The sequence below is a fragment of the Lontra canadensis genome, unplaced genomic scaffold (genome assembly GCF_010015895.1).
Source record: "Lontra canadensis isolate GAN:19392208 unplaced genomic scaffold, GSC_riverotter_1.0 scaffold114, whole genome shotgun sequence".
NCBI lineage: Eukaryota > Metazoa > Chordata > Mammalia > Carnivora > Mustelidae > Lontra > Lontra canadensis.
Window position 1 is genome coordinate 6,100,261 of NW_022631108.1, and position 126,738 is coordinate 6,226,998.

General features: G+C 36.2%; 1 protein-coding gene and 1 pseudogene across 1 annotated transcript; both read right to left on the reverse strand.

Moving 5' to 3' along the window:
• Nucleotides 1-27,573: 27,573 nt before the first annotated feature.
• On the reverse strand, nucleotides 27,574-28,005 carry LOC116856915 (annotated as a pseudogene).
• Nucleotides 28,006-49,627: 21,622 nt separating this feature from the next.
• Nucleotides 49,628-106,834, reverse strand: LOC116856933 (highly divergent homeobox-like). The gene is made up of 7 exons (XM_032840647.1): nucleotides 106,829-106,834; nucleotides 105,664-105,810; nucleotides 79,181-79,388; nucleotides 68,374-68,450; nucleotides 65,548-65,631; nucleotides 54,562-54,684; nucleotides 49,628-50,474 (listed from the first exon to the last, which is right to left on the reverse strand). The coding sequence occupies exons 1-7, from the start codon at nucleotides 106,832-106,834 to the stop codon at nucleotides 50,349-50,351; spliced, it is 771 nt and encodes a 256-aa protein (XP_032696538.1). The 3' UTR covers nucleotides 49,628-50,348.
• Nucleotides 106,835-126,738: the final 19,904 nt, after the last annotated feature.

Consider the following 126,738-nt stretch of genomic DNA (forward strand, 5'->3'; position numbering starts at 1 on the left):
GTTCTCTGAACCTCCTGGATTTTGATGCTTGTTCCCTTTGCCATATTGGGGAAATTCTCTCCAATAATTCCCTCCAATATACCTTCTGCTCCCCTCTCTCTTTCTTCTTCTTCTGGAATCCCAATTATTCTAATGTTGTTTCGTCTTATGGTTTCACTTATCTCTCAAATTCTCCCCTCATGGTCCAGTAGCTGTTTGTCCCTCTTTTGCTCAGCTTCTTTATTCTCTGTCATTTGGTCTTCTATATCGCTAATTCTGTCTTCTGCCTCATTTATCCTAGCAGTGAGAGCCTCCATTTTTTATTGCACCTCATTAATAGCTTTTTTGATTTCAACTTGGTTAGATTTTAGTTCTTTTATTTCTCCAGAAAGGGCTTTTATATCTCCCGAGAGGGTTTCTCTAATATCTTCCATGCCTTTTTTGAGCCCGGCTAGAACCTTGAGAATCGTCATTCTGAACTCTAGATCTGACATATTACCAATGTCTGTATTGATTAGGTCCCTAGCCTTTGGTACTGCCTCTTGTTCTTTTTTTTATGGTGAATTTTTCCGCCTTGTCATTTTGTCCAGATAAGAGTATATGAAGGAACAAGTAAAATACTAAAAGGTGGCAACAACCCCAGGAAAATATGCTTTAGTGAAATCAGAAGAGATCCCAAATCATGATGGGGGAGAAAGGGGATAAAAAGGTTCAGAAAGAAAAAAAAAAAAGAAACAATTAAAAACAGAAAACCAATAAAGAAAAAATATAAAATGGAAATATATATATATATATATATATATATATATGATAAACTAGTTAAAAAACGTTAAAAAAGAAAAGGGTAAAAGTTAAAAAAATTTAGCAGAAGAAGAGAAAAAAAATTGAAAAAAAAATTAAATTAACTGCAAGGCTGAAGAATCCTGGGGAGAAAGCCTTGAGTTCCGTGCTTTGCTTTCTCCTCCTCTGGAATTTCGCTGCTCTCCTTGGTATTGAAACTGCACTCCTTGGTAGGTGAACTTGGTCCTGGCTGGGTTTCTTGTTGATCCTCTGGGGGAGGGGCCTGTTGTAGTGATTCTCAAGTGTCTTTGCCCCAGGCGGAGTTGCACCGCCCTTACCAAGGGCTGGCCTGAGTAATCCGCTCGGGTTTGCTTTCGGGAGCTTTTGTTCCCTGAGCGCTTTCCGTAGAGTTCCGGAGGACGGGAATGAAGATGGAGGCCTCCCAGTCTCCGGCCCGGAGGAACCGAGAGCCCGGGGCCCCACTCCTCAGTGCGCCCTCAGAGAACAGTGCCCAATTACTCCCGTCACCCTGGCCTCTGGCCGCGCTCTGAGCTGACCGAGCCTGCGACCAGTTCAAGGTAACCCCGAGCTGAGAGCTCACTCCTTGGCTCTGTCTCTGTAGCCAGCTCCACCGTTCTAATACCTGTAAGCTCTGCGACACTCAGACACCCCCGATCCTTGTGTGACCCTGCGGGACCTAAGGCCAGGCTGACCCCACATAGGCTTCACCCCGGTAAGCCTCTGGAGCGATGTCCCTCAGCGGAACAGACTTTTAAAAGTCCTGATTTTGTGCTCCATTGCTCCACCGCTTGCCGTAGCTGGCCCATCCCCCCGCAGTCTATCTTCCGTCGCTTTGGATTCACTTCTCTGCCAGTCCTACCTTTCAGAAAGTGGTTGATTTTCTGTTTCTAGAATTGCTGTTCTTCTTCTCTTCAATCTCCCGTTGGATTTGTAGGTGTTTGCAATCTTTAGATAAGCTATCTAGCTGATCTCCAGCTACCTGAAGTAGTCTCAGCCTGCTACTTCTCTGCCATCTTGACTCCTCCTCCCAAAGCAGTGTCTTAACATTCAAGCAGAATTTGGTAACTCAACATCCCAAGTAGTGTGGATAGAAATGGAGTCTAAAGATAAGATACATGGATAAAACAGGCTCAGGTATAGAGCCCAAGAATAGTGCCCTAAGTTCTGGTACACTCAAATATACCCCTAGAGTACAGATTTCATAGTATGTCTGAAATTCTTAGGCTGAGAGTACCAACTTTTCAGCATGTCACCTGGTATAGAAAAATAAGGACCTTGGAGAAGGAGGTAGAACCATATAAGGCTTCAGAGTTGAAGCTCAAGCAGTGAAAAGGGTTCTGGATTACTATACTGAATCTCACTAAGTTTGGAGCAAATGCCCTATCTAAATAGAATATAAAGATTGACTTTTTGGTTTAAATATTAGGGTATCCCAATTCATCTTCAGTCCTGCATGGCTTATAGGGAAGATACTTCCCTTCTCTTCCCTTTATTCTCTCTACTATTTCTTGCCCATTTACTTTCAAACTTATTCTAAGTTTTTTAGGATAGTTTGTTTCAGAATATAACTCAGGACTTGTGATACTATGCCAGGAAAGAGGTCTGCTATGCTAAGTTTACTCTCACTGCATGTCAATGGCCATAGGAAACAGAAACAGCAAGAAAAAATTTGTTAACTCTTGGAAGGATTTTCTGTGGCAAAACTGGTGTCTACCAGAGGTTGCTAGGGACTATATTTGTTTTAGACCATGCTTCTCATTCACAAAAACAACTATAAGCCTCCCTATTCCTCATGGAAGTGAGAAGAGGTGAAGAGCACTTTGCAGAGTAGTGCCCAGGTGGTAACAAGATAATGTACCAAGGGTTGAAATTCTGAAATGACAACAGATGTTGGAAGAGATTGTTTAAAGAGAATCACAGAAAGATAACTAAGTCTGTTCTCAAGTGACTCCATCTGAAATTAATCCCCACATGAAGTTTTCTTTGTAGTAACTGGTATAACACGTATTTAGCTCTGAACCTGGCACATAGTAGGCACTCGATAAATAGTTTTGAATGAATGAATCATAAGTTCTACACTAAAACAGCAAGACAGAGGGATGCTGGGAAGATTGTGGAGTAGGAGTATCAGCTCATCCTTTTCCATGTTTACAACAAGAAATCACTGACATCCATGTCAATAAACCTGAGAGTGATCCAAACACCGATAGAACAAACTCTACCACTGACTCTGGAGAAGCTGCCTCTGAGAAGTTGGGAAAGGCAGAGTGGTGGTTGGGAGCCATGTGCAGGAAGGAGGGAGCTGCAGTGGTGGAAAGGGGAAGCACCAGGGAGCTCACACATCCTAACAGTGTCTGGCCTTGAAAACCAGAGGGGCTGAATTCCCTGAAATTGTATAACCAGTAGGACTTGGAGCCTGGAGCTTTAAAAGTCAGGTGACTCCACCCTGGGCAAGCTAGAAGGGCAAGTGATACCTGGGTCTCTGCCCTTAAAGATACAATAGCCCAAACAGAAGCAACATAAAAGCCACAGTTCCCACAGGAGGGAGGGAGATATGTTTATGTTGATGTCAGAGCCTGTTGGGGGAATTCTCTGGGACCAAAGGAGCTAGCAGTCACCATTTTTCTCCCCCTCCCACCCTCAAGCATAAACACAGAGCCACCTCTTGGAGGTGGAGGTGGAGGTGGAGCTGCCCAGACACTTACTACCTAACCAGTGTGCCCATCCCCAAGTTCTGAGTTCTGAGGGTTTGCCCACTCCAGGCCTGCTGGCTTCTGCCCTGGGTTCAGTGTCATTTTGCAGATTCACGGCTCAGTGCAAATCTTGCTATCACTATACATACCCTGCCCAGCCACCATGCTTGACCCCCAGATGCCAGGCCCAGCTGCCCTGCCCACAGACACCACAAGCCCATGCCCTCTACTCCTGATGTGCACTATGCCCTGGGCTTCTGCCACTTTGAGGGAAATCAGCCTGGGACTAGTGGCTCAATGCAAATTTGGGCCCATCAGCTGTCATGCTGCCTCAGAGCCTGCCTGCCCAGATCTCACTAACATCACAGAGAGCAAGCATAGCCCAAAATAGACAAATGATCGATGCAGACTTCTGGAATGAAAGAAAAAGCAACTCAGACACAAGCAACACCCATAGGAGACTCCTCTGAAGTGCCAGGTTCTGGTAAACAAGGGACACTGCCCTGTAGGGCATTACAAGACCTCTTCTTCATAAAGCCACTATTTTCAAGAGCAGAAGACATGGCTCACCTTCCTAACACACAGAAACAGACACAGAGAGGTGACAAAATGAGGAAATGGAGAAATAGATCCCAAATGAATGTACAAGACAAAGCCATAGCAGGAGATCTAAGTAAAAGAGAAAAAATATATCTGATACAGAATTTAAAGTAATGATCATAAAGATAACCATTGGATTTCAGAAAAGGGTGAAAGACATCAGTGAGATCCCTGACAAAGAGTTAAAAAAATAACATACCAGAGAAGAACTCATTATATAAAATTTTAAAATGCAATAAAAGGAATAAATAGTAGGCTACAGGAATTAGTGGAATATATCAGTGACCTAGAGAACACAGTAATGGAAAGCAATCAAGTTGAACAAGAGAAAGACAAATAGTACATAATGAAAATAGATTTAGAATCTGTTGATTCCATCAACAGGAAAACATTCTCATTATAGGGATCCTAGAAGGGGAAGAGAGAGAAAGTAGGGAAGAAAATGTATTTGAAGAAATAATAGCTAAAAACTTCCTGAGAAGTTTTTCCTTCCTGGAAGGAAAGAGATCCAGATTCAGAAGGCACAAATATCCTCAAACAAATTAAACACAAGCAGGTGTACACCAAGACACACAATAATTAAAATAGCAAAAAAAAATTGATAAAAAAAAATTTTAAAACTGTAGGAGAAAATAAGACACATACAAAGGAAACCCCATTAAACTATCAGCTGATTGTTCAAAGAAAATTTATAGGCCAAAAGGGAGTGGCATCATGGATTCAAGAAGCTGAAAGAAAAAAATCTGCAGCCAAGAATACATTACCCAGCAAGACTATCATTCAGAATAGAAAGAGAGATGAAGACAATTAAAGTTAAAATAACTTATGACCACTAAACCAGCTAAGGGGCACTCTGTGAGTGGAAAATAAAAAGAACAAGTAAATTTTTATGGAACCAGAAAAGACCCCAAAATGCCAAGGGAATAATGAAAAAGAAAAACAAAGCTGGGAGCATCACATCACACTTCAAGCTATATTACAAAGCTGTGATCACCAAGACAGCATGGTATTGGCACAAAAACAGACACATAGACCAATGAAAGAGAATATAGACTCCAGAAATGGACCCTCACCTCTATGGTCAACCAATCTTTGAAAAATCAGGAAAAAAAATCCAATGGAAAAAACACAGTCTCTTCAATAAGTGGTTCTGGGAAAACTGGACAGCTACATATAGAAGAATGAAACTGGACCATTCTCTTACAACCTACACAAAGATAAACTAAAAATGGATGAAAGACCTCAATGTGAGACAGAAATCAGTCAAAATCCTAGAGGAGAACATAAACAGTAACTTCTTTGACATCAGCCACAACAACTTCTTTCAAGACATGTCTCCAAAGACAAGAGAAACAAAAACAAAATTGAACTTTTGGGACTTCATGAAGATAAAAACCTTTTGCACAGTGAAAGAAACAGTCAACGAAACTGAGAGGTAGCCCATGGAATGGGAGAAGGTACTTAAAAATGACATTACAGATAAAGGGCTGGTATCCAAGATCCATAAAGAACTTAAACTCAACACTCAAAAAACTAATAACCCAGTCAAAAAACTGGCAGAAGACATGAACAGACACTTTTCCAAAGAAGACATACAAATGGCTAACAGACACATGAAAAATTCTCAACTTCATTAGCCATCAGGGAAATACAAATCAAAACCACAATGAGATACCACCTTACATCAGTTATAATGGCAAAAACTAACAAGGCAGAAAACAACAAATATTAACAAGGATCTGGAGAAAGGGGAACCCTCTTACATTGTTGGTGGGAACACAAGCTGGTACAGCCACTCTGCAAAATAGTATGGAGTTTCCTCAAGATGTTAAAAATAGAGCTATGCTATGACCCAGAAATTGCACTACTAGGTATTTAACCCAAAGATACAGATGTAGTGAAAAGAAGAGGCATACGCACACCAATGTTCATAGCAGTAATGTCCACAATAGCCAAAGTGTAGAAGGAGCCAAGATGCCCTTCAACAGATGAGTGGATAAAAAAGGTGTGGTACATATATAAAATGGAATATTATTCAGCCATCAGAAAGGATGAATACCCACCATTTGCATCAACATGGATGGATCTGGAGGGAATTATGCTAAGTGAAGTAAGTCAAGCAGTGAAAGACAATTATCATATAGTTTCACTGACATGTGGAACATAAGCAATAGCATGGAGGACCATAGGGGAAGGGAGGGAAATCTGAAGAAGGAGACATCAGAGAGGGAGATGAACCATGATTGACTATGGACCCTGGAAAACAAACTGATGATTTCAGAGGGGAGTTTTGAGGGAGAGGCTAACAGGGTGATGGGTATTAAAGAGGGCACATGTCATAATGAGCACTGGGTGTTATATGTAACTAATGAATCATTGAAAACTAATGATGTACTATAAAGTGGCTAACTGAACATAATAAGAAAAAACATAAGTAAGAGTAAGAAAAATAAGAAGGTAAAATAAAAGGATGTAAAAGATGATACCATATATCTGAAATGTGGAGGGGAAAGGAGTAAAGAATGAATTAAAAAATAAATGACCATCAGCTTAATATAGACAGGTATCTGCAGAAGATGTTACATATAAATGGAATGGTAACCACAAATCAGAGTAATGGATATGCAAAAAATAAAGAGCAAAGAATCCAGGTATATCACTAAAGAAACCAAAAAACCATGAAAGAGAGAAAGAAGAAACAATTGGAGAAAAACTACAAAAACAACCACAAAACAAGTAACAAAATGGTAATAAATACATATCTATAAACAATTACATTGAATGTTAATGGAGAAAATACTTCATCAAAAGACATAGGGTGACAGAGTGCATAAAAAGTTCAGACCTATCTATGTGCTGCTTATAAGAGACTCATTTCAGAGCTAAAGACACCTATAGATTGTAGGGTCTACAATCTACAGTCTACAGTCTACAGATTGTAGACTAAGGGGAAAGAGAAATATTTATCATGCAAATGGATGTCTAGAGGTGAGTTGGGGGAAATCGGAGGGGGAGACAAACCATGAGAGACCATGGACTCTAAGAAACAAACTGAGGGTTTTAGAGGGGAGGGGGATGGGGGTTGGGTGAGCCTGGTGGTGGGTATGATGGAGGGCACATATTGCATGGAACTCTGGGTGTGGTGCATAAACAATGAATTTTGGAACACTAGAAAAAAATTAAAAAAAAGGAAAAAGAAAGTCAGGGTAGCAATACTTATACCAGACAAAATAGACTTTAAAACAAAGTCTGGGGGTAGGATGGGAATAAATGAAACAAGATAGATTGGGAGGGAGACAAACCATAAGAGACTCTTAATCTCACAAAACAAACTGAGGATTGCTGGGGGAGGGGCGTAGGGAGAGGGTGATCGGGTTATGGACATTGGAGAAAGTATGTGCTATGGTGAGTGCTGTGAAGTGTGTAAACCTGGCGATTCACAGACCTGTACCCCTGGGGCTAATAATACATTATATGTTAATAAAAAAATTAAAAAAAAAAACGAGTCTGTAGAAAAAGTCAAAGAGGACATTATATAATGATAAAGGGGACAATCCAACAAGAAAATATAACAATTATAAATATATGTGAATTGAACATGGGGGCACCCAAATACATGAAACAGTTAATAACAAACATAAAAGAAATAATCCATAGTAATACAAAATATTAGGGGACATTAACACCCCACTTACCTTGATAGACAGATGATCCAAACAGAAAATCAACAAGGAAACTGGATTTGAATGACACACTAGACCACATGGATATAACAGATATATTCAGAACATTCCATCCTAAAACAGCTGAATACACGTTTATTTTTCTATTTTTTAAATCATTTTTAAAATTTATTTTCAGCATAACAGTATTCATTGTTTTTGTACCACACCCAGTGCTCCATGCAATCCGTGCCCTCTCTAATACCCACCACTTGGTTCCCCCAACCTCCCACCCCCCCACTTCTTCTAACCCTTCAGATTGTTTTTCAGAGTCCATCGTCTCTCATCTATTTTTTATTATTATGTTTAGTTAGCCAGCATATAGTACGTCATTAGTTTTTGATATAGCATTCAGTGATTCATCAGTTCTGTATAACACCCAGTGCTCATCACCACATGTGCCCTCCTTAATACCCATCATGCACTTACCCCATCCCTACACCCCTCCCTTCTGTAACCCTCCATTTGGTTAAAGTGTATATTGACATTTTCCAGAATAGATCACATATTAGGCCACAAAATAAGCCTCAATAAATTAAAAGAGATCAAAATCATGTTTCAATCACAATGCTATGAAACTAGAAATCAACCACAAGAAAAAAATCCAGGAAGAGCACAAATACATGGAGGTTAAATAACATGCTACGAAACAATGAGGAGGTAACAAGAAAATGAAGAAGAAATCAAAAAGTGTGTGAAGACAAATAAAACTGAAAACACAATGGTCCAAAACCTCTGGGATACAGCGGAAGATGTTCTAAAAGGGAAGAATATAGAAATACAGGCTTACCTTATGAAGCAAAAAAACAGAACAAAGCAAAACAAACTTAAATAAATCTAACCTTACACCTAAAGGAGTTAGGAAACAACAACAACAATGAACAAAACCCAAAACTATCAAAGGACATAATAAAGATTAGAGAATAAATAAATTATATAGGAAACTTAAAAAAATAAACCTCACAAACAGAAACAGAAACAAACTTCAAAGCAATAGAATAGCAATAGAACACATCAATGGTCAGGAGTTGGTTCTTTGAAAAGATCAACAAAATTGACAATCCTCTATCCAGATTCATCAAACAAACAAAACAAAACAAAAGATGGGGGAAAAAGAACAGAAAGGACTAAAATAGACGAATGCACCAATGAAAGGGGAAAAATAGCCAACACCACAGAAATACAAATAATTGTAAGAGAATATTATGAAAAACTATGTGCCAACAAATTAAGCAACATAAAGGAAATGGATAAAGTCCTAGATATATCACCTACCAAAACCACAGCAGGAAGAAATAGAACATTTGAGCAGACCGATCACCAACAAGGAGACTGAATCAGTAATCAAAAACTCCCAATAAACATAAGTCCAGGACAAGATGACTTCAAAGGCAAATTCTAACAGATATTTAAAAAAGAGTTAATACCTACTCTTCTCAAACTATTTAAATAAATAGAAGAAGGAAAACTTCCAAATTCATTTTATGAGGCAGGTATCACTTTGATACCGAAATCAGATAAGCACACTACAAAAGAGAACTAGAGGCCAATATCTCTGTTGAGTATAAATGCAAAAATCCATAACAAAATACTAGCAAAAGAATCTAACAATACTTTAAAAATTATTCACTATCACCAAATGGGATTTTTTTCTGGGATACAAGTGTGCTTCAATATTTGCAAATCACTCAAAATGATAACATTGTATCAGTAAAGAAAAGGATACAAAGCCATATGGTCATCTCAATAGAAACAGAAAAGGCATTTGACAAATTACATGATCAATTCACAAAAGCCCTCAACAAAGTAGGTTCAGAAGGAACATACCTCAACATAATAAAGGCCATCTATGAAAAAACCACAGACAACATCATCCTCAATAGAGAAAAACAGAGCTTTTTCCATAAAGTCAGGAAAACAACAAGGATATCCCCTCTCACCACTTTTATTCAACATAGTACTAGAAGTCCTTGCTATAGCAATCAGAGAAGAAAAGAAATAAAGCTATTCAAATCTGTAAGGAAGAGGTAAAACTTTCATTATCTGCAGAAGGCATAATACTATATAAATTGAAGACAAAACAAAGATATGAAATAAAACTTCCTATTCTCATGGATTGGAAGAAAAAATATTTTTAAAATATCTACACTCTTCAATGCAATGCACACATTTAATGTAATCTCTATCAAAATACCAACAGCATTTTTCACATATCTAGAACAAATAGTCCTAAAATGTGTATGGAAGCAGAAAAGAAAAAAAAAAACCCTGAATAACCAAAGTTAATTTTGAAAAAAGAATGCTGGAGGTATCACAATTCTGGACTTCAGTTATATTAGAAAACTGTAGTAACCAGAACATTATGGTATCAACACAAAAGTTGAAACATAGATCAATAGAACAGAATAGAAAACTCAGAAATAAATCCACAACTATATGGTCAATTCATCTTTGACAAAGCAAAGAAAGAATATCCAATGGGAATAAGACAGTCTCTCCAACAAATGGTGTTGGGAAAACTGGAGTGGATCACTTTTATAATACAAAAACAAACATCTCAAAATGGATGAAAGACCTAAATGTGAGACCTGAAACCATAAAAATCTTAAAAGAGAACACAGGCAGTAATTTCTCTGACATTGGCCATAGCAACATTTTTTTTTCTAGATATGTCTCCTGAGGCAAGGGAAACAAGAGGGGAAAAAAAAAAAAACTTTTGAGACTGCATCAAAGTAAAAATCTGCACAACAAAGGAAACAATCAACAAAACTAAAAAGCAACCTACAGAATGGGAGAAGATACTTGCAAATGGTGTATCTAATAAAAGGTTAGTATCCAAAATATATAAGAATCTTATCAAACTCAACATCCCCCCAAACTAATACAGTTAAGAAATGGGCAGAAGACATGAATAGACATTTTTCCAAAGAAGACATCCAAATGGCTAACAGACACATGAAAATATGCTTGCCATCACTTACCACCAGGGAAATACAAATCAAAACTACAATGAACTACTACCTCACACCTGTCAGAATAGCTGAAATTAAGAACATATGAAACAACATATGTTGGCAACGATGTGGAAATAGGGGAACCCTCTTACACTCTTGGTGGGAATGCAAGCTGTTAAAGCCACTCTGGAAAACAGTATGGAGGTTCTGTAAAAAGTTAAAAATAAAACTACTCTATATTCAGCAATCATAGTATGAGGTATTTACTCAAAGCATATAAAAACACTAATTCAAAGGAATACAATCACCCCAATGTTTATAACAGCACTATTAACAATAGCCAAATTACAGAAACAGCCCAAATGTCCATCGACTGATGAATGGGTAAAGAAGAAATAGTACATATATACAATGGAATATTACTCAGCCATAAAAATGAATTAAATCTTAACATTTGCAATGAGATGGATGGAGCTAGAGAGTATTATGCTAAGCAAAAAATGTCAGAAAAAGAAAAATGTCATATGATTTCCCTCCTATGTGGAATTTAAGGGTGTAAGCTAGTAAAGTTCTTCTTATACTGAATCAACTACTTTCAGAAGCAATTTTATATAGCTGATATTTAATTTTTCTCTCTTATAATTTAAAGCATCAGTTATATACAACTATTTTCTAGGGCATAATGGGGAAACCATCTAAGACCCACTGAGATTAGAGGGCAATGGAAGAAAGCAGAAATCAACCAATCAAATGTGGAAATAAATCAAAGCTTTTTCAACTGGAACAGAACCATACCTCAACTTGTTAATGTGACTATAAAAGTTGTTATAAAAAATGGCTAAAGAAAAGAGGGGATATATCCATGGGTTTCTAAACTCAACGATTATTTCTTTAAATTCCCTTGATTCGATTCAACTTAAGCTCCTTTCCCAATCAACAGTATTCCAATTTTTAAATATGTCTTCTGGAAGCAAAAGAAGATGCTAGAGAAATATGCAGGCCTATTTTAGGGCATAGGCTGGTTCTGGAGGAAAGCAGGGTCTAGAGTCTTAGAGGTCTAACAGTTGTCAAGAGGATCAAAAATGTGCAGGGTCCATTAGCATTAATCTGAAGACAGCATCTATTTGTTTCTGCTAGATTTTAACCTATTTGCTGGGTGTGGTTTTACAGGTGTAGATCATATCCAGAACAAATTAAGAAGGCTGTAGGTAAATTCTGCCCTTACCAGAAAGCCAGGGATAGAGACACGTAGAATCACTCCCATACCTTTTCATTATCAAGTCCCTTCTCTGAAAGTGAAAAGAGTAGTTACTTAATGGTCTTCCCCATCTTTTTGCCAACCGTTTGGCCCTCTCTTTGCAGAGCCCACTCTTTTTATTTTGCTGTTTGATGAATTTTCCATGCTGAAGTTTTTCTCTCCCTGACTGTTTTACTATTCCTCCCCTCCTGCCCAACCTTCATTCCCTACTTCTTGCCCTTGCCTTAGCACCCTGACAACTTGGTTGGCCTCACAGATCTACAGCTACTCACTTTCTCTAAAGTCATTTTCAACCTGGATCTTTCAGGATGCATTTGGCCATAGTTCATTTGTAAACCCAAAAATACCAAGTTGACAGGAAAGACTGGACAGAATCAAGATCAAATCCAAATATTGAGAAAAAATCTCCACCTTCTCTTTTAGTATTTTTCTAGGTTTTTAATGGTGTTTTTCTTTGTTTCAATTGTGCATCGTGGCGGTGTGAAAGTTATGCCTTCTTCCATATTTTATCTACTATATGGTAAGAACTGTCTACACTCAGAATGTTCTATATAATAAAAACAACATTGATTACTATAATACAGTTGTGTTGGGGAGGACTTGGGGATTCCTTGGAGAAACTCCTGGTGGAGGAACAGCTTGCTGAAGAGAAAAGAACACTGAACTAGGAGTTAATATCTGGATTCTAGTCCCAGATGTGTCACTCAATTCCTATGTAACTTTGGGCAAGTTATTCTTCTTCCCCAGTATATAAAAACAACAACAACAGCAGCAGCAGCAGCAGCAGCAGCAGCAGCAGCAGCAACAGTTTATTATTTACCATGTTCCAAGAATGAAAGAAACACTATATATGCCCTATCACATTTAATATTTACAACAGCCCTATAATAGAGATAAAAATAGTAATAATCATCACTTTTCAGTTTTGATAACTGAAGCTCAGAGAGGTTGAAAAAATTGTTCAAAGTTGCATATAGTCTAGGGTGTTTACACGGTTTCAGAAGTGAAGTACAAGGAGCTAGTAAGTATTAGAACCAGCATACAAACTCAGGTCCATGTGACTCCAGAGAACATACTTTTAAGCAGAATGAAATGTTACTGCTTTAAACACTTTATCAAACCTTAGTTCTCACATTCATAAAAATAAGGGTTTTGGATTAACCTTTAAATTCTGTTTTAGCTCTAACATGTTAACAGAGCCAAAAAATCCATGTCAGTTCTTTCACAAATGGAAAGGACAATGTCTTGCCAATGTTTTTCTTAGCAATGTTAGGAAGAAGGAGGAATGTATAGCATCAATAGCTTTTGAGCCATAGGTCAGAGGGAGAGAAGAGCCTAGTATTTCTATCAGGAAACGGGGGACTAGGGGCACCTGGTGGCTCAGTCAGTTAAGTGTCTGACTTCAACTCAGGTTATGATCCTGTGGTCCTGAGATTGAGCCCCATGTTGGCCTCCCTGCTCAACAGAGTTGGCTTCTCCCTATCCCTCACCCTTTGCCCCTACCTCTCCACTCGTGCTCTCGCTCTCATGCTCTTTCTCTCTCTCTCTGTCTCAAATAAATAAATAAAATCTTTTTTTAAAAAAGTGAAACTAAAGACTAGTAGAAACACATAGCTTCAGATCTAATAAATTTGCCAGGGGTAAAATGGGCATTATCTTCCAAGAGCTAGGGGAGGCCAGCTCTGTAAAAATTGGTAACCAATAACAGTGTATAAAGAAGCTCTAAATCTACTGAGAATTGAGCAAGGCTTGACTTTCAAGGATGAAACACTTGGGTATATTAATTTCAGTGTCATAAATAACAAATTACTACCAGAGAAAAACATTCCAGAAGAGAATTTCATGACTTGGCTGATATACCACAAAGACAGGGAGCATGGGTGAAGCCAAGGATTATTTTGGGAGTAATTCTCCCTCTACATTCTCTACGTTTTTTTTTTTTTTCAGCATAACAGTATTCATTGTTTTTTGCACCACACCCAGTGCTCCATGCAATCCGTGCCCTTTCTAATACCCACCACCTAGTTCCTCCAACCTCCCACCCCCCACCACTGCAAACCCCTCAGATTGTTTTTCAGAGTCCATAGTCTCATGGTTCACCTCCCCTTCCAATTTCCCCCAACTCCCTTCTCCTCTCTAACTGCCCTTGTCATCCATGCTATTTGTTATGCTCAACAAATAAGTGAAACCATATGATAATTGACTCTCTCTGCTTGACTTATTTCACTCAGCATAATCTCTTCCAGTCCCATCCATGTTGCTACAAAAGTTGGGTATTCATCCTTTCTGATGGAGGCGTAATACTCCATAGTGTATATGGACCACATCTTCCTTATCCATTCGTCCGTTGAAGGGCATCTTGGTTCTTTCCACAGTTTGGCGACCATGGCCATTGCTGCTATAAGCATTGGGGTACAGATGGCCCTTCTTTTTACTACATCTGTATCTTTGGGGTAAATACCCAGTAGTGCAATGGCAGGGTCATAGGAAAGCTCTATTTTTAATTTCTTGAGGAATCTCCACACTGTTCTCCAAAGTGGCTGCACCAACTTGCATTCCCACCAACAGTGTAAGAGGGTTCCCCTTTCTCCACATCCCCTCCAACACATGTTGTTTCCTGTCTTGCTAATTTTGGCCATTCTAACTGGTGTAAGGTGATATCTCAATGTGGTTTTAATTTGAATCTCCCTGATGGCTAGTGATGATGAACATTTTTTCATGTGTCTGATAGCCATTTGTATGTCTTCATTGGAGAAGTGTCTGTACATATCTTCTGCCCATTCTTTGATATGATTATCTGTTCCGTGTGTGTTGAGTTTGAGGAGATCTTTATAGATCCTGGATATCAACCTTTTGTCTGTACTGTCATTTTCAAATATCTTCTCCCATTCTGTGGGTTGCCTCTTTGTTTTCTTGACTATTTCCTTGGATGTGCAGAAGTTTTTGATTTTGATGAAGTCCCAAAAGTTTATTTTGGCTTTTGTTTCCTTTGCCTTTGGAGACTTATCTTGAAAGAAGTTGCTGTGGCTGATATCGAAGAGATTACTGCCTATGTTCTCCTCTAGGATTCTGATGGATTCCTGTCTCACGTTGAGGTCTTTTATCCATTTTAAGTTTATCTTTGTGTACGGTGTAAGAGAATGGTCGAATTTCATTCTTCTACATATAGCTGTCCAGTTTTCCCAGCACCATTTATTGAAGAGACTGTCTTTTTTCCACTGTATATTTTTTCCTGTTTTGTCGAAGATTAACTGACCATAGAGTTGAGGGTCCATATCGGGGCTCTCTACTCTGTTCCACTGGTCTATGTGTCTGTTTTTATGCCAGTACCATGCTGTCTTGGTGATCACAGCTTTGTAGTAAAGCTTGAAATCAGGTAACGTGATGCCCCCAGTTTTATTTTTGTTTTTCAACATTTCCTTAGTGATTTGGGGTCTCTTCTGATTCCATACAAATTTTAGGATTATTTGCTCCAGCTCTTTGAAAAATACGGGTGGAATTTTGATCAGAATGGCATTAAAAGTATAGATTGCTCTAAGCAGTATAGATATTTTAACAATGTTTATTCTACCGATCCAAGAGCATGGAATGGTCTTCCATCTTTTTGTGTCTTCTTCAATTTCTTTCATGAGTGTTCTGTAGTTCCTCGAGTACAGATCCTTTACCTCTTTGGTTAGATTTATTCTCAGGTATCTTATGGTTCTTAGTGCTATAGTAAACGGAATCAATTCTCTAATTTCCCTTTCTGTATTTTCATTGTTAGTGTGTAAGAAAGCCACTGATTTCTGTACATTGACTTTGTATCCTGCCACGTTGCTGAATTGTTGTATGAGTTCTAGTAGTTTAGGGGTAGAGTCTTTTGGGTTTTCCATATAAAGAATCATGTCATCTGCGAAGAGAGAGAGTTTGACTTCTTCATTGCCAATTTGGATACCTTTCATTTCTCTTTGTTGTCTGATTGCTGTTGCTAGGACTTCTAATACTATGTTGAACAAGAGTGGTGAGAGTGGGCATCCTTGTCGTGTTCCTGATCTCAACGGGAAGGCTGCAAGCTTTTTCCCATTGAGGATGATATTTGCTGTGGGTCTTTCATAGATAGATTTTATGAAGTTCAGGAATGTTCCCTCTACCCCTATACTCTGAAGCGTTTTAATCAGGAATGGATGCTGTATTTTGTGAAATGCTTTTTCTGCATCAATTGAGAGGACCATGTGGTTCTTCTCTCTTTTCATATTAATTTGTTCTATCATATTGATTGATTTGCGAATGTTGAACCATCCCTGTAGCCCAGGAATGAATCCCACCTGGTCATGGTGGATAATCTTTTTAATGTGCTGTTGGATCCTGTTTGCTAGGATCTTGTTGAGAATCTTAGCATCCATATTCATCAGGGATATTGGTCTGAAATTCTCCTTTTTGGTAGGGTCTTTGCCTGGTTTGGGGATCAGGATAATGCTGGCTTCATAGAAAGAGTCTGGAAGTTTTCCTTCTGCTTCAATTTTTTGAAACAGCTTCAGGAGAATAGGTGTTATTTCTTCTTTGAAAGTTTGGTAGAATTCCCCAGGGAATCCATCAGGTCCCGGGCTCTTGTTTTTTGGGTGGTTTTTGATCACTTATTCAATCTCGTTACTAGATATTGGTCTATTCAGGTTGTCAATTTCTTCCTGGTTCAATTTTGGGAGTTTATAGTTTTCCAGGAATGCATCCATTTCATCTAGGTTGCTTAGCTTATTGGCATATGACTGTTGATAATAACTTCTGATGATTGTTTCTACTTCCTTGGTGTTAGTTGTGATCTCTCCCTTTTCATTCATAATTTTATGAATTTGGGCTTTCTCTCTTTTCTTTTGGATTAGTGTGGCCAATGGTTTATCGATCTTATTGATTCTTTCAAAAAACCAGCTTCTAGTTTCATTGATACGTTCTACTGTATCTCTGGTTTCTACCTCAATGATCTCAGCTCTAATCTTGATTATTTCCCTTTTTATGTGTGGAGTTGGTTTGATTTGTTGTTGATTCTCCAGTTCTTTAAGGTGTAGAGACAGCTGGTGTGTTCTGGATTTTTCAATTTTTTTGAGGGAGGCTTGGATGGCTATGTATTTCCCCCTTAGGACCGCCTTTGCTGTATCCCATAGGTTTTGGACCGAAGTGTCTTCATTCTCATTGGTTTCCATGAATTGTTTCAGTTCTTCTTTGATCTCCTGGTTGATCCAAGCATTCTTGAGCAAGGTGGTCATTAGCTTCCAGGTGTTTGAGTTCCTTCTGAACTTTTCCTTGTGATTGAGCTCCAGTTTCAAAGCATTGTGATCTGAAAATATGCAGGGAATCATCTCAGTCTTTTGGTATCGGTTGAGTCCTGATTTGTGACCCAGTATGTGGTCTATTCTTGAGAAGGTTCCATGTGCACTTGAGAAGAATGAGTATTCTGTTGTTTGAGAGTGGAATGTTCTGTATATATCTATGAGGTCCATCTGGTCCAATGTGTCATTCAATGCTCTTGTTTCTTTATTGATTTTCTGCTTCGATGATCTGTCTATTTCTGAGAGAGGCATGTTAAGATCTCCTACTATTAATGTATTCATATCAATATGACTCTTTATCTTGATTAACAGTTTTCTTATGTAATTGGCTGCTCCCATATTGGGGGCATAGATATTTACAATTGTTTGATCATCTTGGTGGATAGTCCCTTTAAGGATTAGGTAGTGTCCTTCTGTATTTCTGACTACAGTCTTTAGTTTAAAATCTAATTTATCTGATCTGAGAATCGCTACCCCAGCCTTCTTTTGAGGCCCATTGGCATGAAAGATGCTTCTCCATCCCTTCACTTTCAGTCTGGCTGTATCTTTAGGTTCAAAATGGGTCTCTAGTAGACAACATATGGATGGGTCCTGTCGTTTTATCCAATCTGCAACCCTGTGCCATTTTATGGGCACATTTAGGCCATTCACATTGAGAGTGATTATTGATAGATATGTTTTTATTGACATCATGTTACCTTTGAAGTCTTTCTTTCTGTAGATTGTCTCTATATTTCTGTTCAATGTTATTCTTAGGATTTTTCCTCCTTCATATTTCCTGCAGTGTTGGCTTGGTGGTTGCATAGTCTTTTAAGCCTTGCCGGTCTTGGAAACTCTTTATCTCTCCATCTATTTTGAATGTCAGTCTTGCTGGATAAAGTATTCTTGGCTGCATGTTCTTCTCATTTAGTGCCCTTAATATATCTTGCCAGCCCTTTCTGGCTTGCCAGGTCTTTGTGGACAGGTCTGACTTTATTCTGATAGGCTTTCCTTTGTGAGTAAGGAGCCTCTTTGTCCTAGCGGCTTTCAAGAGATTATATCTACCATTATGTTTCCTCGATTTGACTATCAGGTGCCTTGATTTTTTTTCTGGAATCTATAATCTTGGGTGGAGACCGTTCGGCCCCTAGTACATGAACACTGGTTCCATTCGTGCAATTGGGAACATTTTCATGAAAAACTTGTTCCGCTATGTCTTCTAGACTTCTTTCTTTCTCCTCCCCTTCAGGGATTCCAATAATTCTGACGTTGGAACGTTTCATGGCGTCATTTATTTCCCTGATTCTGTTTTCATGGTTTCTAAGCTGTTTGTTCCAGGCTTCCTCTTGATCCTTTCTCTCTGTTTGTCCTCTAGATCACTAATTCTATCTTCTGTCTGTAGTTACCCTAGCTTTGAGAGAATTTAGATTAGATTGGAACTCATTGAGAGCATTGTGAACCTCAGCCCTGGTAGCTTTTAGCTCTGCCCTAACATTGTGAACATCATCTCTGGTCACTTTCAGTTCTGCGCTAATCAATTTCGTTTGGTCATCCAAGGCTTTCTCCAACCTAGCTATTGCCTGGATAATTGTTAGCCTGAATTCTCTTTCTGACATATTGTCTATGTTGATAGCCGTTAGCTCTGTTGCAGGAGGTCCATCCTCTGTATTTTTCTTCTGTTGGGCATTCCTCCTCCTAGTCATTTTGGTGAGAGATGACTGAACAGATGTAGCTGGTTGTATTGACCGTGGTGCTGTCTGGGTGCACCCTGGAACACTTCTGAGCAATCAGGATTCCGCACCCAAATGAAAGAAAAAAGAAAAGAAAAAGAGACAGAGAGAGAGACAGGAAAGAAAGGGAAGATGAAAGAGAAGGTTCAGCCCAAATGGGCCCCAAGGTAAGATTTATGAGGTATACAAACAAAACAGAGAAACAAAAAGACTGATAAAATTATATAACAAGAGAAAAAAAGATATATTCAAATAAAGGAAGAACCTTGTCGAAAAGAACCCCACGTGTAAGATTTATATACTATCAGGACAAACAAACACAGAAACACTGGTGGTAGAAAAAGATGGGAGAGTGGTTATAAATTCTCAGTGTGGGTGAAGAAGGTTGTTTTGATTCTTCCTGGATGTATCTTGATATCTTTGTTAAAGGACTCAACTTTCCTAGGCTAAAGGGGGATTAAAAATTTGTTTACCTATAAGGGTAGTATTGATTGGGGAAAGGGGATTACTTTGAAGTTTAACTCTATATGAATATTAGAAAATAAAAATAAAAAAGGAACAAACTAGACTAAACTAAACTAAAATTTAAAAAAATTCAAAAAATAGAAATGCAAAACAAAAACACAGGTGTATGTATCAAAAAGTTCAGGTTAGAAGGTTATTATGGAATTTGATGTACTGGACAGCTCACTGTGATGGTAAATATGTTAAAAAATTATCTGTATAAAAAAATGAGCCAGAATTGTGGGAACAAATTAAAAGTAAAAGTTGTCCTATGAAGTAGTGGTGGTGGTTCTCTTGTAGTCTTTTTTTTTTTTTTCCTTTCCTGGTTGGTTTTCTGGGGGAGGGGCCTGCCACGTGGGTTTTTAGTCAATGATGTTCCCTGAGTTAAGTCCTCCCGTCCCCCTCAGGTGGGTGGGCTCTGAGGAAACCGTTTTTTTCAGGCTTTTGTTTTCTGGAGGTTTTTATGTTTGTTCACTTTTTTTTTTTCCTCTCACCTTGACCGCTTTTGATGTTTTTTGTAGGTTTAGAGGAAAGCAAACTGCACCCTGACCTCCCTCTCAGAGAGAAGCCTCAGTCTGTTCTTCTGTGGGTGTTGTAGAGCCCATATAAATCCCCCCTTGGCCGCTGGCAGAGCAGGTTCCGAGTCGCGGTCCCTGGGGATGCAGGATCTTCTGCTTGTACCCAAAACCAAAGCAGCGCAGCTGTTTGGGCAGCTCCAGACTGCCACAGAAGTTCCAAGCAGCAATCGCACACTGAGATTTTCCTGCTGGCCTGGGCTGGGAGTGCCTGGTCTTTCTGGGTCTAAGAGCACCGGGCTTGCGTGCACCTCTTTCAGGGGAGGCTGTGGGTCCCGCGTGAGTCTCAGGCTCTGAGAATGGGGCGCAGGTCCAAAAGCACCAGGCTGGGCCTTCGCGCACCTCTCTCAGGGGAGGGTTTGGGGCGCGAGTCTTAGGCTCTGAAACAATGGCGCATTCAAAGAATTCCGGTTGGGCCTTTGTACCTTTCTCAGGGGAGGATGAGGGGTGCGTGCATCTCAGGCTCTGTAGCAGGGCTTGCGTGCTCTGCAGTCCGGCGTGGCTCCCATCCCCTCACAGGGGCCAGAACCCACGCAATCTCGGGTGCGCTGGCGTCTCAGGGACCAAGACCTGGTTTCTCCACCATGCTCTCTCTGGCTCAGCGCCAGGGGATGCTGTCCTGGGACCGGGGACTTAAGCCCCTGTCCCTAGCCACCCTGAATCCCACAATTTTCCCCCATGATCCTTTGCTCTTTTGGAGTGCTTTCAACCAGTCTCCAAGTTAATGCTGGTCCCCAGACGCAGGGCACTCTCACTCGTATTAGGGGTATTACTTTCCAACCGGTCACCTCTGGTGGCTCCCTCCCCCTTTTGTTTATCTTCCGATATCAGTCTGCCTTTCCCACTCAGCTTTACCTGCCCACTGGCGTCTTCTGCCCCTGTAGAGATCCAGATGTGTGTAATTCTGATCTCAGGCTGATTTCATGGGTGATCAGAGTTCTTTGGTAGGTAATCAGCTCAGTTTAGGGTACAGGTTGAAAAGGCGCCTCCTCCTACTTCCCCGCCATCTTGTTCCCCCCCAGACCTATTATGTATATCTGTTTTGATTAGATCTTTGGCTGTGACCCTTTCTTGTTCTTTCTTTTGGAATGAATTCCTCTGTCTGGGCATTTTGTCTAGATTTCTGTCTTCTGTGTGTTACAAAAACCTGTTATGTTTCCTGCCCCTGAGAGTAATGGCTTTATCAAGAAGAGGTTATATGATGTCCAGGAGCTGGTGTTTCAGGGAGTGTCATGATGTATGCAGTGTGCAATCAGTTGTTGTGTTTTGGCTGCTCTATTCCTCAAGTCAGTTGTCTGCAGAGGGTCTCCTTGCCCACCGTAAACAGTGTTTGGACCTTGGCCACAATGTGACAGGTTTTAACTAGGTGTCCTCTGGTCTGTTTGTTAAATGAGATCTCATGCTATTTTCACTAGAACCGAAGGCTTGCAGAACTCTGTGGTTTGTAGACATGGTGATTATGGGGGTTTGTTCTGGTCTTCTGGGGAAGAAGCCCACTGCAAGGTACTTAGGCATACTTGCCTGAGAAAAGCAGTACCAGCAAAGCACAGGGGTGGGAGGTAGACTCATAAGCAGGTTGGACAGTCAATTTTGGCACTGTTACATTTTCTCAAGTTGGCTTGTGCTGAGGGGTAGGGGAGTGAAATGGCACCAGGCAGGTCCTTTGTCCCCAGAGAGGGGATCCTGCACTTGTTGCTTTTCAGAGAAACACTCCAGGAAGAGGAGATTATTTCCTCTCATGAATTTTAGGTGTTTTTCAGATTGCTGTTTTCACACTGTTTGTAGGCTGCTTGTCTATCTAGAACAGTGTAGTGCACTTTGGGTTCTATCCTAGCCAAGCCTGTTGACTTTTAAAACCAAAATTTAGGGACCTAGTGTGGCATGGACCTGTGCTGGTCTTCTGGGTGAGGGTCTCACTATGCTGGCACTGATGCGTGTTTGATCCAGAAGGGAAGTAGTGCCAGAGCACAGGGGCATGGGATTTGGAGTAAAACAGGCTAAAGAGCCAGTGTCTTGGTTAGCCCTGCTCAGCAAGGGTCCTCTGCATCTATGCTGAAGGGTGCAGGAGGAAAATGGTGCATGTTAGCTCCTCTGTCTCTGGAGAGGCAGTGCCCCATCTCCCAGATGCACTCCAAAAAGAGGGAACAGTCTTTCTCTGTGTGCCTTAGGTGATCCTCAGATCATGTTGTCTGCCCCGGGGCTGCTTGTGTGCCTTCTTTCCAGGAGTAAGGCAGTGCCCTCAGGGCTCTATTCCAGCCAAGACCATGGACCTCAAAAACTCCTATCTTTGAGCCCAGCTGGTTGCAAAAATGCATAAAAATCAGCACTTCTTGTTTTCCCAGTCAATGGCTTTGAGGAAGTGTTCTTTTTCTGTGTATCTCTGTACATTCCACTCCTTCTTGTCCCTCTCGGTGACAAGGGATTCCTCCCCTCTGTAGTACCCATGATCCATGATCTGTTTTGCCCCCAGACCATGTCTCTGTACTTCCTACCTTCCTTGGTGTGGCCTTTCCTCTCCCTCTAGTTGTGCAGTTTGTTCTATCCATCCTTGGGTCAATTTCTTGGGTATTCAGAATGATTTTATTGTTACCTAGCTGTGTTCCAGGGAAAAATCAAGCCTAGCATTCTCCTACTATGCCACCAACTTAGCCTCTCAAAAGATAACAATTGTGTGCACTTTCTATTCACCTTTGCTTTGCATCCTCTGGTTCTTGCTCACAGTGGGATTTCAGTAAATATTTGTTGAATAGTGTTTGAATTTCTATATTTACTACTAGGTATAACCAAATCAATCATCCATCCATTCAACAACATTTACTAGAGATACAGCACTGAACATGATATATAATAGACAATATCTTTATCTTTCTTAATGTTTTCATTCTAATGGAACAGACAAAAAAAATTCATTATATAATTTGCAGAGTGAAAAAGTGCTATGAAGGCTGGAAACTCCTTGAGAGCAGAGGCAGTGTTGGATTCATCGTATTTTGCCATAATGTCAATAAATTCGTGTTATTGATGGTTTTGAATGGTTTCTGGTTTAATAAAAAATGAATTAGTAACACCTTTCATTTTATTGCACTTAAAAATTTTAAAGCATTTTTAAGGCTTTTCTGATTTGGTACTATCAACATATTTGTGGACTAGATAGAATGGTTAGTGTTCCCATTATATAAAATGAGGCAGATAAGGCCCAGGAAGCTTCCCTAGTCAATGTTTAAAAGTGGTTCCATCTTGGTCATTCATTCATTTTAAAAAAATTATTGATAGCCTACTCTATGAGAAAGCTATAAATCTAAATAAGACATGTTTCTAAGGAGCTTCTGATTGAGAGGGGGAAAGATGTATTAATTATAACCCAAGGCAATATGAACACAGTGCACTAAGAAAGTTATCAACATGGCACTCTGGTAGTTCAAGGGAGGAGAATCAGATAAAGTTTTAGGAAGAAGTTGAGCATTTAATCTAGGCCTGAATTTCCCCTCATTTATAATGACAGTGTGGAGATTATTTCAGATAAATTCCCATTGAGAGAAATGGCCCTGCTATTTTTGTCTCACCCATTATGTAAGACATAACTATAAACCCATAGGACTAGTTTTTTCATGTGGCTCATTATAATAAAATATGTAATTTTTCAAAATTATTACTTTGAAGGGAGCTCCACTCCTTTGACTGTACAATCCCAATACTTAATAGCAAATGAACACCTTATTTTGGGGCAAAGATGAATTTTGCTTAGCAAGAGTGTTATTCCTGATATGGTTGAAGTATATATTAGGAACTAAAAGGGCATAGAGTGATAGCATCTTAGGGCTGTAATATAATCTTTTATATCTTATCACCTCAAAGAAAAAGATAGAGGGTGTTGGGGGCTCAACTGCTATGACAAGGCACTTTCAGACTCCTGGGAACTTCCTAAGTATGATAAAGTTATTGTGTTCCCAAACACAAGAGATCAATATAATAACATTTAGAATCAGATTTCATTTAAAAATCAGATTTCATAATTACAAATGTGAGAATACAAGACAAAGAATCTAAACAAGGTCTACTACCATCTTAGACTTTAGTAGTTTACAGAAAAAATAGCTGTACACAAGTTGTGTGACTAAGCCAAATGTTTCAGTTAAGTCATATTTTAAAGATTGAAATACAGTATCTTAGAAATGTATGCAAAGATGTAAATCTTTAAAGTACTAATTAAAATGTCTATGGGAGCAAACAGCATGACATCTCATAAAAATCATTTCTCATTTAACTATTGATAAAGTGTATTTTTAAATAAGCTGACTTTCTACAACTTTTTTAGATAAATATTTGTTTTATTTTGTTTAAAGTTAATATTTAAATTCTACTTAGTTTATTGTAGGGTATTATTGGTTTCAGGTGTAGAATTTAATGGTTCATCACTTACATACAATACCCAGTGCTTGTCATAACAAGTGCCCTCCTTAATACACATCACCCATTTAGCCCATCCCCCACCCCTCTCCCCTCCAGCAAGGCTATGTCCTCTATAGTTAAGGGTCTCATTTATGATTTGCCTCCCCTTTTCTTTTTCCTTTTCCTCTATGTTCATCTGTTGTGTTTCTTAAATTCTGCATATGAATGAAATCATATATTTGTCTTTATCTGACTGACGTATATCATTTGACATAATATACTCTAGCTCTATCCACATCAGTGCAAATGGCAAGATATTTTTTTGATGGCTGAGTAGTATTCCACTGTGTATATATTCCACATCTTTTTTTCCCTTTCATCACACAATGGACATTTTGGCTCTTCCAACAATTTGGCTATTGTCCATAATGGGGCTGTAAACACTGTGGTGCATATGCCCCTTCGAATAAGTATTTTTGTATTCTTTGGGTAAATACCTAGCAGTGCAATTGCTGGGTCATAGGTTAGTTCTATTTTTGACTTTTTTAAGAAACTCCATACTGTATTTCAGAGTGGTTGCTCTGCTTTGCACTCTCACAACAGCATAAGAGTCTTCCTTTCTCTGCATCCTTGCCATTCTCTTTTGTTGGTGGTGTATAGAAATGCTTTGATGATGTTTGTTGATTTTATATCCTGCAACTTTCCTGAATTCATGAATCAGTTCTAGCAATTTTTTTGGTGGAGTGTTTTGGGTTTTCTACATAGAATATCATGTCACTTGCAAATAGTGAAAGTTTGACTTCTCCCTTCCCAATTCGGATGCCTTTTATTTCTTTTTTGTTGTCTGATTGCTGAGGCTGAGACTTCCAGTACTATGTTGGAGCAAAGTGGTGAGAATGGACATCTGGTGTTTCTGACCTAAGGTGAAAAGCTTTCAGGTTTTCCCCATTTAGCATGATATTAGCTGTGGGTCTTTTGTATATGGTCTTTATGATGCTGAGTTGTGTTCCTTCTATCCCTACTTCCTTGAGCATTTTTATCAAAAGAAGATGTTGTATTTTGTGAAATGCTCTTTCTGCATCTATTAAAAGGATCATACAGTTCTTATCCTTTCTTTTATTAATGTGATGTATCACCTTAATTACAGGTATTGAACCACCCTGAAGCCCAGGAATAAATCCCACTTGATCAGGGTGAATAAATCTTTTAATGTACCATTGGATTGGATTTGCCAGTATTTTGTTGAGAATTTTTGCACCTATGTTCATCATGGATATTGGTCTGCAATTCTCCTTTTTGATAGGGTCTTTCCTTTGGTGGGGTCTTTGGCATCAAGGTTATGCAGGTCTTGTTGAATAAGTTTGGAAGTTTTCCTTCCATTTCTAATTTTGGAACAGCTTCAGAAAATAGGTATTAATTCTTTAAATGGTTAGTAGAACTCCCCTGGGAAGCCACACAAGAGTCACATAAAAGATTTGTAATCACAAATCACCATAACAAATACAATATTTTTAAAAACTTTGAAATACCATGAGAATTAACAAAATTTGACACAGATGTAAACTGAGCAAATTCTGTTTGAAAAATGGTGCTGATAATCTTGCTTGAAGCAGTGTTGTCACAAACCCCCAATTTGTAAATCATTCAATACCTGTGATGTGCAATGAAGCCATGTGCAATAAAATTAGATATGTCTGTAGTTGAAATCAATGACATGTTGCTTCATACCATGGACATAGAGGAAGTCATACTTAATGCCTTCTGAAAACAGAGGGCTTTGTTCTTTTTTTTGTTTTGTTTTAACTTGTTCTTAAGATTTTAAGATGTGAAGGTTTATTTGCACAGAAATTTATTTATTATTATTAGAGATTTATAAGGGGAGTAAACAACTATGTTTGATCATTCCTAGGCAAGGTACTAGTTGCATAGATCACATCCCAATAGGATACCAATTTGAATAAAGAAAAAGATGTGGGAGCTTCTTGCTATGGTTGGACTATTTAACTTGTCTAATGTGCAGCTCTGGCTCCTTTTATTGTATAGAAATCCAGAGTAAAACCATTAGCAGCTCTATTTACTGCTGACTGACCGTACTGCATCTGGGATATTATTTTTTCTAGGTGCAAAAATCTTGGATATTCTTCTAGAAGAGAGTAGTCAGCCTGGTTTAAAGTCTGGTTAGGAAGTCCAATGTGGAATCTTTAGAATGAACCAGGGCATTTGACACAGAAAAATGCTTGTTCTGCATGGAAATTTGAGGTGTGGCTGGAGAGAGAGGCCATGCTTATTGCTTTCAAATATTTTTAGGTATTTCCCATACAAAACAGGAATTTCTCTGTATCACTTAAGATGTCAAAGTTTGGATCAATTGGTAGAAATTACAGGAAATAAGAATTCAGTGCTTTAGAATGATAAAGGGATGTCACAGTGGAAGAAATTGCATTCTTAAGGAGTGATCTCCCCTTCACTAGAAGTGTTCACGTAGAAGCTGAAGGACTATATGACAGTGATTTTATATATATATCATATGTATATATGATATATATCTCATGATATATATCTCAATGCAGGGACCTGTGGATGTATGTTAGTTATATATATTAAAATGCATTTTGTTTTTAGACAACCTACATGACATTTTTTTCCTTGAAAACAATGCCTTTGTTCCAAATAAAATCAAGGTCAAGGGGTGCTTGTGCTTGAGTGGCTCAGTCAATTAAACATCTGCCTTTGGCTCAGGTCATGATATCAGGGTCCTGGGATAGAGGCCCAAGTCAGGCTCTACACTCAGCTAGGAGTCTACTTCTCCCTTTCCCTCTGCCCCTACCCCCATCCCTGTGCTCATGCATGCTCTCTCTCTCTTTCTCTTTCAAATAAATAAAATATTTAAAATAAACAAATAAATAAAATAAAATAAAATCTTTTAAAAACCAAGGTCAAAATAAGTGAAAAACTCAAGATGACATCAGTCCCATTTTTCTAAGTCCTGGTGTTTTGTGGATGAAGAACAGAAGCCAGTAACGACAATAGGTGATATATCTAATCATCAAATTCATTAATATTTTTCCATTTATAAGCCATCCTTTAAAAAATATAATATATGGGATCACACCATCCTCCTGGTAGCTCAGCAGAGCAACCATGTCATCTGGATTCATGTTTTCACCCGTAAGGAATTTGTAATTTTTGAAATTATTAAGGGTGTGCAGCCCCTATCATAAAATGTTTTACTCTTTCTAACTTCTGTTCTTCAAGTTTGCCTTTCATTAACTTCATGTAATCTTTGATGTAATTGTTGTAGGCTTTTCTTGTGAAGCTGGTTTCCTGTAAATTAGTGTGCTTGTGGTACCCTTGCTCTCTGGGACTTCAGTAGAGGCATTTGCACCAATGAGCAAGTAATAAAGTTTACTCTTAGTTCTAAAGACCATCTTCTCCTCCACCTCCAGACACAGCCCATCTGGGATCTTGTAGATATCAGAGAACATCTCATCATGACTGATGAGGTCTCTGTAGATGATCATGACAGTGGCTGGAGTTGACAGATGCACTAGCTTAGCAGGAGCAGGTTGTTCTCAACAAGCTTAGTGCAGCCAGAGCCACCTTTGCAGGGAACAGGCAGAAAAAATGCCAGTGATATTTGAAAGGATTTCTTTATTGGCTTAAACATTGACCTGAATCAGTTGCTTTCTTATACACTAACAATGAAAATATAGACTATGGACTCTGAAAAAACAATCTGAAGGGTTTGAAGAGATGGGGGGGTGGGAGGTTGGGGGAACCAGGTGGTGGGTATTAGAGAGGGCATGGATTGCATGGAGCACTGGGTGTGGTACAAAAACAATGAATACTGTTATGCTGAAAATAAATTTAAAAAAATGAAAAAAAAAAGAAAATACAGAAAGGGAAATTAGAGAATCAGTTCCATTTACTCTAGCACCAAGAACCATAGGATACCTGGGAATAAACCTAACCAAAGAGGTAAAGAATCTGTACTTGAGGAACTATGGAACGCTCATGAAAGAAATTGAAGAAGACACAAAAAGAGGGAAGACCATTCCATGGTCATGGATTGGAAGAAAAAACAATCTTAAAATGTCCATATTGCCTAGAGCAATCTATACTTTCAATGGCATCCCTATCAAAATTCCACCAGCATTTTTTTTAAAGAGCTGGAGCAAACAATCCTAAAATTTGTATAGAACCAGAAGAGACACCAAATCGCTAAGGAAATGTTGAAAAAGAAAAACAAAACCGGGGGCATCATGTTGTCTGATTTCAAGCTTTACTACAAAGCTGTGATCACCAAGACAGCATGGTACTGGCACAAAAACAGACACATAGACCAGTGGAATGGAGTGGAGAGCCCAGATATGGACCCTCAACTCTATGGTCAAATAAACTTCGACAAAGCAGGAAAAAATATTCAGTGGAAAAAAGACAGTCTCTTCAATAAACTGTGCTGGGCAAATTGGACAGCTATGTATAGAAGAATGAAACTCGACAATTCTCTTACACCATACACAAATACAAACTCGAAATGGGTAAAAGACCTCAACGTGAGGCAGAAATCCATCAGAATCCTTGAGTTTAACATAGGCTGAAACTGTTTAAAGGCTTTTATCTTATTTTCTTTTCTTTTAACTTAAATTTATTTTTTCAGTGTTTCATGATTCATTGTTTATGCACCACACCCAGTGCTCCATACAATACGTGCCTCCCCAATACCCACCACCAGGCTCACCCTACCCCCCACCCACCTCCCTTCCAAAACCCTCAGTTTGTTTCTCAGAGTCCACAGTCTCTCATGGTTCATCTCCACCCCCCCCAATTTCCCCCAATTCACTTTTCCTTTCCTTCTTCTAATGTCCTCCATGTTATTCTTTATGCTCCACAAGTAAGTGAAACCATATGATAATTGAGTCTCTCTGCTTGACTTATTTCACTTAGCATAATCTCCTCCAGTCCTGTCCATGTTGATACAAAAGTCGGGTATTCATCCTTTCTGATGGAGGCATAATACTCCATTGTGTATATGGACCATATCTTCTTTACCCATCTGTCCGTTTAAGGGCATCTTGGCTCTTTCCACAGTCTGGGGACTGTGGCCATTGCTGCTATGAAAATTGGGGTACAGATGGCCCGTCTTTTCACCACATCTGTATCTTTGGGGTAAATACCCAGTACTGCAATAGCAGGGTCATAGGGTAGCTCTATTTTTAACTTCTTAAGGAATGTTCACACTGTTTTCCAAAGTGGCTGCACCAACTTGCATTCCCACTAACAGTGGAAGAGGGTTCCCCTTTCTCCACATCCTCTCCAACACTTGTTGTTTACTTCCTTGTTGATTTTGGCCACTCTAATTGGTGTAAGGTGGTATCTCAGTATGGTTTTGATTTCAATTTCCCTGATGGCTAATGATGAACATTTTTTTCATGTGTCTGTTAGCCATTTGTATGTCATCTTTGGAGAAGTGTCTGTACATGCCTTCTGCCCATTTTTTGACTTGATTATTTGAATTTTGAGTGTTGAGTTTGAGGTGTTCTTTATAGATCTTGGATATAAGCCCCTTGTCTGTAGTGTCATTTGCAAGTATCTTCTCCCATTCCGTGGGTTGCCTCTTTGTTTTGTGAACTGTTTCCTTTGCTGTGCAGCAGCTTTTGATCTTGATGAAGTCCCAAAAATTCATTTTCACTTTTGTTTCCTTTGCCTTTGGAGACATGTCTTGAAATAAGTTGCTGTGGCTGATGTCAGAGGTTACTGCCTAAGTTCTCCTCTAGGATTCTGATGGATTCCTACCTCATGTTGAGGTCTTTCATCTATGTAGAGATTATCTTTGTGTATGGTGTAGGAGAATGGTTGAGTTTCATTCTTCTATACATAGCTGTCCAATTTTCCCAGCATCATTTATTGAAGAGACTCTTTTTTCCATTGGATGTTTTTTCCTCCTTTGTCAAAGATTATTTAAGAGCTGAGGGTCCATATCTGTGTTCTCTACTCTGTTCCATTGGTTTATGTGTCTGTTTTTGTGCCAGTACCATGCTGTCTTGGTGGTGATCACAGCTTTGTAGAAAAGCTTGAAATCAGGTAACGTGATGCTGCCAGATTTGTTGTTCTTTTTCAACATTTCCTTAGTGATTTGGGGTCTTTTCTGGTTCCATACAAATTTTAGGATTGTTTCTTCAAGCACTTTGAAAAATTCCGGTGGATTTTGATCTGGATGGCATTGAAAATATAGATTGCTCTGGGCAGTAGAGACATTTTAACAATGTTTTTTATTCCAATGTGCATGGAATGCTTTTCCATCTTTCTGTGTCTTCTTCAATTTCTTCCGTGAGTGTTCTGTAGTTCCTCGAGTATAGATCCTTTACCTCTTTGGTTAGGTTTATTCCCCAGTATCTTATGGTTGGTTCCTGGTGCTATAGTAAATGGAATCAATTCTCTAATTTCCCTTTCTATATTTTCGTTGTTAGTGTATAAGAAAGCAACTGATTTCTACACATTGATTGTGTATCTTGCCACATTACTGAATTACTGTATGAGTTCTAGTAGTTTGGGGGTGGAGTCTTTTGGGTTTTCCATATAAAGTATCATGTCATCTGTGTAGAGAGAAAGTTTGACTCCTTTGTCAATTTGAATACCTTCTATTTATTTTTGTTTTCTAACTGCTGTTTCTAGGACTTTTGGTACTATGTTGAACAACTAGTGAGAGTGGATATCCTTTTCGTGTTCCTGATTTCAAAGGGAAGGCTGTCAGCTTTTCCCCACTGAGAATTATATTCGCTGTGGGTTTTTCATAGGTAGATTTTATGAAGTCGGGGAATGTTTCTTCCATCCCTACACTTTGAAGAGCTTTAATCAGGAATGGATGCTGTATCTTGTCAAATGCTTTTTTGCATCAACTGTGAACACCATTCGTTCTTCTCTCTTCTCTTACTGATTTGTTCTATCACATTGATTGATTTGCGAATGTTGAACCACATTTATCCATGCATCCCATGTATAAATCCCACCTGGTCATGGTGGATAATCTTTTTAATGTACTCTTGGATCCTATTAGTTGGGATCTTGTTGAGAATCTTGGCATCTATATCATCAGGGATATTGGTCTGAAATTCTCCTTTTTGGTGTGGTCTTTGACTGGTTTGGGGATCAAAGTGATTCTGGCCTCAAAGAAAGAGTCTGGAACTTTTCCTTCTGTTTCTATTTTTTGAAACAGCTTCAGGATAATAGGTATTAATTCTCCTTTGAATGGTTGGTAGAATTCCCCAGGGAATCCATATGTTCCTGGGCTCTTGTTTTTTGGGAGATTTTTGATCACTGCTTCAATCTCATTACTAGATATTGGTCTATTCAGGTTGTCAATTTCTTTGTGTTTCAGTCTTGGAAGTTTATGTTTCCAGGAATGCATCCATTTTGACTAGGTTGCTTAACTTATTGACATATAACTGTTAATAGTAATTTCTGATGATTGTTTCTATTTCCTTGGTGTTAGTTGTGATCTCTCCATTTTCATTCATAATTTTATTAATTTGGGTCCTCTCTCTTTTCTTTTGGATTAGTTTAGCCAGTGGTTTATTGATCTTATTAATTCCTTCAAAGAACCAGCTTCTAGTTTCATTGATGTGTTCTACTGTATCTCCAGTTTTTACTCATTGATCTCTGCTGTAATTTTAATTATTACCCTTCTTATGTGTGGGTTAGCTTAACTTGTTCATTTTCCAGTTCTTTAAGGTGTAAAGAGAGTTTGTGTATTTGGTATTTTTCCAGTTTTTTTGAGTGAGGCTTGGATGGCTATGTATTCCCCCCTTAGGATCACCTTTGCCGAATCCCATAGGTTTTGTACTGAAGGGTCTTCATTCTCATTGGTATCCATGAATTGTTTAAGTTCTTCTTTGGTTTCCTGGTTGACCCCAAAATTCCTTTTTTTTAAAGATTTTTTTTATTAATCATTTTTTATTTATTTTCAGTGTAACAGTATTCATTGTTTTTGTACCACACCCAGTGCTCCATGCAATCCGTGCCCTCTCTAATACCCACCACCTATTTATTTATTTGACAGAGAGATCACAAGCAGGCAGAGAGGCAGGCAGAGAGAGGGGGAAGCAGGCTTTCTGCTGAGCAGAGAGCCTGATGTGGGGCTTGATCCCTGGACCCTGAGATCATGACCTGAGCTGAAGGCAGAGGCTTAACCCACTGAGCCACCCAGGTGCCCCAACCCAAACATTCTTGAGCAGGATGGTCTTTAGCTTCCAATTGTTTGAATTCCTTCCAAACTTTTTCTTGTGGTTGAGTTCCAGTTTCAAAGCATCGTGGTCTGAGAATATGCAGGGAATATTCTCAGTCTTTTCATATTAGTTGAGCCTAATTTGTGACCCAGTATGTGGTCTCTTCTGGAGAAAGTGCCATGTACACTCGAGAAGAATGAGTATTCTGTTGTTTTAGGTTGGGATGTTTTGTATAAACCTATGAGTTCTATCTGGCCTAATGTGTCATTCAAAGCTCTACTTTCTTTATTGATTTTCTGCTTAGATGATCAGTCTGTTGCCGAGAGTGGCATGTTAAGATTGCCTACAATTAATATATTCATATTGATATGACTCTTTATTTTGATTAACAGTTGGGTTACATAGTTGGCTCTCCTATATTGGGGTGCATAAATATTTACAATTTTTTTTTATTCTTGGTGGATAGACCCTTTATGAATGATGTAGTGTCTTTCTGTATCACTGACTACAGTCTTTAGCTGAAAATCTAATTTATCTGATATGAGAATCACTAGCGCAGCTTTCTTTTGAGGCCTGTTGGCATGAATGTTGCTTCTCCATCCCTTCACTTTCAGTCTGGATATAGCTTTAGGTTCCAAATGTATGTCTTGTAGACAATATATGGACAGGTCCTATCATTTTATCCAGTCTGCAACCCTGTGAATTTTATGGGAGCATTTAGGCCATTCACATTGAGAGTGATTATTGAAAGATAAGTTTTTATTGACATCATGTTGCCTATGAAGTCCTGGTTTCTATAGATTGTCTCTGTAAATTTCTGTTCTATGTCACTTTTGGGTTCTTTCTTCTTTTATAGAACCCCTCTTAATATTTCCTGTAGTGCCAGCTTGGTGGTCACATAATCTTTTAAACTTTGCTGGTCTCAGGAGCTCTTTATCTCTCCATCCACTCTGAATGTCAGTCTTGCTGGATAAAGTGTTCTTGTCCTGCCTTTCTGGCTTGCCATGTTTCTGTGGATAGGTCTGATGTTATTCTCATGGTCCTTCCTCTGTAGTTAAGGAATCTCTTCCCCTTAGCTGCCCTTCAAGACACTCTCTATGAATTTATGTTTTGTGAATTTCACAACTATGTACCTGGAAGACTTTCTAGACTCGATTTTGGGGGTGTTCTTTCTGTCTCTAGGACATGAACACTTGTTCCATTCCCCAGATTAGGAAAATTTTCATCCAGTATTTGTTCAACTATATCTTCTCATCTTTTCTTTTTCCACCCCATCAGGGATCCCAACAATTCTGACATTGGGATGTTTCATGGCATCATTTATTTCCCTAATTCCGTTTTCATGGCTTCTAAGCTGTTTGTTCCAGGCCTCCTCCTGATCCGTCTTTTCTATTAGTTTGTCTTCTAGATCACTAATTCGATCTTTTACCTCTGTTACCCTAGCTGTTAGAGTATTTAGATTAGATTGGATCTCATTGATAGCATTTTTTAAAAAGATTTAATTTATTTATTTGACAGAGAGAGATCACAAGTGGGCAGAGAGGCAGGCAGAGAGAGAGAAGGAGAGGAGGAAGCAGGTTTCCTGCCAAGCAGGGAGCCTGATGCAGGATTCCATCCCAGGACCCCAAGATCATGACCTGAATGGAAGGCTGAGGCTTAACCCACTGAGCCACCCAGGTGCCCTCTTTAATAGCATTTTTAACTCTTGCCAGATCAACTCTCACTTCTGCCCTTAGAGATTCTATGTTGTCACTAATGGTTTTCTCCAACATAGGCATTGCCTAGATAATTGTTACCCTGAATTCCCTTTCCAACATACTGTTTATGTCCATATCCAATAGTCTCTGATGGAGAGGGCACTGTCTCTGAATTTTTCCTCTGCTGGGTGTTCCTCTTTTTGGTCATTTCAGTGAGAGGTGTTTGAGGTGCTGTATAGCTGAATATATCAACCACAATCCAGGGAACGTGCACCTTGGAAAGTTTCGCAGCATTCTGAAGAAAGAAAAAAGAAAGAAAAAAGAAAGAAAAAAGAAAAAACACAGCCAAAATGAGCCCCCAAAGTAGGATTTATATGGAACATAAACAAAAATGAATAAACAAAAAGACTGACAAAAGCAAAAGAAAAAATAAATAAAACCGAGCCAAAATGAATCTCTAAAATAAGATTTATATAGTACAGGAACAAAAGCAAATACACAGAAACACTGACAGAAGAATAAGATGGGAAGGTGTTTATAAATCCTCGATGTGGTCAAGGAAGTTTATTTCCGTTCTTCCTGGGTTTATCTTGTTATCTTTGTTACAGGACTCAACTTTGCAAAGATACAAGGGAATAAAAACTGGTTTATATATAGGAGTGGTATTGAATAGGGAAAAAGGATTACGCTGAAGCTTATATCCATATATCTAGATCTATCTATAAGAAAAAAAAACAAGTATATGTATGAAGAAAGTTCAAGTAAAAAAGTTATTATGGTATATGTTGTATTAAGCATCGAGTTGTAATGGTAATTAGGTTAAGAAAATAAAAGAATAATCTCAAGAATGAATAAAAAAACAGTTGTATCTATGACATATGTAGGTTTGGAGGAAGTACTGGGAAGTTAATATATTGTTTTCTCCTGATGTTGAGGTTTACAGTTTTATGGGGACCCTATGATTATTGTCCTTTCATTCTTTTGGCTTATCTTCTAGCAGCGGGGCCTGCCACATTGATTTTCAGTCAATCTTGCTTGGGCTGAGTTGCCCTGCTCCCTATCAAGGGGCTGGGTTCTGTGGAAAGTGGTTTTTCAGGCTTTTGTTCTCTGGAGGTTTTCTTCTTTGGTGGCTTTTTGTGGCTTTTTGAAGGGTTAGTGTAAAGTAAACTCTCCATACCCAGACCTCTGCCTCAGAGAGAAGCCTCAGTGTGCCCCACTCTGGGTCATCCAGAACACACAGGCTCCCCCTCTGCAAACTCTACTGAACCGCACTACCTTCCACAGGTGGTGTGCACCCCCAGCCACTGTCTCAGTGGTAGCCCAAGGCCCCCGCTTGTCTCTGCACCCCCGTGCCACTAAAACCATGAGCGATATTGGTCCAGGGAGCCCACTTCCAGTGGCTGCCTTTGCCAGGACTGCTGTCTGGAGTCCATGCACATGCTGGGTGCTTTCAGACCCTGCAGCACAGGTCTCAGAAGGCTGGGGGCTCAGGGTCCTCCAGCAGGAGCCTGAGCAGGGCTCTTTCAGACATAGGTGGGCACCAGCTGTGACTGCCATGGGATCGTGAGCTTAGGTTCATGCCTGTGGCTTCCCCATTCCACCAGTTGCCCCTTAAGACCCTCTGCTCTCTTTGAGTGCTGTTAACCAGTCTCCAAGTTAATGCTGGCCCCCAACCACAGGGCACTCTCGTATTGGGGTATTACTTTCCAATGGGTCACTTCTGGTGGCTCCCTCTCCCTTCTGTTTATCCTCTGATATCAGTCCAAGTGTTCCCACTCCATTTTACCTCTCCACTGATGAGCTTCTGCCCCTGTAGAGACCCAGAAGTGTATAATCTTACATCTCAGGCTAATTTCATGGGTGTTCAGAGTGTTCTGGTAGATATTTAGCTCACTTTAGGGTACCAGTTAAAACAGGGTCTCCTACTTCTCCACCATCTTGCCCTTCTTCCCTTTATTTTATTCCTTTTCAAAGCTGTTTAAAGTCTTTCAAGTCTGAAGGTCTATACCAAAATTGACGCAGTGGATTTTGTCTATAGGATTACTATTTTTTTGAATAAGATATCACCATCAATAAGCATTTTTGAGTGACTATTGTATACAGAGTGTTGTATTAATTCTTAAAATTATGTATATGATTACCTTGGTTTGCTCTTGTATTATATTCTGGTAAAAGACTAAAATCCTCCAGCCCTTAAGATGTAATATGTGAAAGTCTGCTTTCTAAGCATTGTATACTATGATTACATTTTGTTTCTGGGAAGTGTTAAAAAAAAACTACTACTAAATGCTACTAAATGTGTGAATGAAAAAAAATAAATGTGTGAATGTTATTGTTACCCAAATGACTGCTTAGCATGTAGGTGTTTGATGCAAAGAGTTTATGACAATAAACACAAGATCACTGGGTTATATACTGGCTCCTCAGTTTTTGTCTAACTCTTGGACCTTGGGCAAGTCACTTTTATAATGATAAAAAATGTTTAACGATATTCAGTTCTAAAATATTTCTCTGCCACATTATGGTTTAAAGAGCTATGGAGATTCAAGAATATCCCAACTCTAGCACATCAGTCAGCCTTTGTTCTACTTTGAAGTTGCTAAAGAGAAATTATATGAGAAACAATGGCAAATGAGAAAGCCAAGTGTGACTGCATTAGCTGCACTTGTGAAATCCTAATGCTGAGATTAGTGTAAAACTGGTTGGAAAACAGGCTTAGACAAGAAATTTAATCGAGGTAGGTTTCTTCCCTGAGCCCAAATCAGTCATACTGGCCAGCTACTGGGTGTATACTACAGCAAACTGATAAGACACATTGAGAAGAGTTGAGCAGGCATTAGCGGGCCATGCCATTTGGTTCATGGAAGCAGGATGTAAAAAAGCTCCTGAGAGAGAGAGAGAGAGAAAGACAGAGACACCAAACATCAATGATATTTTCAAGCATAGTTATTTCACCCACTAGCATTAAGTAATCCAATTATTGTCCTAGAATCTGATCCATCAATTAGTACCACTCCTATTTGTGGATTATTGTTATGTGGTATGTGTGTGTGTGTGTGTGTGTGTATGTGTGTGTTGCTTAAGATAAAATTTTAATGTGGCCTTAGAAGCCTATATCTTCCTCACAATCCTGTATATAGTGTCATTCAGGCATGGTTCGAAGGTTTGTGTTAGTTACCAGATGTTTTACTCTAATACAGAGTCTTTTCTAATTTCCTGAAAAGCCAGAAAAGTATTGACTCATGAGCAATCAAATCAGTCTGGGGTCACTGCCATGTTAGTTAGGTATGGTGTAGTCACTTTATTTTATGATGAAGTGACTAAAACTTTCAAGGGTTTGGAAGTCTTCAGTATAAGAAAAGAACTTAAAGTTTAGGATTTTCATATCTGCAAAAGCAAAGAGTGAGAGAGATCAATAAAGTCCTTAAAATTATGAAATTATTAATGACACCAAGTCACAGAATAACAGAACTATGTATAGTCATTACTTGAAACATTAATAAGCAATTTCTCTTGAGTATGATTTAAGGACAACTTACATCTGCAATCACGTGGGTAAATTGTAGGGTTAAAAAAAGCAAAAAGCCCAAGTCTTAGGTTTTCAGAATTCCTGGCTATGAGGCCCCACAAACTTGCATTTTAAATAACCACCTTCTTCATGATTCTTATGCATTTTTGATTTTGAGAACTAGTGCTTTAAAGAGGTGGTTTTAGAATAAGTAAATTAAGGTATTATTCTATAGTCTAGTATAATGGAAAGCACAGTGACCTGGGGAGGAGGAGACCTAAGATCAAGTCCTAGCTTTACCCTTATTATCTTTGAGATCTTGGGTAGGTAATGTTATCTATTTGAGCACCATTTCCTTTCTATATACAATGAGAAATTTGATCTGCAGAAACTCTAAGGTTTTCTTCAGCTCTAGCACTGTATAAATCTGTACATGAGACATTAAATTAATTGAACTTGTTCCAAGAGGTCATAGGCCTATCACCTAGCACAATGCCTGGCACATTAAAATGAATTTGATAAATGTTAGTTATGCAAATGCAGACAGAAAGTATAAACATGTTCAAACAGAAATTAAATAACTTTTCAAGTGACAGATATGTAATGGACAATGCATTATGGTAAGCTAGGAAAATATTTGGGAACTATCTTTAAACGTCTGAAGACAAACTATATATATTTATTTCCCTACAACATTTATTAGTAGTCATCAGGGATGAATACTTTATTGGATTCAACCAAATCAAACTTACCTTTTTACACAAAGTTTCTTTCAACAACTACCCCTTATTTAGGTCCCCTCCAAGCAACCCTCTACTAACCTGTTAGCAATCACACCCTGTCATTTAACCCTCAATTGTATGCTATCATTTGTTGCATTTTATCCATTTAAACTAATGTTTCAAAGTATGCCAAGGTCCTGGAAGCCAAGGGAAATACCCTTTCCATATGACCCTCAGAACCTATATAGTGTGGAATATATAGACAATTAATGAGTAATTTATTAAAAGATGTTAATCATTTGCATTACTGTTGAGCTTTGTAAGCTACAAAATGCTTTTAAAACTATTTTATTTGATTCTCACAACCCCTGTGAAAGGCAATCAGAGCAGGCATTATTATTTACATTTCACAAATGAAGAAATTAAGGCTCAAAGAATTTATAGCAGTTTGAGCAAAATCACATAGCCGGTGCTCTTTCTTCTCTACCACACTAGAGTGTATCTTATTGGAGAAAGATGTTGGGACATAGGTTTTAGGATCCAGAAACTTTCCATCTCAAATTTCAGTCCCTTCTACTAAAAATGTTTCTACTAGAAAAGGCCAAAAACAAAAAGAGAACAGAAGTCTGGAATTTTGTAATGTTCTAATTAAGGTGAAGAGAAACATTACTCACTGGATAAGTTGCTTTATTACGTTCTGACCTTGATATTGTCTTGGTTCTAAGGTTTTCTAAATTCTTCCACCCAAGCTTTGTTTTCTTCCTTGTTTCCAGTAAGCATCTGTACCCAAATGGATTACTGTTTCTTATCTGAGTAGACCTAAGATCTCTTGCCTTTTATGTCTTAACCTTTAGGGATGGTTTTCATTGCTGCTTTTCCAGTTAAAAATATATGCTAGTATTTTAAAAAATGGAAAATGAATACAAAAACTTATGAGGAGATATAAGAAAATAAATCCATTGAAGTCTTTATGTAATTTATCTAGCATGTACATTAGTAGATTTTGAAAAAATACCATACAGTATGTAGCCTTTTGTGTCTGGTTTCCTTTACTTACCATAATATCTTTGAGGTTCAACCAAATCCTGGCATGTATCAGTAATTTGTTCCTTGTTTCACTTGATTGGAAACTAAAGATAAGCCAAAGCAAAGCAAGTAATCTAAAATTTCTGCAGGGAATTTCAAAGGTAAGTGTCAGAAATTTACCTGCATGCACATCCATTAAGCTGGAAATAAACATTTGATATAAAAACAGTAAAATGACTGACTAAAGCAATATCTTTTTCCACAATGAGTGGTTCACATAAGATTATAAAACAGTACTTATACAAATAATGGGATCAATAAGAGTGGATATATTGTTACACACTATCAATATTTTATTCAATCCAAAATAATGTATCTGATTTGTTCCAGTTCCCATGGCAGCTCTTTGATAGTGAGGAAGGGCAATTAACTCTTAAGGCAGTAAGAAGACCACTAAAGGCATACCAATAAAATTGCGCTGCTCTTTAATGTGACAACCCTGCTAGTAAGATACTAAATGTAGTTGAAATTATTTTGAGCTGTGCTTTGATTTTCTTAAATCTTTGCATTAAGCCATTTCTGTCCAGGGCAAAATTGGTAGGTGGAAATTGTCTTTGGTTCCTTTCAATCTACTTTTCTGTAAGTAAGGATAATAGCATTGACTAACAGTTACCAAGCATTTACTTTGTGCTAGGCACTGTGCTAAGTACTTTATGGTAGGTTATCTTATTCCTCACAATAACACTATGAGATAGGCACTATCATTATATTTTGCAAAGAAACTGAAACAGTTCAAACAACTTGCCTAAGACCTTTCAGATGGTGTTAAAACATTTGAACCCATGACTTAACTATCAGAATATTCTACCCCAACCCCATGCACTACACTACCATATATGCATTTAACCTTCCAGATTTGAGTCTTAAATTCCTTCTCTCCTGCCTATCAGCCATTTAGTGTCTCCCATTGTTAATCCTCCCTTAAGACTTCTAGAAGTTCTATATTTATTCCTCTTCAGTTTTAATCACCCACCTTACCAACTACCCTTCTCTCAGTGTCCTGCTTTTAACTCAATTTTGTAAAATAATGCAGCTGATAAAGGTATGGTAATGAATATATCATAGAATAATTTATATTTGTTAGTAATTATTAAATTATACGCAAAATTATCCTCAATGAATTATTACTAATAAACTTCTAACAGAGTCATGGTGGGGGGTAGAAATGGATGGGGGAACCTCCCTAACATCCATTATTTTATGCCATTTAAGCAACATAGAATTTGACTGTATCTCCCATGTTTTCCACCTGGTCCTCACTTATAAGTGACAGACTGCAAGACAAGATTAGGAATACAGGTACATGGTAGCTCTGTCATTGAAGGATTTTTTTCTCTTTCTATAAATAAATAATCTGAATGGAGGTCAAACTTGGGTCTCAGAATTATGCTCTATCTAATTTAAGCTAATGCGCATTATTGATATCAGTTCCTACATTATTGAAACCATACATCGAATGGTCTCCTAACAGCTTGAAGAAATTAATAAGCCTGCAGAAAGATCTTTTAAGTGGGAATGACCTAGGTACTGGGAAATGTTAGTTTTATATGGCTTAGATCACAAGGGAAGTCACTTGATTATGATAGTCTTGGTGCATCATGTAATAAAATGGAAATACAAATACGGTTTTTTCACAGCAAAATCCAGAATTGGCAAAATTTGCCAAACTTCTCAAACTGTCTGAAACAGAACACTATGATTTCACTATGACATAGTGTTTATTATTTTTGGTGCAAGTATAAACGGGATTGTTTTCTTAATTTCTCTTTTTGCTACTTCATTGTTAGTGTATATAAATGCAACAGATTTCTGTATATTAATTTTGCAACCTGTGAGTTTACTGAATTCATTTATCAAGTCTAGTAGGTTTGTGTGTGTGTGTGTGTGTATGCATGTGTGTAGTCTTTAGGGCTTTCTATACATAGTATATCATCTACAAATTGTGAAAGTTTAACTTCTTTCTTATTGATTTGGATACATTTTCTTTCTTTTTGTTGTCTGACTGCTGTGACTAGGACTTCCAGTACCATGCTGAATAAAAGTGATGAGTGGACATCCTTGTCTTGTTCCTGATCTTAGAGTAAAAGCTTTTATTTTTTCACCAGTGAATCTGATGTTAGCTGTGGATTTTTCATATATGGCCTTCCTTATGTTAAGGTATGTTCCCTCTAAGCCTACCTTTTAGGGGTTTTTATCACGAATGGTTGTTGTACTTTGTCAAATGCTCTTTATGCATCTATTGAAATGATCATTTTTTTTCTTTCTTTTGTTGATGTGATGTATCATGTTGACGGATTTGTAAATTCCTTGCATCCCAGGAATAAATCCCACTTGATCATGGTGAATGATTTTTTTTAAATTTATTGTTGGATGCAGTTTGCTAGTATTTTATTGAGGACTTTGCATTTATGTTTATCACAGACATGGGGCTATATTTCTCTCTCTCTCTCTCTTTTTTTTTTTTTTTTTTTTTTAGTGTCTTTACCTGGTTCTGGTATCAGGATAAGTCTGGCCTCATACTATGAACTGGATTCTTTCCTTCCTTCCTAGTTTTTAGAATAGTTTGAAAAGACTAGTTATTGATTCTTCTTTAAATGGTAGAATTCTCCTATGAATCCATCTGGTCCTACAGTTGTTCGTTGGGAGTATTTTGATTACTGATTCCATTTCATTGTTAGTAATTGGTCTGTTCAAATTTTCTATTTCTTCCTGATTCAGTTTTGGGGGTTTATATGTTCCTAGGAATTTATCCATTTCTTCTAGGTTGGCATATAATTTTTCAAAATATTCTCTTACAATCTTTTGTATTTCTGTGATGGTATTTTATTATTTCTCCTCCTTTATTACTGATTTTATTTATTTCACTGCTCTCTCTCTCTCTCTCTTTCTCTGTCTCTTTCTCCCCTCCACCCTGTAATCAGTCTGGCTAAAGCTTTATGTTTCATTGATCTTTTCAAAGAGCCAGATCCTGGTTTCATTGATCTGTTCTATTGATTTTTTTTAGTCTCTATTCCATTTATTTCTGTTGTATTATTTCCTATTTCCTTCATTCTACTGGATTTGGGTTTTCTTCTTTTTCTAGCTCTTTTAGGTGTAAGGTTAGGTTGTTTATTTGATGTTTTTTCCTTGAGGTAGGTCTGTATTGCTACAATCTTTCCTCTTAGAACAGCTTTTACTGCCTCCCAAAGATTTTGGACCAGAGTGTTTTCATTTTTATTTGCCTTCATATATTTTAAAAAAATTTCCTCTTTGAATTCTTGGTTGACCCATTCATTATTTATGTTTATTGTAACATTATTTATAATAGCTAAGATATGGAAGCAACCCAGTTGTCTATCCATAGATGAATGGATATAGAATAGGTGGTGTGTGTGTATGGGTGTGTGTTGTGGAATATTACTCAACCATAAAAAAGAACAAGGACTTGCCATTTACAACAACATGGATAGATCTAGAGGGTATAATGCTAAATGGAATAAGTCAGTCAATGAAAGAAAAACACCATTTGATTTCATGCATATGTGGAATTTAAGAAACAAATTGACAAATAAATGAAGAGACAAAAAACAAAAAACAAACAAACAAAAACCCCCAAAAAAGAACCCCAAAATAACCACACACACACACACACACACACACACACAAACAGGCTATTAAATATAGAGAAGAGACTGGTGGTTGCCAGAGGGAATGTCAGTGGGAAGATAGTTGAAATAGGTGAAGGAGATTAATAGTATACTTTTTATGATGAGAACTGAGTAAATGCCTAGAATTGTTGAATATTTATGTTGTATACCTGAAACTAATATAACACTATATGATAATTATACTTACATTAAAATATAAATAAATAATAATAAAAATCAGTCATAGTCTTTATAGAAAAATTAGAATTGGATTCCAACTTGCTTCAAAAAATTACTACTGAAGTACCTATTGGTTTATGCAATATGAGCTTTTTCACACCTAAAAATGGTATTGGTTTTATTTTTAAAGTTTAGAATAGCTTACTAGTATAGGTGAAAAAAACATTACTGGAGTCAAAGTATTAAGAAGTATCTTGTAACTTGCAACCAAAGTAGAGAAACTTTATTATTGTAAGGATAAATAAATAACATCATCTGTTTTAAACCATATGAGACTCCTGACTCCAGGAAACAAACTGAGTATTGAAGAAAGGGAGGTAGGTAGGGGGATGGGGTAAATGGGTGATGGGAATTAAAGAGGGCATGTGATATGATGAGCACTGGGTGCTATATTCAACTAATGAATCATTGAAAATTATATAAAAGACTAATGATGTATTATACCTTTTCTAATTGTATTTAAATAAAATCTAAGGTAAGAAGGATAGTATTTATGTAAAGCAGATACTTATTAATTCTCCAGAGCAGATGTATGTTAATCAGAAGAATTTTTGATTTTTTTCTCATATAAATTTTTAGAATTTTTTTTAAATTTTAATTTTTTTATTATGTTATGTTAGTCACCATACAGTACATCATTAGTTTTTGATGTAGTGTTCCATGATTCATTTTTTGCATATATCTCCCAGTGCTCCATGCAATCTGTGCCCTCCTTAATACCCATTACTGGGCTAACCCAGCCCCCCACCCCTCTCCCCTCTAAAACACTAAGTGTCTCATAGTTCATCTTCCCATCTGATTTCCCCTCCTTCAGTTTTCCCTTCCTTCCCCTAATGTCCTCCATGTTATTCCTTATGTTCCACAAATAAGTGAAACCATATGATAATTGTCTTTCTCTACTTGACTTATTTCACTTAACATAATCTCCTCCAGTTCCATCCATGTCGATATAAATGGTGGGTATTCATCCTTTCTGATGACTGAGTAATATTCCATTGTATATGTGGACCCTTTAAGTCCAAATGTAATTGACAGTAAAATACCTTGGTGACAAATGATTACATAGGAATGCTCTCAATATATTACAAGAAAAAAAAGGCAGGACATATAAAAGTATATTCAGTATAATCCCAATTTTGCTGAATATATGTAATATGAAGAAGAAAAGACTGGAATGAAATATACTAAGACGTTAACAATGATATTATTGGAATTTGGGGACTGCAAGTGGTTCTGTTTTTCTTTATACTATCTACATTTTCTAGAATACCTAAAATGAACATATATTACTTTTGTAATATAATACACACAAGAAATGTAAAAAAAAGTAGTATCAAATGTTGTGAAAAACAGTATTCAGTATTATGGGCATACTCATCCATTGACTGTCTCTTAAATAGATATATAATTATTCCCATTCATTTTTATAAAATCAAAGGATTTCACCAAGTTAACTCAATTTTTTTGCAGACTGAGAAAGACTTGGGTCATTTGAAGTGCATGTTTGTATGTGATTTTTTCCCCTTGCAACACTCTTGAACTGGGAAGGAAAACTGTTGATGTGCTATTTTAAACTCACCTCCTGCCCTCTCCCATTATTTAGGTAACATGAACAGTTTTCATTGGTTTAAGATTTTGACACAAAAAAGCATGGGCATATTTTAGCCAAATTAAAAGCATGCTCTATTGGTGTCAAGGAGAGCCAGATTTAGATGCAACACTATCACTTTAAAAAAATTGTTATGAAAATAACATTCTTTGCTTATATGGTGGTAATTTACTTTCTGGTTTTACTATTTAAATATCCTTCCCTGGACAAATCTTTTTATCTATCACTGAATATCCACTCTAGTACATTGAAATTGGAGTAATTCTTTTTTAAGTAAAGTCAATTAAAGATGATGTACTTGGAAGCTTGGAATTCAACCAAATTTTCACTTGAGCATTCCATGTTCTCCCTTCTCTGACACATAACACCTTATTATTGTCTGCATTTTGGGGGGTCTTTTTTATCAGAACCTTATTTTGGGAGGAAAAATTATCCTTAAAAAAGGAATAATGCTTTAAACACAAAGACTTATGGGGCATCTGGGTGGCTCAGTCAGTTAAGCATCTGGCTCTTGATTTAGCTCAGGTCATTATCTCAGAGTTGTGCGACAGAGCCCTGCATTGGGCTTCCCATTGAGTGTGTAGCCTACTTAAGATTCTCTCTCTCCTTCTCCCTCTGTCCCTCCTCCCCCCATTCTTGTTCTCTCTCTCTCTCTCTCTCAAAAAAACAAAAACAAAAACAAAAACCACAAAGACTTGGAAAAATAAACATTAAAAGAAAGAAATAGATGTCTATTAGTTGGAAATCATTTATTGCCTCTATAAAATTTAAATAAAAACCCTATAAAAGATCACATTACAGTGATGTGGTTTTAAGGTGGTAATATATTTCAGAGGTAGTATCAGTAAAATGGGATGCAGAATCACTTAAAGGAATTACTTAACAAGTTAACATAAAATAAAATTTCAATGCAGAGCAATGTATACTCAGTATAAACCTTAACAGAACAATCATAATTATAGTTTCATGAAAATATTATTTTATTCTCTTTCCCTCTTAAGAAATCTGACCTTAATAATGGTTTGTTTGGGGCAATAGTATGCTGACCATAGTCTCACAAATTAGTAGGATCCTCCCTTATATCATCACAAAATAATAGCCCGATATGATGAGTATGCTAGTGTTGTCTTCCAAAAATAACACCAACTTCAAAGATAAACATTTACTCATCTTTTAGACACTATAGCACTGATAGCTCCTTAAAAGGTTAATATGTCAGAATTTGTCATTTTTTAGGACCTGAATGAAAATCTAATATATTTTTTAAAAAATAGGCAATACTCCTGCTATAGCATCACTACAATGTGGAGGAAGGACAGGCATTAAATTTTTAAGAATTTCTTCTAAAAGTGATCATAAACTATCGGGTTGAAATGAGGAAACTATTCCTTGGAAATGGGCTGAATGTCCCCTCCTCCCCCCAAACATAAAGCAACAAAGTCTAATTTAGAGCCTACAATTCTTCTAAATACATCGCTTCTGCTTTTTCCTATAAATTTAAAGATGACTGGCTATGAAAGTGCCTTAAAATAGATACTGCTGTCTTTGGGACCTCTTTGACATTTCTTGAAGTTCTGGTAGTATACACAGCACATGATGTGATTGGTTTGTAGCTTTTTCATCTCCAACAATAACATTTTTATCATGATTACATTGGTAAGCATAGAAGTTCTAATGTTGATATATGACCTTACAACAAAGCATCCCCAGTTCCCATAGAAAGAACAATTTTCTTTCTTCCTTAAGATTTTATTTATTTATTTGACAGAGAGAGAGAGGGGGAGCATGAGAAGGGGTTAGGGGCAGTGGCAGAAGCAGACTTCCTGCTCAGCAGGGAGCCTGATGCTGGGTTCCATCCCAGGACCCTGAGATCATGACCTGAGCCAAAGGCAGCTGCTTAACAGACTGAACCATCCAGGTGCCCTCCAAGAAGTCCAATTTTCTTTTCTTTTTTTTTTTCCAGTGTTCCAATATTCATTGTTTAAGACCAATTTTCTTTTAATATTTTCCTTGCATATGCTAAGTTTCCTATTTTCCAGGGTAACTATAGTTCTCATTTTCTTGTGACTAATGTTAGCTTGGTTGGAATGAGGAAGGTATCTTCAGGTTATTTTTTAAAACCCATTTTAAGGTAAGCATCCTTAGATAAACATTTGTTACTTAGAAACTGCTTGGCTATCTTAAGCTGAAAGCAAACATCAAAGTGTAGTTAAAAGGAAAAAATAAAAAAAAATTTCACCTTGGTATCTGTCATTGTGAGAGATGCTTCAGATAGTATGGTCTGTTTTAATGTGTCAAAACCCTAAAGAAAGAAACATTAGTTGTTTTTCTCCCCCTAGTCATGAAGATGTCACAAAAGCAGTCAAACTGATATTTTTCTGCTTTAAGATGTCTCAAAAAATTCCAACCTATTATGTGTTAAAAAATATATTTTCTTCATAATAAACTTTTAATACTTGATTTTGGCAACTTTTAAAAAATCTGCAGTACTTAACTTAATTCTGTCAATTATGATTTTTTTTTTTCTGGATGCAGCTATTTCTTTTGGTCCCTGGTACAGAACAACTACATTTCATTTTTTAAATGTTTTAATTTTGATGATAAAAGAAATAACTCTGGTGCTGAAACACAAAACAAAAGGATTCCTAAGTGTACTGTTTCTATTTTAATGGAACTTTAAACAGGAACAAAGAAATCATCAATGTGTCCTTTCAAAATTGTAGATGAGAATTTTTTCTAGGAATCACACCTAACAGAATCTTTAAATTTATTAAAATTTCTACTTAAATAACTTTTATTAGTATCTCTGAGAAAGTGAAAAGACATAATTCGTTTTGAAGTTTATGGCTTGCTAAGGAGTAGAAATCGAATGTCCCTATAGCAGAAGCTCGATGAATATTTTTTTATTTGGTGTCTAATTGCTGAGGTGTAACCGATACAATCTGTAAAGCTGAAAAATATAGGAGAGAATTATCTATCCTTACTTGGTGACAAGAGGGTGTGGTACATAAACAATGAATCTTGGAACACTGAAAAAATAAAATAAAATTGGAAAAAAAAAAGAACCAAAAAGAAAGAGCTTAAATTGGAGCAGAAGAAATTACAGTTTAAAGATAAACTCAGTGAATAGGATGGAGCTACTAGGAGAGACTTGAAAGCCTGGAATTTGTTCATTCTATCTTATGAGATGGTTTCTACATTTACTGTGTATAGTAGGGACTCTTTTATCTCATGGAGGAATTGGTGTGACTGATAAATTTATTCCTAATGCCTGAGGTTCTTTTACTCAGAACTCTTTTTCTGAATGGAATTTTACTTCGCAGCAAGGAGTACTAAACATTATTTGAAAAGAACTGTATGGCTTTCATCTAAAAGATCATACCTAACCACTGAAATATTTCTGTTAACAAAAGAACCATAGCAGTAGCATGGCAACAGTCATAAACAATAGCTGACAAAATGAAGGATTACCAACGGACATTTCAAGGTCAAAGATAAACATGACTGCCTTTTTGCATTCATAAATAGGTATCTGAATTCCAAGATCAAAATTGAATTTGCTTGCAAATTACAAAAATATGTGACATAGAAACTTGATGGCCAAAGAGCCATCTAGTTGGGGCATCTGGGTGACTCAGTCAGTTAAGCATCTGACTACTGATTTCAGCTCAGGTCATGATCTCAGGGTTGTAAGTCTGAGCCCTACATAGGGCTCTGGGTTGGGCATAGAACCTGCTTAAGATTCTCTCTCTCCCCCTCTCCCTCTGCCCCTCCCCTACTTCTCTCTTTCCCTCTCTTAAAAAAAGTGAAAGCCATCTAGATACTTGATTAATCTTTTAGGAATAGATAGTAATTTAACAGTACAACACAACTCCACACAGCCAACTCACAAAAACATGATGCTGTGTGCTCAGGGAGAAACTAAGGAACTGGCATTTTCCCTTCTTTGGGTCTTGGTAATACCAGCTGGTGCCCCAGAAGGAACAGTGTGCAAAGAATTGTCTACAGTGTATGGCCATCTGGTACCTACTAATAGAACAACTGGGTGGCATGCCCATTTTAGGAGCGTACTCACAGAAAAGTGTCCGGGAAATTCAGAGGACTGTGATTTACAACCACAGTAGTATATAACTCTTTTTGGATATTATCCTTGGTGGATGGCTCTGTACAAGCCTCAGAGGAGAATGGGACAAAATTTGTGACAAAACTGAGTGGCTAGATTAAAAAAAGAAGACTCTACCTTACCTTGACTTCCTATTTCATAAAATGTAAGAATTGAAAAAGTATTATGAAGATAGTGATAAATGTGTAATATTTGTGCAACATTTCATCTAACTCAGTTATACAGATTTACTAGTAGAACGTGAATCTTACCAATATTTGTCATTTGCAACAATGAAGAATCCCCATTAAACTAATCTTTTACAACATTTTGTTTCTATACACTTAATAATTTATTTGATTTCATGTTGGTTAATTACTTTTCCATAATGATTTCCCCTTCCCTCCAAATATTTGGGTTAGAAAATGGAAGAATACCAACAATTTACAATTATAAACCAGTGATCCTTAAATTTTCATTCATCAGCTGAAGTCAAATTCTCACAGGAAAACGAAAATAAATCCTAGGACTCATTCAGGTAAAATCATTTTTAAGGTTTTGTTTTCAAATTTCAGTCCACTTTCCTGAGTAAAGGTGTATGTAGCTGATAGGAAAAGGAAAGAGAATAAAGATGTAATGGCTACAAAACAAAGCTAACCAAGCTTTAATAACTTGATAAGTAATGCTGAAATAACTTTATTTTTATGTTTCTGGTCAAAACTATCACTAAAACTAAGATTCTTCTAAAAACCAAACAAAAATCTTTCAGAAATTAGGCATTACACATTTCAGATAAACTGTTAAAAATTAAATACAAATGTTCCCTAGAGTTTTATCAGTTTGGAAAAATTTCTCAAATGATGCTTTTAAATTTCACATACATTTTTACACTGTAGCCATTATATCTTGTCCATTCTTCACAGAATATGTCAGTTTCAACAATATGTTTTTCCAACTGAGGAATTTTGAGGCAAGAGAATGCAGTTATCTGGAAATGCACACCTGTTAGGCAGCCAAAAGGCTGTATGTATCATGTACCCCCCGTCAAATCACAAGCTGTCTGAGGCATTTTTCTCTGATAAAGAAGACACACTGAATGAGGTATCATCAGGCTCTGGTGAGGCATGATTGAAATCCATCTCTTCTAATTCAGGAGGTAAATCTGACAGCAGGGCCTGAGCCAGAAAAATCAATTTTTTAGAATTAGTATGTGCACAGGTGTTTTTTATTTTTTCAATTTTACATTAATAAATGTTCTCTCTTGTTAATTTATATTCATGGACTTAAAGAATGAAACATTTCTCTTCAGGACCTTATACAGTATCTTACATAAAAGAAAAACTTTTCATACACTATTAAGGAAGTAATAAAATACTAGATCTTGAGAGTGTGGATTACGTAGAGTGAAACCCTGGGTAAAAGGCAAATTAGGAGGGAAATGCGCAACTATTCTGGACAAAGTGCTTTGAAGTATTTGAGAAAAGTGATTTTCATACTAGTTTTTAAGTGTTCACTGATCACTGCTAAAGGGCTTTACAATTATATTCCTTATTAAAATACTCCTGCCCACTTATGCTGTCCTTTATAGAAAAACACATATCACAATACTAGTATGTACTTCACTAGGAGAAAGAACTTATTGGGGAAAAAGCTCAGTTATTCTACTTTGGACTAAACATTAACAACTTGAAAATTCCAAGTAACTTTTTTTCTTTTCTTAGGCTATGCCCATATCTATCGATGGTCAAGCACCCACCAGGGCACAGTAGGACAGTGAATCTAGCTGTGAAATTATATCTCTAGGGGGCTGCTCATTTCTTGGTTGGAGTAAATAGGATAAACCAAGAGTCATGGACTAAGCTTTGCCATGGAAAAATTGTTTCATCTGGAATTGTATAACATGTATCCATACAAAGGAAATAAATGATTAATACATTTTTATGTGGCTGACAGTCCTGATGCCCATTTGACCATAAAATGTACTGTGAACTAAATGATTGATTTGATGCTTCCAATATTAATAATGTATCATATCCGGGTACTTTAAGACAGAATTACTTGTAGTGTGGACTTTTGGTGCAGTGGTAAATAAGGACCAAAGGAACATGGACAAATGCAAGCTTGTCATTACTGAATTAAGGAACAGAAAGGGCATACTGGAGAACTTATGAAATCCACTGTTTAAATAAGACAGTATTTTATTCTCTTTATTAAAATAAATGTCATTTATACATTTGTCTTATAGCAGAGAGACAGGATTAGAAACTTTCTCCTTTTTGTTAATCTGCATAAGGAAAGACTAACTCCTATCTGATGGGAAAGTTATTTGTTTTATACTCTTAAATAGCACATGAACCTCTTGCTGAAATTTGGAGAATTCACAAAGCAGTCATCTACTGGTTCTATATGCTTCCTAAGGTGTTAGGTTGCAGTAATAGAACACACAGCCATTTTCTTCTAGAATCGTTGTTTATCACTAACCCAGTCAAGGAGAAACAAAGCCTTTGCTGACATTAGCTGATCATAGTTTAAGAGAAATACATCACTGGATTTAGTTCACTTTGTAACTGTGAAGAAGCCATATGAAAAAAGGCAAAGTCCTCCAGCTCACATTCATTGAACATGTGCTTAGAGTATTAGAAAGTCAAGTAAATGAACATACTTGATGACATTCTAAATTCTCATGGGGATACCTTCAAGTCAAAAGAGGATTATTATTTTTTTTTGTAACTGAATTTTATGTAGCTGACTGACTATATATATGGCAGTGTGGGGCACTATTAATGCATGAGGTCCACTTCAAAATTCTTTTAGTATCTTACTGGATTGCAGCATTGATACACTGAACAAATCTACGGATTATGACAATTGCTAGAGATGCCTTTTACATATATATTAAGTAAACACATACTTTTTTTTTTTTACTATAGATTCTTCATCAATCTATCTTTAGAGACTTATTCGGTGCCATTATTCCAAAAAGATTAAAGCAATCCCCAAATATATCATCTGTCTTTATATTACTTATTCAAAGCCCTGGGGTATGAATGCCAAATTCCATAATGTTAATCATTCTTATCCTCCTTAAAAAGTGGAGAAATTTAAGTTCAAGAAAAGCAATTGATCTGGCTGGGAGCACACAGTGAATTATCAGGGGAAGAAAGACACTAATGATAATACAGTGGTGGCAAAATTATTTTTATTTAAAAATGGTTATTAATTAAAAGAAACCCTTTGGGTAATCTAAAATTTCAATCAGACAGTGTCATATATTTTTTAAAGCCTGGACTGCTTCATTGGAGAAAAATATGCTGTGAACCACTCATCTCAGTTTACCCAAAGCAAAATTAATTGAAAGAAATTAAGAGTTTTTAAAATAAGAAACCAATGACAAAATGGTTTTCTTTTATTAGATAGAATAAAAATTGCTTTCTTCTATAAATAAAACCTCTAAGTATCTCATAATGAGAAGATCAGTAACTTAAAAGATCACCTTAATAACTTTTGTAAACTACTATTGGTGTCTTCTATACTTAGACATGTGTTATACTGATCTCAACTCTAAAAATTAGTAGTTTCTCTTTGGGTGATGATTATATAGGCTATGAATTTCAGTGCAATTTTTGTATAATTTTCTCTTTTTTATGGCCAATGTTTTGCCATATCTTAGTTCATCAGTATTCTATCAGAGGAAAAGTATGAGAGGAGAAAAGTAAAATATACAATAGTCATTTTTCTTATTTGTTAGTTGTCTTGGGGAAAGAACCAAGTCAAGGGATGAGATTAGAAGTAGAAACAAAATGCAGTCTGTGTGCTGTTCCTAGATATCAAGACACATAGACAGATGTTGCTAGTTATCTGCCAATGTAACTCTGAATTCAAAACCATGCTTTAACTTTTGGGACCAGGCCCACACTCCAAGTCATTTCTGAAGGTGAAACTAATTTTTTTACAGTTATTGAAAATTTACAGTACCCTTGGGACCATGTTTAAATCTGCCACCTTATTCATTCAAAATCCATAGTTTACATTCCTAAAAAACAAACACACTTTCAATATGCCATGGAATATGGAAAATGAATAACTCATGTAATACAGCAACATGCTTAAATAAAGATGGCAAAGCTAAGCGAAGACTACTGTCTTGTAATGTCTGTGTGTGCGAAGCACAGGGAAAGTAAACTTATAAAACTGGGCACATACTGTACATGCTGGTTTGAGTCTCATGGGTAAAATCTTTTCTTTTAAAAAAGAATTGTGGGAGGCTAATACTCTTCTTTTTCCCTGGAGATATCTGGGATGAGCTACAAATGAGCAGTCTTGCTTGGATATAAGGGATGAATTTTTGTACAGTATGCATCAGATTTCTTTCCTGAATAAAAACCTACAAGACTGCTTCCAAATTAATGGTTACTTGTGTGACCTACTATTCACCGAATGTCTCAAGAAATTGACACAATAGTATACCACTCAGGCAAATTTGGTATCATTTAGTATTGAGTGTAACATTAGAAAAATTCTATAATTTTAAAGCAAGCTTAATACATTTTTATATACATTTCACATAAAAAAATGAGACAACATATGTAATTTGGGAGGAATTTGTAAATATAATTCCATAGTGATAAATAAAATACATCTTTGGGGTAAAGGAACCAAGCATTCTAGTTAAATTGGGAAAAGTAAATGCACTGTGATCACAAAAAATTTTACAAAGTAATTTTATATTTCTTAGTGATAAGCAACATATTTTGAAATAGAAGGTATTTAAACATTTGTGAAATCTATTGAGGTCTGGAAGGTAACTGAAATACAGAAGAGAGGCAAATGCCTCACCTTTTTTTTTTTTGAGTTCCAAAAAAACACACATCAAGTTGGATTTGGTCCTGCACTCTGCACCAGAATATTTTATTCACAAAAGATTTCAAAATGTGTGTTTCTCCAGTTAGGGTAGCCCAGACTATACAAACATGGAGAATTTCTTTAAAATTCATTTTTTAAAATTATTTTTTCCCTTTTTAACTGTAGCCTGAAATTAACAAAGTATTAATCAATTATTTTGATTTTCTATTAAGGCAGCACACGAATATCTGAATATCTACTCTTAAAAATACTGTGCTAAAAAAGTTATAAAGTAACAAATCCTTTCTTGAGGCAGGCAGGAAAAAAGTATAAAAATGAAAAAATATTAAGAACTCAAATGTGCCATGTCATTTTTTCAACATGATACATTACAGCTTACTATTCTCTTCTGGCACCTACCTGTTGTTGTTCCTTATCATCAGCTTTCATAGCTAGTATCAAGCTTCTAACAAATGTCTGAAGTTTAAAGTATTTTTGCTTTTGAATCTCTAGCTCATTTTCAATGAATCTGACTTCTTCATTCTGAAGGAGAGAAGATCAAACAATACAATTACCCTATGCAAACCTAGGACTATACATGTTTGATGCACAATAAAATTCTAAAAATGCAATCAAATTAGGAGGACAGTAAAGAAGATGTGGTCCATATATACAATGGAATATTACTCAGCCATAAGAAGGGATGAATACCCACCATTTGCATCCACATGGATGGAACTGGAGGGGATTATGCTGAGTGAAGTAAGTCAAGCAGAGAAAGACAATTACCATACTGTTTCATTCATATGTAGAACATAAGGAATAGAGTGGAGGACCACAAGGAAAGGGAGGGAGAACTGAATAGGAAGGAATCAGAGAGGGAGACAGACCGTGAGAGACTCTGGACTCTGGGAAACAAACTGAGGGTTACAGAAGGGAGAGGGCTGGGTGGATGGGGTAGCCCAGTGATGGGTATTATGGAGGGCACATGTTGTGATGAGCACTGAGTGTTAAACACAACTACTGAATTGTTGAACACTACAAAAAAACAAGAAGAAGATAATATTTTGGCATAAGGCCTATAAAGTACAGAAGAAAATTTTACTTTTTAATTTTAATTAATTAATTTTAATTAATTTAATTAATTAAATTTTAATTTAATTTACTTCTAAATTTTAATTTTTCTTTTACTCAAAGACTACCTTTTAAGCAAATCACCAACAGAAAATAATTTGCAAGGTCAAAAATACAATCAAATAAATTCCAGTAAGGTAGAACTCAAGAAACAGTTCCCTTTTGGAAAGAGTCCTCCTATATTAAACCTAATTAGCATTTAGATTAGGATTAAGAATAGGCAAAGCCCAATTAAGCCCAATTATAGAGCAACAGCAGATGCAGTAATGCTGAATGTACCATTCACAAAGCCAAATACTGAGAACTAAAAAGGTTATTATTTTGCACCAAGGAGGGACTAAAATTATTACTGTCTTAAGTAGTTGTTGAGTTCCCTGCCTTTACATAGGAGTCTGTTATTCAGAAAACATCTCCTAATGTGCCACTGTGTACCACTGAGACACAGTCTCCTTTCACTACTTTTGTTAGTTTGGTAGGAAAAAATAATATACTAGGATTTGGGGAGATTTTAATGCCAGGTCTACTGATAGCTGTATAAACTCGGGCAGGCCAAACTCTCTGTGATTCTGTTTACTCATCAGTAAAATGGATATAATACTAGTAATCTTTGGCAAGTCTAGGTTTGAGGGTTATATGGTCACAAAAGTGTTCTGAATAGATTTTATATTAAAGCTATAGTAATCAAGAAGTTATAGTTTTGGCAAAGGGGAGACATATAAATCAACAGGACAAAAAAGAGTCCAGAAAAAAAATATATATACAGTTAATTTTCTTAAAACGTGCTGAGGTAATTCAATAGACAAAGAAAGGACAATCTTCCAAAAAACAGTGATTGAACAAATGTAAATCCATATAAAAAAAGATTATCAACTCTTATGTCATATACACAATTTAACCAGAAATTTACAAAACCTAAAACCATAAAGCTAGAGGAAAACAGAAGAAATTTTTTGTGTTGTTGGGTTAGGCTGTTTCTCAACAGGCACAAAAAGCATGAAACTTAAAAGAATTCATTAAAATTAAAACAAACAAAAAACCCTTTGCTCTTCAAAAGACACTTAAGAAAATAAGAATATGAGCTTCATATTGGGAGAAAATAATTGCAAATCACATATCTGATAAAATACTTGTATTCACAATACATAAAGAATGCTTACAATTTTAGGATCACCAACAGAATAAAAACAGAGAAAATACTTAACACACTTCATCAAAGAAGACATGTGAATGACCAATAAGCATGTGAAAAATGCTTAATATCATTTTTCATTAAGGAAATGCAAATTAAAACCCCAATGAGATATTACCACTAACATACTACAATATCTACAGTTAAAAAGACTGACAATAGCTAGTTCTGGTGAGAATGTGGAGCAATTAGATGTCTTACACATTGCTGGTGGAATTATAAAACAGTACATATGCTTTGGAAAATGTTTTGGCAGTTTCTTATAAAATCAAACATTATATAATCTTTCTTTCCTACCATCAGATTCAGCACTACTAAGTATTTATCCAAGGGAAATGAAACATGTGTCCACAAAAAGATATACATGAATATTCATAACAACTTTATTCATAATAGACAGAAACTAAAAACAATACAAGGGTTCATCAGCAGATAAATAAATTGTGGTCTTGGTTACAGAACTGTGTCCACTTGTCAAAAGTCATCTAACTATACAAAGAGGTGAACTTCATTGTATGGAAATTATATATCGAAAACTTGATTTAAATTGTTAGCTGGTCCTCTTGCAGGGAAAAAAATACAAATGTTAAAAATAAGCTATGAGTATTCTCTGTAGCTGGAGAACTGGTCTCAAAGAGCATAGCAGGACTTAACAGGGTATGTTCAAAGAGCCGCATAAAAGGTATTACAATTAGTTAATTATATGCTCATTTTTATTGTTTCAATTGAGAAGATACAGTTACAATAATCACATTCAATCTATGAACTGCATCAATTATTTTATCAGTTTAGAACTTATTTTACTTAATAAAACTGCTTCCTTTTCAGACCACTTAATATCAAGTGCATCATCTACAAATGATTATTTAAGCTAAATTCCTTATCCACAGGCACCCGACAACAATCTAAATTATAAGTAAGCATTATAATAAAATTTCACATGCTTCTGCCATATTATGTTTGACTAATTCTAAACTTTTTTTTTAGTATTCACTGTCAGAACAGTAGTATTAGTAAAGTGCTGACTCAGAAGTCTTTTCAAATCAGGAACTGTAGTGTCTCCTTTGAATGCATAGTCTTAATGAGCTGCACTCACAGTCCATTAGAAAACATTTTAAAAATATTAACTTACATTTGCAGAATTCACAAATCATCTTTCAGTATACAGATCTCTATTTTCTCATGCAAATATTTCTTCTACTCAGTATTTATGCAACATTTGAAAAACAAACAGCTTTAAGATAATTTAATAGTGCAAGTATTTTCTTCTTGGAGCTTTTTTTAAAAAGATTTTTAAAATTTATTTGACAGAGAGAGAGATAAGTAGGCAGAGAGGCAGGCAGAGGCAGGGGTGGAAGCAGCCTCCCCGCTGAGCAGAGAGCCCAATGCGGGGCTCGATCCCAGGACCCTGAGACCATGACCTGAGCCGAAGGCAGAGGCTTAACCTACTGAGCCACCCAGGTGCCCCTTGGAGTTTCTTTTTGCAAGCCTGTGAAACATTTCCTAGATTACAGGCAGAAATTTATGTATATTTTAGAGATTTTCCTAAGTAAGTGTTGTCTTTGTGAGAGGAACTAGTAAGATAACATCAGTCACTGAATTGCACAAAAGATCCAGCTCTAGTTTCTTATTAAAATCTTCCCTGCATTCCTAGTAATCTTTGTCAATTCTTCTCCAAGAAGAATGTAGGGAGAATTCACGTGGACAGGAGCTCTGATATCTGAGCAGGTAATCAATGGCTGTCCAAACTGAGGTGTTATTTTATGATGTAGCTACTCATAACTCAGAGATTGAGCTCACCAATTTGTCTCATAAGCATTTTGGATTAGTCAAAACTCCTAGCAATGTGGACTTCTAGCAATATATATCAATCAGAAAACCCACTATGCATAAACTGAGTATTGTGTAGTAATAGTTATCGAATGCACACAAGTAACCATTCTTTCATTTTGTTACAATGAATCCCAAGAATGAGAGACTTTTTAATTCAATGTGGAGAAGAGTTAGAGTGATCCAGCTTCTAATCTTAATTGATTTTATGTGAATGAGCATTTGCATACTGCTATTCAAAGTTTTTCCAAGGATAAGTAAACTAACTTCACTCATGCAGGAACTAGATGCTGGGCACCTTTGTGCTGGAAACTAGGCTGGGGAACACATAGATGACTAAGATAAATCTCTGCTTTCAAGAAGCTTATGATGAATATATTTAAGAAACCAACAAAGTGATTATGATCCCAAAACAAGGAACACTAGCATGCATACGCAAAAAGAGAACACAACTGTTCTCTGTAAAAAGACTGAATTTCAAAACTGATAAGATGTTTTTTTTAATTTATTTTTTATTGTGTTATGTTAGATAAGCTGTTTTAAGTCAACATCCTGAAATCAGCAATAAGAACTGCTATATGAGGTTTTATTTACCCTTAATTTCTATTTTATTTTTCTTTCTTGGAGAAAATAGTTTTCAATCTAACTAATCTCCAACAAATCAATAAGGAAAAGACATTAATGCATTAGAAAATTGGGCAAAATACTTGAAAACTTACGTAAAAAAGATCATAGAAAAAGCCAATATCATAATTAAATATTTAGGTGTATGAATTACCAGGAAAATGAAAATTAAAACCACAATACAATAATATTTCACATGAACCAGAAAGGCTAATAACATGTAAAAATCAGACAGTACCTCTCAAGGAGATTAATAGAATTCCTATTCACTGATGTTGGAAGTGTAAAATTGGGAATTCCATTATAGTTGAACATTTTTACATCTTTCCTTTATAATCCAGCAGTTTCATATGCATAGGCATGGAAATATATATACATTTACACATATATATATATTATATATATATTAGTTTGCTACATAATTATTATTGAAGTAAAATTGACATACAATGTTATATTGGTTTCAAGTATACAAAATATTGATTTGACAAGTTTCTCAATGCTCATAACAGTAAGTGTAGTCCCAGTCTGTCACCATACAATGTTACTACAATGTTATTGAATATATTCCATACATTGTACTTTAGTACTCTGCAACTTATTTATTTTATAACTGGAAGTTTGTATCTCTTAATTCCCTTCATCTATTTTGCTCATTCACCCACCTACCTCCCCTCTGGCAACCACCACTTTGTTCTCTGTATTTAAGAGTCTGTTTATTTTGTTTGTTCATTTGTTTTGTTTCCTGAATTCTGTGTATAAGTGAAACCATACAGTATTCATCTTTCTCTGTTGAATTCATTTCAACTAGTGTGATACCCTCTAGGTCCATCCATGTGGTTGCAAGTAACAAAATCTCACTCTTTTTTTATGGTGAAGTAATACACATACACCACATACACACAAACACACACACACACACACACACACACACAAATGACTTCTTCTTTACCCATTCACCTATCTACGGACAGTTTGGAAGACTATGTTTCTAGGAATTTATTCATTTTTCTAGGTTGTCAGATTTGTTGGCATATAGTTTTTCCACAATATTCTCTTAATTCTTCATATTTCTGTGGTGTCGGTTCATATTTCTCCCCCTTCATTTTATTTGAGTCATCTCTTTTTTCTTGATGAGTCTGGGTAGGGGTTTATCAATTTTGTTTATCTTTTCAAAGAACTAGCTCTTGGTATCTTTGATCTTCTCTGTTATTTTTTAGTCTCTATTTTACTTACTCTTGCTCTAATATTTATTATTTTCTTCCTTCTACTAGCTTCAGACTTTGTTCTTCTTTTTCTGCTTCCTTTAGGTGTGAGGTTTGGTTGTTAATTTGAGATAGTTCTCATTTCTTGAAGTACGTCTCTACTGCTATATAAACCTCACTCTTAGAACTGCTTTTGCCACATCCTAAATATTTTGGACTGTTGTGTTTACATTTTCATTTGTCTCCATGCATTTTTTAAATTACCTTTGATGTCTTCATTGACCTATTGTTTGTTCAGTAGTGTGTTGTTTACCTTTGTGTTCTTGTGTTTTTTCCAGTTCCCCTCCACCCCATGATTGATTTCTAGTTTCATACTATTGTGGTTAATATTATGCTTGATATTATTTTAATCTTTTAAAATTTATTGAGACTTGTTGTATGGCCTGATATATGACCTATCCTGGAGAATGTGTCATGTGCCCTTGAAAAGATTGTGTGTTCCTCTGCTTCTGCGTAGAACGTTCTGGAAATGACCATCAGGTTCATCTGGAGTAAGTGCCATTCAAAACCAGTTTCCTTGTTGATTTTCTGTCTGGATGATCTATCTATTGATGCAAGTGATTTGTTAAAGTCCCCTGTTATTGTTGTATCACTGTCAATTTCCCCCTTTATGTCTGTTAATATTTGCTTTATTTAGTTCAGTACCATGTTGGGTGCATAAATGTTTACAATAGTTATATCGTTTTGTTGGATTTTCCCCTTTATCATTATGTAGTATTCTTCTTTGTCTCTTATTACAGTCTTTGTTTTAAAGCCTATTTTGTCTGATATAAGTAGTGGTGCCCCAGCTTTCTTTTTTGCTTCCATTGGCAAGGTAAATATTCTTCCATCCCTTCACTTTCAATCTGCATGTGTCTTTAGGTCTGAAGTAAGTGTTTCGTAGGCATGATATAGATGAAACTTGCTTTTTTATCCATTCAGTCACCCTATGCTTTTTGATTGGAGCATTTGGTCCACTTGCCTTTAGAGTAATTATTAATGGATACATACTTATTGCCATTTTAAAAATTGCTTTCTGGTTGTTGTGGTAGTTCTTCTTTGTTCCATTCTTCTCTTGTTTACTTCCCTTATGTTTTGATGGCTTTCTTAAGTGTTATACTTAGCTTCCCTTCCATTTATTTTTTGTTTCTTATAATTTTTTGTCTTGTAGTTGCCATTGCATTCATATATTACATTTTCTGTGTATAGCAATCTATAATAAGTTGATGGTCGCTTAAGTTTGAACACATTCTAAAAGCACTAAATTGTCACTTCCTCCTCCACGTTTTATGTATATGATGTCATATTTTACATCTTATTTCATGTATCCCTTAGGCACACTTGATTTCACTACTTTTGTGTTTTAACCTCCTTACTGGTTTTATAAGTGACTAATCTACCTTTCACTATATGTTTGTTATTCCCATGAATGTTTCCTTTCTTAATTTTCTTACTTCTAGTCATGGCCTCTTTACACTCAAAAAAGTCCCTTTATCATTACTTGTAAAGTAGGTTTAGTGGTGATGAATTCCTTTAACTTCTTTTGTCTGGGAAATTCTTTCTATCCCCTTCAATTCTGAATGATAACCTTGCTGGGTAGGTTATTCTAAGTTGTATTTTTTTTTCCTTTTTCCACTTTGAATATATTATGCCAATCCCTTCTGGCCTGCTATGTTTCTGGTGAAAAATTAGCTAATAGCCTTTGCTTGTAACCATTTTCTTTTGTTGCTTTTAAATTCTCTCTATCATTACATTTAGCCATTTTAATTATTATGTGTCTTGGTGTAGCCCTCCTTGGGTTCATCTTGTTGGGGCTCTTTTTACTTCTTGCATCTGGATTTCTGTTTCCTTCCCCAGGTTAAGGATGTTTCCAGCTATTATTTTTTTCAAGTAGATTTTTTTGGCCTTTTCTTTCTCTCTTCTTCTGGGATTTCTATAATGTGGATGTTATTATGATTGATAGCATTGTATTGTTTTATTAATTTTATTAACCTATTCTCTTCCATTATTTTTTCTGCTCTTTGATGTTCAAATTGGTTACTTCCCATTATCTTGTCTTCCAGATCCCTGATCCATTTTTCTGCATTCTCTAATCTGCTGTTAATTTCCTCTAGTGTATTTTTCTTTTTTTAAAAGATTTTATTTATTCATTTGACAGACAGAGAGAGATCACAAGCAGGCAGGGAGGCAGGCAGAGAGAGAGGAGGAAGCAGGCCCTCCGCGGATCAGAGAGCCCGATGCGGGGCTCGATCCCAGGACCTTGGGATCATGACCTGAGCCGAAGGCAGAGGCTTTAACCCACTGAGCCACCCAGGCGCCCCTCTAGTGTATTTTTCATGTGAGTTATTGAATTCTTGAGCTCTGACTCATTCTTGTTTATATTCTCTCTCTCTTTTTGGAAGTTCTCACTGGTTTATCCACTCTTTTCTCAAGTCTTCTGAGTACCTTTATAACCTTTACTTTGAACTCTTTATCAGGCATATTGCTCATCTTTGTTTCATTTCACTCTTTTACTGTGATTTTGTCTGTTCTTTCATTTGGGACATATTACTCTGTCTCCTCATTTCGTCTAACTCTCTGTGTTTGTTTCTATGTGTTAGGTAGGTCAGCTACATCTTCTGATCTTGAAAATGGTGGCCTTCTGTAGAAGAGGTCCTGTGGTGCCCTATAGCACAGTGTTCACATGTCACCAGAACCAGGTGTCCCACAGGTGTCCCCTGTGTGGGCTGTATGTACCCTTCTCTTGTGGCTGAGCCATGTTTACCTTCAGCCCAGATAGCTTCAAAGGCCTACTTCTGTGGGCCTCTGTAAATACACTTTTGAGAGTCTGGGCTGAGGCCAGGTAGGACCAGTTGGTGGGTGGGCCCATTATACATCCTAGCAACGTGCTATTAGCCTCTTTGCCAAAACTGCACAGAAGTATAGGGCTCAGTCCCTGTACATGCAAATAAGAGGCCTGGCTACAGGAACTGTGGGTGCCTGGTGTGTGGGTTTGTTACACCTCCCTAGGACGGGGCTCACTTTGGAGTGACACTGGTCTGGGCCTAAGCTGCATAACAGGTGTGGTTGGGCAGGAGCAGCTTTGGAAGTTGTGCCTGCCATGGCAGGTAGGTTGGGTGTAGTTGGTCCACAGGGAAATTCCAGGATGAAGCATTTGGTTCTGACAAGGAAGATGGAGAGTGTTAGAAATTGTTGTTTTAAGCCTTTGGCTTTTTACACTGGGGGAGGGAAAGAAACAGGTGGCAGCTTACACTTTTGTTCTTGTAGAAATTTGCAGATCCTTGCCCTTCTGGCACATGGTCTAAGATGACCCAATAAATCTCTTTCATGTATAACCCAGCCACTTTTCAAACTGCTGTTTCTATGCTATGTCCTGGGCTCATTTATATTACTAATATGTGGTTCTTTATGGGTAGGTACTCGGTTTCCCAGGAACCTCCAGGTTTCCTGGCATCAAGCTTACTGATTTTTAAAGCTCCCAGAGTTAAAGTCTGCTAGTTTTCAAAGTCAGACATTAAGGGGAATTGTCTTCCTAGTATGTGTCTCTAGCGCCAGTGGTGCCCTGTGTGGGGTCTGAGTCTCTCACTTCTCTGTAGTTGTGATGTCCCTCTTGTTTGTGTTTAGTCACACAGAGAGTTTGGTTCCCAAATGCCTCTCTGCCCCTCTTACCTTTTCGATGTGGCTTTCTCTCTATGACTAGCTGTGGAATGTCTCTTCTGCTAGTGTTCATCTTTTTTTCAAAGTTAGTTGCATAGATGTAGTATTGCCTAGGTGTGTCTGAGGGAAGAGGTAGGCACAGGAGTCTCCTAGTCTGTCACTGTGTTTCTTTCACTAATTTGTCCTGACTTTAGAATTAAGGCAATGCAATTCACAGATGAAGTGAAGTGTTTTTAATAATGATTATGAAAAATATATTTCTATACAATTGTTAATTTTTTAGAGTTAAAAAATAAATTTACGTAGGTGGTGATGTGTTGTCGAAGACATTCCTAATAGGGTAGTTAAGGACTTCTTGTTCCCGCATCATTTACCACATGGAAAACACAGGATCATTAAATGTCCTGTAGAGTTCAATAAAAATGTTAACTAGCATTCCTGGGTTAGATACTCTACCCTACCCTGGTCTTTAGCTCCAAACCTTCTCAAGTGGCACTCCAGAAGTTTAAGGTTCTCCAAAGTATCCTTTGTTCTGAGCCCAGCCCCATTTTACCTTTTTGAGAGTGCTAAGAAGAGAATACTTAACAGCTGTGCAATCCAGTCCTCTCCCCTGTAGTTTCCATATCCTGTGCCAAGTGGCACAGAGCACTTTTAAACCTGAACTGGGCATTTGGAAATATTTTATGGCTATGTAGGAGAGATTAGAATGATCTCTAGTAGTTCAGAAACAATCTTATAATTTTATTAGTCAGAAATACAGTTTAAATACAGGATTATGCTGTGCTCTTTAAGCACTTATGGAATAAATTTCAAAAGACAATTGCCTTCTGATGATAATATTCAATATTATAAAGTCTGACATGCTATAAACATTTAGGAAACAATCTGTTGAATGACATAACTTTCAATTATAGTAAAATTGAAAAGAGTTTTGAGAAAATGACAGCTATTATCTTTCCTGATTAAATGTTATTTTCTGTTAGCATTTTAAGATAATTAATCTCTGCTTTGAACACGTAAAGTTTTCTACCAAAGGACTCCTCTGTAAGGACAGAATGATTGTTTGGCCAAAATTTCAGAGGCCCGAGGTTACCTAGTAAGATAGGATATTGATTAATAAAGGAAAACAACTACATATCTATGCAGAAAACATACTGATAGAGACAGATAGCTCATGTCAAAATTTCATAAAGTTAGGTATGGCACACTCTCAAAGTAAGCCTTTCAGTTTAGGTACCAGGGAATTTAAGAAAATATCACTTCTCTTTATATTCATTTGGCATTTGCTTCGGGAATTGTTTTTAAACTTCTAAAACTGGTTCCCTAAAAATGATCTTCAAAATTTGCAATTCAAGATAAAATTAGCAAGGGCCACTGGAAAAAAATCTCCCCTTTACCACCATTTAAAAGTAAACACTAGCTTTAAGGCCACTATCATAAATTTCACATTAACCACCATTATGTCCTGCCTCACCTTGATGTACACTGTCAATACCTATTCCCACTCATCAAGCTCTTTGCTTAAAACAATAACCACTAAACCAGCCAGAATTAATTAAAATGTCCATATCCTAACTGGTATCCAAGCGCCTGAGAAGTCAACAGGGAGCCCCACTTTAACTTATTAAAAATAATTGAAAGTGAAATAAGCTAGTACATAGGCAATATAAAAGTCCACCTCATTTAGTACCTTCTTTTAATGAATTCAGAATTTGAAATTACTTTCACCTTATAATCCAAGAGAGAATTGACTTGTTCAACTTCAGAATTACTTATCATGTCACTTTCTCCATCATCAATAATTTCTATTTTCTGTAACACAAGTAGAGAAGTTTTCATAAATACGTATCTGATCATCAACACTATATCCAACAATGTATAGTACATAAACATTCAATGTTTAGTTTTAATGATGGGGTTGTCTTGTCTAAGTTATCCAGAATAAACTCTGATAACTGGTTCTTCAGTGTTATATACAGTGTATGTCTGAGCCACTTTTTGCTATCTTTAACTGATGACTGCTTATTAACTAGGAAATTATTATAAAACTATTTAAAATAGAAAAATCTCTCACAATGTTTCTGAAAAACAAGAGGCATTTGAATTCTGCTTAAATAGCACCCTCCAGTGACAGGAAACTCCCTTTCTTTAAGAGGAGTCTTTCTAATGCTAACCACACCTACTTTGTTGCATTGTTTTGTTTTTTAATTACCATGTACATCTTTACAATTTCTAATGTAAAATATCAATATGTGACATGCATTCCAAAGTCAAATGCAGTTTTCTAAGTCACTTATTTAATGCACTCCATTAGCTAGACAAATTGAAAGCAGACATTTATGATATAATAAGAAAAATAAACTGGTGATTTTCTTCCTTCACTGAACAGTAAAAGGGAGAGAGAGAGATCCTAAAGTGTCATTATGTTATAATTAAGGTGCAACATAGTTCGTACAGTATTTTGCACACAGTAGGTACTAATTAAATATCTGTCAAAAGAGTCAACAAAACAGCTTACTGCTGATGTGAAGAATGACCAGTAAACTCCCAACCATGGGGGCAAAGAAAGTTCTCTAATCATAGAACATTATTTTTTTAAAAAAGCAAAAGCAAAACCAAAATGAGCTCTAAATATTTGAGCACTGGTATTGCATGGAACTATTGAATTACTATATTGTACACATGAAACTAATATTATACTGTATGCTAATTCATTGGAATTTGAATAACAATATTTCAAAAGTCCCAAACACACCTGGAATGATCATACTTAACACATTGCCTATGAGGATATGTAACCATAATAGGATGTGTGACCTACAGGCTTCCAAGTCAAGAGGATAGTTGCAATGAAATTGATTTCTACTGCTGATTGGAGATGAATCTAATTTTTTTAAATTAAAATCACTATAAACTTGGGGTTTCATTATGTCAGCTTTCACTAGACCTAATTTGATACTTTCTAAGAAAATTTTTTTAGATTCTCTGTTTGGATCAGTTCTGGAGAAAAAGAGGTAAGTAATCCATGGAAGAAAGCTCCAAAGGCCACTCTATAGATTTTTGCATATAAGTCAGTGTTAAATGTTTTTGTGATTTGCCATCTATGAAGAATTGCGGGCACTCAAAGTTACAGGCAGAGGAGATGGGCCTTTGACAATCTGAAGTTCTGTCTCTAAAAGTGAATTTTTTTTTTAAATTAGATGCCTAAATGAGTTGGGTCATTCCATGCAATTATTTAATTTATTATTTCCAAATGTCTGCTGAGGGGAGATCCAATGCAGAGAAATTCAGACTAAAAATGAGCATGTGTTTACAGAAGAAAAAAGGGTTTAGTTTGTAAATAATTGTATATAACTTGTTTAGTGTAACTCAATTCTAGAGCAGAGAAGATTATTACTTCATGGAATTTGAGAATATTAACACAACTAATTGTGGAAATAATTATTATCAGCTATCTAATGAAAACATTTCATTAAAATCAAAGTTTGTTTTCCTATATGTCTATTGAGTTGTGTTAGTAGGGTCAGACATCAATTGAAATCAGGACTGAAATCAGTAAAATGTAATCCTAAACTATATTCTGCATGTGGAAAATACTGTTATAAATTGTTGTTGCTTAACAAAAAAGAGCAAAACTGTAATTTATGTGTTCAACTTCTACTAAGGAGATATGGAAGAATTATAGTGTCCTATAAATAATGTTTGTAATAGAAACCAGAAATGAAGTTACACCTATTTTGGAACAGAAAAATCCATTATAGGGACCATTTTTTAAAAGACCACAATCAAGCAAAAATCACTTTGAAAGAAAAAACAAGATGGCATTTGCCTTTATGTTTGACTTTAATATTATCTTGATTTCTGTATTACTTGATGAAGTCAGGATACAAACAGATGCTGCTAAAACAGCTGCTTAGAGAACATTTCTATATACCAATAATATTTACATTTTCACAAAGCCCAGTTAAATCCACATATACCCTGTATCTGCCTGTTATTCAGTGTGTTAATATTGTCTTTCTTCCATCAGTGCAATTTTTAAGACTAAGAGAGTCTAATTCAACTAGAAAGAAGAGAATGTTCCAAACATAGTAAAGACAGATATGGTCTGAACAGAGAACTCTGAATGAGAGTCAAGTGTATTCATCCTTTCTGATGGAGGCAAGTGTATTTGAATCAGATACAAGTCTTAGAACTAAGAAAGCATTCTTTCATTATTGCAGTCTAACCTCAGCCTTAATTCTGTTCTTTGCTAAATGTATTAAAGAAAAATAACATATGTATAAAATGTCTATATGTAGTAAGTTTGGGTTTTTATATTCGCAAATCTCTTCAGTCAAAAAAATTGAGGCAGAAATGACAGGGCTTTAAATTTCATTTCTTTAACCCTCAAAGATACATAATTTCATTGATGACAGCTTTGTTTTGGCTTGTGAAGTGGAGAAGGATATAATTACGATAACACTGATATTATTACCAACTGGAAATATATCCTTGAAATCCATCATGTAGGAAAGAACCCATCATGAAGAAAGAATTTTAAAATGTACATACCACATTATCTGCAGATACTGCATGGTGGTCCTCCTCCTTATGAACCCTTGCCTCATTTGGAACTTCACTGGACTCTTCTATGGAAAAAAAAATGCTGTGATTTCATTTTTCATTCCTCAAAACTTTATTGAGAGTGCTTCTCTCAAGATCACTTAAATAATTTCTTCATTTTAAAAAGACACAAATCGGGGTGCCTGGGTGGCTCAGTCAGTTAAGCCTCTGCCTTCAGCTCAGGTCATAATCCCAGGGTCCTGGGATTAAGCCTCACATTGGGCTCCCACCTCAGTGGGGAACTGGCTTCTCCCTCTTCCTCTGCCACCACCCCTGCTGTGCTCTCTCACTCTGTCAAATAAATAAATAAAATCTTTACAAACAAACATAAATAAATAAATAAAAAGACACAAATGATAAATTTATATCATATATGCTTTGATAAGCAGTTGTACTTCTAACAGTGCCTTCTAGGAAATAAGTATGGATAGGTACAAATACAAGGATGGCCGCTACTGTGCTGTTTACAATTGGAAGAAAAAATTGAAGCAGTCTATATGCTTAACAATGGATGATTGTTTCATTTAGGACCCATTCTTTCAATAAATACTATAAAAATGAAGGGCAAGAAGAGTTGATAGTAAGGAAAATATTCACCATCTACTGTTAAGTGAACAAATGAAGGTAACAAAACCTACTATGTAGGTACACCATGATCTTATTTATTTATTTATTTATTTATAGAGAGGATGTGAGTGCAAATGTGAGCGCTCCATCTCATGACCCTGAGATCATGACCTGAGCCAAAACCAAGAGTTGGTTGTTTAACTGAGCCACCAAGACATCCCTATGATCTTAATTTTATAAAAGAAAAAAAGTGTACATTTTCATCTATAATGAAAAGACTGATATTATTTAGACCAAAACATTGACATTATTATTTTTGGATGGAATTACAGGCAATTTTATTTTTTTCCTTTGGTCTAATTTTACTTATTTCGATACTTCTTATTTTTTCAATTTGCTTACTTATATTGAAATATTTTTACAATGAATTTGTATCGCTGGTTGTAATAAGAAAAAATGATAAAAGCAATTTTTGAATACATGATATAAAACTATAAATATAGTACATTTCCAATTTTTTGAAAAAGCAAGTGTATGTGAATACACATACATACACACACACATACCCCTGCATATATGCAAGGAGAAAACACTGGCAAAAATATTCACCTGCTCCTATTTTAAGAATAGTTATTGCTGAGAGGTAGGATTATGTCAAAACTTCTTACTGTATTTTCATATATTTTCTGTAATGAACATGTATTCCTTTTATGATCAAAAGGGAGACAAACCATAAGAGACTCTTAACTATAGGAAATAAATTGGGGGTTGCTGGAGGGAAAGGGGTTGGGGGGATGCGGTAACTGGGCGATGAGCATTAAGGAGGGCACGTGATGTGATGAGCACTGGGTGGTATATGCAACTGATGAATCATTAAACTCTACCTCTGAAACTAATACAATATATGTTAATTGGTTTTAAGTAAAATAAAAAAATTCAATATTCTAAAAATGTAAAAAAATTAAACTAAGAAAAATTAATTCAGAGAAACAAGTCTTAAAAACTCTCTGTGTTGAGCTAGGAGAATTGGCTAGTTCACAGCATAGGCTGTCTACCAAATAAAGCCCTCTCTTAGATTACCCCTACATCTATCTACTCCTTAGTAAAATAAGACAGCAATGTTTCTCTCTTCTTTATGCACAGTCATGTCATTGAGATTATTTAAACACTAGTTGAAGTTGTCTGCCTCTTGGTAGCTGATGTTTTATTTTATCATAGAAAGCAGAAGAAAGGAGTGCCTGGGTGGCTTAGTCAGTTAAGCATCTGCCTTTGGCTCAAGTCCTGGGATCTAACCCAATATTGGGCTGCCCACTCAGCAGCGAGTCTGCTTCTCCCTCTCCCTCTGTGATCCCTCTTGCTCTAACTCTCTCAAATAGATAAATAAAAATCTTTTTAAAAAACAGAACAAAAATATTTATCAGTCTTCCTAAGATTTTTCCAGACACATTCCTTCCCATGGAAAGATGTATAGAGGTGCCCTGTATGAGCCTGGAGCATTAACCGAAAAAAAAAAAAAAAAAAAAAAAACAACTAATGGAGGAACTCACATGAAGACATAAAGAATTAGGTTTAAGATATACAGCAAAACTTTACCAAAATTTTAATGCAAAGTCCACCATAAATTCAATTTATTTATTTATCAAGTTAGTGATTTTCACGTTTTTATTTAAATTCCAGTTACTTAACATACAGTGTAATATTAGGTTTGGGCATACAATATAGGGATTCAACAATTCCTTACAACACCCACTGCTTTACCACAACAGGTGTACTCCTTAAACCCCATCACCTATTCCACCCATCTACCTCACCTCCCTATTGGTAACCATCAGTTTGATCTCTATAGTTAAGAGTCTATTTCTGGGCACCTGGGTGGCTCAGTGGGTTAAGCCTCTGCCTTCAGCTCAGGTCATGATCTCAGGGTCCTGGGATTGAGCCCCTCGTCGGGTTCTCTGCTCAGCAGGGAGCCTGCTTCCCCCTCTCTCTCTGCCTGCCTCTCTGCCTACTCGTGATCTCTCTCTGTCAAATAAATAAATAAAATCTTTAAAAAAAAGTCTGTTTCTTAATTTGCCTCTTTCTCATTTTTTATTCCCTTTGCTTATTTGTTTTGTTTCTTAAACTCCACATATGACTGATCATATGGTATTTGTCTTTCTCTAACTTATTTTGCTTAGCATAATACTTTCTACCTCCATCCATGTCATTGCAAATGGTAAAATTTCACTTTATTTTATGGCTGAATAATAACCAGTTGTATATGTATATACCACATCTTCTTTATCCACTTATCTATCGACAGGTGCTTGGGCCGCTTCCATAGTTTGGCTCTTGTAAATAATGCTGCAGTAAACATAAGGGTGCGTGTATCACTTCAAATTAGTGTTTTTGTACTTTTTGGGTATATACCTAATAGTACCATTACTGGATTATAGGGTAGTTCAATTTCAATTTTTGAGAAACTTCTCTACTGTTTTCCACAGTGGGTGATCAGTTTGCATTCCCACCAACAGTGCACAAGGTTAATTTTTCTTCATGTTGCTCCCAGGACTACTTGTTTCTGGCATTTTTTATTTCAGTCATTCTGACAGGTGTGAGGTGATAACTTGTAGTTTTGATTTGCATTTTCCTGATGATAAGTGATGTTGAGCATCTTTCATGTGTTTCTTGGCCATCCGTAACCCTTCATTGGAAAAATGTCAATTTGCCTATTCTGCCCATTTTTAATTGGGCTATTCACTTTTTGGGTGTTTAGTTTTATAAGTTCTTTATATATTTTGGATACTAACCCTTTATTGGATATGTCACTTGCAAATATCTTCTGCCATTCCATAGTGTGCCTTTTAGTTTTGTTGATTGTTTCCTCCGCTGTGCAGAAACATCTTATTTTGATGTTGTCCTGATAGTTTGTTTTTCTTTGTTTCCTTTGCCTCAGGAGACATATCTAGAAAGAAGATACTGCAGCCAGTGTCAAAGAAATTAGTGCCTGTGTTCACTTCTAGGATTTTTATGGTTTTGGGTCTCACATTTAGGTCTTTCATCCATTTTGGATTAATTTTGTGTATGTTGTGTTTTGCATGTAGTTGTCCAGTTTTCCCACCACCATTTGGGGAAGAGAATTTTTCTCATTGGATAGTCTCTCCTGCTTTGTCAAAGATTAATTGATATACAGTTGTGGGTTCATTTCTGGGTTTTCTATTCTGTTCTATTGGCCTACATGTCTATTTCTGTGGCAGCACCACACCATTTTGATCAATACAGCTTTGTAATGTAGTCCAGAATCGTGATGCCTCCAGCTTTACTTTTCTTTTTCAGGATTTCTTTAGCTATAATAATCTTTTGTAGTTCTGTACAAATGTTAGGATTGTTCATTCTAGCTCTGTGAAAAATGCTGTTGGTATTTTGATAGGGATTGCATTAAATGTGTAGATTGGGGTAGTATAGACATCTTAACAATATTTTTTCTTCCAATCTATGAGCATGGGATGTCCATTTCTTTGTGTCATTTTCAATTTCTTACATGAATGTTCTATAGTTTTCAGAGTGCAGATATTGTACCTCTTTGGTTAAGTTTATTCTTAGGTATCTCATGATTTTTGGTGCAATTTTATAAGGGTTTGTTCTTTGATTTCTTTTTCTGCTGCTTCTTTATTGCTGTATAGAAATGCAACAGATTTCTGTATGTTGATTTTGTGTCCTGCAACTTCACTGAATCCTGTATCTGTTCTAGCAGTTGCTTTTTTTTGTTTGTTTGTTTGTTTGTTTGTGGAGGCTTTTAGGTTTTCTATACCGAATATCATGTCATCAGCAAATAGTCAAAGTGTGACTTCTTCCTTGCCAAGTTGGATTACTTTTATTTCTTTTGTTTTCTGATTGCTATGGCTAGGACTTCCAGCACTATGTTAAATAACAGTAGTGAGAGGGGACATCTCTGTCTTGTTCCTAACTGTAGAGAAAAAGCTCTCAGTTTTTCCCCATTGAGGATGGCATTACCTGTGGATTTTTCATATATGGCTTCTATTTTGTTGAGGTATATTGCCTCTACACCTACTTTTTTGAGGGTTTTTATCATGAATTGATGTTGTATTTTGTGAAATACTTTCGCTGCCTCTATTGAACACCATAAATTCAATTTATTTTTTTAATAAAAAAATGATTCCTAGATGGAGGAGACTTTATTCATTATTTAGACATTTCAAATCACAGGAATTTCAAAACCTATGTAATCATCAACTAAATTAAATGAAGGGTGGGTTGTTAACAGGTTTAGCTGCAGAGCTGATACTAGGACTAATGCTGTCAGAATAGATGTTACAGTGCTCATCAATAAGATTATTACTGGTATCATTCCTTATGGATTTGCTTTATATTTCTGTTCCTACTTGCTCAAAACTATATACATTTATGCTTTACTGGCAATATATATATGCAGGGTTTGATTATTTTATTAGATGTAAATAAAAATTATTTTGAGGATTTCTAAAACAAAAATGTATGATGTGATACAGCTGAATAAGGCATGTTTTCTTTTGCTTGCAGATAGCTTCCACATTACTGCAAGTTTGAAGGCTAAACACAGTCAATATGTCGCTTATTCCTCAGGAAAAGCAACTCCTCAAATTGGAAAATAAATAAGTAAAGTTATTATCAGTAAAAACTCTAGAGGGCACTCTATAGTAGTCATATACTTAAACTGAGTACCTGCTAAACTATACTTTATATGCACAGCCATATAAACCCACATACATGAAAAGAGACTTTGCTATAAAATTTAACATTATAGATGTTAATTACTCTCATACTGTAAACAGTTTGATTCTCAGGATATTAAGAATCTTTAAAATTGCTCAGCCATGCATGTATTTTAGCAGAGACAGAATTTTACATTAAAGAGCTGAGTCATCTATGACTTTTGCTGGAGTTTGCAGTCATGTGAGGGGTGAAGCCAGGCAGCTTTACCACATCTCCTTTCTCTTTATTTCCACACAGGGAAAGGAAAATGAAATGGAAGAAGTGAAGGTGGGAGACAGAAGGTGGAAGTTTAGAGGTAAGTCAGAAACTTGTATCAGGGAAGTACCTGTTTCTCAGGAAAGAAGAAATGGAACTGAAACTGCTAAAAGATGGCAACACTTTTTGGTGATTTGGGCTAAACTTGCCTTTTACTGTATTTTAAAAATATAATGCTTTGGGGCACCTGGGTGGCTCAGTGGGTTAAGCCTCTGCCTCCGGCTCAGGTCATGATCTCAGGGTCCTGGGATAGAGCCCCAGAGCCCCTCATTGGGCTCTCTGCTCAGCAGGTAACCTACTTCCTCCTCCTTCTCTGCCTGCCTCTCTGCCTATGTGATCTCTCTCATCCTGTCAAATAAATAAATAAAATCGAAAAAACAAAACAAAACAAAACAAAACTTAAAAAATTAAAAATATATTAAAAAAATTCTTCTTTCAGCATGTAGAGTTTTTTTCCTAGAAAAATTTAACACAATTTTAAACTGATTTTTAACACATAAAATGTTCCTGCTTTAAAGATATTTTTCTTTTTCTTATTTAGAAGATTAATTTTCTTGAAGCAACAGATATATTATAAAGGACTGTGTTTCAAGTTGTTAGAATTTTGAAATAGTATGGGCAACTACTCTATTTTGTCTCCATATCTCTCAGATGTAGCTAATGGAAATCTCAAAGTAAACACATTTAACTACATGTTCATAACTGAAAAAGAATATGGTTAGCATATCTTAAAGTTATGATATTAGTCTAGGCCACATGATACAATTCACTTAATCATCACAAAAGAATCACACAGCTAAATCAATGAGATTAGCATTCTCCATCAGCAAAATGAGAAAGAAAATAGTACAGAACTCATTGGAAATAGTACCAAAAAGGGCTCTTTTTGTATTTTAAGACTCTTTTATACTTTTCTGCTCCAACTTCTGATGAGAATGAAAAGGTTATTATGCAGCTGTAAAAAATAAGCCACTGAAAGGAATTCTAGGCAATCTCACTTCCCATCAAGTATTTTTTGATTCATATATTAACTTCTCTCTCTCCTTTTTCTCATTAGGTCTTGATTGCTATGCCAGCCACCTAGAGAACACACTATTAAATGACAAAGGATGGCAGTGGAGGAGCAGTGGTCCATTAGCAACCTTAAAATTAACTCACTTTTTCCCCATTAACTACTGATTTTTTAAAATTCCTTTTTAAGTGGGGAAGTGGAAGTCTTAGGTTGAAATTCCCCTTTAGGGGCTTATGTAATTTACCTCAATCAGAATATTTCTTCATAGCTCTCCCACCCACTCACGGAAAAACACAAAACCCCACCACTCACGGAAAAACACAAAACCCCATAATCTTACAAATAGTTGCCAGCCATCATTCTCTAAAGATCCATTCATAAATCACTGAAAATATTCAAGTATTCCCAGGCACATATAATTTAGTAAAGACTAATAGAAGACAAAAATGGTTTAATGGACCAATTAGATTATAAATAAGGGATCTGGAAATGAAGAAATAGCCTCTCTTTTTTTCCTACTTCACAGTTTTCCTGTACACCAAATTCTGTGTTATCATCTTCGTCAATACCAACAGCAAAGACAGTGAGAGAGACAGAGGGAGGGAGGGAAGAGAGAGAGAGAGAGAAAGAGAGAGAGAAAGGAAACAACTGAACATTCACAAAAATTTTTAAACACTTGGTATTAAAATATATGGCCCTGGCAATACTAAGAGCTTTTATATGCCATTCATTACTCAACCTATTGCAATCTGTTGGCTTCTAACTTGCAACACACATTGTTTTTTGAAAGAATCCCTTAATCACCCAATTCAATGGGTTCCCATTCTTTTTAAAATTTTATTTTTATTTTTCTTCTTTATTAAGTTATAATTGGCATACAACAAGTACACATAATTAATATATACAATTTGGTGAGTTTGGACATGTGAATACACTCATGTTACCATCACCACAATCCAGGTAATAAACATATCCATCACCTCCAGAAGTTTTCTTGTGTCCTTTTTTTTGTGTTAAGAACACAATATGATTTACCCTTTTAACAAGTTTTTTAAGTCTATAACCCCTTATTGTCAACTATAGGAACTGTCGTCTAACAGTTATACTATAGTTGTAAAATTGTAACTTTATACTCAATGAACAACTCCTCATATCCCTGTCTCTCATCTTCTGGTACCATGATATTGTCCACTTATATATATTTTGCCATTTTTAGATGCCTCATAAGAGAGAAATTTCTATTTGTCTTCCAAGAGATGACCAAGATAATGATATTTCTTTCTTCTGAAATCTCTTTCTTTGATTTTAGTAGTAACATAACATCCTCATTCTCCTGTATCTGAATATTCTTTTGATGGCTCCCTTTTCTTCTCTAGCCCCCAAATCTGGATATTTCTCAACACACAGCTCTTATACATCTTTTTTATTTTCCATTTTCTCACTTAACTATATTTTCTATTTCTATGGCTAGGCTTTTTTTTTTTTTGCCTCAATGTGGGTGGTTCCTATATTTCTTTTCATGTCTTAACTCCTCTTCTGGGTTTCAGACCCACATTATCCATGAGTCTGCTGAACAGCTCCACATGGAAGTCCTAATGTCATCTAAAACTTAACACATGCAAAACTGAATTTATCTTTCCATATTTTACTACCCACTTAATGCAGTATCAATAAAAAAATCTTAAAATGATTTTGGGGGAGAGGGATTGGGGAAAGGTATGATTAAGCAATTCAAAGTCAATCTAGAAGAATCTGGTGCTACAAGAGCTAAGAAGAGTAATCAGATCACTACCAGATATTTAGATATTTTATAAAGCCACAGTTATAAATAATTAGATCAGTGTAACATAATAGGAAACCCAAGATGTATATGTATACATATATGTGTGTATGTATACAATACTTGAAAAAAAGCTACAATTAAACTCACTGGGAAAATGCTGGATTATTTAAGAAACAGTGTAAGGGCAACTGGTTAACCATTTGGAAAAATAAAATTAGGGTTTTTCTCACATATCTTGAAATAAAATGAATTCTACACCAAATAAATATCAAGTTGTAAAAATGAACCATGAGAATATAAGATGCAAACATGGGGGTATGTTAACATATTCCATCGTGGTAAAATGTAATCATGACACGGAAGTCAGAAACCATAAAGAAAAAGATTGATATATTTGGCAACATAAATATTATAAACAAAAGTTCTGACATCCATAATCAAATTTAAAAGGCAAAAATTAAACTGGAAAATATGTTGTTAATATTCTGATAAGTAAATTAAACAAAATGGGTCAGTGCAAGATTCTTTTTCTTTCTCTCAGTTGCAAAAAGGCTATATATTGTATGATTCCTTTCATATGAAATATTCAGAAAATACAAGTTTATACTGTCAGAAAGTAGATCTGTGGTTGCCTGGGTTTGGATGTAGAAATGAGGGTTGATTACAAATGGGCTCAAATTTTTTGAAGTGATGAAAATATTCTAAAGTTGGATTTTCGTGATGGTGATAATCCACAACTCTATAAAACTTACTAAAATTTATGGGATTCTACATTGACAATAGATGAATTTTATGATATGTAAATTAAACCTCAATAAAAGTGTTCATTGAAAAAGTGCATGTTATTATTTCAATTCTCACTAGGGAAACACTGAGCACTGTTATAAAGATGATCCAGCCTATTTTCCTTAGTTTACAGATGTGGAACTAAGGCCCCATGAATTAAATGTTTTGCCTGAAGTCACATAATCATCTAGTGAAAGATCTAGAACTTTCACCCAGGTTGCCTATTACCCTGATGTTAATCACATTATACCATACCCTCTTATTACAATACATTGATGATGTTCTAACATAAATTGATTAGAATTTCAATAAAATAAAAACAATCATGTACTTAATTATAATTATGGATTGTTGCAAAAACCAACATTTCTAAATGTGAGAGATCATTATTGTGATAGATAAGTATTGTGATGACTCAATGAGGCTCTTTAGGTGGAGGCATTAAAAATAAAAAAAAAGATAAAAAAATGGGTATTGGTGAGGATAGAGAGCAAAGGGAACCCTTGTACACCATTGGTCTGAATGCAAATTGGCACAGCCATTATGGAAAACAGTATGGGGGTTCCTCAAAAACCTAAAGATACAACTACCATGTGATCCAGTAATCACTTTTCTGGATATATAAACAAAAGAAATACAATTAGTACCTCAAAGAGATATCTGTGCTCTCACATTTCTTGCAACATTATTTATATTACCCAAAATATGGAAGCAACCTAAGTATCTGTTGACAGATAAATGGATAAAGAAATTGAGAAATATATATATATGAATTATATATATGAATATATAATATATACATATATAAACACACACACACACAGGAATTTATTCAGTCTTAAATAAAGGAGATCCTGTCATTCTCAATGCATGGATAAACCTGGAGGACATTATGTTAGAGGAAATAAATGAGGCACAGAACTAAAAATACTGCACAATCTCACTTATACGTGGACTATTAGAAAGCCAAAGAGAAGCAGAGAACATAATGATAGTTACCATGGTAGGGAGGTCAGGAAATGGGGGAATTTGGCCAAAGGATACAAATTGGCAATTACGTAGGATGGATAAGTCTAGAGATTTAATGTACAGCATGATTATTACAATAAACAATTCAATATTGTATACTAAAAATTTGCTAAGAGAGTAGATTTCAGGTGCTCTCACCATATACATAAATGGTAACTATGTGAGGAATGGATGTATTAATTAGTTTGACTGTAGTAATCATTTCATTATGTAAGTGTGTATATATAAATATATAATCAAGGGGCGCCTGCGTGGCTCAGTGGGTTAAGCCTCTGCCCTCCGCTCAGGTCATGATCCCAGTGTCCTGGGATCGAGCCCGGAAACAGGCTCTCTGCTCAACAGGGAGCTTGCTTCCCCCTCTCTCTGCCTGCCTCTCTGCCTACTTGTGATCTCTTTCTCTCTGTCAAATAAATAAAATCTTTGAAAAATATATAGTCAAAATAAATCAATTTCTTTTCAAATGTTAAAACAAAAGTTTTGAAGACTTTAGATGTGAAATGCAATTAGCTGAAAGCAAGTTAAAAATCCAACAAATTTAGAAAAGCTACTATTAGGAAGTGCAGCTTATGAAATACCTTGAGAGCTTCCTTCAGACAAACAGATGGATACTTCATCATTTCTTTCATTATCCTCTCCTACTTCAGGACCAGCTTCCTCTCCTGATGTGAGTGCAGACAAAGAACCAGACTCAGGCTGCTCAGAGAAATCAGCAGGGCCTCCTCTTGGAGGCGGAACTTCAATCCCCATTAAACGATATTTCCTTCTTCGATTCCCAATCCAAGTCTTATAAGAAAAATACAAAAGGAATTTTTGTAAACATAGAATCTTTAGGAGTTCTGGCCATTAAATTAACAAATGGATGCTGCATAAAATATTATTAAAACTAAATAGGTACCTAAAATAACAACATTTAATTATTAGTCAGTAAGCAAAAATTAAGATAATTATGCTTTTACTTTTAAATATATTATTAGCAGAAAGATGACATTTATCTAAATACTCAGACTTTATTTTTTTAATTTTTTTTATTTTTTCAGCATAACAGTATTCATTATTTTTGTACCACACCCAGTGCTCCATGCAATCCATGCCCTCTCCAATACCCACCACCTGGTTCCCCCAGTCTCCCACCCCCCGCCCCTTCAAAACCCTCAGATTGTTTTTCAGAGTCCATAGTCTCTCATGGTTCACCTCCCCTTCCAATTTCTCTCAACTCCCTTCTCCTCTCCATCTCCCCTTGTCCTCCATGTTATTTGTTATACTCCACAAATAAGTGAAACCATATGATAATTGACTTTCTCTGCTTGACTTATTTCACTCAGCATAATCTCTTCCAGTCCCGTCCATGTTGCTACAAAAGTTGGGTATTCATCCTTTCTGATGGAGGCATAATACTCCATACTTTAAAGCAACATGCAGTCCATTGCAGAACACTACTTTTAGACTCCTTTTTCTTTTTTGAGATTGATCATTTTATTAATTTTATATAGTATAATCTATCAAAATGTCCAATATAAATGACTAATAAAAATTTATAAGCAGATGTTTATGCTTATGAAGCAAACAAAATTCAAACAGGATAACCTTTAGAGGAAATTTAACAAATGTATTTAATTTTTTGATAAATGATAATTAAATAACAATATTAACTTTTTAGAAAGTGTTTCTCTTAAATAAATGATTATGTCTTTTTTATTTTTTATTTTTTAATGATTTTATTTATTTATTTGAGAGAGAGCATGAGAGGAGAGCGGTCAGTGGGAGAAGCAGACTTGCTGCCGAGCAGGGAGCCCAATGTGGGACTCGATCCCATGACTCCAGGATCATGACCTGAGCCGAAGGCAGTCGCTTAATCAACTGAGCCACCCAGGCGCTTGATTCCGGTCTTTTTTAATTAGTTAAAAATACATAATTTTTTGTTTTGTTTTGTTTTCAGTAGAAATAACTCACCAAATCTTTTAAACAAAACACAAATTGATTCTTTTCCTTTTCCCAGACATATAGCTATAACTACAGTTCATATCCCATATCCAATCTTGCTTCGAAGGTGAAAATGTAACTTTATTAACTTTGATTCTTTAATGGTTACTTGGGTATTTCAAATATTCTAAAATTTCATTTCCTTGGATTCAGAACCAATTTCTAAAAAGTTTTATATTAAAATATTTTTAAAGGCACATAAGTTTCAAAGGTAGATCTCCTTCACTCAGTTTTCTTCAATTTATGTTTTGCATAATTATATCACAATAATTAAAATTAAAACAAGAAATTAATATTGCACAGTATGTATGTACACATCTATGTTCTTTTATCACATGATTCTTCTCCCTCTTTTATCTATCATTTCCAGCTCTTGGCAACCATTCAACTCTTTTCCACTTCTATAATTGTGTCATTTAGAAAATATTATATACTCCATTTACAGAGTCATACAGCATGTGATTTTTTTTGAAGTTGGCTTTTTTTATTATGTTCAGTTAGCCACTGTACAGTACATAATTAGTTTTTGATGTAGTGTTCAATGATTCATTAGTTAACACCCAGTACTCAGCACAGCACGTGCCCTTCTCAATACCCATCACCCTGTTACCCCCTCACCCCACACTCCTCCTCTCTGAAACCAGCAGAAACAACCTGGGGTCCATAGTCTCTCATGGTTCATCTCCCCCTCTGATTTTGTCCCCTTTGGATTTTCCTCCCTTCCCCTATAAGTCCTCCGAGTTATTGCTTATGTTCCATATATGTGTGAAACCATATGATAATTGTCTTTCTTTGCTTGACTAATTTCACTTAACATAATCCCCTCCAGTTCCATCCATGTGGATGCAAATGGTGGGTATTCATCCTTTCTAATGGTTGATTAATATTCCATTGAAGCAGGCTTTTTTCACTCAGCATAATTTTCTGAAGATTTTTTCAAGTTGTATTTATCAGCAGTCCATTCCTTTTTATTGTTAAGTTGTATTCCCTGATTATTTATGTACTATTTTTTCCATTTATTTGCAATGTTTGTCTAATCATTCATTCATCAAAGGGAACTTGGGTTGTTTTCATGTTGGGGCCCTTAAAGCTTTTATGAACAGTCAGTCATGAGCAGGTTTTTATGCAGATAAAAGTTTTCATTTCTCTAGAATAAATGCTCAAGAATGCAAATGCTTGGACCTATGGTAATTACACGCTTAGTTTTATTAAAAAAAAAAAGCTGTCAAATCGTTTCCAGAAAAATAGTACCATTTTACATTTTTACCAGCAATGTATAAAAAATCCAGTTTCTTGGCATTCTTGCTAACATCTGGTATTCTCAGTAATTAGAAAATTTGCTGTTCTTATGTGTGCATGCAGTGATAGATCACTGAGTTCTTAATTTGATTTCCCAAAGGTTAGTTGTTGAAATTTTTTTATGTGCTTCCATATACTCTCTTCAGTGAAATATTTCTTCATGCATTTTGAAGTATGAGAGACTGTGGACTCTGAGAAACAAACTGAGGGTTTTGGAAAGGAGCGGGTGGAGGGATGGGTGAGCCTGGTGGTGGGTATTACGGAGGGCACATATATTGCATGGAGCACTGGGTATGGTACATAAACAATGAATCTTGGAACACTGAAAATATTAGATTAAATTTAAAAATAAATAAAATGTTGTGTTTTAAGAGTTCTTTATATATTCTAGATATGAGTTGTTGTCAGATATATGGTTTTGCAAATATATTCTCCCAGTCTATAGCTTTTATTTTCCTCATCTGGGTCTTTTGCAGAAAAAAAAGGGGGATTTTAATTTTGATGAAGTCCAAGCTATTTCTTCTTTTCTTTTATGGATTGTGCTTTTAGTGTCATTTCTAAAAATATTTCACTAAGCCCTAGGTCCTGATGATTATCCCCTATCTTTTCTTTTAAATTTTTTATAGTTTTTACTTTTTACATTTAAATCTATGATCCATTTTGAATTCATTTTTGTATAAGGTGTGAGATTTAGATCAAAGTTCATTTCTGTTTTCTATAGATATCAAAGTGTTCCAGAAACATTTTTTGAAAAGACTTTGTCCATTGAATTGCTTTTGCAACTTTGTCAAAAATCAACTAAATTGTCCGTAGCTATTTCTGGGTTCATTAATCTGTTTCACCAATCTGTATATGTATCTTCCTGCAAATACCACATATTCTTGATTACTGTAGCTATATAAGTCTTGAAATTAGGTAGGTGGATTTCTTCCACTTCATTCTTTTTCCCCCCTAGAGTTATTTTAATTATACTAGAATATTTCCTTTCCATATAAATATTAGAATTTTCTGGTCTACATCAACCAAAAAATATTGTTGAGACTTTTATAAGAATTATGTTAAACCTGCACATTTGGAGGAATTTCAGTTTTACTATGTTGAGTCTTCCAATCCATGAGCATAGATGTCTTTCCATTTATCTAAAACTTCTTTGATTTCTTTCATCAATGTTTTATAATTTTTAGCATAAAAGCCCTATACATGTTTTGTTAGATTTACATTATTTGTTTTTTTTTTCAGTAATTGAAAATAGTATTATATATTTAATTTCAGTTTCAATATGTTCATTTTTACTATGTAAACACACAACTGATTTTTGTATGTTGATCTTGTATCCAGAGACTTTGTTAAATTCACTTATCGGTTATAGGACTGTTTTTGTAGTTTCCTTAGAATTGTCAACATAGGCAATTGTATGTTACTTTTATTTCCTTTTCTTGTTTCATTGCATTAGCTAGAACTTCTAGTATAAATTGAATAAAGGTGGTCAAAGTGGACATCTTGTTTTGTTCTTTATCTCAGGGGGAAAGCATTCTGTATTTCACCATTAAGTGTGATGTTAACTGTAGGTTTGGGCACCTGTAGATTTCTTTTTGAGGGTCAATTTTAAAAAAATTATTTATTTTTTAATTTCTTTTCAGTGTTCCAGAATTCATTGTTTATGCACCACACCCAGTGTTCCATGCAATACGTGTCCTCCATAATACCCACCACCAGGCTCACCCAACCCCCCAACTCCCTCCCCTCCAAAACCCTCAGTTAGTTCCTCAGAGTCCATAGTCTCTCATGGTTCGTCTCTCCCTCCAATTTCCTCCAACTTCCTTCTCCTCTCCATCTCCCCATGTCCTCCATGTTACTCCTTATGCTCCACAAATAAGTGAGACCATATGATAATTGACTCTCTCTGTTTGAGTTATTTCACTCAGTATAATCTCTTCCAGTCCCGTCCACGTTGATACAAAAGTTAGGTATTCATCCTTTCTGATGGATGGAGGCATAAGGATGAATTCAATTTCCTTAATAGTTATAGGGCAAATCAAATAATCTGTTTCATATTGGGTAAGTTGTGATACTTTGTACTTTTCCAGGAATTGATCCATCTCGTCTAAGTTGTCAAATTTGTCCATATAGATTTGTTTGATATATTTTCTTTTATCCTTTTTCTGTCTGAAAATTCTGTAGAAATATCCCTTGGCTCATCCTAATATTACTAACTTCTGTCTTCTTTCTTTTTTCTTTGCCATTCTTACTAGATGTTTGTCAATTTCACTGATCTTTTCAACATACTCACTTATTATTTTATTGATTTTCAAATTCTTATTTATTTTTACCTTTTGACCACCTTTACTCGTTTCTCCCATCTTCCAACTCTCCCCCTCACCACTGCATCTGGCAAACACCAATCTTTTCTCTATATCTATTAATTAAAAAAAAAAAAAAGATAGAATTGGCTTTGGTCAGAGTTCCAAGATGGCAGTGTAGTAGGGTACTCTGAACTTGCCTCATCCTTGGAATACGACTAGATCAACCTCCAACTATGCTGAACAACCAAGAAGAGGACTGGAGGAGTATGGAAACATTATATACAGTTGGAGTGAGAGAATTTGGCAGAAGTGGGGTTCAGAGCTCTAAATTGGAGAATTGGGAAACTGCATGGCTGGGAATGGGAGGAAGCTGAGTTCATGAAGTTAAGTCAGGAAGAGGGAGAAAGTTGGAAAGATTATAGCAGTTTGTGACCAAACAATAAGCCATGGCGAGTGGATCCCTGGGAAGCTCAGGGAGAGACTGCTCCCCTTCCTAAAGGGTATTTGGAGGAGCATATCTGTGCTCTCTAAAGACAAAGGGACAGCCAGGGAACCTTGAGGGGGGCTCAACAGCAGGGTCAGAGGGGAGCAGAGAGGGGAGAAAACCTCTTAACTTTTTAGTGTGAGCCACATTAGGTTTAAGTTTCTGTGCATGTGCCAAACAGCTGCTTTTTTGGGACTTACTGAGCAGAGCACAGAGACTAGAGCAGAATGTGGATAACCTTGCTGCCATTTTTTGCTGTCTGCCACAATAGATTCAAGCCTCTGCAATGGCTTTTCTGGGTCTAAGGGGAGTAGGGGACTGAGTCAAGTGCAGATGGCTGATAACATGGCTCCAGCTTTTTGTTGAGTGATACAATAAACTCTAGCCTCTGCACACACACGGGGTGATGGCTTTTTGAGGACAAGATGGTGCTGGCCACACACTGAGCCTCCCAGCCAGGGGAGAAGAATGGGCACACACATCAGCAGGCCCTTTAAAACTTTAAGGTTTGAATTCCAGCCACTGGCCAGAGATAAAATACAGGAGATCTGTGGCTCTGGTTATACCAATGACCCAGACCCAGACAGGTTAGGACAGGGAACTGAGGAGGTCCTGGGTCACAGGAGACTGCTTGCTTTTTTAAGAGGGCCTCCTGAGCAGTGGCTGCCAGTTCCACTCCCCAGGGACAAGAGGGAGAGGTGATGCCTTATTCTATCTACCTCTTCCACCCCCCCTCCCTCCTCTCACCCACCAGCAAAGTCAGACTCCAGAGGGAAACACAGTGCCTCTAGTGGAGGCCAGACACTCCTACACTAAACCCAGACACCCTGACCTGGCAGGAGCATCTTTAAGAGGGCAAGTCAGATTGTGAGCCAGCACAGCAGATCTCTTCCTCAGAAGACCAAGACAAATCCCCATATCTACCAAGTCTACTTATTAAAGAGATCTCAAAAACATCAGCTTCCAACTTATCTTCACAAACAAATCAAAGCATAACTACTTAAAGGCCAAAACACTCTCTACTACAAGCAAGTAGGAATTCTGTAGAGAAGGACCACTAGGAAAGATCAGCCAAAATACAACAGCAGAGGGTGCACGCCATACACCAGAATCACTTTCTGAAGATATTCTTGTTGTTCTTGATATTATTACTGCTGATTCTGCTGGTTTTGTTTGTTTGTTTTGTTTCTTTTTTTCCCAAATTATTTTATTTTTAAAAATTTTTATTATGTTCACTTAGCCAACATATAGTACATCGTTAGCTTTTGATATAGTGTTCAATGATTCATTATTTGCATATAACACCTAGTGCTCATTACAACATGTGCCCTTCTTAATACACATCACCCTGCTACCCCCTCCCCTACCCCCCCGAAACCCTCAGATTTCTTTCCTTTTCTTTCCTGACCATATGACTAGAAGGGGAATTTCAAAAGAAAAGTAACAAGTAGATGTAGTACTTCCTGCCACAGATTTAATCAGTATAGATATAAGTAAGATTTCAGAACTGGAATTCAGAACAACCTTTATAAAGATACAAGATGGGCTTGAAAAAAGCATAAAAGATTCTAGAGAATCCCTTACTGCTACTGATATAAAAGAAATAAAATATTATCAGGCTGAAAGTAAAAATGCTTTCACTGAGAGGCAATAAAAAATGGAGGCTCTAACTGCTAGGGTAAATGAGGAAGAAGAGTCAGTGATATAGAAGACAAAATGGTGGAGAAAAAGAAAACTGAGGAAAAGAGAGAAAAACAACTACTGGATCAAGAGGGGATGATTTGAGACATCGTTGATAACATAAAGGGCAATAACATTAGAATAATAGGGGTCCCAGAAAATGAGGAAAGACAGAAGGGGCAGAAGGTTTACCTGAACAAATTTTACCTGAGAACATCCCTAATCTTGGAAAGGAAACAAGCATTCAAGTCCAGGAGGCACAGAGAACTCCCCCCAAAATCAATAAAAATAGGTCAACATCCCAGCTTATAATAGTGAAGCTTGCAAATTTCAGAGATAAAGAGAAAATCTTGAAAGCAGCTCAAGACACGAGGCTAGGAGCTCCAGTACTATGTTGAACAATAGTGGGAGAGTGGATATCTGTGTCTTCTTCCTTACCTTAGGGGTGAAGTTGTCATTTTTTTCCTCATTGAGGATGATAGTCACTGTGGGTATTTTATATATGGCTTTTATGATTTTGAGGAATGTTCCCTTTATCCCTACATGGTAGAGGGTTTTATCAGGAAAAGATGCTGTATTTTGTGAAATGCTTTTTCTGCATCTATTGAGATAAAGAAATCTTTAAGAAAATAAAATAAAGTAAGCCAAGTAATCATGAGAGAAGAGAGCAAGAAAAGAAAGGGATGGAGAAAAAGTACAAAACAACCTTATAAAAATTGAAAAACTGGCAAAATATACATATCTATCAAAAATTACTTGGAATTTAATTGGCTAAATGCTCCACTCAAATGATAAACATTGATGGACTAGATGAAAACAAACAAACAAACAAACAAATGCACACCAAGGCCCATCTATATACTTCCTATGAGATAATTATTTCAGACCTAAAAACACATGAAGTTTAAAATTTAAGGGTTGGATAATTATTTATCATGCAAATTCTCATGAAAAGAAAGATCTGGTAGCAATACTTACATATGACAAAGTAAACTTTGAAACAAAGAGTTTAAAAAGAGACAAAGATGGATACTATATAATCACTGCTGGCACATTCCAATAGGAGGATAATACAACTGAATATTTATGCACCCAAAATGAGAGTACCCAAATTCTTTGAGCAGTTAATAACAATAATAAGGAACAAATCACTAGTAATACAATAATAGTTTGAGACATTAACGTCCCCATAAGATAGATCATTGAACCAGAAAATCAACAAGAAAATGTTGGGTTTGAATGACACATTGCCCTAAATAGATTTAATAGCTATACTCAGATAATTTCATCCTAAAACAGCAGCATACACATGCGTTTTAAGTGCACAGGGAATATTCTTCATAATAGATCATATATCTGGGCACAAAATAAGTCTCAACAAATTCAAAAAGATCAAAATCATTCCGTGGAAATTTTCTGACCATAGCACTTTGAAACTAAAAATCAATCATAAGAAAAAAATCTTGAAGTAGCACATACGGAAGTTAAATAACATGTTACTAAACAATAAATGGGTCAACCACAAAATCAAAGGGAAAATAAAAAAACAACATGGAGACAAATGAAAATGAAACACAAAGTTATAAAATCTCTGGGATGCAGCAAATGATATTCTAAGAGGGAATTTTATAGCAATACATGCCTACCTCAAGAAGCAAGAAAAATCTAGGGGCACCTGGGTGGCTCATTCTGTTAAGTGTCTGCCTTCAGCTCAGGTCATGATCTCAGAGTCCTGAGATTGAGCCCCGCATCAGGCTCCCTGCTCAGCAGGGAGTCTGCTTCTCCCTCTGTTCCTGCCCCAGCTCTTGCTAAATGCTCTTGGCTAAATTTTTTTAAAAAATCTTAAAAAAAAGAAGAAGCAAGAAAAATCTCAAATAAACAACAAAACCTCACATCTAAAGGAACCAGAAAAAATTAACAAACAAAACCCAAACCAACAGAAAGAAGGAAATAATAAAGATTAGATCATAAATAAATAAAATATAAGCTAAAACAAGGGAACAAATAACCAAACCAGGAACTGGATATTTGTAAAGATTAACAGAATTGATAAAACTTTAGCCAAACTCATTAAAAAAAAAAACAGAGAGTGAGTGGACTTAATCAAACAAAATCAGAAATGGAACAGGAGAACAATCAGTCAATACCACAGAAATACAAAGGATTTTAACAGAATATTATGAAAAATTATATACCAACAAATTGGATAACATAGAAGAAATGCATAAATTCCTAGAAACATATAATCTCCCAAAATTGAATCAGGAAGAAACAGAAAATTTAAAAAGACTGATTACCAGCAATGAAATTGATTCAGCAATCAAATAAGTCCCTAAAATGAAAAGTTCTTGGCCAGAAGGTTTCCCAGGTGAATTCTACCAAACATTTAAAGAACAGTTAATACTTATTATTCTCAAACTATTCCAAAGAATAGAAGAGGAAGAAAAATTTCCAAATTCATTCTACAAGGCCTGCATTACCCTGATATCAAAACCAGATAAAGATTCTACAAAAAAGGAAATACAGGCCAATATCTCTGAGCATAGATGCAAAAAGCCTCAACAAAGTTTTGGCAAATTGAATCCAACAATACCTTAAAAAATCATTTACCACAATTAAGTGGGATTTATTCCCAGGATGCAAGAGTACTTCAGTAATCACAAATCAAATAATGTGATACATTACATCAATAAGAGAAAGGATAAAAATCATATGACAATTTCATTAGATGTGGGAAAAGCGATTGAAAACATAAAATAACCAAGCATTATAATATATATATATATGTATATATATGTGTGTGTGTGTGTGTGTGTGTGTGTATGTATATATATTAGATTTACAGGGAACATACCTTCATATAATAAAGACCATATATGAAATATCCACAGCTAAATCATACAAAATGGGGAAAAACTGAGAGCTTTTCTCCTAGGATCAGGAGTAAGACAAGGATATCCACTTTCACCCCCTTTTTTCTCCAACACACTATTTGAAGTCATAACCACAGCAGTCAGACAAAAAGAAAAGGAATAAAAACAACCACATTGGTAAGGAAGAAGTAAAACTTTCACTATCTGCAGCAACATAATACTATATATTCAAAACCCTAAAGAATTCACCAAAATTACTAGAACTGATAAATGTATTCAGTAAGTTTGCAGGATACAGAACTCAATGAACAGAAATGTATTGCACTTCTATACACTAATAATGAAACAACAGAAAGAGAAATTAAGAAAACAATCCCTGTGGAATCCTATTTACAACCACACCAAAGATAATAAAACACCTATGAATAAACTTAACTAAGGAGGTGAAAGATCTATGGTGTGTAAACTATAAAATACTGACGGAAGAAATTGAAAATGACACAAACAAATGGAAAGATATTCCATGCTCATTTACTGGAAGAAGAAATATTGCTAAAATGTCCATATTATCCCAGGTGCATGGGTGTCTCAGTTAGTTAAGTATCAGTCTCTTGATTTGGGCTCAGGTCATGATCTCAGGGTCATGAGATCAAGCCCTGTGTCAAGCTCCACAATCAGTGAGGAGTCTTTTGAGATTATCTTTCTCCCTCTCCCTCTGCCCCTCCCCCCATGCTCTCTCTTTCTATCTAAAATAAATAAATAAATCTTTAAAAAATGTGTAAACTACCCAAAGCACTCTGCAGATTTAATGAATCCCTATCAAAATACCAACAACAGGCTTCATAGAACTAGGAAAACAATCATAAAACTTGTATGGAAACATGAAAGACACTGAATAGCAAAACTATCTCAAAAAAGAAAGACAAAGTTGCAGGGGTCACAATTCCATACTTCAAGTTATATCATAAAGCTGTAGTAATCAATACAATATGGTACTGGCACAAAAACAGACACATAGATCAACAGAACTGGCTAGAAATACCAAAAATAAACCCACAATTTTATGATCAACTAATGTTTGACAAAGGAGACAAAAAAAATCATTGGGTAAAAGACAGTCTCTCCACCAAATGGTGTTGGGAAAACTGGATAGCTATGTATAAAACAATGAAATTGGACCACTTTATTACACCATACATAAAAATAAACTCAAAATGGATTAAAGACCTGAATGCCAGACCTGAAACTATAAACATTCTAGATAAGAACATGGACAGTAATTACTTTGATATTGGCTATAGCAACATTCTTCTAGATATATCTCCTGAGGCAAGGGAAACAAAACCAACAATAAAGTATTGGGACAATGTCAAAATACAAATCTTCTGCACAGTGAGGGATACAATAAAAAAAACCTAAATGTCAACCTAATAATTCAGAGAAGATATCAAGTAACATATTCAATAAATGTTCTTATCCAAAATATATAAAAGATTTATACAATTCACACAAAAGACAAATAATCCAATTAAAAATAGACATTTCTCCAAAGAAGACATGTAGATGTCTAAGACACATGGACAGAGATATGTACACTCAACATCACACATCCTCAGGGAAATGCAAATCAAAAATACAATGAGATTTCACCTCACAAATGTTAGAATGGCTAAAATAAAAACACAAGAAACAAGTGTTGGAGAGGATGTGAAGAAAAAGGAATGCTTGTGTACTGTTGGTGGGAAAGCAAACTGATCAGTCACTGTGGAAAACAGTATGGTTGTACCTCAAAAAATTAAAAATAAAACTGCCCTACAATCCAGTAATTGCATTACTGGATATTTACCCAAAGAATACAAAAATAATAATTAGAAAGGATATATGCACTCCTACTTTTATTGCAGTATTATTTACAATAGCTAAACTATGGAAGCAGCCCAAGTGTTCATTACTAGATGAATGGATCAAGAAAATGTGTATATACATATAGATGGAATGTTATTCAGCTGTAAAAAAAGCGTGAAATCTTGCCATTTGTCACAGCATGGATGGAGGTGAAGAGCATGATGCTTAAGTGAAATAAGTCAGGAAAAGACAAATAACATATGATTAGTCATACGTGAAATTTAAGAAACAAACATAAAAGGAACAAAGAGGATAAAAGAGAGAGAGAGACAAACCAAGAAACAGACCCTTAAATATAGAGAACAAACTGATGGTTACCAGAAGGGTGGTAGTTGTGCAGATGAGTGAAGTAGTTGATGGGGATTATGAAGTACACTTACCATGAGCACTGAATAATGTATACAATCATTGAATCACTATATTGTACACCTGAAACTAATCTAACATTGTAAATTTACTACACTTGAATTAAAATTAAAATTTAAAAAACTTAAAAAAAGAAAAGATAATCAACATCACTAAGCAACAGGAAAATAAAAATCAAAACCACAGTGAGATATCACCACACACCAGCAAGAATGGATACTATCAAAAATTCAAGCAATAACAAGTGTTACTGAGGATGGGGGTTAAAAGGCAACCCTGGTGTTCTGTTTGTGAGAATGTAAATTGGTGCAACAACTATGGAAAATAATATAAAGGTTCCTCAATAACTTAAAAAAATTGAAATACCAAGTGATCACGAATTCTACAACTGGATATATACACAAAGAAAATGAAAACACTAATTTAAAAAGACATAAGCATTCCTTTGTGTATTACAGCATTATTTACAAATGCTAATGTATGAATGGATAAAGTAGTGTGTAATGTGTGTGTGTGTGTGTGTGTGTGTGTGTGTGTGTGTGTAAAGAATATCTTGCTAGTTGAGACAACATGGATAGACCTACAGGGCATTATTCTAAGTGAAATAAATCCCGCAGGGAAAGACAAGTAAACATGTGATTACACTTATATGTGGAATTTAAGAAACAAACAAATAAAAAAACCCAAAACTAACAAAGATTGGATAAAATAAAACAAGAACCATCGATACACTTTCTGTAAGAGACTCATTTTATTTTATTTTTTACTTTTTAAAAATTTTTTTTAATTTTTTTATAAACATGTAATATTATCCCCAGGGGTACAGGTCTGTGAATAACCAGGTTTACACACTTCAGGGCACTCACCTTAGAACATACCCTCTCCTATGTCCATAACCCCACCACACTCTCCTGACCCCCTTCCCCCCAGGAAACCTGTTTGTTTTGTGAGATTAAGAGTCTCTTATGGTTTGTCTCCCTCTCGATCCACCTTGTTTCATTTATTCTTTTCCTACCCCCCAAACCCTCCACATTGCATCTCCACTTCCTCATATCAGGGAGATCATATGATAGTTGTCTTTCTCCGATTGACTTATTTTGCTAAGCATAATACCCTCTAGTTCCATCCACATCGTTGCAAATGGCAAGATTTAATTTTGCTTGATGGCTGCATAGTATTCATATATATATATATACCACTTCTTCTTTATCCATTCATCCGTTGATGGACATCTAGGTTCTTTCCATAGTTTGGCTATTGTGGACATTGCTGCTATAAACATTTGGGTGCATGTACCCCTTTGGATCACTATGTTTGTATCTTTAGGGTAAATACCCAGTAGTGCAATTGCTGGGTCATAGGGTAGCTCTATTTTCAACTTTTTGAGGAACCTCCATGCTGTTTTCCAGCGTGGTTTTGCCAGCTTGCATTCCCACCAACAGTGTAGGAGAGTTCCCCTTTCTCCGCATCCTTGCCAGCATCTGTCATTTCCTGACTTGTTAATTTTAGCCATTCTGACTGGTGTGAGGTGGTAGTTCATTGTGGTTTTGGTTTGTATTTCCCTGATGCCCAGTGATGTTGAATACTTTTTCATGTGTCTGTTGGCCATCTGGATGTCTTCTTTGCAGAAATGTCTGTTCATGTCTTCTGCCCATTTCTTGATTGGATTATTTGTTCTTTGGGTGTTGGCTTTGATCAGTTCTTTATAGATTTTGGATACTAGCCCTTTATCTGATATGTCATTTGCAAATATCTTCTCCCATTCTGTCAGTTGTCTTTTGGTTTTGTTAACTGTTTCCTTTGCTGTGCAAAAGCTTTTGATCTTGATGAAGTCCCAATAGTTCATTTTTGCCCTTGCTTCCCTTGCCTATAGCGATGTTCCTAGGAAGAAGTTGCTGCGGCTGAGGTCGAAGAGGTTGCTGCCTGTGTTCTCCTCAAGGATTTTGATGGATTCCTTTCTCACATTGAGGTCCTTCATCCATTTTGAGTCTATTTTTGTGTGTGGTGTAAGGAAATGGTCCAATTTCATTTTTCTGCATGTGGCTGTCCAATTTTCCCAACACCATTTGTTGAAGAGGCTGTCTTTTTTCCATTGGACATTCTTTCCTGCTTTGTCGAAGATTAGTTGACCATAGAGTTGAGGGTCTATTTCTGGGCTCTCTATTCCGTTCCATGGATCTATGTGTCTGCTTTTGTGCCAGTACCATACTGTCTTGATGATGACAGCTTTGTAATAGAGCTTCAAGTCCGGAATTGTGATGCCACCAACTTTGGCTTTCTTTTTCAATATCTTTTGGCTATTAGAGGTATTTTCTGGTTCCATATAAATTTTAGGATTATTTGCTCCATTTCTTTGAAAAAAATGGATGGAATTTTGATAGGAATTGCCTTAAATGTGTAGATTGCTTTAGGTAGCATAGACATATAAAGTACCACAACTGAACCAGGAAGAAATAGAAAACTTGAACAGACCCATAACCAGTAAGGAGATTGAAACAGTCATCAAAAATCTCCAAACAAACAAAAGCCCAGGGCCAGACGGCTTCCCAGGGGAATTCTACCAAACATTTAAAGAAGAATTAATTCCTATTCTCCTGAAACTGTTCCAAAAAATAGAAATGGAGGGAAAACTTCCAAACATATTTTATGAGGCCAGCATCACCTTGATCCCAAAACCAGACAAGGATCCCATCAAAAAAGAGAACTACAGACCAATATCCTTGATGAACACAGATGCAAAAACTCTCACCAAAATACTAGCCAATAGGATCCAACAATACATTAAAAGGATTATTCACCACGACCAAGTGGGATTTATTCCAGGGCTGCAAGGTTGGTTCAACATCCGCAAATCAATCAATGTGATACAACACATTAATAAAAGAAAGAACAAGAACCATATGATACTCTCAATAGATGCTGAAAAAGCATTTGACAATGTACAGCATCCCTTCCTGATCAAAACTCTTCAAAGTATAGGGATAGAGGGTACATACCTCAATATTATCAAATCCATCTATGAAAAACCCACTGCAAATATCATTCTCTATGGAGAAAAACTGAAAGCTTTTCCGCTAAGGTCAGGAACACGGCAGGGATGTCCATTATCACCACTGCTATTCAACATAGTACTAGAAGTCCTAGCCTCAGCAATCAGACAACAAAAAGAAATTAAAGGCATCCAAATCAGCAAAGAAGAAATCAAACTATCACTCTTTGCAGATGATATGATACTATATGTGGAATGCCCAAATGATTCCACTCCAAAACTGCTAGAACTTGTACAGGAATTCAGTAAAGTGTCAGGATATAAAATCAATGCACAGAAATCAGTTGCATTTCTTTACACCAACAAGAGAGAAGAAAGAGGAAATTTTTTACTTTTTTAAAACATCTTGTTTTTTTGATTTTTTCATGTTCCAAGATTCAGTGTTTATGCACCACACCCACTGCTCCATGCAATATGTGCCCTCCTTAATATCCACTACCAGGCTCACCTAACCCCCAACCCCCTGCCCTCCAAAACCCTCAGTTTGTTTCTCAGAGTCCACAGTCTCTCATGTTTCATCTTCCCCTCTGGTTTCCCCCAATTCACTTTTCCTTCTCCTAATGTCATCCATGTTATTCCTTACATTCTACAAGTAAGTGAAACCATATGATAATTGACTTTCTCTGTTTGACTTATTTCACTCAGCATAATCCCCTCCAGTCCCATCCATGCTGATGCAAAAGTTGGATATGCATCCTTTCTGATGGCTGAGTAATATCCCATTGTATATATGGGCCACATCTTCTTTATCCATTCATCTGTTGAAGGGCATCTTGGCTCTTTCCACAGTTTGGCAATTGTGGCAATTGCTGCTATGAACATTGGGGTACAGATGGCCCTTCTTTTCACTATATCATCTATCAGATATTTAAAGAAGACTTAATACCTATTCTTCTCAAACTGTTCTGAAAAATAGAAATGGACAGAAAACTTCCAAACTCATTCCACGAAGCCAACATTACTTTGATTCCAAAAGATCCCACTAAAAAGGAGAATCACAGGCCAACATCCCTGATGAACATGGTTGCAAAACTTTTCAACAAGATACTAGGAAATTGAATCCAACAGTACATTTACAGAATTATTCACCACAATCAAGTGGGATTTATTCCTGGGCGACAAGGTTCATTCAATATTCACAAATCAATCAATATGACACACCATATTAATAAAAGAAAGGATAAGAACCATATGATCTTCTCTTTAGATGCAGGAAAAGCATTTGACAAAATACAGTATCCATTCTCATAAAATCCCTCAGCACAGCAGGGATAGGGGGAACATACTTCAACATCATAAAGGTTATCTGTGAAAGACCCACAGCTAATGTCCACTTCATTGGGCAAAAACTGAGAGATTTTCCTTTATGGTCAAGAATAAGACAGGGATGTCCACTCTCACCATTGTTACTTAACATAGAACTGGAAGTTCTAGCCTTAGTAACCAGACAACAAAAGGAAACTAAAGGCATTAAATCCGCAAGGAAAAAGTCAAATAAATGTTCAATATTCACAGATGACATGATATGCTATGAAGAAAACCCAAAAGACACCACCAAAAAATTATAAGAACAGAAACATGAATTCAGGAAAATAACAGGATATAAAATCAAGGTACAGAAATCAGTTGCATTACCATACACCAGTAATGAAGCAACTGGAAGAGAAATCAAAGAATCAATCCCGTTTATAATTGCACCAAAAACCATAAGATACCGGGAATAAACCTAACTAAAGAGATAAAGTATCTTTCTTCTGAAAACTGTAGAACACTAATGAAAGTAATTGAAGAGGACACAAAGAAATGGAATGATATTCTATGCTCATGGAATGGGAGAACAAATATTGTTGAAATTTCTATACTATCCAAAGCAATCTACATATTTAAACCAATCATCCCCAGCATTTTTCACAGAGCTAGAACAAACAATCCTCAAATTTGTATGGACCCGCAAAAGACCCCAAATAGCCAAAGCAATGTTGAAAAAGAAAAGCAAAGTTGAAGGCATCACAATTCTGGACTTCAATCTATATTACAAAGCTGTAGTCATCAAGACAGTAGGCTACTGGCACAAAAACAGATATATAGATCAGTGGAACAGAATAGACATCCCAGAAATGGACCCATGACTATATGATTAACTATTCTTTGTCAGTGTACAAAAAACTATCCAGTATAAAAAAGACAATCTCTTCAACAAATAGTGTTGAGAACTGGACAGCAACATGCAAAAGAATGAAACTGGACCTCATTCTTATTCCATAAACAGAAATAAATTCAAAATGGATGAAAAACCTAATTGTGAAACAGGAAATAATCAAAATCCTGGAGGAAAACACTGAAAGTAACCTCTTTGACCTTGGCCACAACAACTTCTTGCTAAACACATCTCTGGAGGCAAGGGAAACAAAAACAAAAATGTAATATTGGGACTTCATCCAGATTAAAAAAAAAAAAACAACAACCTTCTGAGGAGTGAAGGAAACAATCACCAAAACTAAGAGACGACCTAATGAATGGGAGAAGATATTAGCAAATGACATATCTGATAGCATCCCAAATCTGTAAAGAACTTTCAAACTCAACAACCACAAAAATAAATAATCCAGCTAAGAAATGGGCAGAAGACATGAATAGATATTTTTCCAAAGAAGACATCTAGGTGGCTAACACATGAAAAGATGTTCAACATCAGTCATCATCAGGGAAATACAAATCATAACTATGATGAGATACTACCACACAACCTGTCAGAATAGCTAAAATTAATAACATAAGAAACAATAGCTGTTAGCAAGGATGTGACAAAGGGGAACACTTTCACACTATTGACGGGAATACAAACTTGTGCAGTCTTTCTGGAAAATGGGGGGTCCTCAAAAAGTTAAAAGTCGAACTATCTTTTGATCCAGTAACTGTACTACTAGGAATTTACCCATTTGATACAACAATGCTGAGTCAAAGAGACACATGGATTCCGGTGTTTATAGCAGTATTATCAACAATAGCCATAGTATGGATAGAACCCAATTCTCCAATGACTGATGAATAAAAAAGATGGGGTAAATAAGACAAAATCAGAGAGAGAGACAAACCACAAGAGACCCTTAACTATAGGGAACAAACTGAAGGTAGCTGAAGGGGAAGTGGGTAAGAAGATGGGGTGACTGGGTGATGGGCATTAAAGAGGACACTTGATGTAATCAGCACTGGGTGTTATATGCAAGTGATGAATCACAAAACTGTACCTCTGAAACTGAAAACAAAACAAAACAAAAAGAAGATGTGGTGTGTGTGTGTGTGTGTATATATAGTACACACACACACATATATGTAAGTGAGAAATCACTAAATTGTACACATGAATTGAATTTTACCATGTATGTTAACTAGAATTTAAATTAAAACTTGAAATTAAAAATGTAGAGTCAATTTTACTTCAGTAATAAGTTTGTAGAAAAAAGTAACAAAATATATATATAATAAAATTTATGTGTATTATATATAACATATATGTCGGGGTGTGCGTGTGTGTGTGTGTGTGTGTGTGTAATCAATTACTATACTTATCTGGGTGATCATTGAGGAATGTATAGAATTATAAGTCAATATGTTGTACACCTAAAGCTAATATAACATTGTAAGCCAATTTTACTTCAAGAACAAATTATTTTTCCATTCACTTGCCACATACTTTTGTCAAAGATAAGTTGACTATATTTATGGGCATCTACTTCTAGTCTCTCTATTCTTCTCTACCACTTTTTTAAATACTTTTGCCAATACCACATTGTGTTGATTGGTGTAGCTTATGCTAAGTTTTGAAGTTTGGCAGTGTCAGTCTTCTGACTTTTCTCTTTTGATATTTAATTGGCTATTCTATATTGTTGCCATTTTATATAAACTTTGAATCAGTTTGTCAATATGCACAAAATAACTTGAGGGATTATTACTGTGTTTGCATTAAATCTATAGATCAAGTTGTGAAGAAGTTACATACTAATAATACTGAGTCAATCTATGTACATAGAAAACCTCTCAATTTACTTAAATATTTCATTTCTTTCTTCAGAGTTTTGTAGATTTCCTCTTATAGTTCTTGTACCTATTTTGTTAAAGTTACATTTAATTATTTTATTTAAGGGGTTATTTTTAAATTTTTATTCAAATCCCAGTTTACAGAGTGTAATATTAGTTACAGGTGTACAATATAATGATTCAACACTCCCATACAATACCCAGTGCTCATTACAAATGCATTCCTTAATCTCTGTCACCTAGTTAGCTCATCCCCCAACCCGCCTCCCTTCTGGTAACCATGGGTTTACTCTCTAGAGTTAAGAGTTTGTTTCTTGGTTTCTTTCTCTCTCTCTGCTCATTTGATTTGCTTCTTAAATTCCACATATTAGTGAAATCATATAGTATTTGTGTTTCTTTTTTTTTTAATTTATTTATTTGACAAAGATCACAAGTAGGCAGAGAGGCAGGCAGAGAGAGAGGAGGAAGCAGGCTCCCCACTGAGCAGAGAGCCCGATGCAGGGCTCAATCCCAGGACACCAGGATCACGACCTGAGCTGTAGGCAGAGGCTTTAACCCACCGAGCCATCCAGGTGCCCCATATTTGTCTTTCTTTGACTGACTTCTCTCACTTAGCATAATACTCTCTAGGTCCATCTGTGTTGTTGGAAATGGCAAGTTTCACTCTTTTTTATGGCTGAGTAATATTCTTTTGTGTCTTTTTAAATTCAATTTTTACCTTAAATTCTAATTAGTTAACACATATGGTTAATTTGGTTTCAGGTGTAGAATTTAGTGATTCATCACTTACATATAAATCCCAGTTCTTATCCCAAGTGCCCTCCTTAATAGCTATCACCCATTTAGCCCATCCTCCCCACCCTTTTCCCTCCATCAACCCTGTTTGTTCTCTATCCTTAAAAGTCTCTTATGGTTTGCTTCCCTCTCTCTTTTCTTCCCTTCCCCTATGCTTATCTATTTTTTTCTGAATTCCACATATGAGTGAAATCATATGGTATTTGTCTTTCTCTGACTGACTGATTTCACTTAGCATAATATTCTCTAGCTCCATCCAAGTCATTGCCAAAGGCAAGAGTTCATTCCATTCCTTTTGATGGCTAAGTAATATTCCATTGTAGATATATATACCACATCTTCCTTTTACACTCATTAGTCGTTGAACTCTTGGGCTCTCGCTGTACTTTGGCTATTGTAGATAATGCTTCTATAAACTTTGTGGTGCATGTATCCCTTTGGTGTACTAATGTAAATTGTACTTTTTTCAGTTCTATTGAGTTTTGCTCACAACTTTATTATTTCCTTCCTTCCGTTTGCTTTATGTTTATCTTGGTCCCTTTTTTGTGGATTTTTGAGATGGAGTGCTTAGATTGTTGATTTGAGATTTTTCTTTTTGCTAATGTATAACTCAGTGTTACAAATTTCACTCTCAGCCCTACTTTAGCTGCATCCCACGAATTTTAATATGTAGTATCCTTTATGTTCAACCTGTGGAGTGTCCTTTTACATTTGCTATTCTCTTACACTGTTCCTTTATACAGATTCAAGTCTTTGAGCTACATCATTTTATTTCTTTCTGAAAACTTTTGATTTCTTGCAAGCAGTTCTACTGGCAACGAATACTCACTATTTTTGCTTGTCTGAGAAAAATTTTATATCCCCTTCACTTTTGAAGGATAATTTCATAAATACAAAATTCTAGGTTGGTGTGTATTTTTTAACAAAACTTTAAATATTTTACTTTACTCTCCTTTCCTTTGCATGATTTCTGAGATGTCAGACAATTTTTAAATTTGCTTCTCTATAGGTAAGATATTTTTCCCTTTTTCTTCTCTCAAGATTTATTCTTTTTCTCTTCCCTGCAGTATGAATATGATATACCGAGGTGTATTTTGTGGGGTTTTGCTTGTTGTTGTTTTGTTTTGCATTTATCCTGCTAAGTTCTCTGAGCTTGCTGGATCTATGATTTGGTGTCTGTCATTTATTTGAGGGATTTCTCAGTCATTATTGCTTCAAATATTTCTATTGTTTCATTTTCTTCTTCTGCTATCCCCATTATGCATATGTTATATATTTTTGAATTGTTCCACAGTTCTTGTATATGTTGTTCTGTTTTATTTCTGTCTTTTATATCTTTTTGCTATTTGGTTTTGGAAGTTTCTGTTGACATTTCCCTCACCACAGAGATTTTTTTCACAGACATGCCATCTACTAATAAGCCCATCAATGTCAATCCTCATTTCTGTTGCAGTGTTTTTGATCATTAATATTTCTGTTTTTTTTTCTCAATTAGGATTTCTATCTCTCTTCTTACATAACCTGTTTGTTCTGACATGTTTTCTGCTTTTTAAAAACTATAGTCCTAGCCTATCAATCATAGTTACTTTACATTCCTGGTCTGTAATTCTAACATCCTTGTCATACCTGAATCTGGTTCAGATTCTTGCTCTGTCTCTTCAAAATATGCGGTGTTGTTGATTTGCCTTTTAGTATACCTTGTGATTTTTTGTTAAATGTCAGACATGGTGTACTGGGTGAAAAGAACTCTGATAAACAGTCCTTTAGTAGGTAGTGGTAAAATGTGGTGTGGGGAAGTAGCCTTACAGTCTTACAATTACTATCACTATTATAATTAGTCTGTGCACCTGGCCTGTGAATTTCACAAGTGCTCTTTAGCACCATCCACAAACTTAAGTGGAGCAGAATAGCTAGAGAAAGCTTCAGTTGGTTATTTCACTTCCTCCAGGTTGATTAGGCACTGAGAAATCCCCAATAGGTTAGGCTATGGTAAAATAGTTTTTCTTTTCTTTTCTTTTCTTTTTTTAATGTAGGCCTTGTTAAGAAGAACAGAATGCTTTAACACATTTTAAAATATACTTTTTCTTTGACTTACCATATGTTTGCATCCCAATAAACCCATCATAATTTGAAAATATCATAAGTCAAAAATGTATTTAATACACCTAAGCTATTGAACATCATAGCTTAATCTAGCCTAATTTAGAAATGCTCAGAACACATTAGCTTATAGTTGGGCAAACTAATCTAAAACAAAGCCCATTTTATAAAAATTGTTGACTATTTCATGTAGCTTATTGAATAGTATATTTAATGTGAAAAACAGAATGGTTACATGGTACAGAATGATTGTAAGTATATTGGTCATTTATCCTAGTTACGTATTTGACTGGTTGTTGTGGCTTATCTCTTCTGCCCAGCATCACAAGAGAGTATTGTACTGCATATTGCTAGCCTGGAAAAAGACTAAAATTCATAATTTGAAGTATGATTTCTAATGAACATATATTGCTTTTACACCATTGTGAAGTTGAAAATCTTAAGTCAAACCATCATAAATTGGGGATTATCTGTAGTCACTTTTTTCCTGCCCTTGTCTGACATGGATGAGGGGCTCTTCCCCCATATTCACAGTGAGAACTTGATAGACTTCCTGGAGGTAGAACTCATAAAAGTATGGGGATCCCTTTATGACTGAAAACCCTTCGTGTAGTTTTTTTTTAAATTAATTTATTTATTTGACAGAGAGAGAGACAGCAAGAGAGGGAACACAAGCAGGGGGAGTGGGAGAGGGAGAAGCAGGCTTCCCGCTGAGCAGGGAGCCCGATGCAGGGCTCGATCCCAGGACCCTGGGATCATGACCTGAGCCGAAGGCAGAGGCTTTGACCCACTGAGCCACCCAGGTGCCCTCTTCCTGTAGTTTTTAAGTTTAAGACTTTCCACACTGAGCCTTCAGCAATTTGTCAATTATACTTTATATTTTGTTTTGGTTTTTAACCTCAGTACTGATTCCCACAGAGGTTTCTGCTCCAGTAAGTTATGATTCTCTATATTCACCTGCTTATCTCTCCAATCCTGGGGTCAGTGGTTTGCCCTATGACCTCGTTTATCTGGCATATCTAGGAAAATTTGTTAATTTATTAATTTTTTAGCTTTTTCTTTGTGTTAAGATAAAATAAAACTCCAAGCTTCTTACATGCAAGAGCAGAAACTAAACCTCAAATATATATATTTTTATTTCTCTTTAGATTTCCTCTTTGACCTGTGGATTATTTAGAGATGTGTTGTGTAACTCCCAAGCATTTGGAGATCTTCTTGTTATCTTTCTATTATTAACTTGTACTTTGGTTCAACTATGGTCAGAAACATATGCTGTATGATTTCATTTTTTCAATTAACTGATGTTTGTTTAATGGTCCAGGATGCATTTTAACTTGATAGGTGTTCCCTGGGCACTTAAAAGAAATGTGTATACTACTGTTGTTTGGTTGTGTGCTCTAAAAATGTCCATTAGATCCTATTGATTGAAGGTAGTTTTATCTTTGCTTGCATAAATAGCTGTACATGATTAATGTATACAACCTGATGGGTCTGAAGATAAGTATACACCCATGAAACCATCCCCACAATCTATGTCATAAACCTGCACATCATTACCAACTTTCCTCTTATTTTTAAATTATTATTGTTATGTATTATTATTATTATTATTATGTGATAACATTCCATAATATCTACAATTTTGGAAATTTTTTTAAGTATACAATATAGTATTTTTGACTATAGGCAACATGCTATGCAGTGGATCTCTAGAATTTGTTCATCTTGTGTAACTGAAACGTTGTATGCTTTGACTAATTCCTCCCCATTTCCCCCTACCCTCATCCCTATTCTACTCTCCATTTCTATGAATTAAAAATCAGTAGTATTACGTAGCATTTGTCCTTCTGTGTCTGGTTTATTTTCCTTAGCATAATAACCTCCAGTTTCATCCATGTTGTTGCAAGGCTTTTAAGGCTGAATGATATTCAATTGTATGTATATTCTCCATTTTCTTTATCCTTTCATCTCTTGATGGGCATTAGGTGTTTCCATATTGCATATTGTGAATAATGCTTCAGTGAATATGGGAATGAAGATATCTTTTTGAGATAGTGACTTACTCTGGATAGTATATATCCAGAGGTGGGATTGATGAATCACATGGCAGTTCTATTTTTAGGTTTTTTTTTTTTTTTTGGAACTTCAATACGGTTTTTCCATACTGACTGCACCAATTTACATTCCTATCAATAGTGTTTAAGGGTTCCCATTTTACCACATCCTCTCCAACAGTTGTTATCTTGTATTTAATTGCTAATAGTCATCCTAGTAGGTATGAGGTGATATCTTATTATTCTTTTGATTTGCATTTCCCTGATGATTAATGATGTTGCATACCTTCTCATGTATTTGTTGGCCATTTGTATGTCTTCTCTGGAAAAATGTCTATTCAGTTCCTTTGCCTATTTTAAAATCAAATCATAATCTATCTATCTATCATCTATCTATAAGTCATTTGTATTATGACAAAATTACACAAGATGATGAAAGTCTAGGTTTATATTTATATGCATAGATAAGTTTTGTTTATGCATTCACTTGATGGACACTTGTTTTTATTTCCCACTTTGATTATTATGAACAATGCTGTTATGAACATTCATATATAAAGTTTTTTAAAGTTTTTTTTAAAATTCCAGTTCGATAACATACAGTGTAATATTACTTTCAGGTGTACAATTTAGTGATTCAACACTTACATACAACCTGATGCTCATCACAAGTGTACTCCTTAATCCCCAGCACCTATTTAAGCCATCCGCCCAATCACCTTCCTTGAAACTATTAGTTTATTTTCTATAGTTAAGAATCTGTTTCTTGGTTTCTTTTTCTCTCTCTCCTTTCCCTATGCTCATTTGTTTCATCAAAATAAAAAGCTTCTGCACAGTGAAGGAAACAATCAACAAAACTAAAAGTCAACCTAAGGAAAAGGAGAAGATACTGGCAAATGAAATATCGGATGAAGGCTTACTATCCAAAATCTACAAAGAATTTATCAAATTCAACATCCCCAAATGAATAATCCAATCAAAAATGGTCAGAAGACCATTTCAAAAGAAGACACTCAGATGGCCCACAGGCACATGAAAAGATGCTCACCATCACTGATCATCAGGGAAATACCAGAACTACAATGAGCTATCACCTCACACCTGTTAAAATGGCTAAAATTAACAACATAAAAAACAACAGGTGTTGGCAAGCATGTGGAGAGAGGAGAACCTTCTTGCACTGTTTATGGAATGCAAACTGGTACAGCCACTATGGAAAACAATATGGAGGTTCCTCAAAAAGTTAAAAATAGAACTACCCTATGACCCAGCAGTTGCATTACTATGTATTTACCTGAAGAATACAAAAATACTCATTCAAAGGGATAGATGCAGGCCAATGTTCATAACAGCATTATCAATAATAGCTAAATTATGAAACTAGGCCAAGTGTCCATTGACTGATGAATGGATTATTACTCAGTCATAGAAAAGAATGAAATCTTACCATTTGCAGTGATGTCAATGGAGCTGCGGAGTATTATGCTAAGTGAAATACGTCAGAGAATGAGAAATACCATATGATTTCGCTCATATATGGAATTTAAGAAACAAAACAAACAAGCATGTGTAAGTTTTTGACTATACATACATTTCATTTCTTTTGAGTATATAACTTAGAGTGTAATTGCTGGTACTATGATAACTTTATGTTAAAAATTTTGAGGATTATTTTCCAATGTGGTTAAAACATTTTACATTTCCACCAGAAGTGTATAATGGTTCCAATTTATCCACATCCTGGTCAACACCTATTATCATTTGTCTTTTTTATTATAGACATCATATTGGCTATTAAGTGGTATCTCATTATGGTTTTGATTACCATAATTATAAATGATGAACATTTTTGTGTATTTATTGACCTTTGGATAAATGTGCATTCAAATTCTTTGCCCATTTTTAATTTCATTATTTGTCTTTTTATTATTAAGATGTAACAGTTAATATTTATATACCCTGAATAGAAGTTCCTTATCAGATATGTGATTTGAGCATATTTCCTTCTATTCTGTGGATTATCTTTTTCACTTTATTGATGTTCTTGTTTACAGTACCTCATGCAATTTTTTTAAAGCTTTAATTTATGACAGTCTTCAACCACAGCATGAAAATTATTGAAAATGTCTTACCCGAACTATTTCACAGTCAACATTTAATTCAGTTGCAACTGCTTCAATTTTCTCTCTACAAACAGAACCAAGGCTGGTCATTCCATTGTCCCAGTACTTCTTAAGTGTGGCTAAGTCTTGGTCACTGAACTGAGTGCGATCTTGTAGCTGTTAAAACAGATTTAAAATAATTAGAGTAATAAAAGAAAAGAATTTTATAGAAAGGACCATCTGGGTGATATTTGCTAGGTTACTTTCAACACATAACAGTAGCTAAATTAATTTCACAGTTTTTTAAATTAATTTATTTGAAAGAGAGGGAGTGGCGGGGGGTAGGGGTAAAAGGAGAGGGAGAGAGATTCTTAAGCAGGCTCCATGCTCAGCATAGAGCCTTAGGACCCTAAGATCACAATCTGAGCTGAAACCAGTAATTGGAGGCTTAACGGGCTGTGACACCCAGGCACCTCTGATTTCACAGTTCTTAATATGTGTTACCCCATTTTGAAATGGGCCTGTCTGTGATATTTATTTCCATAACATGAAAGTGTGCTAGAATAAAATGAGTAAAGAATGTTTAACTGTTAGAAATTAAGTAGTATTTATTTTAAATTGTTGCAATCACTTAAATAATGCATTGCCATTGCAGAAAATACAGATAAATTAAAATAAAAGATTTTATATCATCCACAATTCTGGGAAATAGCACTTGTTAACATTATAATGTGTATTTTTCAAGCTTTTTTTTCTATGATACACATATTCACATTCACACTACATACATTTTAAAAATAACAGCATCACATCACTGTGTTGTTTTTAGATAAATTAATCTAGATTTGCCATACATATGTTTTGTACTAATGTTATAATTAAAAGTGTAAATAAAAAGTGTAAGAAGATAATGTAGACTTAAAAATCAGATTTATGGCTTCAGAAAGTTTCATAATAACCCTATCCTTTTTTTCTTAGATTTTTTTTAGTCCAATAAACTATGGTCGTTTATATTTTTTTAATTCAATAAATCCTGGAGGCACCCCTAGGAAGTAAATCAGAAGAAGCATGATAGAATAATGACTTCCAGTTTTCCAATAGGGAGTCAGAAAATCAAGGTCAGAGGACTCATTCAACAGGGCACAAAATGTACATGGCAGAGCTAGAAATAGAAATCTGATTTTTTCCCTAGTACCTTCATCCCTATGATGTCTCCAATGATCTCAAAGGGTAGTAAAAACAACCTGAAAATAAATTTTAACTAAAAATATATATCCTGTATATGTATCCTGTATGTGTATGCATGTTTTTGTGATGAAAGAATAATGAGAGAGCAAAAGAGTGATAGAGAGAAAACCAGTGAGATTGAGTTGAGGAGAAATGTTGCAAATCATGGAATGAGGCTCTGTTGCTGCCCTTGTTTTAGGCTACACCTCAAATACTTTGTAGATATATACTGATTTCTTTCTTTCATTTTTTTAAAACTTTATTTATTTATTTGAGAGAGAGAGAGAGCAGAAGCAGGGGGAGGGAGAAGCAGACTCCCCAGTGAGCAGGGAGACCAAGGTGGGGCTAGATCCCAGGACCCTGAGATCATGACTTAGCTGAAGGAAGATGCTTAACCACTGAGTCACCAGACACCCAACAACATGATTTCAACGTTCGCTTTCTAACTGAAATTTAAAATGGAACCCTCTCTTAAATTGATTTGAATAACAATGGAAAATAATCTATACAATGTATAAAATAGGACTTAAAAGAGTTATCATAGCTAAAACTGATATAATACTAACCAACAAGTGCAAATTTGTTTTAAAGCTACAACCTTGCATTTGATAAAAAATAGCCAAACTCTCAGAAAGGTTTAAAATGGGCTATAGTCCCTCCTCCTTAATGATAAATTCCTAATCTAAACACCAAAGGCAACTGCTGTCAGTAATTTCCAGAGTAACTTTACAAAATAAAAATACATATACATTTACAAAAAAGGGATACTACTATAAACTTAATTTTTTTTACTTAAGTTGATCTTAGAGATATTTCTATATCATCATATACAGATACACTGCTTCAATCTTTTTAGCTGCTAAATTGTGCTCCATGGACTACATCAAAATAAAAAGCTTCTGGACTGCAAAAGAAATAAGCAACAAAACTAAAAGACAACCTACTGAATGGGAAAAGATATTTGCAAATGACATATCCAATAAAGGGCTAGTATCTAGAATATATAAAGAACTTATACAGCTCAACACCAGAAAAACCTCAAATAATCGACTTAAAAAAATGGGCACAGGACATGAACAGATTTTTCTCCAAAGTAGACATACAGATGGCTAATGGACATAAGATAATATATAATGCTCAATATCACTCATCATCAGGGAAGCACAAATCAAAACTACAATGAAACATCCCCTCGCACCCTGTCAGAAAGGCTAAAATTAACAACAAAAGAAACAACAGGTGTTGGTGAGGATGGGGAGAAAGGGGAACTGTCTTACACTGTTGGTGGGAATGCAAGCTGGTGCAGCCACTCTAGAAAAGAGTACAGAGGTTCCCCATAAAGTTAAAAATAATCACCCTGCTCTTGATTTTGCCTCAGGTCTCAGGGTTGTGGGATTGAGCCCTGTGTCAGGCTTTCTACTCAGCAGGGAGTCTGCTTCTCTCCCTCTCCTTCTGTCTGCCCTTCTGCTCTTTCTAAAACAAATAAATAAATCTCTAAAAAACAATGAGATATCACCTCATACCTGTCAAAATGGCTAAAATCAAAAACACAAAAAAACAAGTGTTGAGGATATGGGAAAAAAGAAACACTCACGCACTGTTGGTAAGAATGCAAACTGTTATGGTCAATGTGGAAAACAGTATGGAGGTTTTCAAAAGATTAAAAATAGAATTATCCACTAATTCCACTACTGGGTATTTACCTAAAGAATACAGAAACATTATCCGAAAAAGATATATGCATCCTTATTTTAATTACAGCATTATTTACAATGGTCAAATTATGGAAGCAACCCTAGTGTCCATTGATAGATGAATAGGTAAAGATGTGAGATTGTGTGTATGTGTGTGTGTGTGTGTGTGTGTATAGAGAGAGATAATGGGCACTCAACAATTTAGAATTGTCTAATGATAGAACTTTAGGTGGTTTTCAGGTTATTGCTAATACAAACAATGCTTAAATGGACATTCTTGTACATAGATCTTGCTTTATATTTGCAATTTATATATTATGGGAAATTCCTAGCCTTGTGTTTTGATCACCTCCACTTCTTCTCACTGGTGAAGAAGGGATTCCTGCCCTAGATGGGGATAGCCAACCAAAACCTCCCAACACCAGACAGATAAAATCAACAGGAGTGTATCGGTTAGGTATACTCATAGCCTGGAAGAGGAGAACACCATATGCCACACAGGGACACATAGATATTCCATTAGGGAACAGAATGAACAAGCAAAGGCTGTACTGTAACCTCTGAGAGTGGTGAAACCCCATTTCCCACAGGAGATGTGACTGGCCTGTTTGAACTGAAGGCTTCCATTCAGAAAAAATCAGGCATTCTGCTTAGTCCCTGAGATAAAGTTAGTTATTTGAATATGGTACTTTATCTGCACGAACAGGATGAGAAGGGGAACTTGTGGTTGGCCATCCTTTGGGTCTCTCTTGGCTTTCCTCAGATGTCAAAATGCACGTAATATGGCACTTTAACATCAGGTCTTGTAATTTTTAAAGGATTTTATTTATTTATTTGATAGAGAGACACAGAAGTAGACAGAGCAGCAGAGAGAGGGGCAGGAGAAGCAGGCTCCCTGCTAAGCAGAGAGCCCGATGTGAGGCTCAATCCCAGGACCCTGACCTGAGCCAAAGGCAGACACTTAACTGAGTCACCCAGGCACCGCTTATTTGAATATATTTGAGACACAGTGTTACATTAGTTTCAGGTGTACAACATTGTGATTCAACTTCTCCACACATTATGCTATGCTCACTACAAGAGTAGCTACCATCTGTCACCATGCAATGCTATTACAGTATCATTGAATATATTTCCTATCCTTTTATTCCCATGATTTATACATTCCATAACTGGAAGCCTGTATCTCCCACTCCCCTTCACTCATTTTGCCCATCCCCTACCCCTCTTCCTCTGACCATCAGTTTGTTCTCTATATTTATAGATCTGATTCTGCTTTTAGATTGTTTTTTAGATTCCACATAGGAGTGAAATCATATGGTACGTATCTTTCTGTCTGATTTATTTCACTTAGTATAATACCTTCTAAGTCAGTCCATGTAGGTCTTATACCACAAATTAGGATTAGCAGGCCAAAGATTATGTGCATTTAAATTTTTATAAATCTAGCCAAATTGCCCTTGGACAAGGGCTGAAATATAGAATAGTCCTTATGGTCCTATATCTTTGTAAGTGATAGATATTGTCCAATTTTATAATTTTTTGCCAGTTTAGTGAAAAATGGTATCTTATTGTTTTGATTTGTAGGTCTTTAAGAACACTTATTTTTATATGCTTACTAGCCTTATGTATTTATTTTTCTAAGAAATACTTATTTAATGGATCATACTTTTCTTTCTTCTTTACTGTTTTTTAAAGTTCATAGACCTCTGTGCTAAACATGTTAGATATCATTTTTGCACATCACATTGAATACATTATCCATGATTAACAATGCACTACCTTTTAAATTATGTATATGACTTTCAGAAAATCTTATGCTCTATAGATCTGATTCCATTCAATTTAGTAATTAATTGATACATTCTCCACCCTTAGTGAAAGTGTTTGCTTATCTGTAAGAGGGTAAATATCATGTCCTTAAAAGAGTCCTCTTTTGTAACTGTTGGTGAAAATTTAATTTGATATTTTTTCCAAATCATGGTAAAATACACATAATGTAACATGTACCATTTTAATTACTTTTAAGTGTACAGTTCATTAGTAAGTATATTCATACCATTGTGCAACCAATCTCCAGAATTTTTTTATTCTCATTAAATAACAAATTCCCATTTTCCTCTTTCTTTAGCCACTGGAAACCACCATTTGATTTTCTGTTTCTATGAATTTGACTACTCTAGAAGCTCATATAAGTGGAGTAATACAGTATTTGTCTTTTTGTAACTACTTATTTCACTTAGCATAATGTCCTCAAGGTTCATCCTTAATATAGCATGTGTTAAATTTTTTCCCTTTCAGGAATAAATATTCAATGTTATGTATATAGCACATTTTTTACTTTTTTTTAAAAAAGATTTAAATTTATTTATTTGACAGACAGAGATCACAAGTAGGCAGAGAGGCAGGCAGAGAGAGAGAGAGGAGGAAGCAGGCTCCCTGCTGAGCAGAGAGCCTGATGTGGGGCTCGATCCCAGGACCCTGGGATCATGACTTGAGCTGAAGGCAGAGGCTTTAACCCACTGAGCCACCCAGGTGCCCCTATAGCACATTTTTTAAACCAGTGCATCTGTTGATGGACATTTGGGTTGCTTCCACATTTTGATTATTGTGAATAATGTTGCTATGAGCATTGGTATACAGATATCTGTTTGGGTCCCTCCTTTGAATTCTTTGGGGTATAAACGTAGAAGTGGAGTTGCTGGGTTATATGGTAATTCTATTTTAATGTTTTTTTTTAAAGATTTTATTTATTTATTTGACAGACAGATCACAAGTAGGCAGAGAGGCAGGCAGAGAGAGAGGAGGAAGCAGGCTCCCCACAGAGCAGAGAGCCTGATGCGGGGCTCGATCCCAGGACCCTGGGATCATGACCTGAGCTGAAGGCAGAGGCTTTAACCCACTGAGCCACCCAGGGGCCCCTATTTTAATGTTTTGAAGAATCATCATACTGTTTTTCATAGTGGCTGCATCATTTTATATAACCATCAATAGTGCATAAGTGTTCTATTCTCCACATGTTCACCAACACTTGTTAATTTCTGTTTTTTTTTTTAAATAATAACCATACTAATCAGTTCTGTGGTGATATTTCGTTGTGGTTTTGATTTGCATTTTTCGGATGACTAGTGGTATTAGCATCTTTTTATATACTGTTAGCCATTTATATATTTTTTGGCAAATTTATATTCAAGTCCTTTGTTCATTTTTAAATTAGGTTATTTCTTGCTGTTGTTTAGTTGTAAGAGTTCTTTATATATATATATTCCTTTTCAGATAAGGGATTTATTGTTTACATTCTGATAATTTCTAGTCCTTGAATTTCTGAGATACATTACTGTGATGATTAACTTTTTGGGTTAATTTGACTGGGTCACAGGCTGGCCAGAAATTCAGTCAGACATTATTCTGGGTGTGTCTGTGAGGTGTTTCTAGATAAGATTAACATTTGAATAAGTAGATTGAATTAAGAAAATTGCCCTTTCCAAGATGGATGAGCTTCATAAAATAAACTAAAGATCTGAATAGAAAAAAAGGGCTGAGTAAGAGGGTACTTGGTCTGTCTGAGTCATGAGCTAGAATGTTGGTCTTTTCTGGCCTTTGGACTAGGGCTGAAACATTAGCTTTTCTTGGGTCTGGAGCCTGCTGCCTTTTGGAATGGATCTTGCACTATTGACTACCCTTGTTTTGTCATTTAGACATGGACCAGAACAACACTTGGGCACTCGTGGCTCTTTAGTTTGTTGACTGCAGATATTTGGACTTTTCAGCCACCATTATTGTGTGGACCAATTTTTTATAATAGATCTCTCTCTGGAAGTATACATACATTCTATTTCTTCTGTTTCTCTGGAGATCTCTCACTAATATAATCTCTTTATAAACCCAATGCAACTTACAATTACTTTTGAGATGAACTTCCTTCAGTTTTACATTATAGTTGTCCAAGCATTGGGTATCTTTAATCTTTAGTCCCAGGGATATTGTCATCTGATCCAACATCCCTCTAAAGGCACCATATGTGAAAATTTACTGTCATTTTGGTTTCATTAAAAAAAAAGGATTAACAGTCAATTCTAGAGTTTAAACTGACATTGCCCAGCTAATCTTTTACTTGTCACATGTAGTCCCAATCACAGTCTTCTGCTATAGGAATGTCATATAAAAATATTGTGCAGAAATAGAAAACTTCTATCTACTTATAAGCAGAAGTGAAGATAAATCCCAAATCACTATAGCTAAACTTAAAAACATTGGATGTAGTAAACTTGTTAAGGAATTCGCTAAAGACATCGACTCATCTTTGGAAAGATTTAAATAAGTGTTTTTGCTAAACTTAGAAGGCAGCAGTCTCAATACAAAATAAAGGAACTGCTGGTAAGCCTCTATGTATAAGAGCAAACTTGCCTAAAAAACAAAAAACAAAACAACAAAAATAAATAAATAAATCTCACACAATGAGGCACATTACTGCACTGTGTATGCAAAAATTCTATTCTCCAGCAACAACAATTAAAATCCAGAAGCAATGGAAGTTCTGATTATGATTAGCATATGGTAGGTAGAGGCTTAGGACTGGTGACATACAGCAAGCTACAACTTTCCTTAGTGCAAAATAGTGGGAATAAAAAAAGAGGTCCTGAATTTTAATCTTAACTCTGTCTCTTCCTAGTTTTGGGCAAATGACTTCATCTCTAAGACTCAGTTTCCTTATCTGAAAATGAGCATGATACCAGCTATCTCATAAGATTGTTAAAAGGAAAAAAAAATATTGTTAAAAGGGTTAAAAGGAAACAGTCAATAAAACAAAGAGGCAACCCACCGAATGGACAAAGATACTCGCAAATGGGGGCACCTGGGTGGCTCAGTGGGTATGCCTCTGCCTTCAGCTCAGGTCATGATCTCAGGGTCCTGGGATAGAGCCCTGCATCAGGCTCTCTTTTCAGCAGGGAGCCTGTCCCCCCCACCCCTTTCTCTATCTGCCTCTCTGCCTATTGTGATCTCTGTCTGGCAAATAAATAAATAATATCTTAAAAAAAGATATTCACAAGTGACACTATAGACAAAGGGCTGATATCCAAGATCTATAAAGAACTCCTCAAACTAAACACCCACACAAAACAGATTATCATGTCAACAAATGGGCAGAAGACATGAACAGACACTTCTCCAAAGAAGATATACAAATGGCTAACAGACACATGAAAAAATGTTCATCATCATTAGCCATCAGGGAGACTCAAATCAAAACCACATTGAGATACCACATTATGCCGGTTAGAATGGCCAAAATTAACAAGACAAGAAACAAGTGTTGGAGAGGGTGTGGAGAAAGGGGAACCCTCTTACACTGTTGGTGGGAATGCAAGTTGGTGCAGCCACTTTGGAGAACAGTGTGGACATTTCTTAAGAATTTAAAAATAGAGCTTCCTTATGACCCTCCAATTGCGCTACTGGGTATTTACCCCAACGATACAGATGTAGTGAAAAGAAGGGCCATCTGTACCCCAATGTTCATAACAGCAATGGCCACGGTCGCCAAATTGTGGAAAGAACCAAAATGCCCTTCAACAGATGAATGGATAAAGAAGATATGGTCCATATATACAATGGAGTATTATTGGAAAGGATGAACACCTCCATCAGAAAGGATGAATACCCAACTTTTGTATCAACATGGATGGGACTGGAAGAGATTATGCTGAGTGAAATTAGTCAAGCAGAGAGAGTCAATTATATGGTTTCACTTACTTATGGAGCATAAGGAATAACATGGAGGGCATTGGGAGATGGAGAGGAGAAGTGAGTTGGGGGAAATTGGAGGGGGAGACAAACTGTGAGAGACTGTAGACTCTGAGAAACAAGCTGAGGGTTTTGGAGGGGAGGGGTGAGCGGTTGGGCGAGCCTGGTGGTGGGGAATTAAGGAGGGCATGTATTGCATGGGGCACTGGGTGTGGTGCATAAACAAAGAATGCTGGAACACTGAAAAGAAATAAAATAAAATAAAATAAAATAAAATAAAATGGAAAAAAGGATTAAAAGAAAAACCCACATGAAAAAAATCATGCTCATAGAGGGACCCAACAGATGTTAGTCTTCCTCTGACACCTACTTCCCCACACACCCACCCACTTCTATCCTAAACAGGAAGAAAGTACAAAGTGCTCTTTGGGGGAGACTAATTCATAAAAATCTCATATACCTGACAGAATAACCCGGCAGTTTAGAAAGAACTGCAGTAGCTGGGCATACTTGGAATTTGCTCCAGATTCTTTGTGAAGGACATATAATCCTATTATTTTCTTATATAAATTATATACTTGCATATATTCAATAGAGAGAATGTAGCTTTTTGGAAATATATATTTGAGTCACAAGTACCATGAAACACAGATGTCACTTGGATGATAGCTGATAATATGAGAAGAAGGTCTGATTTTCTACCTTGTCAGTATCATCATGTTACTCTTCAGAAAAATATATACATAGCTCCATTAAAAGCTTCTCTGACATTCCCAGTGATGGCTGCTCAGATTCACATTTAGTACTGCCAGCTACTCTGTGCTCCCTGAGGAACGTTGTATGTTGACTAAATTAAATATTGGGGCTCAATACCATGAAGAAATGTCTGGACTGAAAGTCAAACTGCTGTAGGCTTCTTCTACAATATGGTCAGTTGCCCATTTCTACTGCTAACTTCCTACAGTTCTTATACACTTGGCTGTATTTCTCCATTACTCATTTAGAAATTGGTAAATTTAGGAAGAATTTAGTTTAAAAAAGAAATCAAAATTGAAAGCTGACACTAAAATGTAATTTGAAAGGTGATACAATAGAATGAGGATATAGATGTAATAGAATGTTCAGATCCAATAAAACAGCAGCCATAACATAGAATAAGATATCACAGAATTATAGACAAAGGAAGTAAGCACATTAACAAATCAGCACTGATTACATATTTCCTTACATATCTCTTATAATCTTAATCCCACAGCAGAAAGTGTTATCACATTTTTCAATGGTAAGTAAAATTTTTGGCATCATATATAGAAATATGTATATCCACATTTGATATACAATTTTAAGACATACTGAATAAAAAAAACTTTTTGCATAATCTTATATGAGGAGAGAAATCAGTGGTAAACCTTCCACTAGAAAGGATCTTTTGTCAGCCAATTAACATTATTGGTTATCTAGTTGGTATGTGGTACATAAGTATACAGGAATACTGTTTATAAGTTCACATTTAACTGCCACTAAAACTAATTTTGTGGTCAAGGATTCTATAAAGAATTCAAAACCTCAGAAAACTTTTGCCTTTTAAAATCTGTTTTTTTTTAAAGATTTTATTTATTTATTTGACAGAGAAGATCACAAGTAGGCAGAGAGGCAGGCAGAGAGAGAGGAGGAAGCAGGCTTCCTGACGAGCAGAGAGCCCGATGTGGGGCTCGATCCCAGGGTCCTGGGATCTGAGCCGAAGGCAGAGGCTTTAACCCACTGAGCCACCGAGGCACCCCAATGCCTTTTAAATTCTTTTCTTTAATCTCTTTTCATTGTACAGGTACTTATTTATCCTTACAGTCTCTTTAAAAATACTTCTATCTTATCTTACTGAAGTGAGGTATAATATAGATCTAAAAATGAGAGTTGAGAATTGAACTTGAAAATTGAATTAAACCCCAAAAGATTTATCAGAAGGTATGACTTTTAAGACAGTACTCTTATCTGAGGATAGGAAACGTTCTGTAATAAGTTTAAAACAAATACAATCATAAAATTAAGGCATTTAATTTAGAGCATGTAAGACACAAGACAATAAAATATCTACATAACAGGTATTCTGCCACCCCCCACTCCTACCCTAAAACCCCCAGGGGAAAGACAGAAAAAATCCATAATCACTCTGACAACTCTATTTAAAGCACTCATACCTTTAAATGACAGCATTAAGATAGTTAAGATCATTAAATTGCCCAAAATTAGACCTATTTTGGTTTCATTAAAACTATGTCATTTACAAATAAATTATGGGTTTATTCATAAATGCTGAGGTTTTGAAAATGGTTAAAACAAAACAAAACACGGGTCCATAAGCATTTTACAAAGATTAAGACCTAATTTAGGGAAAAGCCAGCCTTACCAGCCAGGTTGTCCCTAACCTAACCATTGTGAAGGAACTAAGAACAGAGCTACTCTGAAGAGTAGCACAAAATATTCAAAATCCAGATTAATTTAACATATGTATTTGTTATTGAAAATAGAAAATATTGCCTTTAAATGGGCTTTGATCCATGTTTGGAAACACCAGAACCTGGTAAGCAATGTGGATTAGCAAAAAGATTTAGTTCTAAGTCTTGGCACTTTGACTATTATGGCAAAAGAACACAGATACTTAAAAACACAAATTACAAAGTGCACTCAAATTACATGGAAACGTTATCTTAAAAAAATAAAAATAATTCCTAAAACAGTTTTCAGTAACCAAATTAAGTCATGATCATTTTGAAAATTTGAACAATATATTAAGTTTAAAAGTGAAATACATGAAATAAAAGCACAGTGTTCTTCTCAATTCTGGCCATTCCTAATCTACCTATAAAGTGATGCCACCAACAACACAAAGAAAAAACATTTTGGGAGAGTAGACTTACCCTAACAAATGTTTAGAAATAACATAACTGTTCGTGGATGACTGAAATTAAGTCACCCAAAGAAAAGACTATTCCTAGATGATTTCATAATGTCTCATGTGAATTTTGAAATCTGATGTCATGAAAATGTAAATCATAGCTAGAGAAATCTAGATCCAGTGCACATCACAAGACATTTCCAAAAGAATGTACTTAATGTTTATTGTATCCCATCAGTAATACTGAGTAAAATCTAATGTTCAGTCTATTGTTATTTTATATTAATGTGCATTTTTAAAAGTTTTCACTAATAATTTCAGTAATAAGGAATAAATATTTTAAAAGTTACCAAGATAATATGTTTGGCTACGTTTACCTGTTGTTGCTATATTGTTTTGTTAATATTGCATTCTGTCCCTAGAAGCATCAACCATCCCAATTTCTATTCACACATGCATCTTGTTCTAAATAATGTGGTGCAATAGACTTAAAATCATTACTACCGGTTAAGTGTAAAAACTAATTCTATTTTTCCCAGCATATTAATTTGTGATTGATGTTAACTAAACTTACTGTGGTAATAATTTCATAATATACACATATATATCAAACCATTACATTGTACACCTTGGAATAATGCAATGTTATATGCCAATTGTATCTCAATAAAATTGGAGAAAATAAATATATCATTAAGGCAATAATTCATATTCAGTTTTACTTTGGACTAGATTAAATATATTTTATACAAAGAAACTTTTAAATAGTTAATTTAAGTTTCCAATATTGTAACTTAATAGCCTTTCTTATGCATGACTAGTTATAGTATAAATATCACTTATGTTTTTATTTAAATTCCAGTTAACATACAGTGAAATATTAGTTTCAGGTGTAGAGTTTAGTGGCTCATCACCTACATACAATGCCAAGGGCTCATCACAACAAGTTCACTCCATAATATCCATCACCTATTTAACCCATCCAGTGGCCCATCTGCCCTCCATTAATCATCAGCTACTTCTCTATACTTAAGAGTCTGTCTCATGGTTTGCATCTCTTTTTTTCCCCCTTTGTTCATCCGTTTTGTTACTTAAATTCCACATGAGTGAAATCATATAGTACTTGTCTTTCTCTCACTGACATACTTTGCTTAGCATAATATGTTCTAGCTCCATCCATGTCATTGCAAATGGCAAGATTTCATTCTTTGATATGCCTAGAAAGAAGTTGCCACAGCCACTGTCAAAGAGATTACTGCCTGTGTTCTCCCCTATGATTTTGACGGTTTCTTGTTTTGCATTTGGATCTTTCATTCGTTTTGAATTTATTTTTCTGAATGGTGTAAGAAAGTGGGTCCAGTTTTCCAAACATCATGTGTTGAAGATACTGTCTTTTTTATTGGATATTCTTTCCTTTGTCAAAGATTAGTTGACCATATAGTTGTGGGTCCATTTCCAGGTTTTCTATTCTGTTATATTATCTATGTGTTCATTTTTGTGTGATTACTACATATTCTTGACCAATACAGCTTTGTAATATAACCTGAAGTCTGGGACTGTGATGCTTTCAACGTTGCTTTTCTTCTTCAGGGTTGCTTTGGCTATTCAGGGACTTTTGTGGTTACATAAAATGTTTAGGATTGTTTGTTCTAGCTCTGTAAAAAATGCTGGTGGGGTTTTGATAGGGATTGCATTAAATGTGTAGATTGCTTTGGATACTATAGATATTTTAACAGTATTTATTCTTCCAATCCATAAACATGGGGTGTTTTTCCATTTCTTTGTGTCCTCTTCAATTTCTTTCATGAGTGTTTTATTTTTTCAGAGTACAGATCTTTGATCACTTTGGTTAGGTTTATTCCTAAGTATCTTATGGTTTTTGATGCACTTGAAAATGGAATTGACTCCTTTGTTTCCTTCCTGCTGCTTCATTATTGGTGTATAGAAATGCAAAAGTTTTCTGTTTGTTGATATTGTACCTGTGGCTTTCCTGAATTCATGTATCAGTTCTAGCAAATTTTGAAAATTTAGTTACAGTATATCTTGATGTTGGCCTGCTTTTGTTGATTTCGATGGGAGTTCTCAGTGCCTCCTATATTTGGATGTCTGTTTCCTTCCCCAGATTAGGGAAGTTTTCAGCTATTATTTTCTCAAGTAAATCTTCTTGACCCTTTTCACTTGCTTTTTTTTCTGGGACTCCTCTAATGAGGATGTTATTTTGAGTTCTTTAAGTCTAGTCTTGTGACCCATAACTCTTTCTCTATTTTGTTCAGCTTTATTATTTTCCATATTCCTTTGCTTCTTCCATCCTTGCAATTATTACATCTAGTCAGTTTCCAATCTCAGTTATTGTATGTTCATTTCTGACTTTTTAAACTGTTTTAGCTCTGTAGTAAGGGCCTTCCTGATGTATTCTGTACTTTTCCCTAGCCCAGTCAGTATCCTTATGATTATTGCTTCAAATTCTCAATCAGGCATGCTACTTATGTCTACTTTGATTAGAATTCTTGCCATGACCTTTTCTTGTTCTTTCTTTTGGGATGAATTCCTCCATCTTGGCATTTTGTGTAGGTCACTGTCTTCTCTGTGTTAGAAAAGTCTGTTAGGTTTCCTGTTCTCGAGAGTAATGGCTTTATGCAGAAGAGGTCATATATTGCCCAGGGCCTAGCTCTGCAGGGAGTGTTGCTGATATGTGCTGTGTCTACTCTGCTGCCCTGTTTTGGCTGCTCTACCTTTCATGTCAGTCATCTGCAGGGTTACTCTTTGTCTGTAGTGGATAGTGTTTGGACATTGGCCAGTCTGGGGAGTTTTAACTAGATATGCTCTGGTCTGCTTGTTAATTGAGACCTGATGCTAGTAGAACTGAAACCTTGCAGAAGTCTCGGTTCTGGAGACATGGTGTTTGCAAGTGTTTCTGCTGGTCTTCTGGGGTTGGGCTCTGCTGCTCTGGAACTTAGGCACACTTGCCAGAGAAAAGCAGTACCTGCAGATTCATAGTGGGTGGGGCTTGGTGAAAGTGTGTTAGGTAGCCAGTTTTGGCACTTGTGCTATTTACTGAATCTGGTTTATGTTGAAGGTTGCGGGAGAGAAATGGAGCCAGCCAGCTCTGCCTCTGTGCTTGCTGCTCACAGGGTAGCACTCTTAGAAGAGTGAATAATCTCTCCTTGTGTGTCCCAGGCATTCTTCAGATTGCCATTTTTATGCTGTCCATCTCCTGATTCCTTGCCTGCTTGGGTCAGTGTAGTGCACTTTGGGCTGTATCCCAGCCAAGTCTGCTGACATTAAAACTCCAAGCTTTCAGGATGTGTTGTGGCGGAGGCCCGCACTAGTCTTCTGGGTAACTGAACTGCCATGCTGGCATGGTTGTAGGTATAACCAAGAAGGGCAGTTGTGCCAGAGTGGAGGGTTGTGAGACTTGGAACAAGCAGGCTGAACAGCCTTTGTCAGGTTGAGAAGCCCTTAGCAGGTGTTTATGCACCCATGTTGAGGGGTGGGGAAAGGAAATAGTGCCTACCACTTCTTTTTTCCCCAGAGAGGCATCTATGAATGTCACCTTTCACAGACGAGCTCCAAGAACAGAGTACAGTCTCCCCACTCTGGTCCTCAGTTCATAATATTAACTCTGGGGATATTTGCCTGCCTTCTCTCCAGGAGTGGGGTAGTGTCCTCAGCATTCTTTCTCAGCCAAACTTGTAGACTTTTAAAAACTCCAGTCTCAAGCTGCACTGGTTGCAAAAACATAAAAATCAGCCCCTCTCATTTTCCCAGCCAATGGCTTTGGGGAAGTGTTCTCCTTGTGTGTTTCCCTGTATCTCCTCTCTCCCTTCCTCTCTCGTTCTCTCTCTTTCTCTTTCTCTCACTCTTTTTCTTCCTAACCAGGGCTCCCTTTCCTCTGAAATGCCCTCAGTCCATTTCTCCCCCAAACAACATCTCCACACTTCCTACTTTCCTCAATGTGGCCTCTTCTCTCCCTCTAGTTGTGTAGTTTATTCTGTCAGTCTTCAGGTCTATTTCTTGAGTATTCATAATGATTTGATAGTTATCTAGCTGTGTTCAAGGCACAAGGAAAGCTTAGGGTCCTCCTACTATGCCACCAACTTAACTCCCCTCTCTTACGGTATAAATATTTTTTTAAAATAATATTCCAAAATTTTGTTTAGCTTTTAACTAGAAGTTACTAGAGGGCAGGGATTGGAAGAATTAACTTCCTTTTGTACACTTAGCATAGATTTAAGAGTATAATTCTGAGGCATTCTGTGGCTCATAGAACCACAGAAAAACCCCTGGGGGAAAAAAAAAAGAAAAAAAATATATATTTATAAAAAATAAAATTATAAAAAAAATAAAAAATAAATAAATAAATCCAACAATCAGAAAAAAAAAAAAGAACCACAGAAAAAGTAAATCTCTAGCAATTCTTCAATCCAGGCTGGACAACTTCAAAATTATCCAAGATAATTGAGTATCAGTATTTGTCTGTGGTTATCCAGTGTATAAAAGGAGAATCTATTCAAGTTACTAAAAGATTCTAATTTATTATAACTTGTAACCTCATGTACATAAATAGTAAGTAAAATAAAGTAATTGACTCATTTTTCACACATTCTCTTGCATAAGAAAATAGCTTAAAGAGCTAGTCAGTTAACCATTTTTAACATGGTTAACAATAAGGGATTCAAATGGAGACTTGTCCCATAATAAGACATACCTAAGATGTGGATAACTGTTATTGGTTATAGCAGTAACTATATTGGTAAAGCAGATGAATGCAGAAATTGAGAACTACTATACAATCAATTTAATTTTGAAAGGTTTAAATTTTGTTCACTCCATTGCAGGTTTTACATGTATCTATATAGCCTTTTGTTATAAAATTCTCTGTGTTTTATAGTGTAATATGTCAACCATTACAGGACTATATGGAACATTTCACCTCCCTAAAAATAAATCCTCTGGAACATGGGGATTTATTCAACAACAATGCCCCAATGAATCCTTGGAAACCACTGACCTGTTTATCATCTATATAGTTTTACCTTTTTCAGAATGTCATATAAATGGAATCATACAGATGAAGGCTTTTAAAATAGGTTGTTTCTCCTATGAAAATGCATTTAAGATTCATTCATGTCTTTTTTTTAAGATTTTATTTATTTATTTGACAGACAGAGATCACAAGTAGGCAGAGAGGCAGGCAGAGAGAGAGGAGGAAGGAGGCTCCCCGCTGAGCAGAGAGCCCGATGTGGGGCTCGATCCCAGGACCCTGGAATCATGACCTGAGCCGAAGGCAGAGGCTTTAACCCAACGAGCCACCCAGGCACCCCCAACAATGTCTTTTTTAAAAATAATTTTTGAACAACGTTCACATACAATATTCCTTTAGTTTCAGTTGTAAACAGTGATTCAACATATCTGTGTGTTATGCTATGCTCACCACAAGTGTAACTACCATATGATACCATGCATTATTATTATTATATCATTGACTGTGTTCCCTATGCTGTGTCCTTTGTCCCTGTAACTTATTGATTCCATAACTGGAAGCCTGATCTCCCATTGACCTTCACCAAACTTGCCCATCCTCCCATGCCCCCTTCCCTCTGGCAACCATCAATTTGTTCTCTGTATTTATAGAGAACAAATTTATTTGTTCTTTATATATATATTTATATATTTATTTCTGCTTTCTGTTTATTCATTTGTCTTATATATAGACTCCACATTTGAGTGAAATCACATGGAATTTATGTTTCTCAGTCTGCTTTATCTCACTTAGCACAATACCCTCTGGGTCCACCCGTGTTGTCTCAAATGGCACGATCTTATCCATTTTTTATGGCAGTCTATGTTTTACTGTAAGTATGTATGTGTGTGTGTATCACATCTTCTTTCACCACTTTGTTAAGAATTTTTATCATGGGGTGCCTGGGTGGCTCAGTGGGTTAAAGCCTCTGCTTTCGGCTCAGGTTGTGATCCCAGGGTCCTGGGATCGAGCCCCACATCGGGCTCTCTGCTCAGCGGGGAGCCTGCTTCCTCCTCTCTCTCTGCCTGCTTCTCTGCCTACTTGTGAACTCAGTCTCTCAAATAAATAAATAAAATGTTTAAAAAAAGAATTTTTATCATGATTGAATGTTGAATTTTGTCAAACATTTCTTCTGCATCTTTCAAGATAATCTTATGAGATTTATTGTTTGTTTTTTGATATGGTATATCAGATTGATTTGCAAATATTCAAATTTTTCACTTCCATTTAGTTGGTAAATATTTTTCCAACCCTTCATTTTCAGTTTGTATGCTTTTTTTTTAAAAGATTTTATTTATTTATTTATTTATTTGACAGAGAGAGCATGAGCAGGGGGAGAGGTGGGGGAGAAGCAGACTCTCCACTTAACAGGAAGACCAATGCAAGGCTCAATCCCAGGACCCTGGGATCATGACCTTAGCTGAAGGCAACCGCTCAACTGACTATGTTTTTAGGTCTGAGGTGAGTTGTAGGCATCATGTAGATAGGTATTTGTTTTTAATCTATTCAGTTACCCTATCTCTTTGGATTGAAACATTTAAGCCATTTACATTTAAAGTAATTATTGACAGGTATGTATTTATTGGCAATTTGTTAGTTGTTTTCCAGTTGTTTGTAGTTCTTCTCTCTTCCTTTTTTTTTTTTTCTTAGCTTGCTCTCTTTCTTTGTGAGTGATGAGTTTCTGTAGTGTTATGTTAGGCTTTCTTTCTCCTTACTACTTGTGTCTCTATTATATGTTTTGGGTTCATGATTACCATGAGGTACATATAAAACTTCCTATATATATAGCAATCTGCAAGTAGATGGTCCTTCCAGTTTAAAAGCTCAAACACATTCCTAAAAAGAGGTTTTTTTTACTCCCTCATCTACATTTTATGTATGTAATGTCTTATTTTACACCTTTTTATTCATAATTTTCTTACATGTAAGTATGGCTATATCTTTTCCACTTAAAGAAGTCCTTTTAATATTTCTTGCAAAGCTAATTAAGGGTGATAAACTCTTAATTTTTGTTTGTCTGAGAATCTCTTTATCTTTCCTTCAATTCTGAATGATAACCTTTCTGGGTAGACTATTCTTAGTTATAGGTTCTTTCCTTTCAACCCTTTGAATATATCATGCCTCCCCCTTCTGGTAAAGTTTCTGCTGAAAAATCAGCTTTTTTGGGTTTCTATTGTATATAATTTTTACTTCTTTCTTGCTGATTTTAAATTCTCTCTTTATCTTTAGCATTTGACATTTTAATTATTATGTGTCATGGTGTGGACCATCTTGGGTTCATTTTTTTGTGGGGGGGAATCTTTATGCTTCCTAAACCTGGATATCTATTTCCTTCTCTAGGTTAGGGAGATTTTCAGTTATTATTTCTTCAAATAAGTTTTCTGCCCCTTCCATGTTCTCTTCTGGGAATCCTATAATGCAAATGTTTATTTGCTTGAAGTTGTCCAAGAGATCCCTTAACCCATTCTCAGTGTTTTTTCTTTTTTAATTCTTTTTTTTTCTTTTCGCTGTTCAGTTTGTGTATTATCACCCTGTATTCCAGATCACTAACATTCTTTTGCATATGCTAATCTACTATTGGTTTACTGTAATGCAATTTCAAAATTTCAGTTATTTTATTCTTCAGTTCTGATTGGTTGTTTCCATATTTTCCATCTCTTTATTAAAAATCTCAAAAAAATAAAAACAAAAATTTCAGAGTTCTTTCACTTTTTTCTCCAGCCCAGTGAGCATCTTTATAACCACTACTTTAAATTCTCCATCAAGCATACTGCTTATCTGCATTTCATTTAGTTCTTTTTCTGAAGTTTTGTCTTGTTCTTCCTTTGGAGCACATTTTTCTGTCTCCCTATCTACTTCTCCTAAACTTGAAAGAATTATCTTGTGTATGGAAATCCCCTATGCAGACTGTTTGGTTGGTGACTTTTTTGGCTGGCTAGAACTGTGGTGGATGTCCAGGCAGGACAGGTAAAGCTGAAGTGGGTGCAGGTCAGTATGGTTGCTGGGCTCTTCACGTAGGGGGTGCCCTGGCAGGACAGCAAAAGCAGAAATGCATGCATGTCAGGGTGTCCTGAGGCTCTACTTGCAGAAGGCACCTTGGCAGAATAGCTGAAGTGGGTGTAAGACAGGGTGTCCTGAAGCTCTCTGTGCAGAGGGTACCCTGACAGGATGTCTTGAGGTAAGACAGTTTGCAGGCTGTGAGATCCTGGGGTTTTCCATGCAGAGGGCACCCTGGCAAGTCAGCTGCTAATGTGGGTGCAACCTGGGAGTCTCCAGGACCGTCCATGCAGTGAGCACCCTTGCAAAACAGGTAAAGATGAAGTGGATGTGGGTGGGGTTTCCTGGGTGCTCCATGCAGCAGGTGCCCTGATGGGTTGGGCAGAGCTGAAGCAGTGTGTGGGCTGAAAGTTCCCTGGGCTGTCCACATAGAGGGTGTCCTGACAGGTAGCTGAAACTAAAGTGGATACAAGCCAGGGGCATTACCATGGAGGAAACCTTGGCAGAATAGTTAGTTATACTTAGTGTAAATTGGGTGTTTCAGGGCTCTTTACACAGAGGTTGCCCTGGAGGGGTGGCGCAATCCAAGAAAGGGTACAAGCAGGGGTTCCTGGGGTTCTCTGTGCATGGTTTGACCTGGCAGGACAGCTTAAGTGAAGTGTGTGAGGGCTGGTGTGGCTTCTGGACTCTCCACACAGAGTGTGCCCTGGCAGGACCACTGAAGCTGAGTGGTTGCAAACCAGGGTGTTGCAGGATTCTCTACACTGAGGGCACACTGAACAGCTGAAGCTGAAGTGGATGCAAGCCAGATGTACTGGGGTGCTCAGCACGTGGGGTGCTCTGGAACTGAGGTGGCTTGGGTGGAGGTGTTCCAGGGCACTCTATGTAACGGTGCCCTGGTGGGTTGACTGGAACTGAGGTTGGTGGGGATAAAGTGTTTGTGGAGTGTTTTAAATATGGAACACCCTAGCAGGTTGGCTTGGATCCAAAGCAGATGCCAGCTGGGTAGTTTCAAGGCACTCTCTGTTAGGGGTGTCTTAGAAAGCTTTCTAAAACCTAAGTGGTATATTTCTGGAGTGTTCTGCACTGCTTTTGCACCTGTGTCACTATGGCATGAAGGCTGGAGCTATAGTGAGCTCTAATCAGAGATATCCAGGTATGCCCTGCCCTGTGGCTGTCTCTCCTGGGATGGCTGGAGTTGGTGTGGGCTAGGGTCCTGGGGCTCACTGAGGTGGTAAGCCAGTTAGGACACCTGGATCATGCATAGGCCTGTGCTTTCAAAGTGGATGGGAAATGTAGATGGTTTGTAAGCCCCTCCCACCCACAGAATTCCAGAAGCTCTTACTATTTGGGAAAGTTCTAGGGCTGACTCATATAGGCTGGTTGCTCTTTTAAACCACAGTTATTCTGTGCCTCAGTAGGTCTGAGGCTGATGTGGGCTAGAGGACCCAGGGCTCACTGAAGGGGCAAGCTGGCTATGGTGTCTAGACCTTGTTCCAATCTGTGCTTTTCTTTTCTTTTTTTTTTTT

What these genes read in the sequence shown, in the direction of transcription:
- LOC116856933 (XM_032840647.1), bottom strand. An exon ending in ATTCTCTCTTGGATTATAAG is followed by an intron (nt 54,685 to 65,547) that starts GTGAAAGTAATT and finishes TCTCTCCTTCAG; the next exon opens with AATGAAGAAGTCAGATTCAT. An exon ending in ATGATAAGGAACAACAACAG is followed by an intron (nt 50,475 to 54,561) that starts GTAGGTGCCAGA and finishes TTTCTGGCTCAG; the next exon opens with GCCCTGCTGTCAGATTTACC.